This window comes from Calypte anna, chromosome Z (assembly GCF_003957555.1).
Source record: "Calypte anna isolate BGI_N300 chromosome Z, bCalAnn1_v1.p, whole genome shotgun sequence".
Lineage (NCBI taxonomy): Eukaryota > Metazoa > Chordata > Aves > Apodiformes > Trochilidae > Calypte > Calypte anna.
This window is the reverse complement of record NC_044274.1, coordinates 56929948-57074126: the sequence shown is the minus strand read 5'-3', so window position 1 is coordinate 57074126 and position 144179 is coordinate 56929948. Positions and strand designations below refer to the sequence as shown.

The window sequence follows — 144179 nt, the reverse complement described above, 5'->3', positions numbered from 1 at the left end:
GAATGGATGGCTGGAATGAAACACATTGAGTATTGTCATGGAGAATGACTGAGCTTCCTGCATTTCTGCTTTTACACAAGTGCCATATTCATTATACTGATACATTCATTTTAGAAATAACCCATCAGGAGTAAAAAGGAATATTCTAGAGCTTTCATTTGAGTGAAATATTTCAATACCTATACTACCAGGCAGATTTACCTTCCTATTCAAGGAAATTTCATATAAAGACATATGACCAGTGCTAATGTTAGTCTGCTGCTTTGTTGGGGCAGTTGCTGAAGTCAGTCCAGAAGGGTGTGAAATGCACCTTTGTTTGATCATGACAACCATGTCACAGCTTGTCCATGTCCTTTCTGCAGTTTCAGAGAAGAATTGTGTGGTAAGGTGCTTTTGTACAACACAATGATGTTGCCAAGTGTTTGTACCAAACTTTTCCTGATCCTCTGTTCCTTGGTCAGCTCAAGCCTATCATGAGAGCTGTGGCCACATAGATAATTAAACAAACAAGAGAGGTAGAGGCGTGTGCAGTCCTGCATGTTAAATATTTGTGGAGGGGACTTTAGGAGTCAGTCTTACTGAGTGTACTTAGAAAGAAATTAAAAGCTTTTGTGCAGGATGGGAGGATTTGACCTCATGTAACACCATAACAGCAGCCTGGAGTTAGCCTCAAGTAATGTCAAGTCTATTGAAAATATATACTTGCATAGCCCTCTGAACTGAATGACTTCATTCATGGTCATGCAGACATACTTAGCAGTTCTGGAGAAAATAGAAAACAGTGAGACACCAGAGGAAAGCCTAACTGCACTGCTAGGTATTTGTAGGTATTTTTATAACACATACCCTCAGGAACAGACCTGCCCTACAACTCTTTTTAAAACTGAAAAACAAAGCAGTGAGCAGACAGCCTAGCCACTGGCCTGTGAGTAGTTTGGGTTGGAAAATTGTGGTGATTCCAAAAATAGTTTAGTTTCAAACTGCAGTCCTCCAGATGTGACATTTGGGATAGGCACACTCTGAAGAGAAATAGAAATGAAGGATAAACATCAGCTGTAGAAAGCCCAAACAAAGCTTATCATACCTTGGATTCCATAGTTAAACAACAAAAGAGCTGTTACCACCAATTGTAAGGATACTCTCCTTCAGGCTTTATTTTCCAGTTTTTTAACATGTGCTTGCAGAGAAGGACCTGTGTACATAATTTGATGTGCAGTGATCGTACAAACCCACTACATTTCTGGAGAAAACAATTCCACCCTTAGAATGATCCATTTCCTTTTAATTAATGCTGGCCTCTGCTATTGTTTCTGAACATTTTTTAATTGTGGAAGTTACAAAACAAAATATTTCTACTTGAATATATTTCTTAAACATTGTTTCACCAAACAGGATTTAGTTTTGAATCAATCCCAATTGATAACTTTGGAAAACATAATCCTCTCTTTAGCTGCAAGCCTGGTTCTGCTCAGTCACAAACAAAAATTCAAACTCTATGTCAGGATCTGAAAGGACCACAGTACTGCTGATTTAAGCTTTACGTTTTAGGGTTTTTATTTACCAAAAAGACCATCTTACATGTGTGGAAATGTATCCACATTGGACTGGAGGGAGATCACTGAATTTTGTCTCAGAGGTCTCTGGCAGATCCTCAATAGTAGGACATCACAACTACTTTGGAATAAGTGTAATTGATGTGAATGAAGCAGTCAAAGGTAAAAAACAATCTCCACTCATGAGGGAAATATTTATAAGATTAAAAAACTATGGTTTTAGCAATGATATTTTCATGCATCTTTTAAAGTTATTGGGAATATCTGATTTTTAAATTACTTTTCACCTGTCTTATATCAGGACTTTTAAGTCTCAATGAAGATATACATTTTCTTTTATACTGCCCTATATAATGGAAATGATTGTGACAGTGCAGGCTAAGTAACTGTGATTTCCATTTCTTTTTTCTAGGATTTCTTTTTCCCATTCTAGTAGTATGTTAAGAGTCCCTACAATCTGAATGTAAATCAGATTGCTCTTCCCTAATTTTCAGCCAACAAATAAGCTTTTATACTGAATGTCACAAACTTACCTAAAGAAAACTTGGGAGGAAAATATGTTCCTAGTGTTTTTACACCTAGCTTTTTTTTTTTTTTTTTTTTTTTTTAAGAAAACCATTTCTAAAATACTACAAGCATACCCATAACAAGCATGCATCCTGAAATGAGTCCTCTAGCTTCAAGAGTTTATACTGTATCATAATCTAGAGATTTCAAAGCCTACAAAGTTACACACACTTCCTTCACAAGATGCTGTATCTGGACCAGTCTTATCTCCAAACAGGACAAGATCTAGCTCAAAAGCTATAGTAAGGAAGTATGCAAAAGCTGATAATGAAAATTAGAGGGCACTCTTAAATCAGTTGTTGCTGTATTCAGTTATGAACAAGAAAAAACATTATATATAAAATATCTTGTTATCAAAGATGGCTAAGGAAATTCCATTTGAAAGTTAAGAGGATGAAAATGTCCTTGGGAAGACTGTCTTTGGATAAGTTATATTTCAGTTCACTATGAAAATTTTCCAGATTAAGTCCAACATTTCCCAGCAATAATACTTTGTTGAGTATTATTTCTTCATGTAATTGAGTTTACATGTGTGATACAGGAAAGAAAGCTTATGCAGATTGTTCTCTAATGACATTTTCAGACTGTAGCACAAATGTGAGAAGAGCTGCCCAGAATTTCTTGAATATGCTGATGGGCTGACAGACATAGTCATAAATACTGGAACAGGTTATGCTTTGTCTTACACAGCAGCAAAGGAAAAAATTAAATCCCTGCCTCCCTTGTTTGAGTGAGAAAGTCTTCCCATGTTTGGTCTGGCATGGCTGTCCCTCTGCTTTAGGAGGGCAGGGAATAGCTGGTCTTTTACTGGTATTTTGAAGTCAGGAGCGCAGAAAATGCTGGCATTTGTGAGATGCATCAGAATCCCTCCAAGTGCTGTCTCTGCAGTATGTTTTTACACTACTCCTGAAGTAGGGCTGGTACTGACACCATGCCTAGCCCAGGATGTGCCTAAGGACACAGTAAAGTTCATAATCTGCAATACCACAGTAATTATATATTTTTCAAGCTTTGAATATACATTTGTGGAGTTTGGGGTTAACGTTTTCTTTTTTGGGTTTTTTTTTATTTCGTTTGAGCTGTTTTTCTCTGTGGACAAAAGCAGATCTGCAGTGCAGAAACACTGAGTTGCTCTTGCTGCAGTCACTGGCAAAGTTCACACTGACCCTATGGGATAAGCAAGCAACACTTCCTTTTTTTTTTTTTTTTTTTTTTTTTGCCCCCTATCCTGAAATATCCTAGATCGGTTTTAATTATTCAAGACCAAGAATTCCACCAGCAGCTGACCTGTGGCAGAAGTAATTTAAGGTCAGGGACAATCTTGAGCCAGCTCCTCTTCTCCAGCTTGAGAGAGATGCTGAGGCTGGACACCACATTTTGACTGTGTTCTGCCGTGAGGTGGGGTCTTTCTCCTACTGCACTAGATATCAGCATTTCAGCTGAGAAAACTTTTCCTGCTTTCCATGTTACTTCTGTTTGGTTGATAAGAAAAAGGCTTCAACATTTAAGGTGGACATTGCTGCAGCAACTCTGCTGCTGCAGAGTTGTTTCTCCCTGTGAAGACTCAGCATTTCCACAAACTTGAGGGTAAGAAAATAAGAGCTACATAGATAAGTGTTAATTAGGTAGCACACATGAATTTTCAGGACGGTGTCTGCAGGAGGACCCTACCTGTTTTAGATAGGGTATTTATTAACTTAGACCAGTTAATAAGCCAGTATCTCTCACAGATCCGAAGACTGAATCCAGACAAAATGACAGAAAAAGATATGTTGATTTCATAGATAGGAATAAGTTTCTTAATCTACATGACTGTTTTCATCCAAAGGTGTTCTAATTCAAAATTCATGTTGAAGACAATGTTTATTCATCTTCACAACTGTTATTTGCAGGCACAAGGGATAAGACGGCCACCAACAGTGATTTGTTACATATGTGGCCGTGAGTATGGAACAAAATCTATTGCAATACATGAGCCACAATGCCTTAAAAAATGGCACCAGGAGAATGACATGCTACCCAAGCACCTGAGAAGACCAGAGCCTAAAAAGCCTGATGTCAATCCTGTACAAGGTAAGCTACAGAATAAGTGAGGAGATGGGAGGGAGAACCTGCAAGGAAGAAAAAAAAAATTAATTGAACAGCAGCTTAGTGGTTTGCAAGTACTTCTTTCTCCATCTTAATTAGAAGAGAAAGTAACCATCATAGGGTGTTTTAAGCTGTTTGTTAAATGTCCTGTTCTCCTTTTGTGCTGCATCTGTGAAAAGTAAGAGTTGTTTTTACCTTCTGGGACATGGTTCCTGGATTAGTTCTCTTTATGTGTCCATATTTTCTGAATCAAAGCACACAAAAATCAGTAATCTGCTGCTTCACAGCAACATCAGTACCTTTTGACTATTTTCAATATTGTAGAAAGGCATATTTTGAAATGAGAAAAAGCATCTAAGAATGAAGTGCCAACCTGACACATACAGTCATTAAAATAAAATGTGTGTGTGTTGTGATTTCTCTTTATTGAGATGTCTGGATAGCAAATTCTTCAAATCAATGAGAATTTGTGACCTCCACAACCTGAGAGAGCTGGACTCCCATATGTATCCCAGGAGTGGATGCTCAATGTAGGACCAAAAGGAAACTTTATCTGTGCTTTGTCTGGAAGCTGCTTCCAGGACTTCCCCATTCCCACATAAGTTATTTCACCATTTCAGCTGGATGCTTTCCCTGGCCCTGCCAGCTGATCTAAGCTACTTTGGACTCAGTGTGGACCAGTTACTCACAGGCTGTAAATTCACCCCCGTTTTTTATAATATTCCCCACAATTTCCCACAGCTTCCCCTAATGTCTGGAAAAGTAGACAAATTCTCCTATAACTCACTGTGAGAGTCATAAACTAGATCAGTTTACAGCAGTACAAAAAAATACATCCTCAGAAGACACACACAGAAGAAAGCAGGATCACCAAAACCACTAACTAGATGTTAAAAATAACAATTGCCATTCAAATAATATCAAATCTGAACCTGATTAATAAATGGCAAGCAGTAGACTTGAATCAGTTGTAAAAGAGCTTCCAAAGACATATTAATTGTATCTGCTTTTTTTTTTTTTTTTTTTGTTAAGCTTTTTTCAATTATGGCATGTTGTGTGGTTTAAAAAGATGGAGAAAATGAGAATTCCTGCTGAAAGAGAAGGATGCAAAAGTATAAATCAGGTTATTTTGAAATGCAGTATTCCTGTGCAAGGGAGGGAGTGCAAGGAGAAAGACAGCCTGTCTTTGAGAGAACAATCCAGTAGAAAGCTCTCAGATACGAATCAGAAAACTGTCTCATTTATGCAGTGAGTCACACCAGGTGCTGTGCATCCCCTGTGAAGTGAAGTGTGCCCACACTTACCAAAGGACAGTCACTTGCTTCCAGCATCTGTCCCTAAATGCCTGCTGGTGCAAGTATGAAAAGTTCTGTAGCTTGAGCTAACACTGTTCCCCCTGCAGTTGCCTCACGCTCCTGGCCTTGACAAAACAATCTCAGTGTTGTTCTTTTTCCATAAGACTTACTCTCAATCATCTGGTTAATGCTGTAACTGACCTTGAGACCACATACATGTGCTGCAGGTCTCACAGTTTCTTAACTTAGGGAGGAGGGGTTACCCTTGTTGTTGAATGGAGCAGGCAATGTTCAAAAAAAGCTCAGAAATATTAACTGCTTACATAAAACTTTTTATAACTTACATAAATCTTTTTCTGAAAACTCAACTGTCATGAGAAGACAACCGCTGCCCTGATTACACAGTGTTTTGTTTGTGGAATGCCTAACACATGCCTGCAAGGAGAAAGTCATCTCTCTGTCTCTTTTTTTTGTTGTTGTTTTTTTATATTCAATAAACTTTCCAAAGTACAGAAAACACACATTCATTTCCTGCAAGCAAAGGGGATATTTGTCTCAGCCAAGAAAAGAAACACAACTTGGTTGCTCTTCTAACAAAATGAACATTAGGAACAGGCATATTAAGAGATCTAAGGCTTATTGTGGTTATGTGAACCATTGGATATGAATCATATTAAAACTGTATGGGCCTTTAATGAAGAGCTCTATCATGTGCCAGTGACAGAAACCATGCAATATTTTTAAGTGCATGAATCTTTTTCTTTTAGAAAATGGTTTGCTGCTAACAGTTCAAAGACAACAGCAGTTTTCATAGTTATTTTCTGTGTTGTTGTACCTTTTGAGAAGGGTGAAGCAAATACATATTCAAATCAAGCCAGACATTTTTTTCTGCATGCACTTCATATGAAGACTTATAAGACCTAAATCCAGGTATTAACCAACCTACCTGGCTTCTTTGTAAATCTGTTTGCAACAACACTATGTAAAACTCCATTTCAAGATGAAAGTAAACAAGACCTTTTTAATACTCAAATAAAATCTTGAAAATATATCTGATGTGAGAGTTTTAAGAATGATCCTGAGATTTCAGAGCAGCCACTCTTCCTGCAGTGGAAAATAACTTTGGGTAAGGCTGGTTAAGCGTTTAGATGACAATAGATGCATCAGTACAATGACCTCACTGGAAGCTGTGACTTAAGAGAACTGCAGATTTTGTTTGTAAGGTTTTAGGCTTACCTAAGCTCTACTCCACTTACTGGCAAATCTTCCACAGACTTCAAGAGGAAGAAAATTTGGCCTCCTGTCCAGAGTAGTACAAAGAGCATATTCTCAAGTATGATAAGCTCCTACCCACTGCCATGGTCAGATAACATATGCTCATTAAACAGAACTTGAAGTAAAGCCAGAAAGTCAAATTTGCTGATAATAGTATGTATGCAAAGATGTTAATAATTAGCTGAGAATGCATATCATAAAGCACAGCATGATGTTTTCTCTGTAGTCTCATACAATACAAAATGATTCAGTTTGAAGCTAATTTAATTCAGCCCTTGGGACAAAAAGCAGTGTCTTTTTTAGCATATTTTTTACTCTCTTACTTCTTTCTTCTCTTTCTTTTTCATTTGCAAAAGCAATATGCTTTGGTTAAACTGAAAGGCTCAGTCAACAGGTATTTCCTGAAAATATTTTCCATGAAGACTTGAATGTGGCTCTCCAGAATGAAAGCTGATACTTTCTTTTTTTAATTTTCCAGCCAAAGGTTTCTATGATCTTGATGCTTTAAATGAAGCTGCCTGGACCAGCGCCCAGAACCAGCTAGTTCCATGTGATATTTGTGGGCGTACTTTTCTTCCAGACAGACTGATTGTCCACCAGCGGTCCTGTAAACCAAAACCTGCAAAATGAAGTGGATGTAACACACATGAATACATGTGCATGTGTGCATACTTGCATGTATGAATACACACACATGCACCCATACCTGTCAGCCAAGCTGTGAGAGAAATGAAACCCAGCTGGAGAGCCATTGGTACCAACCCTGCACTCTGTCATCAGATCACATGATCCAAAAGCCTCTGGAGTAAAATCAGTAGTTGCTACCATAGTGTCAGGTCTAATATGTTGATTTTTCATCCCAGCAGTAGCAAAAATTCCTCCTCTTTTCTATCATTTACCAAGTGTCACCTTGAAACCACAAAACCACAATCTGAGAGGGATGGCATATGAGTACTTGAACATATCATTGACTATCATCTTCATTCCTCTGATCCTGTGCTTAGTTGGGTGAAGGAGAACCCAAGGGAAGTATCTTCCTGGGTTGTTTTCCAAGTTGCTGTGCTGTCCCTGGGAATGAATGTTTTAATATCTGGGTTGTTCTCCAGCCCCACACATTTGACCACCTTCCAGATTTAGCTATCTGGATGTTTGAAAGAAGTTGTGTCTTTTGCATGCATTTCCCATTTTACATGGCATGGGGTTTTTTTTGTTTGGTTTGTTTGTTTTGTTCAGCAAAGGACATTAAAAAAGACCTGTAGCTCTCAGAGATCTTTCACTGCAGAGGTCTCCACAGGAATCTATATTGTGGTCCTCCATAGGGATCCATATTGTGGTCTTGCTTTTCAATAGATCTGTGAGACTGAGAGAGATGAAATAATGTCTGGAGCTCCCTTGTCCACAGGGATATTTGGCTACATGTCTCTTACTCAGTGAATATATTTATCTACTGTTTCAGAAACTGATACTTAAGACAACTTTCAGGAAATAAGAATTTCAATGACTAGTAACTCAATGAGTCTCGGTTGAAGCAAAGCCAGAGTGATGTTGATCAGGAAGGTTAATTCTTTGAAAGTGTTGTTTCCCTTCTATTGAAGGCTTCTCTAGTTAGGGTAAGGACGTCCAGCTGAATTTGACCAATTAGAGAAATCAAGTAAATACTCTGATTTTGTTGGTTTGGGGACATTTTTTATGTCCTTGTCCATCTTTGACACAAGGCTATTCACTGACTCCAACTCAAGGTTTAAATCTATGAGGCATTTCCTTGTAGAACTTCTTGTAGGGCTTGCTTCCTCTGCAGCTCTTGAAGGTCTTGACTGGTACATGTGAGACATTTCCATATAAAAGGCTCCAGATATGGGGTGGAAGCCAAGTCTCCTCCTCTTGGAGCATTTCTTGCTTCAGAATGTTGCTGACCATCTGATTTATTCTCAGGTCAATAAGCCAGTCATGCCAAAAATTGTCAAAGGTAGAGGTGCACATCTTTGTCATGAACTTGATATAGAAAACATTTCTATATCAATCCAAAACAAGCACAGTGTGTCAGATGTCTGGAATAAAATACAACCCTGTCCTTTATGCCAAATGTGACTGTAACAGAGTTTAAGAAGAGTAGGTATTGTATGAGCAAGTGGTAGGAAAGATGTTTGAATGTTCTATTTTGAAAAATGCTGCCATGTTATGTAGCACAAACTGTGCCAACACATCACTGAATAGGTTAAACATGAAGCAATTAATCCTCCCTTTAACAAGGTATAGCATAGAGCACTTTTTATTATTATTTTACTTACACATGTATTTTATTAAGTAATCAGATTATTCAAAAGATGACAAAATCAAGGACAAGTTGTTAACTAGAAATGTAGGCTTCCTGATACCATGAAAGAAACTGTATCTCATGTATGTTTTCACCCTCAGGGTTAAGGCTTAAAGCTGGCTGTTACACATGGTGTAACCAGTGTGAATTTTCTTCGTGCATTCAGACTTACTATTGCACTTGCAAATCAGATGAGGTGGAGGTCTTTATACACACTAAAAGGAAATATGGATACCAGCAACTTTTATTTTTCAAGCTATCAAGTGGTGTGATTTGTAGTATAAGTGAAATAAGAAGTAATATCACTGTTCTATTATTGGAGGAATGCTCCTGGCTCCAGCCCTGGCAGGCTGTTAATTCAGACTGGGAGAGATACCAGCACTGACGAAAAAAATTTCCAAAACAATCAACGGCACCTCACCAACCCTTTCATCTTCAGAATGGGAAACGTATAGTCTGCAGATAGATACCTTCAGAAGTCAAAGGTTCTCTCTCTCTTCTACAGTGCAAAGCTGTGTAAACCCTGCAGATCTGTCTTTGTTAGCTTCTCCAGTATAAGGAGTCAGTGGTGGAGCTGGTCTGGTGCGTCCCTCCTCTATTTGGCTGGGAGAAGATGTGGTCTGAGGAAAGACCAACAGAGGCACTGGTTTGTCTTGCTAGAATGGCTCCTAGGAGGAGCTGCTGGCAGGCGACAAACACTACATTACCCTGGAGACTGTTGTAATTCACATCAGGTACTGTCCCACTGAAGAGTAGCTTGGTAACTGGAGGATTATGGATGTCATGAAATCTCACCTTTGTGTCCCCTCTTCCTCTTCATGGACCTCACTTCCACTTCTGAAAAGGCAGACTGCTCTGCCATTTGTCAGACACAATAAGCAGGTTTTGGCTACATCTGCCTCACTGAGTCATCAAGCTTCATTACAGAGTCACTTTCAAGAGCAGAATCATATTTTAGAGAAACTAAACAGACTTTTCAGAGTCACTGGCGTCTGTAGCACTGAAAATTAAGCCCCACCTTTTGGTGGGATTCAGATGTTAGAGGCCCTGTGTCATTCTGAAAGTTGGACTCTGGGTCCTGATTACTTCAGATCTGCCAGAAATTTCACCCAGAACAGTTTTTGTGTTTTTCAATGTCAGCTCTACCCTTGTCTATTTTTAATCTTCTAAACTATTATCTCAAAAAGCAGTAAAATCTGTCTGATGACCTAAGCGGGGTGTTTATAAAGAAATTCAGAAATCCTGATAGTAACCATGCATGTAGTGTGCTATTGTGTGTTACACAGAAATACCATGTACAAGAGCTCCTGAAGCTGTAAGTCTGAAGTATGTTTTCTACATCAGCCTCTGAAGGAGTCATATAGTGCTTTGGCACATTCTCTGCCTATAGGTGATTGCTGCTGTGCCCTGAACTTGAAGTGTTATGTGTGAAACTGTGAGCCTTACCACTTGGAGACAAATTAACACTGGAATGTCAGTTTGGAGGGCTAATGGTGAGACCAGACGATGCAGGAGCCAAGCAGGAGGCAACAGCCCTAAGGGAGATCACAGAAGCTGTAACAACCCTTTCCCTCGAAAACATCATGGGTGCAATGATTTTCAAAATATATAGAACTGTAATAACCACAGACATAGGAGTCCATATCATCTGCTTTCAAACACTGACATGTTAGCACTGTCACATCTCCAAGTTGCTCTTGCACAAACTTTTCTGCTGAGCTCATCAGCCCTGGTGTTTGTGCAAATGATGATGGTGAGTTCTGTAGCAAGATTGGTTCACTGGGAGAAACACTGATAATACCTTCATGGTTTGCTGTTGGAAGAGTTAAAATGAGATCATATGAGCATTTTTCATTATTCTTTGGCATTTATCATTCTAACTTTCTTGCAGAAGATGAAAAGGAAATGAGAAATTGAGCTACTTTGCTCCCTTAGTTCTCTACTTGGTGATTTGTCACTTAACCTTATCTTGTCCACTGTTGGCTCCTGATGATTTACAGCTTACTCCCATGTTTCCAACTGGCACAACACAGTTAAAGAGCTGAAAAATGTTTTCCTGAACTTCAAAAACAATGGCATTCCACCTAGTTTGTCACAAATATGCTGATACTAGCTAACAATATTCCTGGACAAAGTAAACAGAAAGTAAGAACGTGTATTAACAAGGAAAGTTCAATTACATTCAACAAATGAGTATCCACATTGAGGCCATAAACAACAAAAAACCATCTGGGTGATGTTTTAACTTGTTGAACCTATCAGTTCCAATTAAAAAAAAATGACATTTCAGAAAAGCAATCTGGGAGAGTTAAATGAGTTTTACTGCAGACTTAAAAAACTGGACATTAGCGGGAAAAAACCCCAAAACCCAAACAACATAGCAGCAACTAAATGGTATATGCAAAGTGGTATAGTTTAGCAAATTGAAAATGTCATGGTCCTTTAGCTACCATGCATGCTTCATGAAGTCCCACATTTTTAGAGGCAATAGCAAAAATGCTTACCACCCTTTAATAAAGGGTTTCATGACCCTTTTTATAAATAAAAAGACTACCAGCAATTAATATATCAGACCTTGAGGGACAAGAAATTTTTAAATGCAGTATCAGTTTCTATCTAAAAGGCAGTGACAACCTACATAGATCAATGAATTCACTCTGTATTGCACAGACCTGGAAAATATATAGCCCTGTATAGAAATTTTGCTTTCAGCACTGCCTTCTGTCTACTGGCAATTTCTGTGCTTAAGATGTAATTAAGCAAATTAAGATTTGCAAACATAAGATTTCATTCTGTATTCACTGAAGTCAAACCCCACAGTAACATTTGCATAGAGGATGGAGACAAAAAAGCTAAGGGATCAATCAGAAGTTGATATGAACACGCCTTAATCAAATTAGTTCCTGAAGGGTTTTATGATGACACTCGAGATTTCATGGCCTATTGAAGAATTAAATTTGGAATAAATTAATTATCAATTAGTTGAGAATTAAATTTTGTCTTATTACCCAAAAGTAGCAATAAAAAAATAGAAACTGAAAGATACTTATCTTTTAAAAACCTTTGTTGTTTTTTTTTTGTTTTTTTTTTTGAATAGGCTGGGTTGGAAGGGACCTCAGAGATCATCGAGTCCAACCCTTGATCAACTACCGCCACAGTCACTAGACTATGGCACTGAGTGCCATATCGAGTCGCTTTTTAAATGTCTCCAGGGACGAAGAGTCCACCACCTCCCCAGGCAGCCTGTTCCAATGTCTGATCACCCTTTCCGTGAAAAAATTCTTTCTAATATCCAATCTGAACTTCCCCCGGCACAATTTAAGACCATGCCCTCTTGTCTTACTGAGAGTTGCCTGGGAAAAGAGACCAACCCCCGCCTGGCTCCAGCCTCCTTTCAGGTCTCCCCTGAGCCTCCTCTTCTTCAGGCTGAACAGCCCCAGCTCCCTCAGCCTCTCCTCATAGGATCTGTGTTCAAGTCCCTTCACCAGCCTGGTTGCCCTCCTTTGGACCTGTTCAAGGACCTCAATATCCTTCCTGAACTGAGGGGCCCAGAACTGGACACAGTACTCAAGGTGTGGCCTTACCAGGGCTGAGTACAGGGGCAGAATCACCTCCTTGGACCTGCTGGTGATGCTGTTTCTGATACATGCCAGGATGCCACTGGCCTTCTTGGCCACCTGGGCACACTGCTGGCTCATGTTCAGCTTCCTGTCAATGCAGACTCCCAGGTCCCTTTCTGCCTGGCTGCTCTCCAACCACTCTGTCCCCAGCCTGTAGCGCTGCATGGGGTTGTTGTGGCCGAAGTGCAGGATCCGGCACTTGGCCGTGTTGAACCTCATCCCATTGGAGTCAGCCCATCTCTCCAGTCTGTCCAGGTCCCTCTGCAGAATCCTCCTGCCTTCCAGCTGATCAACACTTCTCCCCAGCTTGGTGTCATCAGCAAACTTGCTGATGATGGACTCAATCCCCTCATCCAAGTCATCAATGAAGATATTGAACAGGACTGGGCCCAGCACTGATCCCTGGGGGACACTGCTGGTGACCGGCCGCCAACTGGAAGCAGCCCTGTTCAGTACCACTCTCTGGGCCCGGCCCTCCAGCCAATTCTTAACCCAGTGCAGACTACGCTTGTCCAAGCTGTGGGCAGCCAGCTTTCTCAGGAGGATGCTGTGGGAGACGGTGTCGAAGGCCTTGCTGAAGTCCAGATAGACCACATCCACAGCCTTCCCCTCATCCACCAGGCGGGTCACCTGATCATAAAAGGAGATCAGGTTGGTCAGACAGGACCTGCCCTTCCTAAACCCGTGCTGGCTGGGTCTGATCCCCTGTCCATCCTGCAGGTGCTGTGTGATTGCCCCCAGGATGATCTGTTCCATAACCCTGCCAGGCACTGAGGTCAGGCTGACAGGCCTGTAGTTTCCCGGGTCTTCCTTCCAGCCCTTCTTGTGGATTGGCGTGACATTGGCCAACTTCCAGTCATCAGGGATGTCCCCAGTGAGCCAGGACTTCTGGTAGATGATAGAGAGAGGCTTGGCGAGCTCTTCTGCCAACTCTCTCATCACCCTTGGATGGAGTTCATCTGGTCCCATAGACTTGTGGGGATCCAAGCAGCTCAGTAGATCACTGACAGTTTCCTTCTGGATTGCAGGGGGGGTGTTTAGATTCTTGCCTCCTATAGGCTCCAGAAGCCAGCTGTCCTCAGGATAGCCCGTTTTACTGTTAAAAACTGAGGCAAAGAAGGTGTTAAATACCTCAGCCTTTTCTTCATCTTTGACAATTACATTCCCGTCCATGTCCATTAAAGAATGAATGTTTTCCTTGCCCCTCCTTTTGCCACTGATGTATCTGTAGAAGGACTTCTTGTTATCCTTCACAGAGGTGGCGAGATTTAGTTCAAGTTGTGCCTTTGTGTCTCTAATTTTTTTCCTACATAACTTAACTGTATTCCTGAATTCCTCTTGAGTAGATAACCCTGTTTTCCATAACCGGTAGGCCCTCTTCTTAATCCTAATTTCCTTCAAAGTCTCTCTGTTGAGCCAGAGTGGTCGTCTTCCCCGCCGGCTCGCCTTTCGGCACACCGGGACAGCCTGCTCCTGAGCTTTCAAAACTTGCTCTTTGAAGAATGTCCATCCCTCCTTGACCCCTTTGTTTTCAAGGGCTGTTTCCCAGGGTATGCTCTGGACTAGTCTTCTGAACAGGCCAAAATCTGCCCTCCGGAAGTCTAATGTAGAGGTTTTATTGACAACCCTCCTTGTATCCCTGATTATTGAGAACTCTATTATTTCGTGATCACTAAGTCCCAGACGCCCACTGACCACCACATCCCTCACCAGCCCCTATCTTCAGTAGCCCCTTTTCTCCAAGAATGTAGACCCCCATTAAACATACAATAATAAGAGAAAATTGATTCTGCAAGTAAGAGCAGTTGACCTGGAGTAGGATTTGTCCCTGGATTTGGAAGTTGATTCAAACTGCCAATTCAGATGTGGAGAAAACAGTCTTCAGAGCAGCAGTGAGGTCTCTGGACACAAATTTTTTCAGTCTGGTCAGAAAGAGGAGACAGTTCCAAATAAGTGTTTTGCCTTGCCTGCTTTCTGTCATACCTTAAGGGGAAGAAAACATTTACCTAGGTTACATTATAGGACTTGTAATATAAATGGTTGGGAAACTAGCTCTTTCAGGTTAGTTTAACACTTTACTTTTGCAATAGATTCTATTCAAAACACGTTGTATTTACTACTGCCTGTTTATACCAGCTTTAAAGTCTGGGAAGATTCAAAAAAGAACACTGATAGATGCAGCTTGTGATAAAACGGATTTCCAATACCTCTTACTCCAGTCTGTTGTCTTTTTACACAAGTGGTTGGTTTGCTAGTGCCTAGAAGGCAGACAGGACATTCAGAATCAAGATCAGATCACAGACAAAGATCCCAGACCTTGGCAGTGGGGCAGTCCATTGGCTAATGGGTAATTCACTTATGAAAGGACCCCACAGGCCTGGTGCAGCCCAGCCTCAGGCGAGTACAAAAAGTGCTGTAAAAAAGCAACTATAGCCTGTTCTGTGGTTGTCTTCCTGCATTTAGCCATTTAGCCTTATTTGATGTATTTGGCCAGAGGTATCTTCTCTAAATCGCTTTTAGAGAAGTTACACTTCTCAGTGTATTGCCATGAATTCACAAAGTATATGCAGCATGGAAGCAGTAGAAATCAGGAATGTGGGTCAGATGGCACACTCCATGTAACAGAATGGCTAGCTAGATGCACTTAAATAATATAGCAGAGCCACATGGAGGGTTTTTAATCCACTAATATGCAATATTTAGATTATATCACTGACAAGAGTTAAAAAGAGCACACGGCTTGAAAAACAGTGATGCCTATGAGAGTAAAGAGGCCTAATCTATTGAGCCTGGCAAAGGGAAGACAGAGAGGCTGCTTGTTCCACTATCCATGTCATATTTCAGCTTTGAATTTTTAAAAAAACAAACCAAGTTCAAGGCTAGAAATGAGCAGTTACAGTCATGTAACTCCGGTTTTGCATACTCAGCCTTTACATGCTCAGAATCCTGTGCATGTATTTACAAACTCAACTCCTGTAAGTAACATAAGTGACTAGGTACCAAATTCCTCACTGGTGTGGCACTAAAAATACCCAGTAAAATATATGGAATATCCAGGTTAGCAAAACTTACACTTCTGAAAAGACAAGGAAGGATATCCCTTTAAATAACTGTTTATAAGCAGACAGCTGTTGAAATAATGGAGTGAGCTGTTGGCTTTTTCCAAGGTTTGTCACATTCAGGAAGGGTCTGAAGATGTTTCTGTAGACTTGATGAACTGGCGACAAGTTCGGCAGCATAGTAATTCTAAGAGTGAAAAATGAAAGCAGCTCCTTATTAGAAAGGATATATATGTATTATGGACATCTTCAGGTTTCTTATTAGAAATAGAGAGTTAGGTTTCTTATTAGAAATAGAGAGTTTTATTGAGACTTATGAGACTATACTTTGATTTCTTCCTGACCGTGACACTCTCAAATGTTGGTAGACACTCTTATTCTAAAGAAAACCTGTGTGCAGAGAAAGGGAGGTGATAGCCTATGTTCCTGAGGTCCCTGGTCAGTGATGCCAGATTGGGAATGCTAGTTCTAACTTAACTTCCATGTCCAGGTTGCACGCTAAACATGATGCATTCCAGGCAAGCCTCAGGGTTTCACAGCACTCTTAAAAGCTCAAGGAGAAGAACTTTCATCCTTAATAGCTGGCACTCCTACATAGCACAAATCCAGCAATCCAGCCTGAGGTACAGGGAAAGATCAACTCATAGTTATCCAAAGCCAAAGTTTAACACAACACAGCCCTTCTTCTGTTTTCTCTGTTTCCTTAGTCTGGTTTATAGACTCCATCTGTCTGTATCATCTACCATTTGAGTCCTGTAGTTGTTTTCATACCCAAAACCTGATTATAACACCTCTCTTCACAGATAGTTGTTTTGATGGTGACTTGGTTGGCTCACTTATGGGCTAGAGTATCATATTTTCTTTTCCACTTTACTTTTTATCATGTTTTCATTCAATTAAATAAAATTCCATAGTAAAACCTGCACAGCACAATTGCACTGATACAATTAATTAGTTTAAAACAACAACATGAAACAGCTATTCCTTGGCATCTAAAAGCTGTAGTACAATATCAGAAAATTTAATCAGCCCTTGCAGAAGCATTTAGAGATATTTTTGTTTACAAAATGAGCACAGAATTATGTCAAAGGTTTATTGCTCCCCTCATAAGTGAAAACTATCATAAAAACCCAGCTTAGATGCCATCTGGCGTAGCAGTCTCCAATGTGAGCAAGATGTTTGTCATGAATAAAGAGTGGAGCAGGAGAAGGATGGCAGTTGTTGAGAGCAGAGTTCCATTACTTTTCTTCATAGTGATTACACAGATGTTTCGGATCAGTTCCACTTGGGCCAGTGAGGAGTTTTGGGACTTTCTGAGGGGAAAAAATGTAACTGAAACTGACCAACAACACAGCTATGTTACAGTCTGCAGCATGGCATTCAAATGTCCAGCTAATTTCAACTCAACAAATTCTGACCTGGAAAGCAGTCTAACCATAATGGTCCAAATGTGCTAATATGAGCTGCTTACAGGAAGGTGTGGCAGCATATGTGAAATGTGCTGTTAAGGTTTTTCTATCCTGGTCCTCCCATATCAGGACAATTTATGTCCTAAAAGCTATTTCTGTGGAAGAAGGCACATTATTATTACAGAACACATCAGAGTTGTAGCAAAGTCCCAGATGCACCAACTTCCTGCTAGTTCTCACTCTCATGATTTTTCCAAATCTAAAGAGAGAAAAGCTGTTTGGAAAGCACTTTGGTTTGCTATAAACTTATTACCAATTTTGGCCATCACATCTACACCAAGTCTGTCCCATCATCTTGTAGATGAGCTGTGTTCCATAAAACAATGCTACTCTTACTGTAGCACACATGGTACTCAATAATATTTGCATAACTCCAGAAGTGATGAAACGTTCAGCATAGAGGAGTTTCCAATTGCTCTAGGAAGAGAGGTTCAAGGACTCATTGCCATATCTTTGTAGCAGTAGATACTGCACTCAAGAACAGTCCACTATTCAATATGTCAAATATATTGTGGCCCTTCTTATAAACAGGTTCTTTCATATGTGGCAAGAGTTGCCAAACATTCACCTTAAAGCTGGATTTAATTGCATTAAAAAAACCCCCAGAGCACACCAAACAACTGAAAAACTAAACTAAGATGCTTTGTGAAGAGGTGTTCTGGGGATTAGACCAGGTATAAAACAGGGAGAAGTAGTTTGTTGGAGTCATTAACACTGATAAGTTTGGGGTTTTTTTCCTGTGTCTCTGTCTGTTCAACCAATCTTAAGTGACTGAGCACTCAGTATCTGCAAGAGATTTTGAAAAACAAAGTACGTTTGTGAAAGACCTTGTTGAAATGCCCAGTCTATTCTTGAATTGACAAAGCCCAGCAGGTGGCAATATAAGCACTTCTCGTAATTTGAAATCATTAAACTTTTAGTACAATAGCATTATTGTGATTTAGTAATTTATAGCTCTGACTTGCATGAAAAATAAGCCTCAATACTGAAGGTGATTTTTGTTCACTAAAATAATGCAAATTCTGTGCGTGGAAATATGACTTTCTTTCCAACTCTGAATCCTTCATGTGTCTTTGGGATTTAACAAGTACTGTTACATTCATCTCAGGTTGAATAGAATGTCTTGCAGTTGCGGAGGACAGATTACATCTAGAAACACACCTCAGATCTTTTCTTTATATCTGTAAGTTGACAGAGTGAGCTCTGATCAGATAGTGATCTTGAAATGCTGTTCTAAGCTGGTTTTACATATGAGTCACACGAAGTAAATCTTCGCATTAAGTTCCAAAAGGCTTGTTCTATCTGCAACTCATCAGCTTCCTTCAAAAAGTCAGTATGACTTCAAGGTCAAGTCTTCTGATAGCTGATTGCCTTTACTTTTGTGAATGACTTTATAATGTTTAGACATGGGTAAAAATACTTGAGACTGGAGTAGAATGTTTTACCTCTAGACCCTAAGAAAGAGCTAATGGAAAAAGACACTAGTACTTCATGAAGGATGTATTTAAAGAAGGTGCTTCTAGCTGTAAACTTTCATAAAGTGATCCGAATCTGTTTATGCTTAGAGAAATATATTGAGAAAGCAAGCCCAGTGGACAGCAAGTTTTCTTCTGGGCTTCTGGGTACTGAAATAATTGGAGAGTACCGTAAAATGAAATTAGGAAACAACAGTGCTGGAGAGCCTCTGGTAACTCTGCTAGGACTGCTAAGAGATATTCAGTCCTTCTTTTCTTGTGCTCACCCTGACCTCCAAGAATAGGAGCCTGACTGAGCTATTAGAAACCTGAGGCTTGCCAGGAGCCTAATCTGAATTATAGCAAGTAGAAATAAAATTCATATTTAATATTGCAAGACCAGTTCTAGAGTAAGTCAGATGCAGATAAATCAATCATGTCATACATCTGGAGTGAAAGATGCCTTCACTGCAGACAAACCATATACTTATGAGTTCCCTGCAAGCAGTCCTACTGAGCACCAGATGTCATCTCAAGAAGGAATCATAGAGCCATAGAACCATAGAATGGTTTGGGTTGGAAGGGACCTTAAAGATCATCTAGTTCCAATACCCCTGGAAGGGCAGAGACACCTCCCACTTGACCAGGTTGCTGAAAGCTCTATCCAACCTGGCCTTGAACACTTTCAGGGAGGCACCATCTGCAACTTCCCTGGTCAACCTCTGTCTCACCACTGTCACAGGAAAAAAATTTCTTCCTAATGTTCTTCTTAAATTTACCCTTTTGCAGTTTAAAGCCAATACCCTTTGTCCTATTGCTACATGCTAATGTAAAAAATACCTTCCCAGCTTTCCTCTTGGTCTTGTTCATGTACTTATTTAAATGTTGCTATAAGGTCGCCTCCTCCTCTTCTCTCTTTCTGGCTGAACAATTCCAACTGTCTCAGCCTGCCTTCATAAAGAAGTGTTCCAGCCCTCTGATCATCTTAACGGCCCTCCTCTGGATTCACTTCAACAGCTCTATGTCCTTCCCGTGTTGGAGGCTTCAGAACTGGACACAGTATTCCAGGTGGATTCTCACAAGTGCAGAGTAGAAGGGGAGAATCACCTCCTTTGATGCTCTGGTTATGCTGCTTCTTTTGATGCAGCTCAAGATATGATTGGCTTTCTGGGCTAAAAGCACACGTTGCCAGCTCATGTTGTACTTTCCATTAACCAACATCCCCAAGTCCTTCTCCTCGGGGCTGCTCTCAATCCATTCTCTTCCCACCCCATATTTGTGCTTTGGTTTGCCCAGACCAGGTGCAGCATCTTGCACTTGGCCTTGTTGAACTTCATGAGGTTGGTATGGACCCACCTCTCAAGCTTGTCATGGTCCCTCTTGGTGACCTCCTTTCCCTCCAGGCCTCAGTAGACCCTTCAGGAGGATCTGCTGCATGATCTTGCAGGGCACGGAAGTGAGACTAACTGGCCTGTAGTTCCCTATATATTCCTTTTTTCCTTTTTGAAAATAGGTGTTATGTTTCCCCTTTTCCAGTCAGTGGGAACTTCACCAGAATGCCATGACTTTTGAAGTATAATGGAAAAACTGCTTTGTGACTTCATCCACTAATTCCTTCAGGAAACACAGGTGGATCTCATCAGGTCACACGGACCTTTGTATTTTCAAATTCTTTAGATGGTCTTTAACTTGCTCTTCTTCTACAGTGGGCAGGTCTTCCTTCTCCATGTCCCAGCCTTTGCCTTCTGCAACTTGGGAGGTATGGCCAGAGCCCTTGCCAGTGAAGACAAAGGTGAAGAAGTAATTGAGTACCTTCTCCATATCCTGTGTAGCAAGGGCTCCTGTTTCCTTTGCCTAGTCTTCCTGTTATTGCTGATGTACCTGTGGAAGCTTTTCTTGTTACCTTTGATGTTGCTGGCCAAATTTAGTTCTATCTGGGCTTTAGCATTCCAAATCTGATCCTGCTGCTCGGACAGCTTCTTTGTACTACTCCTGGGCTACCTGTCCTTGCTTCCCACTTTCTTTTTCCATCTAACTATGTCCAGGAGCTTTTTGCTCATCCATGTAGGCCTTCTGGTGGTTTTTGGTGGTTTATGCCTGCCTTCCTCTTTATTTTTTCATACTTAGCCCTTTCCTTTAAAAAAAAAACAACAAACAAAAAGCAAAAAGCAAAACCAACCAAACAAACAAAAAATAAACCCAACAAAGCCTACAACAAAACACAAACAACAAAACAAAGAAAAAAAAAAAAAAAGGAAGATCACTATCTGCCTTCAGGCTGGGACAGGACTAATGGTTTTAGAGTTAATAGGTATTCACAGGGCCAGCATCAGAAACCTGGGCAGGTTGCTTCTGCTGGCTACTTCAAGAGCTGAGGTCCTGTCAGTGGGAGAGACGGAGACCATAGTTTTTTCTACTACATAGTTTTCAGACTCTCTGACAGCCTCTTGTGGGAAGAGACTACAGTCTGACAAGCCAGGGTCTCCTGCCAGCACTGTGATGTGGTGCCACTCATAGTCTGTGATTCCACGGCCTTAGGGCCTGGCCTTCAGACACGGCCCCATGCTGAAGGAAAGCTCTAAGACTCTGGTCCACAATCATCATCTGGGTTTGATGAAAACCCTTCAGAGGAGAGGCCACCCAGTAAGAGCTGAGCACAGGCTCCCCCCTTATCCCTGGCTATCCAATGTTATATGGAACCTCAGCTGTCAGGAAGGAGCCCCTCATCAGTGAGGATGCAGCTTGGTTAATGCATGTTTCAGCCTGGGGAAAGAGGAGGTGGGTGGGAAAAGCAATCTGGGGGGAACTGGGTGGAGTATGGGAACTGTCAGCAGCTTCCAGAGCTTTCCCACATCACTTTTCCCTGCTGTGTACCACCCACAGGCTTAGTGGCAGCTTCCCATGGCCAGAAGTGTCACCACTTGGCTCGCCCCAGCCCCTGGTAATGCACACAGTGACAGCAATGTTTACCGATGTACATGAGGCTCTCCAACAGCCCTTACAGGTGTCCACTGCCTGCTACAGACCTGGCACACATCTCATGCACAGGGAACTGCACAGTGAGCAGTCTCAAGGGACTGGATTAACATCTCTAGGATAGATTCATCTTCCCAAGTTTTGAAATAAATCACAGGATCACAAAGTCTACTGATTACTCTCTCAGACAGGGAAATCCAAGTCACACTCATTGGAATAGCATCATAAGGCTCACATTTCTGGGTGCCTAGCCCACATGTGCTTAAAAAAATGTTTGTGTATTGGAAAAAAGAACAACAAAAAAAAAACCCTCTAAGACATACTAGTTATGCAGGAGCTGAGCTTTTTGGGTTCTAGCACGTGTTGATTTTTTTTTCTCACTACATTCTTCAAAACCTTCCTGTTTCACCTTTTATTTTCATTTATTATCTATTTGACCATGTCGGTGTTATCTTGCTTTAAGTTTCATCAGATATACTTTAAATGTTGCCAGATCTTGATGGTCAGTGTTTTATTATGTATGTTCTACCACGGACTGGGAATTTTTTGTGGATCAGAATCTTCATGGAAAGTCATATTTGCAAAGAAAAAAAAAAAAAAAGAAACGAGTGAAGCCTGGAAGCCTGAACCTTGGTCTTGTTTACATCAGTGAATACAGCAATTTTTTTTTTTTATTTCCATGTGTGTAACTGAGATCAGAATTTGGCTGCAGTCATGTACTCTGTCAAAGGCAGGAGACCACAGTCACCTTCTGGATAACGGTCAATTATAAAACCATCAGGCTGCCTTTCCTGTGCAGGTGGTGCAATGTCATATCAAGTTTTTATTCTCCCCAAGTACCTGACTTACTAGATCTGCAGCCTACACAGCCTCCATAAGCTGTTCCATAATGAGGAACAAGTGAATGGTCAAAATCAGCAACCAGCCATAGAGTTCAAGTCCAGACTGGACCAGTGTTAAGAACTAAGGCTAGGCAGGAAGTTTTGGGTGCAAGCTTTCAGGTCACCTAATTAATATGGCACATAAATGGACTGAGGGAAGATCTTTGGCACCTGCAAATGTCCAGAGCTGCTCAGCACCGTTTTAGGTATGGACTAATGTGAATATTCACAAGTGTAAAAAGTAGTTGAACTATTCCCCACACATGCATGCATGATTACAGAGAACAGCAGGAATAGCATTTACACTATCCTCCTGACCCTGAATTCACCTCATTCTTTTTCAGTATGTAAACTACTGTAAATATCAGATGTGACATACTGCAGTTTGATGCAAGCCAGTACAAAATTGCAATGGTTCATTTAAAGAAATACCTGCTCTTTTAGCAACAGGATAGACTCAAAAATGACCACATTTCCCCTGTTTTCCTGTATGCACCTGATATTTGCTTCTGCAAGTTCTCACTTACTGCTGGAAACACAGCACATCTTGTGCAGTAATGTCAGAGAAGGAAATGTTTGTATTGTACTGAAGTACAGAGATGGTTCACTTTTATCCTGGCAATACAATTCACCTCTTAATACCCACAGAAAATCCTAAGCCAAGCATTATTTTAGAGGATGATGAGAGGCACATTTAAGGCTAAGAGGCAGCCTTCCCAGTTGCTATCTTATTGCCTTACAGCAGACAGGCAGAGCCAGTGCAGGTCCTCACAAATGTCTAAAAAAGTTGAGAAGGTGCAGTGAGAACCCCTGAACATGGCTTTGGAGAAATAGTGGATTGATATCTAGCTAGAAGAAGTAACTGCTAGATAATGGACTAGTGGTAATTCCCAGAAGTCGTCAGGCATTCTCTTCATCTTCCATGTCTCAGCCTGCCAAGAAGAGCAGCTGCAGGTGTTGCAGACAGGCATGGATTAACCAGCTTCACTCCGGAGAGCTGTCACCAGTTTTCAATGGGGAGAATGGCTGTCCTCTGTCTCTATGCCAGAGTCTCCTCTAAGGAAATGGCATTTTTCTTACTCACCAGGTGTCCAGAGAACTAAAGCCTTCTTTCAACCTGATCTGCTCTGCCAACCTTACTCCAATGCTGTCACTTCCAGCTGGGATTTTTTCTCAGCACACACGTCAGTCAGGATCTGCCTCTCACAGAATCTCTCAATGTGCACTTGCAATGACCCAGCACTGGAACAAAGCCTTCAGGCCAGGTTTATAACTTGGAGTAAAAAGAAAGGCTATAGAATTTGAAAGCGATTCCAAAAGAGAATTAATAAATATTTTAAAACAAAATGCATCCTCTTTCTTCCCAAGAATGATGACTATATGTGGCTTAACCACTAAAATATATTTGAGAACCAAACCTATCCTCTAATGTGGTGATGAATACTTCCAAATGCATCATAAGAGTTTCTGAAAAAAGATCATGTCCACAAATATAATGGGCAATGTCAGGGTTTTACTAGTGATAACCAGTTAAATGTTTTGCAAAGGATCAACTGAGAGGGAGACCGGAAATTAAGAATACTGAATTACCGTTTAGCTTTTCAAAAAAACTTGCCTTTTATCTTCGTCCATATCACAAGGTCTGAATTCCATTCTCTGGATCTATGAAATGTTCTAGGAGTAATATTACTTAATAAAGTGCATGTACTATGCCGCACTAATATATTTAATACCTGCAGGGTACTTGGAAATCTTCAAATGAAATACTCTTGAATAGACAAAAGTATTATTTTCTGCTCTCTGCCTCATGCCTGAGAGATATTTGTTCTTTTCAGCCATAGAAATTTTCCTCTAAAATGTATATTTTAATTGATCAATCATTACTAAAAGCCAGTAAATATCTAGAGAGAAAAAAATCACCCAACTTCCACATTTAATAGATATATCCCTGTAAAAAAGCTAATCCACAACATTAGTGTGTTTGTGTAGGTGTGTCTATTAGGAAATGGAGGGTAGGAACCAGACTACTTCAGAAATTAGATGGCTTTTATTTCGGGTTCTCTAAGGTTGTTCATTGTATAGTTAATTCACTACATTTCCACAAACTATGAAATGTGCTCACAATTATGGGTGCAACAGAAATGTGTCATTCTTTAAAATTTGATATATAGTATCAGGAAACACCACAAGAATGGATTTTATCAAGAACAAGAACTGGGTGAACCTGGCAAGTTTCAAGGTATCAGCAGCCAAAAGATTATAGTTCCCTAGGGGATTCATTTTTACAATACCAACTCCATTTTATTTTTGCAGTGCTGGAACATGAATTACATGCAGTTGCTGGGAAGGGATTCTGTAATTTGAAAACAAGGACAAAAAGTCCATGACAAGAAAAAGACTTTGCTAAGACTGATTTTTATTTGTTTGGAACACTCTTGTCTCTCCCCTGTTCACTAGCATGCCAGGTAATGTTACAGAAAGTGGTCCTTCAGTTCACAAGTGAGACACTGCTGCTTAACCTTCCCAGTGACATTGTTTGTCATCTCAGGCATGTGTGATAATGAGTGGATCAGATGAGAAGCTCAGTTGACAGTGCTGCTCTTGTTAGTCATGAACCGGAACAAACAAAGTCCAGCTGCTTTGTGGTGCCACCTACCCATTCTCTGGGGCCTTGAATTTTATCTTTATATCTGCTGAGCCTTTGTGTAAATAAGTCTTTGTAAGAAAAAGGAAAGCTAAAATCCAGAGCCTAGAAGCCAATAACAAAGTTGTCATTTATTTTATTGGAGCAAACAGACTCCGGGGCATTTACCTGTCATAGCTCTCTAATTGAGTTGCACTGCATTGGTTGATCATTGTGTGAATATTAAAATAATATTCTGTGTTTCTAGCAGGGGAAAAGCCTTCATTTTCTTCTGTGGCATAGAGTTGCAAAACAGTCTTGGCTCATCACACACACACAAAAAGCTATGATGTGTTAGCAATAAATGCTTAAGCAAAGCCCTTTGGATCTGCAAAACAATACTCATAATCTGGGTACTTTTGAAATCTCAGATTCTCCTTTTTTCTGTGGGTCTAAGTTTCTTGTAATATCACTTCAATTTTTTATAAACTGCTGTAATTATCTTACCTCTAAAAGACAATTTATGTAGCTTGATGAAGGACTTGATATGAAATGTTTTGACTCAGTATTTTACTTTAATCCACAAATTCAAATCCTAGCAGCATCAATTCAACTCTTCTTTCCAAATAAAAAAATAATTTCATGCCCTTTTCTTCATTAGAAGAGAACAAGTTATATTAATTATTGTGCTGCATTTTATGCAAGAGACTTTTCAGTACCTGTGATCAACCTTTCTTCTCTTTGTTGTTTAGCATGTCAGTTTTCTCTGCTCAATGGCAGAGGAATAAAAAAAAATGGTGATGCTGCACAGCTATAATCCCTAAACTGCTTTGTAATTAAACATAAACAAAAGAGTCACTGCTATGTGAAATACATGTAAAATATTGGTCTGTATTAAAATGGTTTTGTGGCAAAATAAGAAGCTTTAAACTAAGCATTTTTAAAAAGCAAAAGAAGAAAAGGGGTGGTTAAATATTATCTCAGCATTTTCCTAATGTACCAGTGCCATGCATGACTCATGCCAGCCTGTAAAACACAGTTCTGATTTCAAATATTTTATTAGCTTTTCTATATTCCTAATTTACCAGTGCATATGGAAATTGTATTCATTAAAATCTTGGAAAAGAATAAGACTCTTTTTTCTTTTATGCTTATACAGTGCTTATGGTATCTTGGAATGTTTATCAAAAGCATACTTGTTTCCAAAGGATAATGGCACCTGGTCCTTTCTTCAGTGAACTGGGCAACTAAACAGCATAATTTTTCAGGGAAGCAGCATCAACAAAAATAAAAATATAAACACTCTGTGGAAAGTGCTTGATTTCACTGCTTAGTCTCATTTCTTTATTCCTTTCAAGTGTTCCTTTCTTCTGATATGAATTTATGCTTGGTAAGAACCTTAGTTCTACAGCACTCTGAAGAACCAACCCAAAACAAATGTTAGCACACCATAAGTCACAGCATCCTTTCCCCTGTATGTAGCATTGTGCACTTATTGTACACTTGTGCACCAGTCTGTCACATTTGAAACACTCCACTTACAGTAAAGGAGTAACAAGCTTGTAACTGTGAATATGTAGTATGGATTTTGAAAATTTTTGGTAATAACTATATGCAAAATTATTCACAAAAGTTACTTTACCTCCCCTGCCCCCCCCCTGCATTTGGAAAACATTTCCAAGATTACTACATGAGAACTTATATTATTACCATGACACTCAGTTAGGCAGCTAGACATATGCAATTACCTTTACTACAGCTAGTGTCTTCCCATGGAGTGGCAGTAGCATTTTGTTTCAATAGAATTAGATATAACAACCTATCCTGTAGCTCCTTTGTGTCAAAGTACTGACACCAAATAGCTCTAATGCTGGTGTAGCTTATCACAGAAGCCCAACCCCTAGTACTTCAGAATGGTAGTCAAGACTAGCTATTATCATAAAACAGATGAACCAAAAAAACCCCACAGACATATTTTGCATCCTCTATCAAAAAAACCTCTTCATACCTGGCGTTTAATACTTACGGACATGTATCATGGTTAAAAAACCCAAAGCAAACCAAAAGTCAAACCAGTCAGAACCAATGGATTTCCATGTTAGAGGACTTAAAGAATAATAAACCAGGAAAAGGTATGACAGGCTGGCTGACAGCATCATTTTTTCATGGGGGCTCAAATGTCAAAACATCCCACCCAAGCGTGGAAGCTCCGTTTTCAGCCACATCATCTACCTGTGGTGGTGGAAACAAGCAGTTACCTTAGTGTATCCCAGCCATTATGCACTACAGTAACCGAGAAAGATGGAAAAGACTTTGTGAACAGTTTTGTTTAATAATCTTTCTCTTCACATAAAAAGCATGAAAGAGTTGTAAGTTAAATGATGACACAGGAACCACTGACCAAATATCCAGAGTTTGGCCTACTAGCCAGTAACTAGCAGCAGCCAGTCTGCCTGTGCTCACAACATGCTGGAAAGGCACACCAAACCTTGGAAAGGGGGAACAAACAAAGGATAGAGAAGTACTCCACTTTTTGTTTTTCCTTCTGACTTTGCGTGACTTCAGAGATAATTGACACCAGGTGTAAGTGGGCAGCTGCAGACCCAGGCAGCAGACACAGAGCACTCACCCCGGCCAGGGGAACAGCCAGGGTGACAGACAAGAACTCTAATGAGTTGAGTCCTCATCAAGTTGGCAGGCATAATGAGCATCTTCCACCATCCCTTTCTCACCGGTGACAGCAGCATCCCACAGAGACAGAGAAGCCCAGACACTCCTTATGCCCTTCTTTACTTGGTTTAAGGAAGCAAGGGAGGTCAGGGTTAAGGAAAGCCTCACTGCACCAGCAGGAAGTTGTTGTTGCTGTATGCTTCCTACCCAATCCATTTCCTCTTCTCCTGCTCTCATCCTTTTCAGTGTGGTCTATGGGTCTGTCCCTGTGTTAGCTGCACAGAGATCTTTATGTTGAATGGGAGACACTAAAACATAGCAACAGTAATGTTGTGAGCAACACAAAAAGGAATTAAAAGCTTCTTTAACTTGCCTTCCTATAACCAGGCACTGTAGATACTCCATATGAAAGTACCATAATGATTTGCATTAAAGGTAGCTCAGTTAGGGTGTAATTCTATAGAGTGTATACTGAAATACCCAGATAGACCAAGGGTGAATTAAGGACATAATTTTTTATTCTTAGATTTAAAAGAAAAAATTGAGTTTTTCCTTACTTTTGAATGTAGTGCCTACAGTAAAACAAAAGCAACTCTTGCTGTCTTGTAGAACTTCCAAAATCCAAAACAATCAAGTTGTATCTGCAGAAAGCAAAGACACTGCTACTGATGCCACATCCAGCCTGCAGCTCCTTTGGATCCAGTACATCTGTGGGGCCACAAACAGTGAGTGCCTTTTATGAGATATTGGCCATGATATTATTATCAGACTCGCCAGACATGATAATATTAGAGTGCCGTCAGTGTGGTTCTGTCTTACTGTATGTTAAGGAATTTTTCCATAATGTAGTTGAAACTGTCACAAGAAATAGCTTAGTATGGGTGGTATGTGAGTGCATACAGCTTGTGTGCTGAGAAAGGTGTTTAAAGCAGTGAAAAGCATCATTTTTGTAGCAAGAACTAAGGGACTTAATCTGCATTTATTTTATTGTTGCCAATGGCTTATTTTATCCAAATAGATTAAAATATGCTTTTAAGTGCTTGCAAAGCCCTGGAATGTGTGGTTTACAACAGTATTAAGAACTGACCTATAATTACAAATAGACAAGGCACTAGTAATTTATTTGGTAAGCTTCTGAAATGCTGACTGTTTCATTCCTTCTTATAGATGGAATTTAATTTGTACAAAAGCAGGCAAAGCAGAAGGTCATAATTTCCCCCTCTGTCCCTCCCTCTGGGAATGCAAACAAAGTGTGTTGTTTCTGGACACATTCTGGATCTGAATGTTTCTTTTCCTTTAGAATGCATGGTACCAAAGCACCCCTGGCTCTGTCTAACCCAAACTGAAGATGGTCAGTTGTTTTTTTATACAATACTCCTATTGGTAGGGGATATTCACTTATAACAATACTGCCTGCAGATAAAGCAAGTGATCAACAAGGTAACTTTAAAGAAAACAGGAATAGTTTACAGATTCCAACTTCCAAGAAGTCTTCTCTTGGTAGGAAGCCTTGCCGTCTTTGCAGGCACCAGAAAAGTTCAGATGCTAATTGTTTTCCCTATGCCATGTGAAAAGACTTTAGCAGACACCAGCCAGCAGAGAATGGAGGCCTTTGTCTCTACAGTTCATTTGATGTACTTGCTCAGCCACTCATGTCCAAATGAAATGTACTCATTGCATGTAACCAGAAGACTACCCGTCAAAAGGGCTGAAATAGTAAAACTGAAAATCCTGCCTTACATGAATAAACTGATGATTAATTTTGTTGCTAATGTTGTAACATTTACAAGTTAGCTCAAGTCAGTTTTGTTTTTCTTTTAAAGTAATAAATTTTCAGTAGTATATTAAACATTAAGAAATTAAATCCACTTAGGCTTCTTTTAAATCCTGGTTCATGAAATAGCCATGAAAATTTGTTGCAGCAACAGCAACAGGTAACTTTTTATCAGGCTGTCATTGTTACACAAATGGCATAAATTCTTATATTTATCAAGATGTGTAGAGAAAAGGAATGAGAGGGGCTGGCCAACTTTTCTTTCTTGAAAGAATTTAGAAAAATTTATTTTCATTTCATATGTTGACCTGGAATCTCTGATATTAAAGATTATGGCAATGGTGGAAAATTAAGCTGACAAGGCAACCCTGTGTCAAGAAAGAGTAATTTGAAAATTTCAGGTTCAAGAGTTATAACAGAATTCTTAATGTTAGACTTAAATAATGAAAGAGAATATTTTAGATCTGCCATTTTGGACAGAGGGAGGTACTAGATGGATCTGTTTCTATTATTCTTTTCACCACTTTCTTCATCATGGTCATCACAATTCAGGAAATTACATTAGCCAAAATTCTGACTCCTTCAAAATCTCTTTTCTTTAAGCATGAGAATTTGTCTTTATCAACTACAAAAAGTAGAAATAAAATTGCATGACCTATTTTATACTGTAAGTTTAAAGTGTCATGATGAAGTATGTTAGCAGTATGCTAGAAGTGGATGCTGGAAATGGAAGATGCTCATAACATTCATCAGAAAAGAGGCTAAAGTGTGTCTTCCAGCTCCCATGCAAACCCCACTGCCTGTAATCCAGGCTACATGGTGATAGGCCTGTTCCTCTCCAGAAGTTATTTTAGTAGTGACAGTCAAGTGCTGTAATTAAGAGTTTTGCTGACAGGCACATGTAGTATCTCAGGCCCATCCCCATCCTACCTTCAGCTACCCAGAGTAACCAAAGTAAGTATTGATCTCCTTGCAGCCTCTGATACAGGCATGCTCTCAGAGTCAATTTCAGAAATTTAGTCCTACTTTTGCCATTCATTTGGTACTTTCAACTTTAAGAAATTGCAGCTATTCCATCACAGATTTTCCCAGGAGTAATAAAGGACAGAAGCCGTTTGAATATTGGAAAAGATTTACAGAGAATAATTTAAATTGGAAGTTTGTTCTGGAGGTGGACATGAAAGATTTTTTACACTTCCTAACTTCTTAAAAAATTGCTGTGCTAAGCAGTTTGCATCCACAGAAATATATAGATGTCTAGTTTAAGGAGAAGAAGCAGCAGAAGGAGTAGAAAGTTTCAGTGAAGCGACCATGTGCTAACCCACATAGGAATAAGAAGGCAATTTACCCAGAAGGCCTCTGGCTGGAGGCAAGGCTCTGAATAGACAAACCAAGAGACACCTTGGTGAGTACTTCACTCAAGGCCAAACACTTTCAGAAAAGGTTGTCCATTTTCATAAATGTAATAATAAAAAAGAACTACATTTTTAAAAATTTCTTTTTTTTTTTCTTTCTCTTGTTTGTAGTGATTCTTGGCTTTTTGTCTCTCTCAGCTGAGGATCAGAAAGGTGCATTTGATTTTATTAACAACCTAATCAGCATATAATACACCTACAGAAAAAGAAAAAGGAAAAGCACAGTATATTCTTTCTGATATTTCCTTACTTCTTTATCTCACTTAAATGCTCTGTAGCTCTCTGTGAATCCAGAAGAATGCACTGATAACGTAACTCAAACGTCAGACTGACTGTCAGATTCTTACAGCAGTCTTCATAGAGGCCAGTTCACAGGTAAGATGTTGGCTGTAGTATCTCCTAACAAATTTACACTAGTTACTGCCTGCTCAGTGGTCATACTCACATAGGGCTTTTAGCAGGAAATTGACACCAACAAAAAAGAGCTGAGTTTTATGGTTCTTTGTTAAAAATAAATAATGGACACTGCCTACTAGAAGCAGAGGAAAGACAAACTTAGTTATCTTTTCTTCATGGATATAAAGGAGGTAGCATGACAACCTCTACAGAAAGAAAATCACATTAAATTTGTAGTAGTAAGTGGGGAAATAACAGGAGAGATTTAAGTTCCTAAGAAAACATGTTGTCAAAGACTTGTAGAAGCAAAGAGCTTTAGCTTCTGAAATATAGAAGAGCTTTACTCATTTCAGTGACAGGCATGTAGAAAAGCTGAGTGTCTCAAACTAGACTTATTATGTGTGCCAAAGGATAATACAGAAACAGCAATGTGGATATCTTTATCTCTGTGCTGTACAACTTTGGCCTGATTTCTTCTACAATTAATTTCTTAATTAGTATCTTTTCCATCGTTTTACTGCCCATTTTGCCTGTGTCCTGCTTGCTTTCGTTGGTTATCCCTTTGGTCTTCTCAATTGTCCTATGAACAGAGATCCCTTTTTCTCTACTTCTATAATCAGAATCATCAAGGTGGAAAAGACCTCTCATTGAGTCAAACCATCCAACTGATCACCTCCCTGGTCCTGATGGACATACTGCTTCTTATGCAGGCCAGGATGGAGTTGATCTGAAATACAGTCACAGCCAAGTCATTATGATTTGATCTGAATTTCATGGAGAATAAAATGAAAGACAAAATTAATTACTTTTCTGATAATGTTGCTGCATATTTTATACTTTCAGAAAAGTTCACCACAATGGACTGGTGAGCTTTACATCCCTGTATTTTTGTTTTGTATTGGCATACCAGTTTGCTGTGCTTTTACAGTTGACTATAAAATATATAAATTCTGCTGGGCTTGAAACACCTTGTTATAATTAGGTATATGAAGGTTTCAGAAGAGCTGGGAGAGGAGGTAATTTATTCCTCTTGTCATTTCTCCTCACGGCCAGTAACAATATGTACAGTGCACTCCATCATTATGGTCTTCAAATATTTCAGTTTATCAGAGTACTTGTACTTAAGTTTGCTTTTCTTATGTAAAAGCAAAATTCATTGCAGCAAAAGATTGCTCTGATATTCTGTGCTTTATTTACCACAAAATTTTCTTTTTAAAAGAAATGAATTTTGCTGTATGCTCAAACATTAGCTTGTAGATCTAACTCCTGCCCTACTTTTCCAATGGTGCAAGTCTCACACAGTGAAAATCATGAAATGATAAACTTTTCATGAATTAGACTTTCAGGATTATAACTGAGAAAAACACTGACTTATAAAAGGTGTTTTTTCATGCGTAAGGAGAGGTTTATCCAGCTTGATCCTATTATAGACTTTGTTAGCACAGCTTATACTATTATCATGGCAGTGCTCCCTAATCCTTCTGTAGCTAAATACCTGTCAGCATTCCTCCAGTGCTCATTTATTTGAAAAACAACTACATATTATTTTATCTGTCTTGAACTTCAGAATTATATATATTTTTTTAAAAATTGCTTTGGCCAAAAGAGGTACATGAGGGTATTTGTAACTATAGTTGTGGTAAATTGTATGCTGCATTACATACATTGAAAATGTGCAATATCATCAAAAACCTGTGAACAAAATTATATAGTGATGGGGACCTTATTCCTTGGGTTTATGAATGACAGCTCCATGGAATAATTGTCTATTACTTTTGACCATCTGCATTTTTGTCCTACATGTAATATTGCCCCTAAATCCAAAAAAAGAAGTGAGAGCCTAGGCCTATTCCATAGTGAAATAAAACATTGCTGTTTTCTCACAGAACCAAGGGATCTGACACTTCTAGACTGATCTCTACTTTAACCCCATTCCTATAAACAGCATGAATCCTGTTATTTTAAACACTGACAACAGCTCCATTTCAGAAGTACAGAATTGCATCAAATATTTCCTATTTTACCAGTTGTTGCACTCTCCTCAAAAAAGATCTTAACTTTATGAATGTGTTTCACACAACAAGTAAAAAGAAAGAGTAAGCTAAGTGGCAAATAAGTTGGCTTTTGCAAAATAGAAACATGGCATCTTTTAAGTAAAACCCTGAACCCAGTAAAGCCAGTGGAAATTATTTTCTTTTCAGTAGAGCCAGAATTACATTCTGTAAGGGAGCTTGCAAAAAGGAGAGGAGTTAACTGAAAAGTATTTTTTCATTAATAGCAGGCAGTCCTTGAGTGGTTTAATTGGTTCATTATTAAAGAAGGAGCTATGGTACATTTCACCCACACACAAAAAAAAACCAAACCCTGTTTCCATGACCTTCAAGCATGGAAAGATTCAGAAATGTTGAACTAAAATCCACGACCTGCAGACCTTTATAGCAACTTGATATACTTACTTTTTCTTGATATCTTAAAAAAATGTTCGCAATGCTCACAATATGCATAATATCTGTCTACTTATGATGGAAATATAGTTTGGCTTTGACTTGGAGAACAATGGTTAGAATGGCCAATGCTTTTCCATGGATTTGAGTATCCAGAAATATTACAAATTTGCCTTGACTGTTATTGATGGAATTGTTGAAGCAGGTTACAAAGGAAATTAATTCCACTGCAGTATATTCAACAAACACTGTGCATCCCTAGCACATTTAGCTTAAGACACTCTGCTATCAGAATGAAGTAGAGATTAAAACTGAAAGTGGCACATGGTCTTATTTTACTTGCCATAATGTCATGATGCTGACCATGAGGGAAAACTCCACAGGAGTGGAGTGACAGTATGGAAATGCAAGTTTCCACAACTGTTGTATCAAAATGCAAGGTGCTGAAGCTGAAGGAGAGAGAAGATGAGTGATGGCATAGATCATGTCCATACTTACGAAATTAGATGTGGCTTTTGGATCAGATTAGGTTAATTTTTTTATTTGTTTTTCCTGATGATACTCTTGTTGACATTCTTTTCCTGTTGTTTACCCCTGTTTTTATTACTTATGGAAGAATGGCACAAACGGACAAAAAAAGGAGGAAATAGAGCAAGCAGGAGGGTTATCTCAAGACAAGGACACAATATCTAAAATAGCAGCTGGCTGAGGAAATGTTTGGCAAGGAGAAAAACAATGCCATAGATATGCATCTCTGTGCTGGATCAGGATTACTTAAAAATCAGCTGCATGAAATGTTTTACTATTTCCTTTGAGTCAATAAGGCATGTTAAAGCCTTACAGCAGTCCAGTGACATGTGCTGTTTCTATGCAGTGTCAGAATAGCTGGTTAACAATGAACTGACAATGACATTTGATTTCGATGTGAAAAGACAAACAAAAAGAATACATGTCAGAACTCCTTGACCTCATAAATTTCTGTTGGGAACATACATGGGCACTACATTCTGTTCTAACCAAGAGAACAATACATTTCTTGATTACTCCATATGGCCTGAAATCCCTTGAAGGTATTTCCCTTGCTGTTAACACTGTGCTGACCTATTTTCTCTCTGGATATTCTGACACTACTCCCAAACTTCTTTCCTGATGTAATCAGCTTCTCACCTACTCACACTAGACCCAGTATAATCCCTCTCCTGGATGTTTCTCCCTAGTTGTGCCTTCATTTTCTGGTTTCACAATTGTGTCCAGTTTTGTGTTCCCAAATATGTTTTGAAAACTTTTCTGAATTTCTTTGACAGGTGCTGAGACCACGAATTCCCCCGGTTTTCTTGAATGGGGTGGTTTCCAATGGGAAATGTGGAGTTCTGGAACCTATCAATGTCAGATCACAATTACTTATTTTGCCTATTTTATCTTTAAAATTCACAAGTCCTTCTTAGCTAATTCACAATTACCTCCTTGAACTCTCATTTACATTTTACTTTTGCTAATGCCATCCTTAAATGAAAAAACTGACCTCAGACTCCTAGGTTTGGTTCTGAACTTGGTCTTCTCATGCTTCACTGTTACTAGATACACAAAAAGTGACAGCTGGCAAACGTACCTTGGATTTTATGGCTGGCTAAGAAACAGAATGTTTTGGCAGATGGAGATTTGGCTAGGATAACCAACAAACTTGTGAGTTTTCAGGCCTCATTATTGCAATGTACCATATCTAGCCTATAATAATTTTCCACAAGGTGAAGTATGTGACTGCCTGTACAGATTCTGGTGGTACAGATCCAGCAGGTTTCTGGATTAAACTCCAAATTCTTGGTGCAGATTCTCTGAGGCATTTAATTTGGACTTGGCAGTCATATAAAGGGGTGTGTGGGAAGGAGGGCTGAATAGTCTGATCCTCATGTAAGTCCACTGCCCGCTTCCAAATATTTTAAGGAGACCAAAAAAAAGGCATTTCTAAACTACACCAGCTGTTAGCTGCTCCAGAGGAACCATCTGCCAGGTTAGCATGTCCCAGTGCAGTCATGCCTTCATTAGGCAGCTTCCAGTTTATGCACTATGAGGATACATTTTATGTTAGCAACCGGCAAGATATTAACATAAAGCTTCCTTGGAAATTAAGAAATTCTGTTCTGGCAGCTGGCAAGTTTCAAGCCCCTTTGCAGCCCTCCAGTGAGGCAAAGAGACTAGAAGGAGAGAAGATACCACTTCATGTCACTTTCCAAGCTCTCAACAGGCCAAGTATTCTGGATTGGTTCTTATTATACAGGCACACCACAATAACAACTAATATCTAGAACAATGGAGCTGTCACTAAGCACAGGGGCTGGTACTTCCATGGTGGCCCATCAGTGGGGAAAACACTGCCAAGAGATGTTAAAACAAATCTGTTTTCTTCTGGAGAAAGAAAAATTGAAACCTGTTTCTTTGCCAGTTCAAGTCACAATAATATCTCAAGGGAAAAGGCACAAAAGAAAGAGGAGGAGAAAAGGAAATGCCTGGAGGAAAGAAAAAAAAATAACTCTAGTGTGGTACACAATACTAAGAGGACCAATACAAAGGAAATATGAATACTACATAAGATGTTTTCATTGGCTACTATTATTATCTTTATTGACATACTCGAAGAAAGAAAATGAAAGATCAAAGTTGGAATGTCCATGGGTGTAAATAAGCATCATACTTTCTTGACTGCAAAAAGCTATGACAATTTCTAACAGCTGTTATTTGGCCTGTATTGTTTTTTAGGGTTGTTTGGTTTGGTTTTTTTCTGTTTTTATTCTTGTGAATCACAGTGATGATCACGACACAGAGGATGGACTGACAATAAGAGCTGTGAACCCCATGGGACATGTCTGCTGTTTTGTGTTTACGAAGTCTTTTGAATGCTTAGTGTAATGCTATTTCAATAACTAACAAAGTTTTCTTTGGCAGAAACCCTATTTGGTATAAGAACAACTAAATGATGACTTCAAATGATAATTACCAATTTGAGTTATTGTTGGTTCATAATTGCATGTTTGGGTGATGGGAAAGAGAAAAATTAAATTTTATATCATTGACCATGTCAGGAAAACGATATTCTGAGTTCAGAGAGAGTTAGTTTAGACTTCAGCTTTTGCTTTGAAAATATGCTTTCTTCCTTACAGATAACAACATGTTGTTTCTTTGGTCTGTTTTGCCCACAGTCCTTATCTGCTTGTCAAGGATATTTACAAAGAGTACCACAATCCAATACATCTTTATAATAGTGATTCTTTTATAAATTATTTATTTCAGACAAATAAGAGTATTTACTACTTAGTAGCAATGGCAGAGTTGTAGAAAAACTAACATAAATCATTCTTTCTTTCTCTCACAGCTATGTGTTAGGTATCAGAGATGGCAAACAGATGAATAATTGAAAGAGTGGAAGAAAACAATAATGAAATACAACATAGGATACCAAAGGAAAATTGTGTCTGAAATAAGCCTGCTAGCAATGGTCTTTTTACCAGAGTAAGAAAACCAAACTTTCCCTATATAGTCATCAAGCATCCAGGTTAAATCAGTTTGAAGATTCACACAATTCACTCTGTCCACTAGGAGTGTATAATACTGCATGAAAATGTTTAATTCAGAATGTTAATTACAGTAAATAAAACCACTGTAAATTACAGTAATAAAAGCACGATTCTTCTGTGCTTTGCTTTGTTTACATTATTTTTTTCAGACCTTATAAACAGTTCAGTCAGGTAGGTGGTTTCAGTAAGTTTTGGTGAGCACAGATTTGTTAAATGAGAAGTCATGTGAGTGGGATTTTTCTTAATGTGCACTCTAGTGACTAGAAGCATTTTGCCAGCCACTGAGTAGGTGAAAACCTCAACACCTGATCACAAAAATGAGACTCCCTTTTCTCTGATACCACAGATTGATTGCTGTTTTTGAGGACAAAGCAGCACCTTTAGTGAACCTGGCTGTAGCCTCCTGTCACACTCATCCACGAAATACCTGTACTTAGCTTCTATGCAACTCTTTGCTATGATCTGTCTCAATATATTGAAACTCTGCTATTATTTTTACCCAAAGTACTACCTTTGATTTGGAGAAGAGTGGCTGTTTAAGAAGGCATCACAATGACAGTGATCTGTAGTTATGTAATGTGACCACTGCTAGCAGCCTTACTTTTATATAAAGCAAAGCAAACCACTGTACACTTATTTTTTCAGTGAACCAAACAGAGGAATCTTACCTTGTAAGTGATTCACAGAAAATAAATAGATAAAGATTTTGGGATAAAGAATTGGTGTTTACTCCCAAGGACTGATTTTCAGGGCTAGTTTTTGCTATCACTGTGACAAGTTCCTTCTGTATAATTAGATATGCAGATAGGTATACATATGTCTGTGTGCATTTGTATATCTGTGTGCAACTGTTGTCTGAAATCCAGTGGGACCAGAAAACAGTCCCCTCTCTATCTGCTTAGAAACTGCTCCCCCTTGCCCCTGTACCCACCAAGCTGCCTCCACTGACATTTTTGGCAGAGCATTTCATTTTAGCAGAGAAATATCAGGGCTCAATATGGGCATTCAGTCAACTCAAAAAGTTAAATCTTTTCTGCCCTAATTTTTAATGAGAAATAGTCCTCCTTTCTCACAGGGACATTCATTACAAAGTAGTAGCCTAGGAGTCTTACTTACATACTAGGAGCAAAGCCTTACTTTGCTTTCCTGTAATATATCCTTTCTTACATGGTCAGATGGTTTCCAAGGCTTCTTCAGAGTGCTTTTTTTCACATCATTGTTTTAACAATTACTTAAATATTGTTTGAAATGCCTTGCTTTGACCTAATTCAGAAAATGGAGCCTTCTGTCGAGAGATTGACAATATCCATGGATTAAAAATTTCCCAGAATCATGTTATTAATGAGGGTGTCTTCAAAACATTTGATTTAGTGGTAATTTATCAGCTATAGCTGTAAAAATTTTATTAATTCATAGAGCTTCTATGATTAGAATTCACATGTTGTTCTTACAGTAAGCTTGGGGCAGTACAGATTTTGCTTAAGGCTCCAGTGAAACATAATATTTGGTCTTAATCCAATTTAATGTGTTGCTCAGTCAGGATTTCCTTGAATGACTCACTCATACCCCTACTGAATTGAAACGGATATGTGTAAATTGACATTGCACTTAAACTCCAAGACTTTTGGCTTTTATCTCATCTCTAAATTGGCACTGCACAGCATCTTTATATTCTTATATAGAAAAACAACTCTTCCTTTCTTCCTCTTTTTTCTCATCTAATGAGGTCACATCAGAGAATGCAGGTCATACATACAGTATGGGACAAAAACAGAGTGTAATTCTTGCCAGCCAACATCACATATATTCCCAGTATAAAACAGTAGCTGAGTAATCCCACAAGCAAACTGTAATGCCGTGAGCTAACGCAGGAACTCATGGGGCTCAGTTGCCTGGTGGGATTTGCTTCTGTGCATGCTCTGGCCTTCTGATGAGCGCTCACTTATCCTTTAGCAAGAGCCATTCCTTCAGCAAGGGATCTGACTTCACTCCCTCACGGGAGGGAGAAGGAGGTACTCAGGGGCAGTTATGGAGTTGGTCATGGAATCTACTACTGCGAAGTCCATCTTGCCTTGTGGCAACTTATTTATGTGGCCATATCCATAGGTGGCCTTCATATGTAAAACAAAGGAATAACAGATAGAAAAAAGAAGATATATTACTACCTGTAATTTCTTTTGAGGACTATATTAACAGCTTTCCTATTTGCCAACAATAATTTTCAGAATGAAAATTTATGATGCCAAATATTCACAAAATAGTGAGATTGTATTGTTGTTCAGATCTCAGGAAATCAAAACAAATCCTTTATAATCTCTAACAAAAAAATGAACAAACAAACAAAAAAACAGCACAAGCAAAACCAAAAAAGCCAGAACAAAACAAAACAAATGTAAATAATAAAAAAAAAACCCACAAAAAACCCCAAAACACTTTTAAAATGAGGCTTAAAAATAATGTATGGTAATAAAACCTATGAGAATGGAGTGCTTTTCATTTACAGAAGGCAAAGCCACTGCTTAGGCCAATGTCAGAATTCCAAAACTCGAGTAGCTGGATGAAGCATACATATTTAACAGCGAGACAAATTATCTTTTACAACAATATCATTAGGAGTGTAGTGATCAGGATTAGATCACCTTCTGAAAAGCATTCATATTTTAAACAGGAATTACGGAGCTTTATTCCAGAAGCTACTAGAGTGGCTGATTATGATAATTCCTCCTGACCTTTTGATCCAGTAATGCTATGTATGAGCATTCCAACCACACATATTGTGTTCTGTTCTTCTGAACAGTTGTACTGAATGTGTGAGCAGGACCTTCGAGGCTACATTGTGAAATTCTTTGCATGATTCACTCAACAGAAGAGACCAAATCAATAAGCATTTAATAAAGCCCAGACCTGAGACTCCTCTCCCCTCATGCAAGTTGCCCAGTAAATGGCATCTTAAGATTGCAGACAATGCCTTCCTGTACAGTCCCTGAAAACGATACTTTGAACTAATTGTTTCTTCTGATGGATGCGGATATGGTCTGCGTTCTTTTCAAGCCAATATTTTGCTTTCTAAAATTTACTGACAGCAGAATGCCCTGTGGTGGCCTAACAGACCAGGTTCAGGCACTATAAACACTGAAAACACTACAAAAACACAGCAGAAAAAAATAAATTTATTGCAATCCCTGGTACACAGACTCACAGTTCTTTCAGATGTAGGAATTTCATGAATCTAAGATAGTAGACTTATTTGTCAGCATGTGTGTGGTACTGTTTGTTGTGATCAAAGCAAAATACTAAGTCAATACTTTTAACTGCTTATGCAATGCTGCTATCATTCTCTAACAGAACTATGCCTGTATTTTTATATGCTGTATTTTTACGTGCTTTCTGGAATGAATATAGTTTTCCAAATTGAGTAAAATATGTTTCAAGGCAAACTGAAGGTGAAAAAAACTAAGACTGTTGTTTTTTCAATGGTATACACAAGGTTGACACCATCTGTGTCCCATTTACTTCCACTCAGAATCTGAAGGTCAAGGTAGGAGCCGTGCACCTGGTTTGGGCTCACTCCTTTGAAATAAGAAATACATAATTACTGTCATACTTTGAAAACAGTAGTTATGCTTACTGGTTCTCGAAGATGAATGTGATTTTTGTTTGTTTTGGTTTTTTTAAAATTTTTTGGGCGGGTAAGAGAACATCTAAGTGCACTGATGACTGCTTTGAATGACTGTGAGTCATCATGGACCATCATGTGACTAAGTTAAAGCTTGCTCTTTGTTATTTCAGGAGATACACTTACTCTGTAAATGCTAGGGTTTGCTTAACATGATACTTCTGGTGATGTTCCTTAGTGGAGTTATGTCATGTCAGCAGCAGTGCTAAGTCACCATCTGCAAGTCCACAGGCTGTCTTTAGATATGAAATACTTAAAACCCCCTATGGTGTAACTATTTAAGTTACCTGTATAGCAGAAAATTGATGCTCAGCCTTACTGCTCTGAAAAAGATGCCAACATACTGTACCTTACTGGGGCTATCTCTTACAGGCTCCTGGAAGCCTGGTCCCTCCTTCCTGTTCCTGCCCACCTTTTCCTGCAGTGGATTTCCAGGAACAAGCATAGAGGCACCAGAGGTGGTCTTGCACAGGAATAGAAAAGCTCCTGCAGAACAAACCTACATGGGCTTCATGTCTCAGTTAAAAGGTGGTCAGATCTTCAGGAGTGGTATTACCAAGCACCACAGTTTTAAATCCATCTTGAGGTCATCTCAGAGGAATTTCAAAGGCATTGGAGGTTCTCTCTCATAGTCACTAACATCAATGGGTGTGACCACTGATGGATGCTGTCACTGTTGCTGAATGCCATGAGCTCTTACGAGGAGACACCGAATTCAGTTTTGCAAGTGCTGTTAGTCCACAAAAATATCTGTCTTTTGCTATATGCACCCAATTACACATTGCTTAGTTCTGATGCAAATACCAGCCTCAACTTCATTAATTAGAAGTTCAGGGGTTTAACAAACCTTCCACCGGATTAAATGATCCTGGAGAAACATACAGGAAAAACAATTTTTAACAATTTTTTAACAACTTTACTCTATCAGTAATCACATTACTAATGAGATGTTGTTTCTATTTCAGCAAAATTTTGTATCTGTGCACAAAGCAAGAATAGAAAGCACTCTGTGATTTCATTTTAGAAAAAAAAGTAAGGATGCTGCCATGTAACTGGCAGTAAAAATGCATCCTGACATTCTTAAAAGAACTGAAGTTGTATATAATAATTTAGGTTTTGTACAGCCATAGAGCCTAATCAGCACTACTTATTCAAACAGTATTTCCAGGAATGGGTTAAAAGTAGATATATAAACAAGGTTATCAGCTGATATACTGAGATACTATCATATATAACACATAGAAAGACATTTGGCAAGTTTTTATCTTACAAACTGTATTTGCATATGGATGGTATTTATAGCCTCTAAATTAAAATAAGATTTCTTTGGTTTTGGTTTTTCATTAACACTGTTCGTCAAACAGGCCATACTCCTATATGACATTGTGTTCTGGAGCTGACCTGCATTCCTTTCCAACCATTTAATCACACACAGCTGACCAACATTCCTTTATAAAACCACCTAATCAAATGCATTGCAAATACCCCAAATGGTTACTTAAACTCTATATATGTACAAGTGTGAAATGTGCAGTATCCAAAGATGCCCTTTCATAAAAGCAAATGACATAAAAGCCAAAGACATTTCCAAAGTAAACATGTCCCCACCACCTCTCAATCAGCGCAAACTTTTTAAAGGTGGTTAAGATAGTATTGCTCCTCAAAGCTGGCCTTGCACAGGGAGAATAGAATCCAGTGTAATTCATATTCAAGGTTGTTTTGTACAGATTTTAAAAGCGCGATTTAAGGAGAAAGATATGTAGTATCTTTCAACTTCTAGGCAAGTATGTCAAACGAGCTGCAAAATACTTAAAAATGCGTGACGCTGCAGCGCCTAAATAGCTCAAGGAACATAGCGCTGAGGGTTAGATTTCCTTTCATCTCCAAGTCATTGGGTTCAGATGAAAGGCTTTCCAAGAGAGTTACTGTCTGATCACTGTGTCTCAGAATTAAGCAGAATGAGTTATTTTTGTACGTGCAGTATCCACACTTTCACTAGAAATCCCTACAGGAAGCACCGAGACCCACTGAGCCGGAGACTGTTTTCCCCGTTTCCAGAGTAACTCGTCCAGAACAGCGCTACGTGCTGACTGATGTGGGCACACTTGCGGTACTGCTGAGTGTGCTCTGTGTGTTCTGCGGGCAAGTTTTCCAAAATGCCAAACTAGCATAAATTCACTTTAATTTCCTACATGCATCTTCTGGCCTTTTGCAGTTTGCCTAACAAAGAAAACGAAATCTAAGAAGTTCTATGTTTGAAATGTGAAAGCGCACAAAATCAGGAAGAGATGGATAGGTAGATAAAGGGATACATTTAAAAGACAGCTTGGAAAACTCGCCCACGAACAGCAAAGTGAGAGAGAAAAAAATCACTGTTAATTCTGTGAAACCACAGCACACAGGAGAGGCTAAATCACAGCGAAGAAAAGCAGCCAAAGGTTCGCTTTTCTGTTCTCCCGCTGCCACCGGATGCCCGAGTGCCACGGTGTTACTTCGGGCGATGTTAGGGTGTGAGAAAGGGCTTTCCGGCAGGCTGACCATGCGTCCAGAGGTGCGGTGCAAGGGCACCCCTCGCAGTTCTGCTGTCCCGCGGCACCGCAGGAGAGCACCCGGGCTTTCCCCCCGAGGCAGCGGACACCCCCGCCACCGGGAGGTGTCCCGAGGCTGCCACCAGCTCCACCCGCCTGAACCAGAAGCAGGCAGAGACGCTTTCCAGGTTGTGTAGCAGACCAAAAACAAACAAATAAACAAAAAACCCCAAACGCACACGCCCAAAGCCACCGAGATTTTATTTTAAACAGATGCGAGCGGACTTAACTCGCTATTCTCGCTGTTTTCAGGTATTTTTAGTGCAGCACTGTGCCACGCGCACAGCATCCGACACGACGGCGCAGGAGCACCCTCAGCCTCTGAGGGCACCCCTTCACACACACGGAAAACCCGCGGGGGGAGCTGCCCGGGGGTCATCCACGGGGGCTGGCGGGGTGGGCGCTCACCCCGGCCCTCCCAGTGGGGCAGCGCTGACTCCGCGGTGAGGCTCCGTGTCGAGGCTAAGGCTCCGCGCCGAGGCTCCACGGCCGGGCCATCCCGCCCCGCCACCCCTAACGCCTCCGTGGGGCCTCTCCCCCCGCCGCCGGTACCGCCCGCCACCACCCCCAGCCCACGCCGCCGGTCACGTGGCAGCGCCCCCCGCGCCCCGGGAGCGCGGCACGGGCGCGGCGGCATTGTGACGCAGAGGGGGTGCGCGCATGCCGCCCCCCCTTCCGGGAGCGCGCCGCCGGGCGGCCGGGGAGAGACGAGCGTGCGCCGGGGCCGCCCCCTCCCGCCTCCCGGCCGGTGGAAGGGCAGGGGCGGAGGGCGGGGCAGTGGGAGCCGGGCCGCTGCCGGAGCCCTGCCTGCACCGGCCGGGAGTGGCGAGGGGCGGCAGCCGAGAGGCGGCACCTGGGTCCTTTCCCCGTCTCCATCACCCCGCGGCTTGCCGTGAAACGGCCGCGGCCGAGCGGAGTGAAGGGGTGAGGTGAGGCGGAGGGGAGCGGAACGGGCGGAAGGCTTTGTTGCCGCCGACAATGCTGTCCCCCGAGGCGGCGGGAGGGGGGCGCGGAGCCGGGCCCGGGGTTCCCCGCGAGGGATACGGGGGGTGCGGGTGGCGCTGGAGACGCCGGGAGCCGCTACGGGCTTCCCTCCCCCGGGCCGCCCTCGGGGGGTGCGGGGGTGCTCGGGCGGCGGGAGAGGCAGCCAGGAGGCGGGAGCGGGGCGGGGGGGAGTCCCGGTCCCCGCCAGCCCGCCTCGGGGAAGAGCTTTCCTCATGAAATCAGGGCTGAACGCGGGGGATTTTATGGGGGCTGAGCACGTACATGGTGTCAGCTCTGGGATGTACTGCTGCAAAACCCTTTGTAGCGCAGTGGGACCCGCTGACACCCTAAGCGGACGCAAATCCTCCTGCTCTGCTCCGAGCCGGGTGACCCTGGCGCCTTCTGCACCTTCCTGTCCCACCGAGGTATGCCGACATCTGGAAGAAAATCCGAGTACGAGATACGTGTTTGTAACCGTGGGGAGCAAATGCAAAGTTGTCTGCTAGAAAAACTTCACCTTGTCTTATACTTGGGTCAGTTCAAGATAGTGTTTTTGCAGCACCAGGGATCAAACCTTCCTTATACCCATATCAATGAGTGCTTTTATGCAAACAGAAGCCATTTATATGTAGAGAAGCTTAGAGATCTGGTCCTGATTGTACTGGTTACAAACCAGCTCCTAAGTAGTCTCAGTCTTCATTGTCAGTGTTATCACCTCGTGGCACTTTCAATGGTTGGCTTAGAGCCACAGCTCTTAGAGAGATTTTCATCAGTCACAACTGCTTCTCGAAAAGCCCTGTCACCCAAAAACCCACCAAAAAACTGCTAGCGACTGTAGTTACATAGAGAATCTTGGAAGCATGGCTGCATTGTACACCTCAGCGATCCAATGGCAAAAGGTAACTAAAAAAGTTTTAATAAATTTTCTGAAGCAAATGACTTGCTGGTTGGACCATTTTGTACTATTTAAATAGCTGAAGAAAAGGATGCAATCATAGCATAGGAAAAGAAAGATTACTTTATATATTGTGCAGGCATCGCTGATCCTGCAGCTAGGGATTATGTTGAATGATGTGCGCAGCAGGCTGTAGCAGACTTTCATAGTATCTTGCCCTTACTGCATTTAGTAGGTATATGTACTGCATGTACTCCAATGAGCCATAAATAATATGACCTTTTGCTTTACCAACACCCATATATATGAGTTTCTTCATCGTAAAAGCCTCTGCAACTATTTCATGGGCTGCCCAGTGAACATGGTAAGCCACTTCTCTCTTTGTAATGCTAAGCCTTCAAGTATGCTTTGTGCCATACTGAAGCCATATTTTGAGGATTTTGCGCATAAGCTGGAAACGTGGTCTTGAGGGCAGGCATGAGGAGTCGCTCCAGAGGGAGTTTAAACACTGAGAAATTATTTTAACGTAAATAAAATAACTAGAATTTGACCTGTCCAGCTGTCAAGAAGAAACTTGCCTCAAAGTAGTAGTGTAGTGCTGTAGTAACAACTTTTCTTTTAGGTATACCCCCAGAGAGGCATAGTGCCCATACCTGGTGTAGAAATGTTCCCTTTGTAAAGTGTGATATGTTTAATTTCTGCACGTTTTCATGTATCAAAGACTTCCACTTCACGCAGTCACTAGCAGTACCATAAGCTAGAAGTTTAAGTGATTTGTGTTTAAATCTTTGCAATTTTTCTCTGTATTATTGACTCCATGTACTATGGAAAGCAAATTTGGCTTGTTGTTTGTTGAAAAAGTGGGTAAAACAGAATTATGTCAGAGGAATAGGTCAGTGAAGAGTTACATCCAAACTCAAGGAGCCTCTAAGGGATCCAGCCTTGTTTGAGAGAGTAGTCCTCTGTGAGCTACTCAAAATACTTCAAATAGCATTTTGGCATAAGAAAATGGGCAGTCTTTCAGCTAAGAGAGCTTTATAGAAGATAGTAAATTATCTTAGATAGAAACTGCTCCTCCTCTGAATGTTTTCTCTCTAATGACAGCAATGTGGTAATTACTTATGACAGGGTTGTTTTTGGCACCAGCTTTTGACTTTACGGAGCTGCCTTTAAAAGATTGGACAAAGTGACTGAATAGTACCTTTTGGAGATGCAGTCCCTTCTCTAAATACTGTAGTTAAGTGATAGGTCACTTAAAATTTATGTTCATGGTTGCAAAACCATAATCCCAAGTGTATATCTATATATATATATTGCAACCATTTTTTTGACAAAGCATCATCAGAGTTCCAAGGTACTAGGAAGTGCCTCTTCCTGCCCCTCTGCCTCCCAATAATCCAGTGTTTCTTGAAGGCAGAACATGTCCCTGTGCTAACTAAATAGGTGTAAGAACACTTCTTGCCACACATGCCTGTGGTGGGATACCACCAACATTGGTACAGTTCTCATTCTCACACAGTCCTCTTCCAGGACATACCAGGCCCCTGGGGTTGTGGGTTGTCTTTTCACTTGAAGCAGCTCTGTTCTGCTTGCACACTTGTCTGATTAGAACCAGGATGGAGAAAGCATGACAGCCTTACTGTGGCTGCTATAGTTTCTGCCTCTGAAATGGAGACATGGGACTAGTGTTGTCTACGAGCTGTGTCGAGACGCCAGCACAGAAAAGGAGCACAGAGCCAGAGGCAGCCCAGTGAGGGGCACTCTGTGATCATGGACAGCATGAGAAAGTCACCTAGGCAATAGTGCAGGGATGCTGGTACTCATAGTTGAGGTGTCATGTGTGCATGGAGTGGTGATGCTGCAGATCACAAGCACAAAGATGAGTATTTCCAGCAGCCTTTATAGGGTGTTCTCTCCCCTCACCCATTTTTTAAACAGCTCTGATGACTAAATTGGATGGGCAGCAGAGCTTTTTTCATCCCCTGTCTGTCTCTGATTACCTGTGTGAAGCTCCGGTGACAACTTATGACTCACAAGCATGGTGGCAGGAGCAAGGATGGGAAAAGATGGGAAAACTGCTTTTATTTAGGTTTTATTAGAATAAACTTACATTTATTTCAGGTTACAGTTGAAGGTGACATTCCAGGAGAATATTTTTAATGCACATATTAATTGATGCTAAGTAAAATAAAGTTTGTATTTTTCAGGTGAAAGTCTTCTTAAGGACCACTGCTTTATTGTATATTGCTTAGAAAAGACAGTGGTTTTATACAGTTGAAATGTCTCTGCTTCTTGTGAAGGTGAAAAATATTTTGAGAAGCACTGGATATTGGAAGAGCAAGTAGTTTGTTGTCTTAGCTGTTCACAGGATGGGACCAAGGCTTAGTTGAAGGAAATAACGCTTGGATAACTGGCAAAAGGACTTGGAGAAGCATTGTGTCTCTGCTCTTCTGGCAGATCTGACTGTTTCTCAAAGGAGGCAGAGAAGATACATGGAGCAGGTGCATAGTAAGCACAAAGGAATTTATCTTTAAATGCAAATGTGGTTGTACAATGAATTTATATGCACAGTGGAACCACTGGAAACAAAATAAAACATATGCATGAGATACCTTATTAACTTAAGGTCTTAAGAGAGCTTTTAACTGAGGGGAAAAACAATTAATTAATTTATTATTATTATAGAAGTATCACCTGTTGCTTACCTGCCTAAGGTGGAAAGGTAATTTTGTCCTCTAAGACAGAGATAGGTGATAGGGGATTCAGAGATCTGAAGATCTTAAAGATAATAAAAAGTGAAGTACAGTTCAGCTGCTAATGGAGCAGTTCTTCATTAGGTATATTTCTTGTGTGTTAAGAAGCATTTACAAAAGCTTATTTTGAATATGAATATGGTTGATTTGCACTTAATAAGTGTTACTGAATGGCTCTTGAAAATGTATTATTCTGATTAAAATGTAACAGTAGGTTTCTAAGGTTTGATGTACGCATTTCCTTTTCAGTTCCGTTTCCTCCCCAGTTCTTGTTTGCAGTCAAACTGCTGTTATTATTTTTCTTTGTTTATACCACAGAAAAAGGCATTGTCTCACTTATCTTAATACAGTGTGTTACATGACCTCTCCTGTATAAAACCTCCCCCTTCTCCTCCCATCTGTTTTATTGTTACTGTATCAACCTGGAACTCACCATTTAGCGTGAATTTCTAATCAGGAACTTAACACTTCCCTTCAACATCCCTTCCTCCCTTCCTCCCCCCCCATTTTAAAAAACTTGTTTATACCTATGAGTATAAATTGTATGTGCTGCATAGCTTTCTCACGTGTGCATGACCAGGGTATGCACATGATTAAGACTTGAAGCTATACTGCACTGCTGGTTATTCATCCATGTGGTTCTTTTGCAGGATCTGGATACACTGACTGACATTTTTCCTAAGAAATAGGAAATACATTTAACTGTTCAGACTAACAACATGTAACTGCTGTCATGTTTATGCATGCATGTACATGTCTCATGTTCTCTTTTACTAAATACAGCTGTAAATACTCTGGCTTTTGTAAGCTATGCTGTCAGTTTCAGTAGACTCATAGTAGTTAATTTATGAGAAGCCCAAGAATTGAATTGGCTCAAGATTTTAAATATTGAAATTGTCAGCCTGGTGAGAGGTTTATTTGAATGTAAATGCTGTATCCAGGATGCATTTAAAAACAAAAAGCAAACAAACAAAATAAAGCAAAATGAGACTTGGAAACATAGTGCACACAGAAGCAGATGATTGCTAGAAGAGTGAAGAAGCTGCATGTGACATTACCTGACCCACACTTGTGTTGTGCTCCGTCTAAGTATATTAATTTATCCTCCTGTACATTGCAAGGGTCTTAATATATGTATCCTAATTATGTTAAATACTGGGATATTTTCGTTTTGTATATTCATCTATTGAGCACTGGATAAAATACAGTATTTGTGCTTGTTGCTAGTACATAGGCAAAAACTTATCTTAAATTGCAGAGTGGAATTGTCAAGAAATTGAGTTAAACTTAAATCATTAATTACTTGCTTTTCATTAACCTAAACCAGATTTTAAATTAGAGGTAAAGGAATTATGGTGGCTAAATGTAAACAATTTTGAATAAATACTGTAATCTTGAGATCTATCCATGCCTGCAAAGTCATACTTCCCTGGGCCCCTTGACTAACATTGTTCATGTCTAAGTAAATGGGCATTCTTGTAGTAGATGTGAATGAAAGAGACAGTGTACCCATTGTCCAACCAACAGGTTAGAAAAATGATTCAGCTTTACAATGTCCTTTTGAATATCATAGAATAAATCATAGAATGGTTTGGGTTGGAAAGGACTTTAAACATCACCTAGTTCCAACACCCTTGCTGTGGGCAAGGACACCTCTGACTAGACCAGGTTGCTCTAAGCCCCATCTAGCCTGGTCTGGAACATTTCCAGAGGGGGCAGCTGCAGTTTCACTGGGCAACCTGTGCCAGGGTCTCACCACCCTCAAAAGAAAGAATTTCTTCCTAATGTCTGACATAAATTTACTCTCTTCCATTTAAACCCATTAGCCCTTGTCCTGTTGCTACTTGTCCTTATAAATGTCTCTCCCCAGCTTTCCTGTTAGCCCCATTCAGATACTGGAATGTTGCCATAAGGTCTCCTCGGAGCCTTCTCCAGGCTGAGCAACCCTAACTCTCTCAGCCTGTGATCATAGCAGAGGTGCTCCAGCTCTGATCATCTTTGTGGCACTCCTCTGGATTCCTTCAGCAACTTCATGTCCTTTACTGTTATGGACCCCAGAATGGATTCAGTATTCCAGGTGGCTTCTCATGAGAACAGGGTAAAGTGGCAAACACCTCTCTTGACCTTCTGGCCTCACTTCTTTAGATGCAGCCCAGGATATGGTTGGCTTTCTTAGCTACAAGTGCACGTTGCCAGCTGATGTGGAGCCTCCTGTCAACCAGCACTCCCATATCCTTCTCCTTGGTGCTGTTCTTGGTCCATCTGTGCCCTTTCTGTAACTGGGCTTGGGACTGACCTTATGCATGTGCAGTGGACTTGGAGAACTTCTTGAAATTTGCATGGGCCCACTTCTCAAGCCTGTTGAGGCAGTTTGATAGCTTAATTTTCAACAGGCTGAATTTGTTTATGTTCCTCCATATACATCTTTGAATTAGTTATTTGTATACATATATTTTAAGTTTTTATAGGAAAAGGAGAACTACCTTTTGGAGTTTAATTATGATGACTTTACTTGCTTTCATGATTGAACAGGCCACATCTCAAAAAAAAATGCTGTCAAAGCAATTAGTTGCAAGTTAAAAGAGAACTAAAGTTGTGATAGACTGTTGTACATGGTGCAGTTCCAAAAATCAGTAATTGGAGTTATTTAATTTAGTTCAGTATGTCTGTGTTAATGAATGTATGTGTTAGTGTACCATGTTCTAAAATTCATAAATGATAATGATACTGCTTTTTGTGGTAAATTAACTCATAAGTTTAGATTCAGGAAGTCTCTGTTTACAAATAGTTCAATATAGCATTTTTTGAACAGAATCTTGGGAGCACCAATATCTGGCAGGTTAATATAAAATCGTAACTTAGTGTTCAGCATTATGAGCTTGCTACTGGTATATGTGACAGAAATATAGCAATTATCTCAGCTGCTCAGTATTGCATTCAAGAGCATTGATAATGTCAGCCTAATGGGAGATTTTTTACAGCATGTTAGGCAACTTTAGCTGTTGTTCTCTAAGACTGAACAGAGAGCAATTCAACTCTCCCTTACTTCCCTACAGTCGATTTTGAGGGTCATAGATCATAGAATCATAGAATTGGCTGGATTGGAAGGGACCTCAGAGATCATCAAGTCCAACCCTTGATCCACTACCACTGCAGTTACTAGACCATGGCACTGAGTGTGACATCCAGTCTCTTTTTAAATATCTCCAGGGACGGAGAATCCACTACTTCCCTGGGCAACCCATATCAATGTCTGATCACCCTCTCGGTAAAGAAATTCTTTCTAATGTCCAACCTAAACCTCCCCCAGCACAACTTAAGACCGTGCCCTCTTGTCTTGCTGAGAGTTGCCTGGGAAAAGAGACCAACCCCCACCTGGCTCCAACCTCCTTTCAGGGAGTTGTAGAGAGTGATGAGGTCTCCTCTGAGCCTCCTCTTCTCCAGGCTGAACAGCCCCAGCTCCCTCAGCCTCTCCTCATAGGGTCTGTGCTGGATCCCTTCACCAGCCTGGTTGCCTCCTTTGGACCCGCTCCAGGACCTCGATATCCTTTCTAAACTGGACACAGTACTCGAGGTGTGGCCTCACCAATGCTGAGTACAGAGGCAGAATCACTTCCTTGGATCTGCTGGCCACGCTGTTCCTGATACAGGCCAGGATGCCATTGGCCTTCTTGGCTACCTGGGCACACTGCTGGCTCATGTTCAGCTTCCTGTCAATCCAAACTCCAAGGTCCCTCTCTGTCTGGCTGCTCTCCAACCACTCTGTCCCCAGCCTGTAGTGCTGCATGGGGTTGTTGTGGCCAATGAAGCATACTAGCAAACAGTGTAATGACAACTGTATTTCTGCTCTTTACTGTGATGTTCCCTGGAATTCCCAGTAAAGCCCTTCATGAAATGGATCTGAGATAAAATAGCTGGAACATCACTGCTGAAGACTGGAGGTTTACCCAGGACTGAGTGCTGAGATGCCCAGGTTCAGTAAGCTAGGTAGAGCATGAATGTGCATGTACTCAGTTTACACAGAGGCAGCAGAATGCGATTTTCATCCCTGTGCCTAGAACTTTCTGTATTTCACTAGCCCACGGTAACCTGGCCCATTGGTTATCCCTGCTGCTGTGATTCAATTTCTACCAGAACTTTATTTGTCTAAGTCAACACTAGCTTGTATGTTTGCATACTCTGCTCATAAGACAGCTAAGCATTTCTTCTTAGCTTGTCTTCTGGTTGTGATTTAGCAATATGCACAAGAATCTCCCTGGAGTGAATCATTCATCATACAGTCACTTAAGAACATTCACAACTCCCTTTGGTCACTTGCTGGACAAATAAATGGTAATAGGCCATCCCTGAGAGCATGTAGTATCTGTGGTAGTCTGTAATTTGTAGTTAGTAGAGTATGTGGTGTTGCAGCTGTACAGTAAACCACCATTTCTGCATCACAGTAAGTTCTGCCCCTGGCAGCAGCAGTAGTGGGTGAAGGCATTGTTGGTATCCTGATGTTCTTCTGAAGTAACTGGCCTCGAGACAGTAGGTAGGTTGGGGCTTCAGCATTTGGTGTTAGTACTTTAGGAAGTGTAATGAGTGGCATTTGCACATTACATGGTTGTCTCCAGCTGCCTGTAGAGTGTAACAGTGTGTCTTCATTAAGCAGTGAAGTTGAGTAAATCCATTGTACCTAAAGGATTAGGTTAATGTGCCCTGACTCTGTAAATCCCTATAGGAGAGGCCAACCAGCATGTGTTGTGGTGTCCTCCAGGACTGCAAGGGAAGCAGGTTGTGTAGTAGGAGGAATTAGCCCAGCTAACACAACTTAGCGAAATGGACACTCTCTCCAGCATGTGTTCCCCATTAGGTCCCATATGCTCTACTGTTTGTTCTCAGGCTTTACTTTCTGCATATGCAATTTTTAGGTGAAATGGTAGCACTATTTCTGGATGCATCTGAGCTGCAGTCAAGTAGTGTGATCGCAGGAGATGCAAACAGGTCTGTAGTAGCTTTGATCTATATGTGATGTGAAGACATGCCATCCTAGACTTCAGAGAGGGATGTCCAAGTCTTCTGGACAGATTGTTAAGCCATGCTGAGGTCTGCTTTCATCTGTGTTTGCTGCTATTTTAAGCCATGCTATCTAGAGTAGCACTACTGTGTAAAGTAGAACTTTACGCTGGCATAAATTCACGAGTGCAAGCCCACTGCTTCACTACAATGTTGTTGGTGAATGCTCTGCAAATGGGCATGTGTCCCTCATTATTTATACTGAGGCAGTCTGGTTTTCTTTTCCACTGAGTTTAATTCTTTATTTCACAATTTCATTCCCCTCTGCAAGGAATTATAGGAAGGGCAGTGGAACATAGGAAAGACTTCTGGCAATTTTCCACGCCAAAAATTCATTTTACAGTCTCTATTCCAGGTTTGATTGTTAGGCTCAGCCTTACACAGCCTCCAGTTCCAGGCCACACATTTTTGCAGGTGTTAAAATCCAGATGAGAGACCAGGATGACAAAAAAGTTAGCATTTTAAAATATTCTTTATGGAAGCATTGAATCTAGACTATGATGATGAGAAAAAAATTGTGAAATTATATGCAAAATATAAGCAGTGAGAGTAAGGTGGTTATCATATAATCCAGTCCAACTTTATTAAGAGGACTTTAATGTGTTTTTAAGGGAAGTGAAGTAAATGTTTTTTCTGTAATATTTCAAGGAAGAGCCTTTCACTGCTAAGTATTTCTTGCTCTGGTTTGTTTTTTTATTTGGTTTGATTGAATGGTTTTGGTCATTTTACTTTTTTTGATTGGTTGGTTGGTTTGGTTTTAAGTTTTTTTGGGGGGTTTATTTTATTTTATGTTTTTTTAGTATAATAAGGGTTGTTTTCCCTTGTCAGCCAATAAAGTGGGCTTCTAGTTAAGGTACTATGTTTGAAAGTAAAGTTGGACAACAGTAATCTACTTGTACGTTGGATTTTAGTATTTTTTTATTCAGAAATAGACTTTAATTTCCCTAGTAAAACAAACCAACTAACAAACAAAACTGCAGAAAGTAGCAAAATTGGTTTATATCTGAAGATATAGTCTGAAAAGATCTGTGAAGCAATTTTTGTGCTGTTTAAGGAAGACAAGAAGACATGTCTTGAAAGTTAAAGTTCGGACATAAAAAGATTAATTTATGCAAATTTTTTAATCCCACAAAAATATTTCATATAGAAGTGAAAGCAAAGAGGAGTACAAAATAGATATTTTGCTTGGTGCTGTTTCAGTGACATATGTTTCAGTGGCATGAGGCATGCTGTAAGGAGTAAGGGGAAACTGATCTTTTCAGCCTGGTGGAATGTTGCAGCTTACTTATCTGCCAAGAAAATATTTTGTTTCTAGATAAATGGTTGAACTGAAATAAATAAAATATTCCCTCATCTTTCCTTAAACAGTTCTTTAAACTTGACACCTTTCTGAGGAAAAAGAATGCGAATATGTAACAGCAGAACCTGGTTGTGGTACCACGTGATCTTGTATAAATTATCTAAATCTTTTCACTTATCCACCTATAAAATGAGAATAAAATACATCAGGGAACTGCAGAAGCAGAATTGTCAATAGCAACATCTTTTTGTAATACGGAGTTCTACTATTTTTCATTATGAAAAAGACTCATTCTGTTCCTAAATAGCTCTGACACCTTCAAAGTTCGAAGGTGCTTGAGGCTGAGTGTATCTTTTGCGGCAGACTTTGTCTTCAGTCCTCTCAATGATCCTGTGTAAAGCTAGAGCTGCCCTCCTGCAGGTCTGTGCTCTACACAAATACTTTGTTGTGTGCTGGAAGTGGAGAACTTGGTGTTTTCCTTTAGTTGAGGTTCTTCAGAAAAAAAAAAAAGCCATAATTGGAAATTGCATGAATAATGAAAATATTTATGATAGTTATGAAGTTGTGTGCTTTTAAATTATTAAATAGGAGAGGCACTTTGTGCTGTCCGTGCTCTTCCCCTTTTTGGCAGGTTGCATGGTGGTCAGGGATGTTGAGGAGGTATCCTTGTCTTACTTGCTAATGGAGCTGGGAGGCACATAGATAATGGAGTAATGAAACACTACGGGGGACATGGTTACCTAGAACATGGAAGAGGTAGAAATACTGAGTATGTACTTTGCCTCAGTGATTACTAGCAAGACTTTGCTTCAGAAGAAGTAAAGGTAGAGTGAGGAAAATGTACCACTGGTGGGAGGGGATCAGAAACAGGGCTGCTGAGATACCCTCAGCATTTATCAGTCTGGGCATATATAGATCCATGGGCCCTGATGTGATGCACCCATGAGTGCTGAGGGAGCTCACAGGTATGATTGTCATCACTATCTGTGATAAATTATGATGACTGTCAAAACTATCAGAAGACTTAAAGCAGATTGTCACCCTCATCTTCAGGAAGGGCAAGAAGGAGGAGCCAGGGAACTACAGGCCAGTAAGCCTCATCTCAGTCTCTGGGGTGATGCTGGACCATCTAACCCTGGAAATCACTTCCAGGCACATGAAGGACAAGAAAGTAATAAGTAGAAGTCAGCAAGAGCGTGGGAGGAAGTCATGCTTAACCAACTTGATAAACTTCTGTGATGTGATGTGCAGTATGGTAGATGAGGAGAAGTCAATGGATGGTGTCTACCCAGGCTTCAGTGAGAACTTTAACTCTGTCTTAGGCACGATCTTCACAGGAAAGCTGTTTATATATGGGCTGGATGAGCAGGCAGTGAGGGAGATTGAAGACTGTCCCTGGGGGCCAACCAAAGGATAAATCAACAGGCTGGAGACATGAGCTCACAGTAACCTCAGGTTACAGCACTGAAGTGCAAAGCCCTGCACCTGGGAGGAACAACCACCTGCATCAATATATGCTGGGGGCAGCCATCTGGAAATCAGTGTGGCAGAAAAGGACTTGGGTTATCCTGGTGGACACCAGTTTCAACATGAGCCAGCAATATGGTCAGTGGTATCCAGGGCTACATTGGACAGAACATGTCCAGCAGGTCAAGGGAGATGATCTTTCCCCTCTACTCAACACTGGTGAGGCTATGTCTGGAGTACTCTGTCCGGTGATGGGCTCCGCAGTAAAAGTAGACATGCTGGAGATAGTCTAACAAAACCCTACAAAAATTAGTAAGAGACTGGAGCATATCACATGAGAAAAGGCTGAGAGATCTGGGTCTGTTTAGGCTGGAAAAGGAAGACTTACAAGGAGACCATATCAATATATGACGATGATGCTCAGGGGCAGGAAGAGGGGCAACAGGCACAAACTGAAATGCAGGACGTGCCTTCTGGACATCAGGAAACACTTTTTCACTGTGAGGGTGACCGAGCACTGAAAACAGTTGCCCAGAGAAGTAGTGTAGTCTCCATTTTTACATGAATTACACAAATCAGACTGTATGCATATATTACAGATATTTACTTTTAAAGCAAACAAATACTATTTAAAAATCTAACAATTTTACTGCAAATATTAAATTTTATCATAATCAACAATGAAACTTGAACATTAACATATATGCAAATATATTTTTATAAAAATAAAATGAAGAAAGCATGAAAACTAGAAAATCTTCATGCCTTATTATCTGAATGGTGTGTGTGTGTGACGGTGGTGTTTGCAAAAAGTCTTACAAGTTAAACAATGTAAATGATTGTATATTTGAGCACTGTCAACAAAGAACTATTCATTTCAGTTAAATTTTGGTGGAAAATGGAAAATTCAGTGAAGAACAGCTAAATTATTCTAGAGAGGCATCCATGCTCCTGATACCAGAATGCAGTCTTCTGAAACTGTCATTATTTTTTTCATTTGAGAAATCAGTGACAGCGACTGCACTTTGGCAGCTACACAAAGCTATTCTATGCAGAGTACTACTATCCCATACTACTTGTTTTAAATAAGGGCAGCAGATGTAACTCAGTATTCACACTCTGTTGAGCTTTTAAGCTAGTGCTCTGATAAAATGTGGGATGAAATGGTGACAGAAGTGCCAGCCATAGAGATAGTAATATTTTAAGCTGTAATTTTATACTGTCCTCCTCCAGAGGTTCCACAGACCCTTCACAAAAATTGAATTAAATTTAACTCAATAGATCAAAAAATAAATGTTAGAAAATTTATGCAGGGCAACTTTCATTTGCTTATACTGAATGATACAGAGTCTAACAGACAAAATCTCACTTTAATGTTTTATAAAAGAATAATTACCTCATGCCAAGCACAACCAAAACTACTCAGAAACATAAGGTGGCTATTTCCACTCCTCATTGTCACTTATCCAACAACTAGGTTCAGGCTGTCTAAGCCCTATAGTGAATGGAAGATCACTTTTATGTCTAGATCATATAATTTATATTGCTTTTCCAAGGATGCTCATCAGTTTTGTGCTTCTGAAACACTCAGTAATTAATTTGCAAAATTAATTATAATATAAGAAAGCACTATTAATCCCATCCAGAAACTGGATTCAGGGAAAGGGACTTTACGAGAACCCACAGGATAACACAGCAGAAGGACCAGGATCAGAAACAGTGTATAGGAGTACTTGTATACCTGTCCTACCCCTCCAGACCATATTGATCATTGCCAATAGTGGGACACAGTTCTCACTGAGATGATTTCTTCTAAATATCAGGTGCCAAAAGGCTCAATGTAGACAACAAATGTGAAAACATACAGATTTTGGGGCTACCTATTACACAATTTGGGTTTCATGCTTAGCACCAGTTTTAGCAGAGGGGTTGGATGAGGTGATCTCTAGAGGTCACTTCTAACTCAAATAATCCTGTGATATAATGCCACCATCACAGAGGCAGAGAGACAGGCTAGTCAGTGTTTCCTTGACCATATTGATTATAATGATGTCTCTTTTTTGGTTTTTTTTGGAGTGTTTCACAGCTGAAGATGGAAAGGACAGTTTCAGAAGACTGCATTCTGTCATCAGGAGCATGGATGCCTCTCTAGAATAATTTAGCTGTTCTTCACTGAATTTTCCATTTTCCACCAAAATTTAACTGAAATGAATAGTTCTTTGTTGACAGTGCTCAAATATACAATCATTTACATTGTTTAACTTGTAAGACTTTTTGCAAACACCACCGTCACACACACACACCATTCAGATAATAAGGCATGAAGATTTTCTAGTTTTCATGCTTTCTTCATTTTATTTTTATAAAAATATATTTGCATATATGTTAATGTTCAAGTTTCATTGTTGATTATGATAAAATTTAATATTTGCAGTAAAATTGTTAAATTTTTAAATAGTATTTGTTTGCTTTAAAAGTAAATACCTGTAATATATGCATACAGTTGGATTTGTGTAATTTATGTAAAATGAAAGGGGCTTGTTTGAGTGAAGGTTTTGTGATAGAGTTTTTGAGTTTAGGGTCTGGATTCGTGGCCTGTGGCCACAATGTGCAGAAATGTTCCCTGAGTGGTGTGCACTGCCTAAGGCTGATTCACCAAGTGGAAGTGTAACACTGGTTATCCACTGGTGCCCCAGAGCCTGACTGTGCAAGAACCTTCTTGTATCAATGGGAAGTTTGCTTTGAAATTTGGAGTATTTCAGCTAGAGTTTCACCTTTGAACGTCCTAGTGAATTTCAGTGTGCAAAGGATAGGAAAGTAGATCTGATTGTCTGAATGTTAAAAAAGATTAAAAAAAAAAACAAGGCCCACGTGTAGGACAGAATGGGATGTTGGTTTCATGATTTTGTGGAGAAAACAGGTCTTTCCATTAAACAGGGCAGAGCATAGGCTTCACAAATGGTGGCTATGCTTGACACATTGTGACCCTGGCAGAGAATTTTATTTAAATAGGAGTTTTCCCTTGAATTTATAATTAAAATTCACTTGAAGCAAAAAATTATCATGGGACTAAATGCCGGATATATATTTTGGCAGGCAAATGTAAATGAGGCAAGTTCTAAATTTCTTACTTCAAATGTAACATTTTAATGTTAGAAACTTAAGAGAGTACCCTTTGGCATTAGTTCGTTCCCAGGACGTTTCTAAAAGTAATCGAACAGACAACTGTTGGACTACAAGGTGTTGAAATTCTAATAGAATGATTATTGACTTTGGGTTGAGGAATGTAAATGAGAACAAAAAAGATGCAGGAAAGTTTTTGAAAAATGCTTTTTTTCCACCCTAAGTATAATAATAATTAAGAAATAAAGCAAAGCAAAACCTAGCATGACCTAACAGATGCTTTCAGGATTTGAAATATATTGAGCAAAGGTATCTCAGATTACTTGCTTTATTGAAACAACAGTTATAAATGAAATGTGTTCTCCAGTGAAAAAAGCAGCTTAGGAAGATTTATGGGGATGGTATACTGATCAAATTAATTCCACATTTTTCTATGATCAGTGCCACTGCAGAAGATAAGGTCAATGAGGGTGTTGCATGGTATTAAGGAAACAAATCAAAGCCAGGAAATGAGTACTGTGTCACAAAACTGCAGTGTCAGATACTCTTATTTAATTGAACTGATTATTCTGAGAGAAAAAACTTCTGAAGGATCACTGCCCCAGTGTTACAGCCCCCAGTGCTGCTGCCGTTGGAATGGTGAAAAAGGAGAGAAGTCAGTTTCCGATTTTAAATGAGAGTGTAATGAATCGCATCTGCTTTATTGAAGACCTTAACACAGAATTCCCCACCTCCCCCCAAAGCAGTGCATGGTTTGGAAAGGCTGAGCTCTGCTATGCTTGATTTCATCCTAACATAAGTGCTGGAGCTTACATTAGCAGTGGTAGTTGCTATGAGCCCTTTGCTGCTCTGCCTTACTTTGAGGCCAAGTATCTGGTTCCTTGTGGATGCCGTTACTATATTTTTTTTGGATTTTTACACAAGAACTAGGCTACCAAAAGAAGGCATCTTTTTTATTTCTGTAGTTCATGAACTTGAAACAACCCTGCAGATGTTGAATATTCATTACCTTTGCCAAATGGCTTTAGAAGTTGTGAACACTTTTATGGCACAGTACTTTTCAAATTATATGCAGAGTAAACTGTTTTTAAAGCAAAATATCAAGCATACTGGTATTTATCACTTTCTTCTGAAGTTGATTTGGAATTATATGTAACAGTTACCATCCTGAATGTTATGTTTAATCCTCTTAAAAATACATGTCTCTGATGTCTTGCTCAAGTAAGTACAAAGGCAGTGTGTACACTCACACACGTCTTCTCACGTGGCGTTTCTTTACTTTGGTAAAGTTTTATATTGCTATGGAGTAGTTTCAGTTCACACAGGTACTGTATTAGCCACCATTAAGATTTCATAATGGTTGACTTTTCATTTTTCTGTTTTCGATGTTGTCTTGACTTGTGGCTTTTCATATGTTACAAGGATTGGTAGGGAATGTGGAAATGCAGAGCAAGACATTGTTAGTGTTCAAATATTTAATTCCTTTTCATTAGACAATACTACTGAATAGCTGCACAAGGCTCTGCTCTTTCTCTGCTTACATGAGTAGTGTACTGACTGTGTTAAATAATTTAGGAGCTGGGTCAACTGACCTCCCAAAATGTCAATTAGCAGTTGCCTCCTGAATTAAAGAAAAGGAGTAAGCACTAGTTTTAATAAGGGCTTCACTGTATTTCAGTTTCTAGTATTTTCTGAAATAATGAAGTGAGCTGCAAATAATCCTGACATGAAATATCACAGCATTTTATGTCTCTCATTCAGTGTTCAAAGCAGCCATGACATGATCCATTTAAGACTTTGGTTCAGTCTCCAATCTAAGTTTAGTGCAGGATTTACAGAAATGTTGAACAGCACTTGTACATGATTGATGCAGTGTTCTATATATTTTACAGTTCTGCATTATGAATTATTTGGTGTTTCAGTATTAAAAACAGATGATAACCTATAGCTTTAGTTTTATGTATGCATAGGAGGTGGATATATACCCATACATACTCATATTTGTGACTGCTGAATCTCTATACTATAGTGAAATATATTATTCCTTTCTGCCAACAGTCATGAGTCAGTGGAAAATAATTGGTGCAATGATTTGAAAAATCCACATTCACAATTTGCTTGTATTCATCTCAAAGTTCAGATTGCAGATCATTTTACAGTTCTCAGTGATGCATGTAAACCTCCCGAGGATTCACATTTATGAACTTCCTGCATTGCCATTGGTATTTAAAGTAGAAGAGATAGCTAACATGAAATAAAATTTATTTTTGCCAAAGATTTTACTGATATGAGGTAGTTATAAAAAAAAAAATAACCAACACTCAATCTGATTTTGTTAGTTCAGCTGCTATACTTTCACTTGTAAAGTCATAAATTCAATTTGCAGTGGGCATTTCCTAGTAATTGCAAATACTGCATATGCATTTCCTCCAAGGAGTCACACTTAGGAATAAAAGCAGCTTTTTTTTCCTAAAATCTTTCAGGAAGTAGAGAAAAGAGATTGGTATCTTTTAATTTACTGTGTTAAGCAAGCTTTCATGGTCAGATTTCATATTTCTAAAATAACTGAGGATTAATTGTGTATTCCTAATGTTTCTGCTCAGTCATAATTTTCCATGGAAATTTATGTCATACACAATCTCCTGATCTGTCTTTGAATGTATTATTTTTACCCAGGTTTGGTGTTAGTGTTAAATTACCTATACTCAAAATAAATGTATTTGAAGACTTCTTTGGGTAACTCTGCCTAAGAAAATATTTTTCAAGTGCAAAGGAGGTACAATGAACTAGTTACCGGTGGCACAATTTAAAAAGGACTGCGAAATATATCTGTGGCAGATTTCCAGCTATTGGGCATGTTCTGTTATATTACTGGTTGTTCCAGATTGTGCTTCTGGTCTAATCTGATCTCACTTATAACTTTATAGGATATGTATTTTTTTTCTTGTTGGTTCATTTGGTTTTGGTTTGCTCTGGTCAATTCATTGATGTTTTATCCTGCATTTTTTTTTTCATCATTTCAATAGTCAAAGGAAAAAGTACTTTTATAGACCTTCTTAACAGAACTTTTTTTTCGTATATGGCTGAGATCATGCAGTTTCAGATGCTGTTTTGATTATAGGGATAGTGCAGTGGGATTAATCATAAATTCAATCTAAGTAGAACTTCCATTAAAAATACTGTAGTATCAGTCCCTTACCGTAATTTTGGCTCTTGGAACAGTTTGAAATCCAAATTAAGAAAAGCATTCTTTTCCTTTCTTTTCTTCTTTGTTTTGTTTTTTTGGTTTTTGTTTTAAAAACACCTTAAGATTAATTAATTTGATGGGGGAGGAAGTAAAAATAATGTCTTAACTACAGGTACACTGTAATATAATTTTACCCAAGTGTATTTTAGGTGTCTAACTGCAATATGAAAAATGCAAGTTTCCCCAGGACCCAGAGACACAAAAATACTTTTCCTGTAAATGAAAATTACAGGACTTGAAAAATTACAGTGCTTCCAAAATATTTTTAAAATATTTGCCAATTACAGTTGGCCAATTGCAAATGGGCCTCCTGAATGGCATGATAATAAATAACCTGCTTTGGGGAAAATTGCTTCCATACTGTTGAGAAAATGAAAAAATCACCAGTGGTGTACATACATCTCTGTAATTCTGCAGAGTGAACTTGCTTTGAAGACTAAATTTTGTATTCAGTAAGAAAGAGATAGTAATCTTTTTATTACATCCCTCACTCACACCCCATGGAGCAGTCTAAGGTGTCCTGTGCTGACTGAGGGTGATGTGGAGCCAGCACAGCTGATGCCAGGATTGTTACATCATTCACCAGTGAAAGCTGAAGGGTAATCAGTGCTTGCTCTTCCCTAGACTCAAAAGGAGCTTTTTGGATTTCTGAAATGGATAGTGCACGTGGCTTCTGGGTGCTAAAGTATCTTCCCCTGAATTAAGTTTTGAAGACTGGCTGATCTGGCAGCTCTAGTTGTCAGGTGGGTAGGTCAATCTCAGTTACATTAGCAGCAAATGCCATCTGGATGTTCAGTGTAAATCTGAATTTTAGGGTCTCCAATACGTTAGATAGATCATGATATTCTGTAGAGTTCTTTGCTATATGCATTCTTCATGCATACACAAATATACAGAAGTGTGTTATCTGTCCTAGTGAGACTGAGAGCTGATTCTGAAAGATCTTACTTAGATGTGACTTAGATTTGATTTCCTTAGCATAGAAATAACTGCTTCTGCTACTTTTTTAGAGAATCTGTACAAGCCTTAATTAACTCACAGGCAGATGGAAAGCTGAGCCATCTTGCAGGGGAGAATCTCTTATTGAAACTCTCCCATAAACCACTTACAAGTTTCTTTGTGTGACTCTCCAGCACTTCCTAAGGCTCTGTATGAATTTCTGCAAAATGATGTAGAACCCAGGATTACAGTCAGATTCAGAATTCACTTGCCCATCAAATTTTGCTTTCTGTAATCATAATGTTGTTTCTAAGACAGCAAAGTTGCAAAGTTTATATATCTGAATAATTGCCTGTTGAGTGCATTATCTGTACTGAAGTTCACATAAGGTTTTACTATGATACTGTAACCGTTTACAAAAAAGAACTGGTGGTGCTGGCATAAGGGACGTTTGTATTTTACGTCATACTGAATCACCAGTTAGCAGACAACTCTGAAAACTGAAGACAATGGATATACTCTTTTTGTTGACCAGCCCAGGTTCTTCTGGAATTGTATCACATCGTCTCTCATCTCCTAAGAGCATTCTTCAGAGTTGAAACTGACTTCAGAGTAGTAAGAATATAGTTCTTAAAAGATAGATTTGCTGGATAATGAGCAACCTAAGGTTGTATTCATGTGCAGCAGCTAAGTGCTGAACTGACATTGCAGGCAGAGTTCGCTTTCAGACTATACTGCTATGATAAAGATCAGTGAATCATCTGTATAATTGAAACACCATATGGACATCCTGGACCATGCAAAGTTCCCAGTTTTGACAATATTCCACAATGCAAATTTTGGGATTGGCAACACTTTCTTCCGTGTAGTAGGATATATGAACCAGGAAATTCTAGTTCCTCCCTAGTTTCCAGATGTAGTGCCTCTTTACCTTGCAACAACTATAAGAAAAAAGAATGGAGCTGTTTTAAAATGAATACTTTCTTAAACAGTTGCAATCAGTGATGATATGTTCTGAACAGTATTAAAGCTGCCTTCTTTTCTTGGAACTGGGACAGATCCTACCTGGAATGCTGTTGCTTGTTTCCTGTGTATGTGTATGGGAAAAGCAGGCAGTAAAAGAATTATTCCTTTGTTGGAAAAATAGAATAACATTCTTACAACACTGCCTAGCCAATTGCTTTCATTCCCAATAAAGTGACTACACTTGCACCTTGGTCACATGCCAAGGCTGATGGTGTGCTTTATAGATGCAGAAAATTACGTTAATAAAACTACAAATTATAGGGCTACTACCCACAAGCACAAGCTTTCCTATGACAATATTGTTTACTTAAAACTAAACATTATAACATAGATGCTAAAGTACTTGTGCAGATTTTAAACCATATCTATCCAATCCATGTTTCTGCTTACAGATCAGTTGCGGATAACTAAATATTTGCTTGTGAAGCTAAACTGCTGTCTGCCAAATGTTCTCAGTTTTGGGTTTTTTTTTCCCTCAGCAAATAGATGTAATCCCAGTTACTAATTTTATTCATTTACACTCTCATAGAACTACCAGTGGAAATGTTAATTGTTTAAATTTTTAGTGAAAAAACAGAGGTGGTATTTGTGGTATTTGTCTATAGATTCTTTCAATAATCCCTGTCAACAGATTGTATTAAATGTAACAGCTGTTCCTGATGGGCCCAACAGTTATTGCTGGAGAAGATTTCAAGAGTGCAGTAGAGTCTATCTCAGTGGAAGTGGAGGGACTGGAAATAAAGATGATAACTCAATGGTAAGACCTCAGTCCAGCTCTTTTTTATGATAAGAAGCTCAGGCAGACAATTTCTGTATTTTAAATTACAGTCCCTTCCAGAGGTCATCCTAAGTTATAACTCCACGTAGTTTCACAGAATCACAGAATTATCAGAGTTGGAAGGGACTTCTAGAGATAATCTTGTCCAAGTCTCCCACTAAACAAGATAACCCAGAGTACATTAAACAGAATGGCATCCAGGTGGGTTTTGAATATCTCCAGAGAAGGAGACTTCACAATCCCCTGGGCAGCCTGTTCCCATGCCTTGTTACTCTGATAGTAAAAAAACATTTTTCTTATGTTTAAAGGGAACTTCCTGAGTTCCAGCTTGTGCCTGCTGCTCCCTGTCCTGTCACTGGGAACTACTGAGAAGAGGCTGCTTCCATTTTCCTTGTACCCACCCCTTGGATACTTGTAGATATTAACAAGGTCTCTCCCCTCAGCCTTCTCCAGGCTGAAAAGTCCCAGCTCTCTCTGCCTTTCCTCAGGAGAGAGATCATCTTTGTTTCTCTGCTGGGCTCTCTCCAGTAGTTCCCTGTTTCTCTTGAACTGGGGAGCCCAGAACTGGATGCAGTATTCCAGCTGTGGCCTCACCAGGGCAGAGGAGAGTGGGAGAATGACCTCCCTCAACCTACTGGCCACCCTTTTCTTTAGGCAACCTAGGATTTCATTGGCTTTCCTAGCACCAAGGGAACACTGCTGGCTTTTTCATATGTGAAGGCTAGCATCTAGGAACCAGAATTGGATATTATTTAGTAATTACCAGAGATCAGAAACATCTGGTTTTGGAATCTTTTCTTGTTACCTTTAACAGGAATATAGTTGATGTGGATTAAGCTATTGAGTAAAAAATTTACACTTGCACGTCAACAGATTTGAGCTTATCTGTGTTGGCCCACTCTATTTTATCACCAGGCCCCTTATCATCTTTAGCTATTAAGCTTCCTAGCTCTTTTTGTCTAGTTCACTACATGGTTTGATACTTTATGAAACACTTCTTGTTTAATGAATTTTGAGTAGAATATGTAAAAAAAATTTAAACGTCTTCTTAAGAGTTTTGATAGGCTTATCCTTGTTAATATTTTTGGTTTTCCCTTACCTTTTGAAATTTAGAGGTCGTTGCCACAATTTTGTGTTTGAAGCTGAAATGTGATTCACCATCCTCATATGCTTGAAGAAGAGGCACTAGACTGTTTCTCTCAGCTTCAAAGATATCCTTTTATCCAGCTTCAATTTTTTTTCTACTTTTGTCACCCATGTCCTTGTATTCTGGTGTTTTTCCAGACTACAAGGCTGCTTTTTGGCTTCTTCATTTCCTTTCCATGTGTCCTTAATTAACAGTGACACCCACAGAAGTAGCTAAAGTCTTTTAGGCAGAGCACTTAAAAGGCTGGGCTTTAAGAAAGTCACATGTAATGGAAGAGGGGAAGAGGGGAGTCTGAATAGTTGTCTGGAGAATACAGTCCTGGATGGAAAGTAACAGAAGTGCAAATGAAAAGTTTTTCTGTTTGTTTTAGTAATTTATAGTGGGAGTTAAACCCAAGAGATAGATTTAATCTTTAGCTGTAGGACATCTGTGGTCTGCTTTGCAACTGTAAGTAGCAAGTCATTGTGGCCAACTGACATCAAAAAAGTTAAAAATATTATTGCAGTTTTTGTATGTGGTAAAGGATAACTCACTGGTTTAAAAATTAATGTTACCGTCTCTGATACTTCAATATGTAGGGCATAGGTTATAAATTTCTGCATTTTCATTAAAGGTGTGATTTTTAATTTCTTTCTCCTTAATTTCTGCAGCTATTCCTACCAATACAGAGTAAATGTAATTGAGAATAAAATACTGTTAAACCAGAGTGGAGGAGTTCTAAATCCACTTTTTTTACAAATATAGTAAACTACTTCCTTTCCTTATCTCTGCTTTCTTTTAAACACATAATTTAAACTTGCATATATTTTAGAAGTCAGTGTTGTTCCAGAGCATGGAAGACAATGAGGCATCCCTGGTCCAGCTGTCTTGTAAACAATTATGGAAAATGGCAGTTTAGAGACCAGATGGATGATGCATGCTTTCTTAGACAACACACAATACTCCCGGCAGAGTTCTGACTGTTTCTGGTTTTGCTAAAAATAGGTAATTACAGTAGGTGATACTGGATCACAGAGCTCTTTAGGAAAACAACTTGCTACATGTCTGATTTGGAATATGAACGAACAATATTTAGTATAAAAAGTTCAAGATATTTTTACTTTTTTCTCAATTGCATTCAGAATGTTTCCGTGTCTTGTGTGGTCTCATTTTTTCAATTACACTTCCTTATTTGATTCAAGAGGATGAAAACTCAGAAGAAAAGTAGAGAATAAAAATATCTGAGGAAATTATGCCATCTGTTTTAGATTGTAAAGGGCAATCTACATTTTTCAAGTGGTGAAGGTTTTTGAAAATTTCATCATTGTTAGTGTTACCCATCCAGAAATTTGTGATTTTTATATTCTGTAATGGCTTATGGATGTACATCTGAATGACAATTAGTAAGGGAGCTGTGTTGATGTTTGCGTTCTTTTTGACATATCAGTCAATAGAAATAAAAATACTGTAAGATCAATTTCAAAACCTTTTAGCAACCACATAAAAAATAACTGTATGGATCACTCTAATAATTGTTCTGAAAGAGTAGTAGGAGCTTAATGGTTTGAATGTAATGAAATGCATTTATCCATAGACTGTGCTGGATAAACTGCATTAGAAGTCTATAGTAGGAAACTGTCAGTGGGGTGTCTAGATGTAAACATTCATGGCCTCTTTTACAGACTGATAAAAGTGCAGAAATTATGACAATAGGAGAGGAAACAAATATTGCAGAATACCTGTAGCAAAAGGCAGACATTTGACATAAAATACAAGAGAAATGTCCTCTTCATTTATCTAGCAAGTTCCTTAAAAGGGCATGAAACAGTCTGTCATACATATGTTCTACATTTTATAGAAGAGACTTGGTGAGAAATATTTTCAGAGCCTGCTGGGCTACAGTCAGGATTATGGCAATTTCCCATAAGAACATGTGTTTACCAGCTCCAGCTTCCTTTTGAAACATTGTGAAGTATTGCTTTCATGAATAGGTTTGTTGGTTTTGCTGTTTTGTGGTTTTTTTGTTTGGTTTTTTTGCTTTTTTTGTTTGGTTTGTTTTGTTTTCTTGTTTTGTTTTTGTGGGTTTTTTGTTTGTTTGTTTCTTTGGGGTTTTTTTCCTGTTTGAACAGGCACAACAAACAGGATATCTTGGTCATAATGAGCAGCATAATGAACTGATAAATAAATACATCTTATTTGCAGCTTGTTTATACCATGATTGTGCAAGCAATTATTTTGATAGGTATTTCTATTTCTACACACCCTAAAAAGTCTATAAACAGTGTTGTCTCTTTTTTGTTCTTTTGTGCGTTAAATACTGCAATATGTAAGAAGAACACTCGACTGAAAAAGCATTGAAAACATGCCAACCTCTAAAAATGTATATAAAATGCAAACTTAGGCTTCATCTCTTCCTTTAGTTTAGTTCTAAATGTCAGATATTCTGTATTGCTAGCATTCTGGTATTCAGTGTTTGAAATGTAACCTTCCTTTTATCTACTATTGCATAAATTTATAGGTTAGCAAAATACTAGAAAATAAATGCTTAGAGAAATAAGTAATTTTGGTATAGCAGCCACCAGTACTAGTCCATATGTCTCTTTAGAGATCTACTTGGAAGAATCCCATGGGTTTCTGGGAAAGAAGAGATTGAAAGCACTTGCTGATGTTTAAGGGTTATATCCAAGATCAAGAAAAGTCCATGTCACCAAGTAGGAAATCAAGCAAAGATGGAAGGAATCAGTCCTGCTGGGTGCGTGGATGAGCCCAGGGTTTCTGACTGAATTCTGACATGAAATGTAGAAGAGGTGGAAACAGATGCAAGTGATCCAGGAGCAGGATAGAATTGTCTGATCTGGTATAGATAGGATTAGGACATCCAAGGGTTACCTGGAGTTAAGTCTGGCAAAGGATGTGAAAGTTAACAAGAAAGGATTCTACAAGTACATAGACAGCAAAAGGGAGACAAGGGAAAAGGACAAGGGACACAAAAGAAGCCACGGTACTCAGTGTTTGTGTCAGTCTTTACAGCTATGACAGTCTGCAGGAATCCCAGGCACCTGAAGTTAGGTAGAAGGTCTGGAACAAAAAAGGAAGAGGCTAGGTTTTAAATTTTGCTAGTAGATAATTTTAAATGGACATATTTCTTTTGTAACAGAGATTTGAGAACTATTACTCTCTACATTAAGCAGATACACTTTGTCATTTTAGAGTCATGCTGTCACAAAATATTTAGTGAGAACACTTAATAAATACATTTTGAAAAGGATCTGTAACTGAAGATAGCATGAGGTTAAGTACATATTCATAGAATAGTTTAAAAGAAGAAGCAGAAGCTTATTATCATTTAAAAACCCTTTTTAAGCAAGTGGGGGGAGCAGCCATCATGCCTAAATAGGGTCAGTGGCTGGCAGGAAGTAGTACTCCACAGCTGAGCTAAGTGGGATGAAAGCAACAGTGGAAATGAAGTAGAGCTACAGGGTATTTTTCACACTTGACTAGTTTAATGCGCTTTAACAAAAAAATGGCTGAGAAGAATGAACAGTGCATTGTTTCATTTTATCTTCCCTCAGAGGTAAAATCTCTTTTTTTTTATATGGAAACTTACTAAATAAAGAATGAGTTTATAGAAATTAAAGTTACTTTGTGGTCTCTGCCTGCGAGAAGTATAACTGTGTCACAGCAGAGAGGAAAGGATGCTGCTGCAGTGCATGCAGTCAGAAGCTCTCACCTCTCTACATAGTACCTGGCTTAAAGTACTGCTTTTCTTACCAGCACAAGTTGGCAAGCAGGTAAGTGGCAGAGCTGGACCAGGTTCCTGTTCCAGGGGAAAATTTAAGATGCTAGAACCTGGAGTAAATCCCACCACCTGCCTTTCTTACAGTTTTGCTGTGGATTGCTGGTGGCAACTGTATGTTCCACTCCAAGTGTGCACAGAACACCTGCGGTCCTGCTGTGGCCATACTCTGGCCTTATTGTCAATAGATCATTGCCAGCAGTGGCATTACAGAAATAATCAAACAGTATGTATTCTTGCTTTGTGTGCTAGTGGGGTTTCTCTCTGGTCTTTCCTTCTACTTATGCATTTATGTACATATGTAATTTACAGAGGAGAATTGATTTGGTTTTGATCTGAGTCTCAGTTAGCCTTACAGCCCAGAGAAAAGCTTAGCTGGTGTGAAATAAGTGAAACGGTTGCCATGTAAGCATATTAATATTGCAGGACTGTAGGATATTTCATAATAAGATCAAATAGCCTTGTAGTAATTCAAAAGGAATAAAACCATAAATTAATCTAATACAGCCAATGAAATCTCTTTCAACATAATTTGACCTTTTATTTGTTTTGAACCTGTCATTAAAATTAAGCAGCCAGTGCATTAGCTTTTGTGCAGTGCTTGAATCATGCAAGCTGTTTCAGTTTTAAAAAACAGCTATTAATTTCCAGCTCTGAAGGTTTTTTTCCCCTCAAGGATAATTGAAACAAACACGTTTATTTTTCTAGGCCTGATTCCAGAATGCTCAAGTGTATACATTCTGTCGCAATGCTTGAAGCCCAGTTTTCTTTATACTCAAATATTCAAGAAAATGTAAAACCATGGGGGGGGAAGGAGAGTTTTGTTTTGAGAAATTTGGGGTGGTTTATAGCAAGTAGATGTCATTCAAGATGTATTACAGTAAAAACAACTCTTCAGCTAGTCAGATCACTCAGTAGCCTGAATATTGATTTTGATTTTGTGTTGTTAGAATGGGTATTTTCTTTTGGAAATGAAGAAGTAGAATCACTCTTCTAATATTAAACATTTTTGTTGTTTATGAGAGCACTAAATAGAGTAGTATTTAGAAAAGCAAGAATGAAGTGACTCCTAGCAGCCAAATGGACACTCCATGCCCTAGGGTAGGCAACGTCTTAATCACAGGGATAGTAATGGCAAAGCTTGCTTGTACATGACTGGAGCTTGGATGTCATCCTTGAAGTAACATTTTGGTTTGGCAGTAAATTATGTGGAGCACTATTCAGAGTGCTGTGAGACTGCCAACAAGCATGAGGAGCTGTGTCTTAACAAGCATGCTTCATCTTTGGTTTGTGCATCCTGACTTACTGACTATATAGTGTCAGTCACAGTCACTGTTAAAAATATTGATGGTAAAGTGTCTCAAGTTGTGATAAATTTAACGTTGCAATTTGTGGGGGTTAAAGACAGGAGTAGGTGAACTGTACTCTATTAATGACCTCCACATGACTTCCTTAGGGCTGCTTTATAGTCAAGCAGTATAGATGAATACGTGATCCTGAGGTCTAGGTAGATGACTAGGAGAAATTTGACTTCTTCGGTCAGAAAAAAAATACATTGGTTCTTATCTAAAACCAGTGATAAATAATTGGGAACAAAACTGCAGACCTGACCCACTTCATAGCGAAGGCTGCTGCCTCCCTGGGACCAGGATAAAGGATGACATAAGTAAACTTCCCACCCTGGTGAGGCCTTCAGATTACTACCCACTTTTGATCTTACATGTGGGTAGCAGTGAGGTGGTATGAAGAACAACAAAAGTGACCAAGAGAGATTTCAGGGCTCAGGGGCAGCTGGTTGAGGGATCAGGTGTGCAAATTATATTCTCCTGCATCCCTCTAATGACAGTGATGGATGAGGGAACTAACAGGAAAAGCTGACAGGTTAGTTCATGGGTCAGGGACTGGTGTCATTGGCAGGCTTTGGGTTCTTTGAAAATGGATAGGTATATACATCACTGAGCCTGCTGGCAAGCTATGGTGTAGCACCTGTCTCAGCATGGGAAGAGGATCTGCTCACAGGAGTTAGCAGCTCACATTGGGAGGGCTTTAAACTTATCACTTGGGAGAACTCTAGGGATGTTGTCATAGAATGTAGGAAGGCAAGAAGAAAAGCTAAAGCCCTCTTAGAACTCAAACTGACAAATAAAATAAAAGGAAACAAGAAGAGCTTCTTCAAATATATCAAAAAATGTGGGCCCACTGCTGAGTGGGGCAGGAGCCCTTATCACAGAGGATACAGAGAAGGCGAAGTTGCTGAATACCTTCTGTGCACTTCTGCCCTGGATATGAGAAAAAGCCCAGAGGAGGGAGGACTCTCCACTGGTCAACGAAGACTGAGTTAGAGATCAGTTATGCAAATTGAATATACACAAGTCCATGGGCCCTGATGGGATGCACCCAAGAGTGCAGAGAGATCTGGCTGATGTTATTGCCCTACCATTTTCCATCATTTTTGAGAGATCATGGCTAACAGGAAAGAGGAAGGAGGAAAGACAGTGTCACTCCAGTCTTCAAAAAGGGCAAAGAAGATCCAGGCAATTACAGACCAGTCAGTCTCCATCCCTGGAAAAATGAGGTCTGGCTCATTCTGGAGCTCATATCTCAGCACACATAAGAAGGTTATTAGGAATAGTCAATATGGATTTACCAAGCAGAAATCATGCATGACTAATCTGATAGCTTTCTATGATGTTGTGACTGAATGGGTAGATGCAGGGAGACCACTGGATGTAGTCTACCTTGACCTTAGTAAGGCTTTTGACACAGTCTCTCGTAATATCCTTGTGAGCAAGCTCAGGAAATGTGGGATAGAAGAATCTGCAGTAAGATGGATTAAGCACTGGCTACACAATAGAGCCCAAAGGGTGGTGATCAATGGTGCAGAGTCCAGCTGGAGACCTGTGACTAATGGAGTCCCCCAAGGATCGGTGCTGTGTCCAGTCCTGTTCAACATCTTTATCAATGACCTTGATGATGGGACAGAGTGTCTTTTCAGCAAGTTTGCTGATGAAACAAAGCTGGGAGGAGTGGCTGCCACCCCAGAAGGCTGTACTGCCATTCAGAGGTATCTAGACTGACTGGGTTACAAGGGCGAGTGTAGAACCTTGCAGATGGGAAAGAACAGCCCCAAGTACCAGTACAGGTTGGGGACTGAGCTTGGAGTTGGGGAGAGAAGGGAAAAGTGACCTGAGGGTGCTGGTGGATGGAAGGTTGACCATGAGCCAGCAATGTGCCCTCATGGCCAAGAAGGCCAGTGGCATCCTGGGGTGCATTAGAATGAATGGGTATGGTTAGTAGATGAAGAGAGGTTATGGCCCCCCATTTCTCTGCCCTGATGAGACCACATCTGGAATATTGTGTCCAGTTCTGGGCCCCTCAGTTAAAGAAGCACAAGGAACTGCTTGAGGGAATCCAGTGCAGAGCTTTCAAGATGATGAAGGAAGTGGAACATCTGCCTTATGAGGAAAGGTTGAGGCAGGTTGGTCTCTTCAGCTTGGAGAAGCAGAGAATGAGGGGTGACCTCGTTAATGCCTGTAGATATGTCAAGGGTGAGTGCCAGGAGGATGGAGCCAGGCTCTTCTCATTGTTACCCAGTGATAGGAAAAGTGTCAGTGAATACAAGCTTGAACATAGGAGGTTCTCCATAAATATAAGGAATAACTTTTCCACTCTGAGGGTGACAGAGCATTGGAGCAGGCTGCCCAGGTTTTGGAGTCTCCTTCACTGGAGACATTTAGAATGTTCCTGTGTGACCTGCTGTTGGACTAGGTGATCTTTTGAGGTCCCTTCCAACCCCTCTTGTTGGATGTGGGTGGGCTGTTTCTACATGACTTGAATGTAGATTTTTTCTGGATTTAAATTTTAAAAATAGCATCTTTTGGTCTTGGAAAACTGTTGTGTTTTGTGGCATTCCTTCTTACTGTCCTATCACTTCAGCTTGCACATTGATGATACTTGTGTGGTGATTAAAAGCAGTGCTTTTATTTTGACTTGCTTTAGAAGTATTCTACTATTATGAATTGCTGCTGTGAACTTTTAAACTCAGGAAAACTTCTAAATATATGTCATAAGGGATAAGGTAATCCTGGTCTCAGAATTCATTCCTTCACTGAAATAAATCATACTGTTTTTCAGGCTCATTGTTAGCTTATTTTTTAACAAAAAATTGGTTCTTAAATTTCATGTTTACTCCTTAAAATCTCTGCCCTGCTATTGAGCCTTCACTTTATGTTATTATGTTTTAAATTTGACTGGAGAGGTAATTTCCTTTGCATTATATATTTTTCTTGGCTTAAATAGATGGAAGTAAATAAAACAAACTAACACAAGAGACACTGAGCATGACAAGTAATAGAAAAAATGTTATTTCTTGTGGTGCGATAAAACGCTTTCGGATCCCTAGAAAGTAACAATAATCGGTTGCACAATATACTTGAGACTGCATTACAATATCACAATCCCTGATATGACTTATAAGTGTCAACATAGTCTAACCATATGGCAAGTTGGGGTTTTTTTGTTTGTTTATTTTTTTTTTTTAATACTTGAAAATAAAATGGTACACTTGAATAGGAAATGAACCTTCATTTGAGCTACGGTGTTGCTCTTAATGTCCTGGAAATCAAGTGCTTGAATATTTATTGATTATTTCCAAATAATTTAATTACTAGATACATAAATATGAATGAGAGGATGAGGTCTTCTGAGAGTGCGTATATATGTAATATTAAATTTAAAAATTGTTCATGACTAGATGATAATTTTAAGCCCCTTCCCACTGAAATATTCTACTCTTTACCACAGAGCTCTGTTAATGGACAAGGACACGGGGTATGCAACAAAACAAATGTAGGATGACTGCACACTACCCATCTCAAAGAACATGTAATCTTTAATACAAGATAGCAAGCAGCCAGGCATCAGGGAGCGTAAGAAGCAGTAAGAGGTGTGATAGTTGGAGAGGTGGTGGACTTAGCCAAGACTAGTTCTTCTGGGACCATATGGTCAAGCTTTATTGCTTTCATTCAATAGTGCATCTCTCATTTTCCCTAATAATGACCATGTTCAGTGCATACTGCACTGCTTTCCTTACACTGTGTAGCAAACTGTGTTATAAGGCCAATTTTTTTCATCGAACTTCACTGTTACAGTGCAATATGACAATGAGAGGAGTGAATTCAAAGTTCTGGGCATTTCCTACTGCTGAGGAATGATGTGCCTTCCTGAACTGTAGATTCCAATCATGTGCTGTGCTTTTCACAGCATGCAAAATAGATTTAATGTAATATAACATTGTACTGTTGTAATTCTTTGAAAGTGAAGAAATTTGATTTTATGCTCTTGGTATTTCTTGATTCAGGTGCTTACCAGATTTCAAGCATTACTTGAAACACATTCTGTGTGCTTAAAATTAAAGATTTCCTTTCTGCCCATGAATCTTGTTCATCTTGAGCTACTGTAGCCTCTGATGCTTAGGACGGGGCAATGTATGTATTTTGTTATTTCTGACATATAATTACAAAATGTAACCTTATCCCCTAATTACAAAGCAGTCTTCATGGCATTACCTCATTTAAAGTCTAAATTTTAATATTAACTGTGCTTAAGGAAACAGCCTTTTGCCAACCACTACGGAAGTATTTACGTCTGATTTACTTTACATTTGATTGAAAGTTTAAGAAATCTCAAAATATTTTGATATAGTAATCTGAGACGTGGAAAATAAAATCTCATGAGCATTTAACTGGATCTCTGAGAGTGATGACTGAAGTAGACATTTAATTTGCAGCAGATATTTGAATTGTTATTTTTTCTTATTATTGCTGTATCTATACGTAATCATAATCATGAATTTTTAATTAGTTGTTTTGTTTTGGTTCAATAAGGGACTTTTCCCTTGTGCTCCCTCTTGGATTTAATCTTTCGCATGCAGCACTGACACTGTTTTTGGCTGAGGTACTGGGTCAGATTCCGTACTGGAGCTACTGAATTTGCTATAGAACAAGAAACTGAACCTGATGCTTGCTTCCTTGCTGCTTCCTGTACCAGTCTCTTCATTCACTCAGTTAATTTAGAGACAGCAAATTCTCAGCTCTTGTTCTTGCCTGATGTGCATTAGTGTGGATAAGGCAATGGCCATTGGCTTCGCAGTATAGAGTCGGTGGCAGGACTGGCTTTTAAAGCATTCTTGCCAGTCTCACAGTGAGACTTCTTCATCCTCAAAAGTCACACCAGCCCCATGGGTTTGCTGGTGTTGTGGCTGTTTTTTCAGGCTATGCAAAGACTTGATCTAGCATAAAAAAGAAACCTGTGTACAAACATTTCACTTGTGCTGTCAGCCTAGTCATCTAGTACTTCAAATCTTTATTTATTAATATTCTTTAAATAGGAATTTCTTTCTTTGGCCCTTTCTCTTCCTTATTTACCTAACTGTATGGAGCATTATCTGTGACAGGATTTCAGTTTTGTCAACTGGTTCTAGCAAAGGACAACAGTAGAGGAAATGTATTTTGGAAAAATAATGATTGTTGCTGTTATTTGTAAAGGAGAAGGATGATCATGTTTTTGGTTTTTTTTTTTTAATGTGTTTTACAACCTAATCAGTGTTTAGTATCTGTTGCAATGCAACACATAAAATATGTTATTATACTAATACTAATTAGTAACAGATAATAACTAATTATCCTACTAACAGATTTCTGGATGATTTCTCCCAGTGAAACAGCTTAATGAAGCTATATATTAAAAAGCTTTTTTTTTCAATACCTGTGGGAAGTGTTTATGCAGTTTTCTTCAGAATTCTCAGCTGTGAATTCTGAGAGCAAAAAGGAATTTCTTTTACCTGTAGAAAATGTATATGTGTGTGTTTGTGTGTCTTGGCAAGTCAAATTGTCCTTTTTTTTGGGTTACAATTTTGTGTAATATTCAATGACCATCTTTCAAAATCTACTTAGGAAATTTGATGAGTTAAATGTCAGACATTTCTGCTGGGTGGGTAAGGGCAGTCAACTGTGTGAATCCTACAAATACATTGTTCATTTGATGTCATCAATTGCATTTGAACTTTCAGTTGCAATTTTTTTTACTTTGAATTTGACCAAATTAAAATTTGACCAAGTTTATGATTTGCTTGTGAATCAGCAGATTGTTTGTATTTCTGGTAATGGACTGGGTTCAGCCATTGCAAAGGTCTCAAAATTGCTGCAGCTCTTGAGTACTGTCCTTACACTATGGTTTGCATATACAAGATGCACCTCTGCTATGTTAAATTGTATCAAAACAGTGCACCTCTTGAATGTCACAGGAAACCTTACTTCGCCTTAGTATTTGTCCTATTGTTGTCCAGTTTTACCTTGTAAAAAAAAAAAAAAAAAAAAAAAAAAAGGTGAAAATCTTCTATCAAATAGAATGCATGAGTCTCTTGTCCTGTCTTTACATACAAGTGAACAATTTGGCTTCTTCATGGTATGCAGAGTAGAGATGGCAAATCATATTTGCCTTTTAAGTTTAAGTTGTGAAAAAGTTTACAAGTTAAATGTTTTCAGTAATAGAGCAACTATGTTAAACCCTTTCTATGAGGTTTTGACTCTCTAGTAGACAATCTATTTCTCTTTTCTTAAATAGGTCTTTACTACAGTGCTGACTCACCCAAAATGTCCATAGAAGAATAATGGAAGCCCCTGAATACCTCGATTTGGATGAAATAGATTTTAGTGATGATATATCGGTAAGTACAAGTCTTACTTTATTTTGCTCAAGTGGAGAAAATCTGAGCTATCTCAATTCTGATTTAACAAATAATGGTGTTAGAAGCCACACTCTTTTCTACCTCATATATAGTAATGTTTAAATAGGTTAAATATAGATCAAAATAAGGTTTTTTTGTAAAAGAAATCTCTTAAAAAGCTTGTGAGGAAAACTTTAGTCCTTGAAGTTCATGAAGAAAAAGTAATTGATTGCAAATCAAATTGATGAATGACTTCCAGGTTGTTTTCTAGTCTGTTGTCTTGAGTGAGTTATATGCTCTGTAATGCTAACCTTTAACACAAAAATATTTATCCTATTTAAAGTGTAATGTATTGCAGTTGTAAAAAAAAAAAAAAACCTTCTGTCTTTGTCACCTTTGAACTGATCTTTTCTCATGTAAGTTGTTAGTCTGTCCTTTCCACCAGTAGCCATTTCCAAATACAGGAAGATTTTATCAGTAGGTGTGATGTATCTACCTATGACATGCTACAAAAAGATGCAGAAAAAGTTGCAGGAACTCGTAGAGAGCACTGATCCTTGCTTAATATCACAACTAAAAAAATACTGCTTATTTATACTGTTAGTGGTTCTTATAGTAAGCACTGATGTAGTCTAGTCTATTATTCATAATAATACTCCTACTGCTACTATTTCTACTATTTTGTATAGAGTTGCTATTTCATTGAATGCCTGATTAACAGTGGGCTTGGATACATAAATTAAATCTTCTATAAGAAAATGGTTAATTCAGTTTTCAGATCAAAATAAGTATGCAACCATCTCCTTCCACTTTTTTTCATAATTTTATAGTGTTTTGTTTTGTTTTATTTTGCTTTTCACAAAGGCCTTGGTTTTCCTTTTAGCATTTGGGACTCTTCATTCATTTTAAAGCATTCCAGATGCTTTATTTGCAGACAGTTTCCTTTTGGAGAGAGTTTTATTTTTACCTACTGTAAAGTTGAACTTTTATTTAAGAGGTGTATGGCAAATGTCCAAAATATTGTAAGACAGTGAGCCAATCTTGAAGGAATACCTTATTCTGGGCAACTTTCTTTTTATTACTGTTATATTCTAGATCATGTCCTAGTATCTGTTTCTGTACTCAGTTTTGTAAAACTGATGTAATAGATGTAACCTCTCCATGTCTCTCCCATTGTGGCTGTTGTTGCATACTGGTGGGTTGGGTTACTCACTTTTCCACTGAGCAGTTCATACTGCCTGTTTTAATAGACTGCTCTTTCATTGGATGCTGAACCTTGAATAAAAACCCACAGATTATAGAGGTAGCAGCTTTACTCCCTGCTTTAGCAGGTAGGAGAAAAAAAAAAATTGTTGCTAGAATCCAGATTAATGAGAGAACTCATGGTGATTCTAGTGCTCTACTCATGCCTCATCATATACAGTTTAGAGGCACCTAACATTCACAGTTTATCATTAACTGCCCTGGAAAGAGCAGCTGCACAGCATCAGTGTTAGCAATTTATATTGTTCCTGTTAGCCCTGTTTCTAATCCAGTGCAGCAAAGTACAGGCTGAAAATAACAGCAGCAGGAAGGCTGTTAAAATGATGCACTTAGAAATGTACCTGGATTAGAAAGCCACTATGAGTAGTTCAGACTCTTTTAGTTCATTTCATCTAAAATGACCAAAAAGAGACAATAGACAGAAATTTGCCTTAAGGGGTGATAAAATTTTCAGGAATTTGTTTTAAAGGGCAAAGAGGTATGTAAATAGTGTTGGTTTCTCTTTGTTGTTGTTGTTGACTACCCTACATTTGTATGTAAGAAAACAAAACTCTACATTTCTACAAAATCATAGTGTCATAAAACGTCTTGATTGGAGTGACCTTCAAAGGTTATCTTCCGACTCTCCTGTCACAGACAGGGACATCTTTCCCTGGACAGGTTGCTCCAAGCGCCCTTTTGGTGTATCGACATTGGCAAGCAACTAGATACCCAACAAGCCACTCTATTACTCCCCCTCCATCAACAAAATGGGGAGAAAAATGTAAGAAAAACCTTATGGGTCAATATAAGGACATGGAGATCACTCATCAATTACCATTATGAGCAAAACAGACTAGAGGTGGAGATACTAATTTAATTTATTGCCAGACAAACAATGTAGGATAATGAGGAATGTGAACAAATCTAAAAACACCTTTCCCTTGTCCCTCCCTTCTTCTACATTCAGCTTTACTCTGGACTTCTCTACCTCCTCCTTGCCTTGATCAACACAGGTAGATTAGGAGAATGGAGGTTGTGGTCAGTTGACAGGGCTTCATTTCTACCTTTCTTTCCTCTTTACACTGTTTTCTTGCTCCAGTGTGGTACAGTCCTTCACAAACTGCCCCACATTGGATCCTTTGCATGGGCTGCAGTCAGGAACAAATTGTTTCATCATGGGTCATCATTCATCACAGATCCTGCCAGGAAATCTAATCCTGCATGGGCTTCTCTCCACAGGCCACAGATCCTGCCAGGGAATCTACTCCTGCATGGACTTCTCTCCACAGGCCACACCTCCTTCCAGGGGCCTACTCCATTGTAGGCTTTTCAGAGGCTAAAGGTTCCTTCAGGGAACACCAGTGTGCTCCAGCATAAGGTGTTCTGTGGGTGCATACCTGCTCCACCTTGGTCTTCTCCGTGGTCTGTAGGGGAATCTCTCTCCAGTGCCTGGAGAATCTTCTTCCCCTTCTTCTTCACTGATCTGTGTGTCTGCACAGTTGTTTTTCTCATATTTTCTCACCCCTCTCTCAGAAATGCTGTTGTACAGTGTTTTTTACTCCTTAAAAGTGTTATCTTGGAAGTGCTCCATGCTTTGCTTGGGGTCCATCTTGGAGCCATTTGGAACTGGCTCTGTCCCACATGGGGGCGTCTGCTGGTGTCTGCTTCCTGAAGCCATTTCTTCATCCCTCTCTGCTAGTTTGCCATGTAAAACCAAATACAATTGTCAATCATGGGCATTCACCACTTCTCTGGGCAACCAATTCCAGTATCTAACCACCCTCATAAAAAAAATATTTACATTGTCTGAATTGACCTTCTTTACTGTCACTACAGCCCCTGATAAACAGTCTTTGTTTTCCTTATGAGCTCTGTTCATATACAGAAGGGCCATCAGAAGGTATCTCTAATAACCTCTCTGTCATCTCTGTGTTTCAACATAACTTCCAGGAGGATTTGTTCCACAGTGTTACTAGGCACTGAAGTGAGGCTGGCAGGTTGGTAGTTCCCAGTTTCCTTCTTTTTACACTTGTTAAAAATGGATGTGGTATTCCCTTTTCTACAATCACTGGAGACTTGACCTGATTGCCATGACTTCACATATAATTAAGAGTGGCTTAGCAACTACATTTGTCAATTCCCTCAGAGCCCTGCAATGCAAATACAATGCTTATTTTGCAAAGTAACATGGTACTAGTACAGATCCATCTGGCATAGTACATTTAAGTGTAGTTTGGACAGCAAGATAGGTTTCTGGTATTCTTGTTTACATTAAAGAGAAGTAGTATTCTGCCTGCAATGATATTTAGGAACCAAGCTGAATATTTTAATTTGTTCATAAAAAACTGCTCACAGATATTAATGAAAAAAAAATTACCTTTAAGTTGCATTAAGTAATAGGTACACTAAAAAAATTAAAATTATGTCTTAAACCACATTTTTATTGCACTGTCAAATTAAACCTATTTTATTTCTTGTTCTACAAAAATAATACCAAATGACCTAGTCATAACCAAAGCCTCTGATGCTAGATATTTGTAAACTGTTTGGGGTTGAGTGTACAGATCATGAATTTAAAGCCTGGATCAAGGCTGGGCCTAATTTGAAAGTCTGTGAAATGTGTGTGCAGTAAATGAATTACTGTAGGGAGAAAATTTGAGTGGCCAAAGCTCAAATGGATCTGAAACTGGCCAGAGCTGTGGGAGACAATGAAAATTTTTTTCAAATAAATTAACGGCAAAAGGCAGTGTAGACATGACATCAGTCCCTTACAGAATAAGGATGGTCACCTCACCAACAGGAATATAGACAAACCAGAGGTATTTAATGCATTCTTTGCCTCTGTTTTCAACACTGATGATGGATCAAGGGGTCCTCAGTACCCAACACTGGAGAACCATTTTTACCCCTCTTTTCATGGCTCTCATGTCAGTGGCCCACAAGATGGAGACCAGGCGAGACAAAGACCCCCCCATAAGTGAAGACAGTTTGTGACCATCTAAGATATAAAAGTCCTTGGGACCTGGCATCCCAAAGTCCTCAGAGCACTGGCGGATGTAGTTGCCAAGCCACTCTCCGTGATATTTGAAAAGTCATGGAAGTCAGGTGAAGCCCCTGGTGACTGGAAGGGAAACATCACACCCACTTTTAAAAAGGGTAATGTCCTGTTTTGAGCCAGGATAAAGGTAATTTTCTGTCTTGTACTTTTGATTTCAGCTAAGTCTCATGTAAGTAGCTGACATCTGTTACTCGGTTTAGTTGCCAGCATTAAACCCTGACAGGGAAAAAAGAGGACCCTGAAACTACCACTCTGTCAGCCTCACCTAGGTGCCTGGCAAGAGCATGGAACAGATACTCCCAAAAGACATGCTTTGGCACATGGAGGGCAGAGAGATGACTCAAGATTGCCATCATGGCTTTACTAGGGGCAAATCCTTCCTGACAAGTCCCTAGTGGCTTTCTAGAGCGGAGTGACTACACCAATCAACAAGGGAAAAGCAATGAATGTCATCAATCCACACTTCTGAAGGCCTTTGACACATTCTCCCACAATATCCTACTCACCAGGTTGGAGAGATAGGGATTTGATGAGTGGACTGTTCAGTGGATAAGGAATTGGCTGATGGTCTCATCCAGAGAGTCATGGTCAATGATTGAAGTCCAGATGGAAACCAGTGACAAGCGGTGTCCCTCAGGGGTCCGTACTGGGACCTGTACCATTCAGTGTTTTACACCTGAGGGTGTCCCTGCTTTCTGTATGGGGGTTGGACTAGATGACCTTTAGAGGTCCCTGCCAACCCAAATTAAATATTTTATCATTCTGTGAATTCAAACATAACCAAGCAACTGATGAGTTGTCAGATATTTTGAAAGAGCCTGAAAAACTTCATGTCAATCCTTGCCTAGCAGAGCAGATGTAAGCTATGTATGTTCAAGAGGATGACCAATCTCCCAGCTTTGCACTGCCTTGAAACAGGTTATGTCTTGAGCCTGTTGTCACCCCTCCTTGGCCATGGAAGGAGCTGGGGCATCCCTTAGGCTCCCACATGTGTACAGGTAACACACAGCCAGACTTTGCTTACCCAATGACCAGGACTTAGGTCAGCATGGAGGGTCTGACATAGCTGTGCAGTCATAGTCTCCAGCTGCAGTGTGTTGATTTCCCATCCAGCTGATGAGCTTATTGATAGTTACTTTTAATTTTTTTAGCTTTTTCACTTTCCAGTGAGAAAGTGGAGATGACCACAAAAAAGTTTATAAAAAGTATGAGATTCGGACACATTTTGAACAGTGTTAGTGTCCATGTAGGCCTTCTTTAAAGTTAAAGGGATCAATAACATACGAAGTGTCTATATAAGATCCTATAAATTATACCTAGCATAAATAACCTAACCAGTAAGATGCTGATCACAGCCATTAGGTAAGTTATTTTGGGGAGGGGTTATTTCTCATAGGCACTGTGCCAGCCTAATGTCTTTGCTCCACTGTTTCACTCTGAAGCTGCTTAAATTGACACTACTGTTGAGAAAAATCTTCCTGCAACCTCAGGCCAGGTATTATTCACTTCTTCTTGATGTACCTTGCTACTCCCAAATAATATCTAGGAAAAAGGGTAGAGGTGCACAGATATAAATGGTTAAGCAAATGTAGTATGGAGCTATTAGTTTAGTGGGATTTTAAGGTTAAGCAAATGTTATGCTCTACCGTAGCACATAAACTGGGACTGTTAAATGACTTGCTGTAATAAGAACACCTGGATACAAATTAGCTATAATGAAAGAAGGTGTCTGTTTTCCCTATCTAAATGAAAACAAAGAACTTTGAATTTATGAACAGAGCTCAGTTGCTGGTGTCTTGATCCAGTGAAAGTGAATTTGTTGGGTTTTCATACTGGCTCCCATTGGAGGAGGATATGGTATGTATGCATTTCTATACTGCTGTGCGTGATACAGTATTTATTCTTTTGGATACTTCTCAGAAAAAAGTAAGTCTACAAGTGGCAAACAAATGGCACAGCCTTGCTGGAGACTGGATTTTTTTCTCATGTGTTTGGTTTAAAATTCATTGCATTAAATTCTGAGAATCGTGTGAAATTTAAAAGGTTGACGCATTAATTCAAATTCCATAGCGCAGTTTGACATAGTAAATAAATGTTTTGTATGATAGGGGATGTTCTGGTTTTCCCTGATTTAATATTTTCTGTTGAAGAAAACAGAATATCTTATATTTGCATAGAGTACCTACTACTTGTTCTTGTTTGTTATTTACTCTTGATACTGTTCTTCCATCTTACAAAGCTCTAAAAGGGTCTACTGAAATTTGCTATTTCAGATTGGACATAGGTATCCCTTGTGTGAAGAAAAAGAACCCAGACCTCAAACAGCAATGAAAATCTGATGTGCTTAGCTCTGACATTGTCACTTATGCCATTGGGTGTGGCCTTTAACTCTGATTGACTTGGTTATTCTAACAATATCTAGAAATAGTGTTTGATTTTGTATGTAAAAACTATTTAAAATGTTGAATGCAAAAGGAGAAATAATTAACTTTAAATGCCATCAAAGAAGCATTAAGTCTATAATTCTGTTCCAGGGAAGGATTGCAATTTCAGCTTCTTGCTGTCCTGCTGTGATGACACTAGCAGGCTTGTAAACCCTGGTTGAAGAAGAAAACAAAACTGATGATAAGAGCTGGAGCTAGACTGTGAGAGAAGATAGTTCTGGAGGAAATAGCTTGCAATGTACTGTTCTTATGCTTGGGAAAGGTCCACTCTAAAGAGAAATTGTAGTTGCTTCCTGGAGCATAAGCCAGTTCTCGTCTTGACCACAAAACACAGATGGCAGAAATGTAATTCCTCAGAAGTCTTTTTGAGAATATGGATAAGTGGAAGGAAATCTGTTAATGAAATCAAACCAATATGATTAAAATGCATAATCAAATCTATAACTTTGAATAGATTTTTGGTGGCAGGAGGTGGTAACTGAATACATTTCAGTGCAATGCTTAAACAGAAAGAAAAGCTGTTCTTCCAGGAAAGAATAGGAAAAAAAGACAAAAAGAAAAATGGCTTTCTCTTTTTGAGGTTGCCTGACAAAACACATACCAATGGAATACAAAAGGCCTCATTCTAATTGAATTACAAACTGTGTAATAGTTTAAACTGCACCAGCTGGTCTTACGAAGCTACCACATTCCTTGGAGACATGTTCTTTGGATTCTCTTAAAGCTCTTAATAGACCAGTTTGCATTGCCTCCTGAGCCTTTGTGCTGAAACAGCAAGATGTATAGCTCAACAGCTCAGTCTTTATTAAACAGTAACTAGAGTGAAGCACAGCACATGGTGTTTGTGCATGTGTGTTTTTAACTTGTATTAATTTGTACTTAGTAGCATCTTTCTCTGTGTCTCTGTTCTTCTGCTCTTTGTTGCTTCAAGCTGTCACATCACGGAGCAGTCACAGCCTTATGGACAGCCTCTTGTTTAATGGGAGCTGGAGGCACTGAGTAGTTCTGGGGAGTGCTGCTGCACGTTTTAATTAATAAGTTCAGTGTTCATTCTGGGAATAATTAGGAGAGATTCTTGTAGTTGAGGTTTCTCAATACATCCCTGAATCAGGTCAGCAAGGGAAAAAGTAAGGCATGGGAGGTTTTTGAAGCTTAATCGAGTAACAACACTCAGTTGAGCAACAGCCTTAACCTTGCACCAGAGAAGTAAATTAACTTGCAATCTGCCACATGAGGTCAACTTTAGATTATTTTGAAAGATAATTGTGAGCTGTGCATTAGAAGCACATGTAACTTTGAATGACGAGCTGTTAGCTAAAAACAGGACAATGTATGACCATTTCTTTTCTCTGCGGAAAGCTTATGCAGTTTTATATGTAGTTGTAATGCTTCATTGGTCAATAGCACACCAGCTAAAAATATCTGTTTCTTTGAAAACGTATGGCGTTTATATATTCTTTAAAAATTCTCAGTTGTTCTAATCCTAAATATTTTTTCTGGTTTACTTTCCAAAATACTGTTTTTAATAGGTTTGTGTTTGTTTGGGGTTTTTTTGTTTGGTTTGGGGTTTGGGGTTTTTTTTTTTGGTTTTTTGTTTGTTTTTTGGGGGTGTGTGTGTTTGGGTTGGTTTGGTTTATTTTCATGTCAGCAAAGCATTTGAAATTTCACAGACATAATGATTTTCATTTGTTTATATGAAGATTCTTGTAACAGTTAAACATTTGATTAAGAAATACTTTCTATTAAAGAACTTATTTTCTGTATATAGAGAATGTGTAGTTTTATAGCACTGGATCGTGTGTCTTACCAAGGGTGTTCCACAAGTTTATAAGAAAAAGATTTCTGTTTAGTAAGATACATATGTTGTCCCTGGTTTTTTGTTGTGTTTTTTTTTCCTTTTTAATTCTGAATTCAGAGAATAGCATACTGATTAATGTCAGGCATATCCTGTAACATATAAGTAATAATGCAAGTTTGCTTTCTTGCTTGCCTTGGTTAGAGGAACAAGCCTGTTATCTGACACAAGTACGTACATGCATCCTTCTCTGAAACTGGGTCTCTAAAGTGCAGATATTCTGCATTACTTTTACATACTGGCTTGTAAAAGCACAAATTCTAATTTTAGCCATGAAGGATCTTACAATCACCATAATAGGTGGGAACAGTCCCTTTAGAGTGGGATACAGACCCTTTAGGTTTACTGTGAAGCATAGATTTGTTCTCACCTATTTTACATCTTAAATCCCATGGAAAGAATGGATGTATACAATGTATTTGTGACTTGAATAATGGTGATCTTCAGGAAGGAGAAATATGAAGTGGGGAATGCTTTGCTGTAGCTGTGAAAGTCTGTTTGGTTTCCCTCAAGCTGGAATACAAAAGCAAATGCCATCTGCTTTTCTCATGCAACCTGAGAAGATCATCTGATTGTTGAAAGTACCCTTGGGTGGTAAATTAAGGCTGTAACCATTATATCAAGACATCTTAAAAGTCTTACTTTTTATCTTTTTAAATTAATTATTTCACATTTTTCCCCTTTTTACAGTATTCTGTAACTTCTCTCAAGACCATCCCAGAATTATGTAGAAGGTGTGATTCCCAAAACGAAGACAGATCAGGTATGATGCCCACTTCTGTCCACTCATCATTTACTAAGGCTGCTTTTTATGGTGTACAACTTGTCAACAACAGCTTCTTGGCAGTGTTCTGTTGTTTTGTTTTCTCTCATTTTTTGTGCAGCTTTCTGGAAACAAGACCTTTTTTTTCTTTTCTTTTCTTTATTTTTTTTTCAACAGATGTTAGTTCATTAGAAGGAAAAAAGTTCCAAAAAAGGATTTGGCTGTATACAGATAAATGTAGGGCTTCATCTCAGCAGCTCCAAACCACAGTATATGCAACAATTTACTTGAAAACCCAAGAAACCATTGGTGACAAGATGTAATAATGTAGGCGCCAATGAAAAAATGTTGGATACATTTACTACCCATATGGCCATGACCAGTTTGAGGGATGATGTTTCGCCGGAGTCTGAAACTGTATCAAGGATGCTACATGATAGAATCTACTCTAGAGCATACTGTAACAGTTAAGATTAAAGGGGAGTTTTTGAGTTTAATAGTGTAAACTAAATGAAGAATCATGGCATATAGATGAGAACCAGCTGGAGAACTTCCCCCTGCCCCGTAACAAAAAGTGCATTCAGTGTTGGTTTTCACATTGTAAATGAGATTAATCCCCATTTGTTTTTCTCTTCCTGATGGAGAAGAAATGAATTGGTGAGAGGAGCATTTTTGTTAAGCTATGAAAAGTTTATTGTGCTTTCTGATGCTTTAGTTGAACTTTGGTTAATTTTGTTCCATCAAATACTTTTATAACAGAAATGGGAGACCTGGAATCTGGTGGGGTGGCAGAAGGCTTTTAAGTACTGCGCTATACTTTGTCAGCTTTTGTTTCTGTATTCTGTATTACAACTCCTTCCAGAGAGTTGTAAATTTCTGAAGTGTGTGACTAAGTCAGCTTCTTCTAGTAGAGTCATTAAAGGCCAGGTTATCACAGCCCTGTGCTGCTGCTCTTGGCAATAAAGGGAAGCAAAGCTCTCCTTACCATAGCTGCTTGCCAAGTTACTGTCCACACAGAGCACAGCAGTGATGGCACACACAGTATTACCCACATGCAAGCAGAGGGTAGGAAGAAGTGGAAGGGGAGAGGACCCCTGATTTGCCCTCTTTTGCTTTTGTCCCCTCTCCATCTTTCTCCTTACCCTATCCTTCCCACTCTCTCACCTGTTCTTACCCTATTCAATTCTCATTCTCCCATTCTTACCCCATTTCTCCCCAACATTCTTCCCTTCCTCTGCCTGCTCTCTCACTCTGCTGCCGTCCCTTCCATTCCTCCCTACTTCTTCCCCACTTCTTCCTCCTTTCTACACCTCATAATTTACTGCAATTCTCCTTACAATTCCTCCCCACATTCCTCTCACCATGCCACCCCTCTTTCTTTCTTTCTTTCTTTCTTTCTTTCTTTCTTGCTTGCTTGCTTGCTTGTTTGCTTGTTTGCTTGTTTGCTTGTTTGCTTGTTTGCTTGCTTGCTTGTTTGTTTGCTTGCTTGCTTGCTTGCTTGCTTGCTTGCTTGCTTCCTTCCTTCCTTCCTTCCTTGCTTACTTCCTTCCTTCCTTCCCTCCTACTTTCCCTCCTTCCTTCCCCCATTCTCCGAGCCTTTCTCACTGCCATTATCCCCACTGATTTCCTACCTGTTCTTACTATTCCTTCCCACCATTCTTCATCCCCATTCTCCTCACCCTAGCATTCGTACCCTCCAGTTGTGCAGAGCTTACCTTTTATCCCCCCATTCTTCCCTTTCCATCATTCTTTCCCACTATTCTTCCCATTGTTTTTTCCACCAGTCTTCTCTCCATTCTTTCCCAATATTCTTTCTACCATTCTTCTAGACCCTTCTTCCTCGCATTCTCACCATTCTCCTCCCCACCATTCACTGCTCCTCATTGTCACTGACTTCATTCCCCGCACAGTATGCTCCTAATCTCTTCTGTGCCTCCTTCCCCTTCATTTTCTGCCCACTACTGTTCCCTGCCCCTCTCCTCTGCCTGTCAGTATTAGCAGCTGATCATTTGGCAGCCAGGCATTATCTCATCTTGTTATAAAAAGAGTAAAAAACACTCATATACTCAGCTGCTCAAAGTGAGCAAGGTGACCCAGAGGAGAACAGATGCAGGGACAAGAATGGGCCCTAGGACATTCTCCTGGCTGGAATGTTCATGAGGCCTGCTCAACCACAGTGGCAGCATCAGTACCTGTTTTCAGGAAGAAGGTTCTTTTTAAAACTTATGTGGTAGTCTTAAAGTCAAATACAGGCCAGTACCAAAGATGAATCACTGGTTATAAGCTTACTGTTGTGGTTTCTTCTTCAGTCAGACATTTTTCAGTGATCATTTTAATGACATCTGCACTCATCTGTTGCCTTGAAAAGGGCTTGACAGAAGCAAGTACAAGCATTGCTGGAAGACAGTAGTAGCACTGGAGAGTTTGCTTGCTTAAAAAAGCTTTTAAGCTTTGCTTAGAAGTCTTGAGTCAAAAAAGAGGACCTTACCACTGATAATAGTACTGACAAAGTGGAAACAGTATTGAAATCTATTTTTTTCTCCCTACTTAACACATGTGAGTTTGGGTAAATTGGCAATATTACTCAAATTTTTTACTGTGCTTAATCACCAAGTAAATATATAGTGTTGAACAGGAAGGTGTCACTTTACATCCTTGTGCAGACATCAGTATCAGAATTATCTTGAAAAGTCTACAGAGTTGCATCAGTCAACATTATAAAAGGTCCCAGCTGTTGATTTTCATGCTAGCTTTTGATGCAGTGTCTTGCCTTCCTCATCCTGCAGACCATTAAAAAAATACTCCTCAAATTATTGTTGCTATGTGCTATTTTTGAGGAAGCTAGGTTGTATCATAAATCTTCAGTATGCATAACATTAATGCTAGTTTATACCAGTACTCCAGTGGCAATTTAAGTTATTACGTGGAGAAAAACTCAGAGATTTTACAAAGAGTTGATCCAGTTCTCTACCTCATACTGACTGTTGGTTAAAATGGAAGGATGTGGAAGTACAACTGTCCAAGAATTGATTTTTTTTTTAAAAGAACAAAAAGTTAAATATAAGTTAGCCATAGGATGAGACATGTCAGGCCCTAATGATCTAAAATATAATTCTGTATCAGCTTTGTCTCAGGAAAATATTTAATTCATTAACACGGTTAGGACAAAAGTAGATAAATTAAGATTCAACTTTATACTTAAAAATATATTTAAAAATGAAGACAAGATTTTTGCCAAAAAGATTGTTAGAGCAGATTTGAACCAGACAGTTCCTCTTGGTACATTTTTTAATTATACAGCTGATATTATGGAAGTCTTACTGTTCATTGTTTGCAGATGAGTTTAGTAAATAACCCTATAAATCCCATTTTCTTTCCCCATGTCATGTAAATATTGAATAGTATGCTAGTAACATATGAAAGTGTTTGGTTACATTGTTTTCAAATTACTCTAAACACTTCTAATCCTAGGCAAACATTCCAGTGTTTACCAGTCAGTGTGCTTTCTCAAGCACTTCACATAGACCTTTGAATAGCTTGTTGGTTTTTTTTTTCTTTCTTTCTTTAACTGTTTCCACTTCCCTGTAATTTTTGCCCAGGTTAAGTTGTTCTTTTGGACAATAAGAGATTAGAAAGGCTGAGAAATGTAGTGCAGCTTTTCCTCCCTGAATTCCTGCTGTCACTTCACTTCATCGGACCTCACTAGCCAGTGAGAAGGTCCTGTGGTTCCTTCCTCACTCTTTTGAAAGATGTACATGAAAGTTGTTCTGTAAGTATAGCCTCAGTCCTGAGTCCTCTGTGTCCTTCCTTGGATTCAGAGAATTCTGTATCAGCAAAATTCCAAGGGATTCTTGGGGATAAAGTATGTGTGTCAGTATCCCTGTTACAAGATAAAAGATAAATGGAATTGGAGAGAAGGTTTAGGACATATCCTGGTTTATCCACTATAAAGAGTGATTATAGGTAGTTGCTTTCTGTACCATCAGGCATTGAATTGTCTTTGTAACTAGCATAATAACAACTAAGATGGGCATTCTTCCTCTTCTAAGATAGAAAAGTAAAGAACGTGGTATAAAAATAGATCTAGGTAGTTCATTTTTTTCTAAAATGAAGTGTTAGCCAGCCTGCCGATTTTGTTCTGGTATTGCCTAGTGTAGAATGATGAAAATCAGTCCTTTGTGCTCTTATTATTAAACATGAAATTGGTTGCTTTCTGTCTGGGCAGATTTTCTAAGGCACTAAGCAAATGATTCAAGACGTCTGTGTTCAATAAGCTTTAATAGACCATACTATTGTTTGAAGTATATTGTCAGCTATCGTGACTTTTGATTGTCATTAAATGTATATCTCAAGTGAGGACAATATCCCACTCTAGACCTTTAGTCACAGGTTGATAAAAATCCCCAATAGTTATCCTTCTGTAGTGCTTTGTTCATTCCCAAAGTAACTGTCATTCACTAAATTATTCAGAAAATTCATTTCTTGTTTGAGAAAAAGAAATAAATCAGTGAATATAAAATCACACATGACTTCTATCTCAATCTCTTGGTAGTCTTTAGCTATACAGGAAATTAAATTTGATTTGAGGGCAGTGTTAGTGGCATGAATTTCACAGAGTCCGTTGTACTGCAAATGTCTCCCAGGTAAATGTATCTGAAACAATACCAAATTGGTTGGAAAATTCTTTGGTAGAATACTGAACAATTTTCTCAGAAAAAAAAAAAAGCCAAAACAACAATAATTAACAAACAGTAACAATTAAGATAGCTATGTATGTTTATATATGTAAATATACATATATGTATGTTTATACATAGCTGTACCTTTTCCTACCTTTTTTTTTTTTTTCACATCTTCCCTCTTTCAGTTTTACATATTTGTGCCAGGATAACATCTTCCAATTTTTCAATGGAACTTTACTTGCTACCTCCTTAGATCCGTCTGGCAAAGGGTAAACCTAATAGATTAGTTTTGAAATGTTGTTTACTGCTTATATATTCTCTACTTTTGAAATGGCAGGTTTTTTAGTGTTCTTCCTTAAGCAAAGGTAAGAAAAATTACTCATGCACTGGGGCTCATACTAATGTTTTAATTACCTGGGAAAGTTACAATGTTATTTAAAAGGATTGATTTGTATTTATTCTGTTTACCATTTCTTCTTTAGAGTGGCTTCAAATTCCATGCAAATGGGAACAAACTCTCTCTATTCTTATCTGTGCAGGATTGTTCTTTAATTTGGTTTGTTATGCTCTGCAGTTTACATTACAGAACTCTAAAATATATTCTTGGAAGTTATTAATATATTAAAACTGTAAAACAGTGCCACCTTCAGTTAAAATTGTTAAATCTTATTTCAGTGAAAAAAAGAGAAAGTAAACAAAACCAGAACTGGTTTTGATTAACCATCAACATTCAAGGGACTGTCTTATCCTCGCCCAAACCAGGACAGGGACACAGAGTCACAGAATCCCATAAGCTTTAGGCTAGAAAAGAACTTTAAGATCATCAAATCTAACTGTTAACCCAGCACACTTTCAGGTACACCACTAGACCATGTCCCTAAACACAGTGTCTACACATCTTTTATATACCTCCAGGGATGGTGATTCAGCTACTTCCTTGGGCAGCCTGTTCCAGTGTCTGACAACCATTTCAGTAAAGAAATTTATCCTAATATCTTATCTAAACCCTTCCTGGCACAACTTTAGTTCATTTGCTATTGTCCTATCTCTTGGGAAAAGAGACCAAATGACCTCTTTACAAACTCCTTTCATATAGGTGTGCAGTGTAATAAGGTCTCCCCTCGATCTTCTTTTCTCCAGTCTGAACACCATCAGTTCATTCAGCTCTTCACCAGCTTGGTTGCCTTTCTCTGGACTCACTCCAGCACCTCAGTCCCTTTCTTCTAGTGAAGGGACAAAAGTAAACACAGTATGTCACATGTGACCTCACCAGTATCGGGATGAGGGGACAATCACTTCCTTGCTCCTGCTAGTTACACTATTTCCATCTTGCCTAGACTGCTTTTGCCAAGAAAGGTTGGACCAGATGGTCCTCGAGGTCTGTTACAACCTTTTACAATTCTGATTCTGTGATATCAGCCAGGATGCTGTTGGCCTTCTGGGCCAGTTGGACACACTGCTGGCTCATATTCAGCCAGCTGTTGACTAGCATTCCAAGTCCTGTTCCTCTGGGCAGGTTTCCATCCCCTCTTCCCCAAACTTGTAGTGTTGCATAGGGCCCTTATGGCCAAAGTGTAGGACCCATCATTTGGCCTTGTTGAATCTTATACACTGGGCCTGTTCCCATCAATCCATAATCAAACATGTCCATATCCCTTTGCAGAGCCATCCTCCCCTCAGGCAGATCAAACCTTGCACCCAACTTGGTGTCATCTGCAAACTTACTAGGTTTTTGCTCAATCCTCTTCTACAGATCATTGATAAAGATATTAAACAGAACTGACACCAGTACTGAGCCCTGGGGAACACCACTTTCAACCAGCCACCAACTGGATTTAACTCCATTTACCACAGCCCTTGGGGCCCAGCCATCCAGCCAGGTTTTTTTTTACCAGCAAGTTGTACACCTCTTCAAACCATGAGCAGCCAGTTTCTCCAGGAGAATGCTGTGGGAAGCTGTCCAAAGCTTTACTGATGTCTAGGTAGACAACAGCCACAATCTCTCCCTTATCCACCAAGAGGGTCAACATGACATAGAAACAATCATATTCATGAAGGAAGACCTGCCTTTCATGAACCCAGACTGACTCAGCATGATCACCTGGTTTAACTGTACATGCTGCATCACCATAACCTTCCTCAGCAACGAGGTCAGACTGACAGGCTTGTAATTTCTCAGATCCTCCTTCCAGCCTCTCCTGTCGATGGGCATCACATTTGCTAACCTCTAGACAGCTCAGACCTCCCTGGATATCTCTTCATCTCTTGGATCCCCAGTATTGCCTCCAGTATTGGAGATAAATCAATATTAACAACCATGACAAATTTTCTAACAATTTCCCTAGTGCAGACAACACCTCAGTGTCTTTATACAAACGCAGAATCACATTGCTTTAAATGGGCCTGAAATATGTACAAGTCTTATTGATTCAATAGTCTCTGCTGAAGTCATATCATAAAGAAGAAGTTCAGGCATGTCTTTCAGAGGAATGTAAAACTCTAAATGTGAAACTTTGTATATACTTACTGCAGGCACCCAAATGATTATACAATGTGTGAGCAATATGGTGAAATACTGCATTAAAAATATATTTGACAGTTACAGGTAATTATCTACCAATAATGTAGATTATGTAGATCTAATGTAGATCTACCAATTATGTAGATTAAAGCTAATCCCAGACTTCCTTTATGATAGTAATGGAATGTGGAGCAAACTCTACATTGAGTTACTTTTTAAAGCAAGGGAGAAAGATTTTTAGATGAAAGGAAAGTGAATTGAATTAATTCATCCTTCAGCAGCAGTGGAGTCCACCTAACAGTGTCTGTTCTTGTATACAGAATCATAGGATACTTTGGTTTGAAAAGGACCTTCAAAGATAATAGAGACCAACACCCCGACCATGGGCAGGAACATCTTTCACTAGAGCAGGTTGCTTAAGACCCCAGCACGCTTAGGGACCGGGAATGCACAACCTGTGCACCACCCCTCATAGTAAGAATGCAAGACCTCACACTGGGCCTTATACAACTTTGTGAGGTTTACATCAGATCAACCCTTAAGCCTGATCAAGGTCCCTCTGCACAGCACCCCTTCCTCCAGGTGAACCAACTGCACAACAATTTCTGCTTGGTAAATCCATGCTGACTACTATTAACCTTCTTCTCTTATGTGTGCTGAGATATGACCTCCAGAATGAGCCAGTCCATCATTTTTCCATAGGATATACCTGCCCTGTAATTCTGCAGGTGCTCTCATAACAGATAAAGCTTCCTCTCTCACCTCCCCATGCCCTAGATACAGAGATGATGCTGAAAAATGCTCCAGCAAAGGCTTCCAGTTGGAAGCACATTAGAAGGATTCTTTATTTTTTTTTTAGAAATGTAAATTTCTATCCATAAAATAAAGTATGAGGAAGAGATTAAATTGTAAGGTAAGTTGCTTCCTAACTCTCCCCCATTCTGATTATTGGCCTACAGTAGTTCTAGGATGTCTATAAATAAATAAATAATTTAAACTATAAATAAGCCCACAGGCCTTCTTACTCACATTCTGCATTTCCTCTTCCTGAAGAAGAGGTTAGAGGACAATAAAGGATAAAGAATAAAGATAATAAGAATAAAGATAATAAAGATAAGAATAAAAAAATAAAGAGGATAAAGAATTTATTTTGTAATTCTGACCCTTGCAGGTTATCTTCAGATACTATTTTCTTTAGTGTCAAGAAAATGCTTTGGTACCCCAGCTGTATCAGGCAGCATGACACTTCTTTACCAGTGTGAATCAAGAAGTTTCCCCTGTTTTTGTGTTTCTGTCTCTTTACTTCAGTAACACAACAAGAGATTGTCCAAATCTCTCATATTAGAGAATAAAATTTAAAAAGATAATTTTGGCAACATAGTCGGAAAAAAAGTTGCCATCACCTTTTTATATTTGAGAATATTGGTACCTAGAAGAGATATATCTTATCTAAGATCACACCAGAATTACTTGCCAGATTCTGGAATCGCATTAGCTGCTCCCCATTCTAATTCCCTGCCTTGAACTCAGGCCATCCTTTACTGTTGTTTATAAAAGAATCAAACAGTATTTATTTGACCCATACTTTTAATGGCCCTTGCATAATTTCATAAGTATGGAGAGAGGAGTAAAAGGCTTTTCCCCTGAAGCAGCTATTGAGAACTAATTGCATAATTCCCACTGTGCTGTTGCTTTGTGGGCAGCACTTGCTTTTGCTTCTTCAGGGAACAAGCATCTGAAAACAGAAAGGAAGAGATTCAAGCAATACCCTTGCCCACTTTGGCCTATGGTTTCAGTGTTGTGAACAGGGAAACAAAGCTGTAGCTGCCTAAATGCTGTTGCAGCCTGTACAGCACCCAAGTAGAAAACTGCACCAAGGATTGTGTCTAGTAGTTTGACTTGCTCTTTTTCCCACTGCTATGTGGTTAAATTCTATGTTCTAATCCTTTATTAAACACGGTATAAATTCGTCATCCCGGTGAAGCACAAGTTTGAAAGTCAGTAAATATATTGCTAACAGTTCTCAGTGTTCCAGTTTGTTTTCTGGGAAAACCAAGTTTGTAAAGAGGTGTTGGGAAGAAAAAGTGGAAGTACCTTATTGTACTCTAAATGTAATGAAAGAAAAGAGAAATACATAAATACTTGACTTTACAATGATCCAAGACAGATGTGTAACAAAGGTCATTGTTTCTTCACAGTGTCCTGTTTAACAGTGGTTTATGTAAATGTGTGCTATTAAGGTTAGAAAGTGGAGAAGCCAAGCAACAAAACTAAGCTTGAATAAAGTGATGACAAACAAAATGTTGATGCCTTTTCCTCTGTCTAGACCCCTGTGTTGAAAGCAGTGTTTTCACAAAACTCAGACAGAATTCGTTTCCATACTGAGTGCTTAATAGTTCCTGTCAGACCAAAACAGCTGGGAAACATATGGTATCCATTTCCCTGTATCACTTGGAAAAAATTTCACATGTAAATAAAACCAACATAAAAGTGTAGGCCTTTGAACCTAGAATCTTATACAATACATAAATAAGTCAGTACAGTGCGTTCTTTGTATTGGCCCACAAAGTTACATGCCTTTTGATTATTATTATTTTTATTTCTTCTTCAGAAATGTATTCTTAAGCACTTCCAAAAGTATTAAGGTAATTTTCAGACATCCGTAACTACTCAGCTATACTAATCTTTCACTTCAGACATTAATGTTGCACTGAAAGTGTATATTTCTGTTTCCTTAGGAAGGTGCTCATGGCAAATTGTGTGTTTTGACCACAAATTAGATCCCACTGATACACAGTTAACATGTGTAATAAATCTGGTTTGTTTAAACAGTATTCTTGACATTCAGAATGTGTTAACTCTTAGTGTATGTTGGAAAAGGCATAGAAACTGCCTAAAAGCTGTAGAGGTTATAGTGCTTCTCCACCGACAATAACAAAATACAGAAACCTCTCTGCCAAAGTCCCACTGATTATGGAGATCTTAAATTTTGCCAGCTGGGACTGTGAAAGAGTGCAAGCTGAGTAGGATTGAGTTCAAGTTCAGGAAGATTAAGAGTTCAGGTGCCTTGAGCTCCCTTTCTTCTCTGCAAGCCAGATTCACTGGTCTAACTATATCCTGCAAGGCACACAAATGGTCTGAAGAGTCTGTAGCTATATGTGTGTGTGTGTGTATAAAAGGCATGGAAAGTTTGACAGAGAAGCCCAACATACACTGTAAGGGTGGAAAAAGATACCTCATACCTGACTAAGTACATTTAATTTTCAGATCAGAGAATCACAATATTGTTATAGTTGGCAGGGACCACTTGAGCTCATCTGTCCCAGTGGCCCTGCTTAAGCAACGGTACCTAGTGCAGGTTAAATCCAGGACTATGTTCAGTCAGATTAGAATCTGTAGAGGGAGACATGTCTGGACAACCTGTGCTGATGTTTGATCAGCCTCATAGTGAAAAAGTGTTGTGTTCAGATGGAACTTAGTGCTCATAGCCTCTTGTCCTGTCAGTGGTTATTGTGTAGGGGACCCTCCCTCCCTTTTCTTCATTACTTCCATCATGTAATTATACAGAAGGATAAGATTCCTCTGACCCTTCTCTAGGCTGAGCAGTCCCACCTCTCAGTCATTGTTTATATGAATTTCAAGTTCTTGTATGAAAAATACATCTAGCAGAGATAATAGGCCTTGTCAATTAAATGGTTATTACTGTTGCTAAAAAAATCCACTAACAAGTTTTGACTAACTTTTTTGTTGACTTGTGATACATGTCCATGCAATTAGAAAAATGCAGAGTGCAAACTAACATGGTTTGGCGGGACCATTGTAAATGCCACTAGGCTCTTAATGATGTCCATTACTTATGTAAAACTACTTTATTTGTAAGTGTTTAAAATGTATGTCTTGTTTGAAGAAAGTTCCTTTTCTGGAGTGTCAAATTCTCCAGCTGTTTTGATGGAGATGCAATTAAATCTGCTTAGAGTGTTTCCAGTGTTTGGCCAGGTATATATTTAAAGCATGCTATATCCTGTAACACGTGTGGTTGTAATACATTCCTTTGTTTCTTTAGTTTCCAGCAGCAGCTGGAACTGTGGAGTCTCAACTCTTATCGGAAATGCACAGAAACCAACAGGAATTGCAGATGCATGCAATAAATTCAGACCAGTGAAGAGGGTTTCCCCATTAAAACACCAGCCAGAAAGCTCTGAGAACAATGAAAGTGATGACCAGAAGAACCAGAAAGGGGAATACCAAAAAGGCAGTGATTCTCAACCTGCACCTTCAAATGATGACCAGAGCCCAGGTGGAGAGAGTCTTAAAAGCAAAGCCATCGAGCCTCCTGTTCTTCTCGGGGAGCTGGAGCACTATGACCTGGATATGGATGAAATTTTGGATGTGCCTTACATTAAATCAAGCCAGCAGCTTGATCCTTTTACAAAGGTAGCTCCTGAGAAAAAACTTCTGGGTGTGTGTTCAACAGTGAATGGTATTAGTGGCAAGACTTGCTCTGCAGGGAATACAGAGAGCTTGCCTGCTGGCGGGACTCAGTTCTGTGTGCTGTCCCCTGTGAAAGGCTCTCAGCTGAGAAAAACGCAGCCCATTGTCCTTGATCAGCACAAGCATTTAACAGAAGAATTGGAGCTTTCCCAGCCTTTAGTTAAGTGTAGCTCAGCCCATGAATCTGAAGCCCAAGGCAAGGGCTTCCTCAGCAGGACATTGGTCGATCCTCACGCTCACAAAACAGAGAAGACGATGCCGAATTGCCACCTGAGGACTTTCCACCCGCAGACAGCAGTGGCAGAAAGCAAGCAGCTGGAGGAACTGAGCATGAACTGGAGCACTGCAGGGGGCCCTGAAGAGAGGAGCGACGAGGTGAAAAAAGTGAAGAGCATCTTAAACATTGTAAAGGAAGGCCAAATATCTTTATTGGTAAGTGTCAAGTTTTTCATAAAATACATAGAATAGGGGCAATTTCTGATGGGTTTTATTAAGCTATAAGAGCTGATGAAGAGCTTCTTTTGAACAGTTGTCCTTTTTACCTTTTTATGCTTGTTAGAAATCGAATATATGGGCTTACAGATGGGAAGTTTTAATCTTTAAAAAAAGCTGTAGAAAAAACGAAGATCCTGGGTTTATGTGCATGTGTCCAAGATTGCTAGCTTATGCTAAACACTGAAATCATGTAGGAGGCAGGCATTGTACCTCTTGAGATCATTTAAATATAGAGTTTGGATCTTAACTGAATTTTGCTTTTCACATTTGTGGGTCACTGTTCACTTACTGCTGGTTTACCTCAGCTGTTACTTAGAGGCTGATGATGGGAACAGAGGGGCTTCTGTTGTATTCTGATTATTATTCAGGAGTGATTTTTTCTGTCTTGTTGCAAGCAGCATTCTCAGACAGGAGCTTTCTCTAAAGCCTCATTGACCTCTGACCCATATGAAGTTTTTTTAGTAAATTCTGGCACTGTGATTCGGCATTATCAATGATGGTTTCCAAAGCAACTAGATGCAAGTTAGCACAATGATGCAGAGCATGTGATCTCCACTCAGAACAGCTGGTGGAAGCACAGTGTGTGTATAAGAACTGTTTTTGTTAGATTTTGTTTAGCTTCTCTATTTACCAGTCTAACTCAAGCACAAATACACAGTATTGACATAGCAGCAAGAACAAGGGTAAATATTCAAAGTCTACATAAAAGAGAATGTTAGATTGCTCAATAATAAATAAAAGCAAATTAAATTCACCCTGAAACAGGGACTGGGGGGGGAGGGAGGAAATAGAGGTCATCAGGAGTAGGTAGATTGAAAGAAAACGCTTATTTTTCCACATATGGCAAAATCTCTGAATGAAGTAGATTTATTGAACAGCAGTCTGGCAAGTCTGCACAGCTCTAGGAACCTACCATTGCTACTCTTTGACTCTGCCTTCTAGTTTCCTTCATGAGTTTCTTGATCCAATTTTTTTGTCTCAAAATTATATTTGGGAAGAAATACTGTATTAATTCATGGTTATGTAGTACTTTTGATAAATATTCCAACTATTTTTTTTCTGTGTGTGGAAACAAGATATGAAATAAAAGTCTTCTGTTATGTTTTTTAATTACATTTTATATTGTGCTTAGTACAATATAATTATGATTGCAAAATTGATAAATTAATAAGAAACTTTTTTAGGAGTTAGGAATGTTTTCTGTACAGTTACTCATTAATATAATAAAAAATAGAAAAAGGAGAGAAACTAAATAGAAAATAATAAAAAAAATTAAATTATTAAAATATTGTAATTTTTGCAGCTTCTTCATTGAACAAACTAGTACAAAGACAAAGCTACTCCAGATCTTCTGCTGTTGTATGACAATTGCATGAGAATGTGAGAAACACAGTGAATCAAGCCAGTGAACTTCGGCCTCTATCCTTTTTGCTACTAATATCCAAGTTCTGTGTAGTGAAGTGAAGAGCTTCTGGTTTTGAGTTATAAAAGAGTATGCCCACAGGGAAACATCTTTGTATTTGGCTTGTGTCTTGGGCTGTGAGGCTTAATGTTCTCTGCATCTTTTTACCCTTATCTGTAGTAACATAATGCCTTGTTTTAACAGCCACATTTAGCAGCAGATAATCTGGACAAGATCCATGATGAATGTGACAACAATCTGTTGCATGTAGCAGCATCAAAGGGACATGCAGAATGCCTGCAGCATCTCACTTCTTTGATGGGTGAAGACTGTTTGAATGAACGAAACATTGAGCAGCTAACTCCAGCTGGATTAGCAATAAAGGTAAATTAGCCTCTGCCTCTAGTATATAATGTGACATAAAGGGTGATTCTGCTTTTTTCTGTGATGGCAGTGGGTAGTACATCCAGAAAGTAATTATTTTTCAAGTGCTTTGTTAACTAAGAGCAAAAAGAACTGTTGGATAGTACCACACAAACAAATAGAAATGGATTACAATGCAGGATGAGTTATCAGCTGTGTCACACTGACCTTTTGTATGTTGTTGTCAATGCAGTTTCAGTTCTAACTCAGTTGACTGAAAAAGTGCTACATTTTAAGGAACTTTCATTGAACTCGGACTCAGTTTCTTTAGAGAACATAATGTTGTCTTGTTTTGTTGTTTGTTTTTGTTGATTTATTTGGTTTTGAGGGGTTTTTTTTTCACAAATATGGGTATAATCTTGTAAAACAAGTTTGAGAACATGTTTACAAAGCATTAAAAAACCTCAGATCCACATCTGGAGATGAAACTTCTTGGCTGTCTAGAACAATCACACTGAAGTTAAAATGCTGATATTGCAGAACAAGCTGTCAGAAACTGCAAAAGTTGAGGTCAAAGTTTACCGGGAAAGGTATTATGTAGGAAAATGTGAAAATTATTGGTGTTGCTGAATAAAATAAAACATACAGGTGTACAGGAAGGCTGATAATTTAAGCATATTGACTTGGGTTCTTTCATTCAGTGAGACTGAATGGTTGAATGCCATTACTTTCAGCCACTAGGTACTTTAAGAAGAAACAAAGAAAGGGTGAAATATAATAAGAGTTTCTGTTTCCTTGAGGTTTTACTGTTACTTGCTTCTTGGGAAAACTTTAGAAAGTGACAGCCTGCAGGTTTGCATCCTTGAGATATCATTTTAGTGACTTAGGGCCCGAGTACAGGTTTAAGGGTGGCTTTTTAAAAATTATTTTTCCAGGACAAAGCATATGAATATATAGTTAAACTTAAATGTAGTCATGCTAATGAAACACTGTTTTAAAGTTAGCTATTTAGCTTCAATGCCTTTGCCCATGTCCCAGTTGAGTGGTTACAACATGCCAATTTGAAGTCCTACAGTTTCAGTTGGAAATAGTTTTCTTTCTTTTTTTTAGAGCCTCAGTATACAATGTGTTTATAAACCAAAAAACCTTTTGCCTTTTTCTCCAGAAAGTTTGGCTTTTTTACTATTGGGTTCTTTTGTTTTCTATAATACTTGAGCATGCTTTGACATTTTCACAGAGAAGTGTGTAAATTTAGTGGAGTTCTTCATGTAAGTACTTCTAATGACCCACATGACTGGACTTGTACTGGATTATTGCAAAGTTTTGTGAGAGTCTTAAAGTAATCTGGCATTTACTAAACGTTGTAGTTCTGTATCCTTACTCCCAAAGTATTTTTGAACACTGATAGAATGGACTATTTTCTTGCTTTTCTTGCATGTAACTCCTATAATGTTACATGATGTGGGATGTGCACTTACGTTCCACAAGAATAATGACTATCAGAACAGAAGACAAGAACATAAATTTCCATGGAAGAGAATGTCAACAATTTAGTGATGATTCAGTTTACTGTAATTAACTGTGGAGAAATCCTTGCCATATTTGCAAAATTATCTTATTTTGCAGGTGCCTAATTTTATTAATTCTCTACCTTAATATGATGAGGAGGATTTTTCTAGTGTTAATAAAAAGAATATACGTAGATGAATTGTTTATGAATCTATTTCATTGCTGAAATTAAATGGAGGAAAGTAGTACAGGAAAGCAATGTGCATTTTTGTGTTTATATACATACATACATACATATGGAAGGAAGAATACATATAGCAAATTACTTTTATATAGCGCTTTTCTTCCTCCTGTATAATTTTAAATGGGTTGATATTTATCACATTCTTCTCCTTGATTTTATAAAAATAAAACTGCAATGTGAAATTGATATTTCTTTCCATCTTATAATATCTTTTTCCATTTTAGGCAAACTAGCAGCTTTATGTTATAAATGTTGACCTCTGAGATTTTGACTGAGCAATTGAAATACTTGTTTCAGCTATAAGGAATATAATAGCCTATATGAACATGAGTTGAAAAACAAGGTTAGATCAAGCTGGAATGTAGGTCATGACAAACTGCATTTACCAAGATAATTTTACGAAAAAGGAGCTGCAGCTAGAGAAGCTACTAAAAACTCTTGCCTTTACACTGGATCACAAGCATGCTCTGAATAAAATATTCATCTGTTTTCACAGCATCTACATCCTCCTTCACAACACCTTGCAAATTGCTGGAAGTGTCCATAGCAGTTTAGGAATCTTGAAATTTGCCTGTAGAAGGTGTTCAGGTCAAGAACCACCTCCTTGTTGGTGTTTGAACAGTATCTGTTACTGATAGGTCATAATCCACAAGGATTAGGTGTTCAAATACTACATAAATATGTGATTTCCTAACTTAGGAGTATGCATTTAATTAATGATTAATGAAGCCCTTAGACTGTGGGTAAACTGTTCACTCTGCTCCAGGAAACCATTTAATTCAGTCATTGAATATACAGCCTTTTACAGCCTTGCCATACAAGTGATGAAAGCAACTCCAGCTTCATTCTGAGTGATCTGAGAGTAGGGGCCAGGCTGTGTATGTAATACTATTTGACTGCCTCTTTCACATTGCTCATTTCACTGTAATCCATAGACAAACTATGATTGATCCAGGGCAGCCAAATAAACAAGTGCATTTATCTGAGAGTAGATAAAAGAAAATATTTTCAAACAAATTGGAATTCCATAAAATTTTAATAATTATGATAATCTTTTCCTTTTTTTGGTAGATGTGTTTAGAACCAAGAGAGTTGGAATTTAATTTTTTATCTTTTTTTTTTTTTTTTCATTTGTTTAGAATGGTCAGCTGGAGTGTGTACGGTGGATGGTGAGTGAAACAGAAGCTATTGCAGAATTAAGTTGCTCAAAAGACCACCCGAGCCTTATTCATTATGCAGGATGCTATGGTCAGGTATGATTTCCATTTGCTTTTTAAAATACCTTGTTTAGATGCTCATACAGTAATTTCAATTTAAGGCATCCTTAGAATTTTGTGGCTTTTAATTACAGGTGTTCTTAATTAGTTCAAATATAACAAAATCTTTTCCAACTTAATTTATATAATTTTTATGTATTTTCCCTCTTCAGTCTCTCATTGATCTTTTTATTTTTTTTATCTTTAAATAATTGCTAGGAGAATATTAGCTGGCACTTTTGGCCAACATCTAGGGAGATAACCTGATATTGTCCCTATGGTACTCCTAGGACACATCAAATAATATTCAGACATTTTGGAATAGTTCACAGTCTCTTTCTAGGACAGACTAATCTCAAAATATTTCTGATGAATTTTGGCAATTTAGGAATTCAGGATACTGGAAGTGAATTGTGGTGAAACTTGAACATTGTTTGTTTAGTTGTAGGCAGTTTTATGGAGAACTGTGTATAGAAATACATTGTAAACCAATCCTGTTTCACACCTAACTTATCTATAAAACTGAAGATGAGAAACCACAGAAGTACAAAAATTTTGTGGATTGCTAATATGTGGAGAAATATATATAACTTAATGCACAGCATTCTTTTTCCACAGAGTCTGTTTTCCCTAAGTAGACCTTTCACTAAAACATCTTCAAAAGACCTTCTCCAGGATCTACGACACCAAGAACAGTGATTGGTTATTCTTCACTAATATCTTTCGCACATGGGCTGCTTTATCATTTTGCCAAACATTAAGGATAAATGTAGAAAACCCACTATTTTTGTGCTACTGTTATTTTTCTTACCTGTTAAGAGGGAATAAGTACAAGGTAACCACCAAGAAAATTGTCTTTTTCTTCTCTGTAAAAGTAGTGGTGTCTCATTCATTGTCACACAATTATTATGGCAATTTTCGTCTATGTCATGGTTTAACACTGGCCTGGCAATTAAACCGAGTGACAGATGCTCTCTATTAATCTCTCTCTCCTCCCTGGTAAAGAAAGGAGAGAGAATAAGGGAGAGAGACTTACGGGTTGGAAACTAAACTACACAACTTTAATAAAACAGTAATGATAAATAGGAAAAATTACAAAATATATACAAATATACAGGAAAATTGATGCCACATTTCTCTCCCCTTTCCCCCAATAACTCTCACGTCACCACTGAGGCTGCAGGGCAGCCCTGGGAAAGTCCAGGCTGGACTCCTGGAGTCAGCAGCAGTTGGGAGCTGAAGGCAGGAACACACAGATTCAGGCTGGCATGGATCAGGATCACAGGGAGATGGAATGGATGGAATCCTCCCAGGATGCTGAAGCAAATAGGGACAGGTGAAGAAAGAGAAGCAGGAAGGGGGTTGACCCTTATGATCCCTCAAATTTATACTGAGTATGACGTTTATGGGATGGAATACTCTGTCTGGTCAATTTTGGCCACCTACCTTGTCCGTTCCTTCCCAAAGGAGAGTTGCAGGTGTGACCTCTTTACTTCTTCTCTCCTTCCGGAGGGCAAAATATTCCTCAGAACCGAGCAGTGTCCTTGGTTCTGCACACCAGTCTCCAGCTGTAACTATAAACATTGGGGGTTTTCAGTCCCAGAAGCAGACACTGACTAAGAAACTTGCTGTTAATTTCAGCAAGTGCAGCTACTTACAAGAGACTTAGCTGAAAGCAAAAGTACAAGACGGAAAATCACCTTTATGCTGGCCCAAACCAGGACACTCTGTTAACTGATTCTGCCCAAGCATGAATTTACTGGAGATGGAGTGAAAGAGAGGTGGAAGGTTTGGAAAACTGTGGACCAGTAAAAAAACCTATGGACCCATCTTCCCATCTTTCCATAGTCACACAGACATCCTTGTTTTCATGTTATGCAAAGCTCACAATTGCCTTTTCTCCAATCCCTACTGTGCAGATGTTACTGATGCAAGTTAGGACTCCACTGGATATACAGATTGTTGTGTCCTGTGTTCCATGGCTTGTTTGGCCTTTAAGCCTGTCATTGAATATAGGGAGGGTGGGAAGAAGATCAGAATTGGATTTAAAAAAAGGTATGGTTGCTACTGGGAAGAAAAAAAATGAAAGACATCTTGGTGGGAATTTATTTTAATATCTTCATTTGATAAGCCCAGTTTTGTCTTCATCTCTAAAGATACTTATGCAAACTAAATGCAGTCAAATGGTGGGGTTTTTTCGCAGTGGGCTATGCTGTCTACTGTCAAGTAAAGATCTGGCACACTTTAGATTCTTTTCAGAGCAGGACAGAAGCTCTGCCAGTTAAGAAACACCAGCAACAATCAACCACCCATGAAATTATAAAAGATAATATATAAACGGCTGCCAAAATTTCTTAGTTAACTGAATGCCAAAGACAGTTCACATGAAATGTCAATTTTTAAAAAAATTTCTTTTAATGTGGTCCATAAAAACTTTGCAAACATGAGAGGATGCTGAGGCTGAAGGAATTCCAGACTATCTTACCCAATTGAGTTAAGGAAAAAAAAAGCTTTGAGAAATTCAAATGCATTTTTGGCACTATCTTCATAGCCTTAATTTATTTTACCATTACTTATACGAGAGATAATCCATGTAAACACTAGTCTTGGCAGAATTACAGGAATAATATTTTTACAAGGAAGACCTGTTATTGAATAGTTTTCTGAAAGAGTCTGTACACTGTTTCCCCAGGCACAGTAGGCATGTGCACCATATTTTTCTTCAAAAATATGATTTAGAATGGGCAGCAAAAGGAGGCTTGAACTTGGCAGTTCAACAACTTTGAATGGGCAGCAAAGGTCTTTTGTTAAATGTCATCAAACCAGTTGTGACCTGACTCCAAAGACATCTCAACAATATTATATTTACCTCATGAAAACGATAATGCAAAAAAGTAGGGAGGAGTGTGTGGTATTAAGATATGCAAGTGCCCAACAACACCTTTTTTGCACTGCAGGATGTTTGCCTTCCTGTCTAATGACCTTTTTGCAAGAATGACTCCTATTCCTCTGCTGTGAAGGGCTGTTGGGAAGACAGCTTATTTAATTAATAATTAATTTAATTTAATTTAATTTAAATAATAAAGCTTATTTAATGAATATTGAGTGATGGGGCTGGGTTTAGCTGTAAAGTCAGTCCTGTTCACTCTGCTAATCCTCCCATTTGGAGTCATTTAATGATTTATATGATCATTGTTAGTTGTTCTTTCTGCTCCAAAGCCAGTTGATAGACTCAAAGTCTGCAGCCTGTCCCAAAACAGAAATTAGATTTTGTGGCATTTTCTCATTTTTTTAAGGAAGATTTGAATTATTTTAAGTCTAGGATATGCTAGAGGGATAATAACTACTGCTACGACATAAGACTATGGGAGGTTTTAAAATTACCAGATGTACTGAATAAATTTTAAGTATTTATTAGTTCTTAATCTCATTCAAAATAAATAAATTGAGCTGATAAATGTAAACCTATTTGTAAGGACATTTTTATTCCAAATACATAATGTGAGTGCTACTAGTGATAAATTATATATCTTGGTGTACAGTGTTTTCATTTTTCCTAGATGTAAGTGAAGAAAATAGTTGTTTTCTTTTCATCTGTCAAAGATATGTTTATTTACAAAAATTTACATTTGAGACAAACAGACTGTTTGAGTAGGTCTCTGCCTTTGTCCCTATGGTCAGCTGATGCACAGACAGTCCTTGATGCAGGCAGTCCTTAATGCATTTAGCTATTCAGGCACTAAATTTTCATGTTGATAAGTTATGAGAAAGCATAATTTGCTCCATAATGATTGTGATCATAAAATTAAAGAACATGTTTAACATTCTGGTCCCTATTATGTTCTGAAGAAATACATAATTTTAAAGCTATAGTTGTCTTAAAATTCTGCAAAAGGAGTTTTGCTGAAATATTTTTCTTTTAATTATTAAAACATAAGGGCAGTTCATAGAAGTAGTGTAATCCTTTTTCACTGCTGGCCAGCACCACAGGCATCTCATGAAATTTCTAAAAAGTATTTTAAAAGGGATATGTGATCTGGAGTCATCTCTCTGTGCTGGCTGTCAGTTGGATTGGGCATTCAGCCAAAGAGAAGTAAAAATACCTATCCTTTCACACTGTAATAAAAACAAAACTGCTGGTAAAGTGAAAACATGAAAAAGATAAGTTCCAGACAGGCTGTCATCCTTCTGAACTAATTAGTAGAGATCCAAGTGCTTGGATGAGCAGAATTGTTTGGAGGAGACCAAAAAGGGTCTGAGGATCCATCTCTTTTTCTTTGACATTAAAATTTCTCTGGTAATCTAGGTTTGTACCCAAGGTTCCAAGGTAGAATTTCCTTTTCTGATTCTTTCCTTTTCCTAGCAGATTACTGCTCAGAACCCTAGACTTAATTTCAGTTTGTATCACTTAGGTGCACTTCATTCTAAAAAAACCAATGTATCTAACTGTTGTACCCCTATGTATCACTGGAGGTACTTAAATGTTGCTTGTTAAGTCTGTGCATTGGTGTTTACCAGCACTAGAATATAAAAAGCCCTTTTGAACGCCAGTGTAGCATAACAGGTTTCATTGGAAGATAATAAAAAATACTTTTAAGTAAAAAAGGTGGGTTTTTTTCCTAGAAAGTAGTTTATTTTTTTCAGCTGAGATGTAAAAAGTGGGAGTATGGCTGTAGTCAGCTATCCTTTAATGAACTTCACTTCTTTATGTGATTTAGATTTTCTTTAGATTTAGATTTATTAAGTTTGTTTATTTATTTTCAGTATGTATCAGATTCAGCAGGGCACAATGAAATTTAATTTGGGGAGGCATAGAAGGTTCCTAGAGACAATTTTCCAAATAAGTCTTCTGGGGAAAGTAAGAATTAAATAAGCTTAATGCATATGTATAAACTCTCCATTGTTACAGAAGAATACTCATAAATGTGTATTATACCAGCATACACAGAAAAAAGCAATATTAAGAAGAATTAACTTTACATACCAGTTTTGTTTTCCAGACTTTCACTTGCAAGTACAAGTCCCCCCCTCCTTCCCAATATGTAAGCATATACAAATGGTCCAATAGTCAATATCCTGGGAGGTCCAGGGTCCAGAGGTTTTCCTCTTGCTCAACAGCCCAGAGCTGGGGCATGATGATAGATTATGTGGAATCTCACTGTTTGACTCTTGATCTTTTGTTTTAATTTACCAAAAAGGCTTGTGAAGTTTCACCAAATTTCACAGGCTAATTTTCAGATTGACACGTAGGCTGTTCTGCCTCAGGTCTTATCTGCAACACACAGGCATACATGCTTTTTAATGCACAACTTCTCAGAATGTGTTACACTATTCATATTTTTCCTATTATGTCTTTTTATAAAACAAATAAAGTATATGAGTTCTTTCCTTGAAATAAAACCAAACAGACCCATAACACAGTAAGTCCCACGAAGGTAAGAGAGACTGAAAACAGGGAATTATTGGACAATATTAGTAACAGATTGCAGCACCAGTATTCCTCTACTACATTTAGCTTTTAATTATTTCTTATGTTTCATTATTTCTTATGTTTCATGACAACCCTTTCCCCTCTCCCTAGGAGAAAATTCTTCTGTGGCTTCTTCAGTTCATGCAAGAACAAGGGATTTCACTGGATGAAGTTGACCAGGATGGAAATACTGCTGTTCACATAGCTGCTCAACATGGATTTCTAGGATGCATACAGGTATATTGGTAGCTATATCAGAAATCTTTGTACATCAAACCTAATGACAACAACCATTAAAGTTATTACAGGAGATCTTACAAGTGGGAATGATTATTGATGAATTAAAATATACAAGGAAGACCTTTAAACCAGTAGGACTCAGACTGAAATACTGAAGCTCAGTCAAGCTTCATCAGTGCTGAGTACAGGGGTGCAATCACTTCCCTTCTCCTGCTGGCCACTAATTCTTGTACAAGCCAGGATACTATTATCCATTTGGCCACCTGGGCACACTGCTGACTGATGTTCATCTTGTCAACCAGCACCCTCAGGTCCTTTCTGCAGATCAGCTTTCCAATCATTCTTCCCCAAACATGTAGAAGAGTATCAGTAAACATATATATCAGTAAATATATTTCCACATATAGACAGGTCCACAGCACCTCTCAGGCCACTGCAAATACAGAAGATGTGTATTAGCTCAACTCTAAGATGAATAAAGCTGATCAGTTCTCATTAGCTAACCTCTTCAGAGGATTAAATATATTTGTGAAGTCTGTTATGGTTAATCTAAAGATGCATAGCTGCTTATTATTATAGAACCCTATTTATATATCTGGACACAGAGAAGACATAACTCCATAAAGGTCAGTTTGAAAGTCTCACACAATTAAAAAAGAAAAACAGGTTACAGTTGAACTGAATGAATATACCTGAAAAGAACACAGTCAAATAAAGTTTGATCTCTCCAATTTTTCATTGTTGGGACATATCTTTCTTTTGAGGATATCAGGAATGGACCCTCTTCAATCTCATATGAGATTTAAATAAACAAATCATCACACCCATGCTAAATTTAGCAGTTTTATTATTGTATTGTAGACAATTGCTATGATTGGAAAAAAGCAGATAGAAGAAATGCTTATGATTTACTAGTGGGGGCATCATTGAGGTAGGGGGTGTGCATATGGTTGCTAATTCAACAGTGCCTCAGCAAGATGTACAATGTGTTTGAAGGAGAAATGAGAGCAGATTATTTTGAACAGAGTGGTGACATCTGCAGGCTGTTTTCATGGATCAAACTAAACCAAAGTGGTAATATTTCTTCCCTCCTCATGAAGAATGAACATTAATAAATCACTTTAGAATTCTCAGGATTGGTTTGTTGTAGCTAAATGTACAAATCAACAAAAATTTTGCCTTGAAGTGAAGCCATCAGAAGTAAAAAGTGAAAATATCTAATGAAACTAAAAATATACAATGTTAGTAATGTCACTTCATTAACATCTGTGTTAAATGTAATTGATGTTTTGTTGCATTGTGAAACTAAATATGTGTCTGCCAAGTGACTGTATAGTCTAATTTAAAATATGTCCAGTGATTGGTATGGTAAAAAAAAAAAAAAAAGAGGCGATATAGAAGGCAGAGAGATTAGAAGTAGCAGCACAAAAGTTGGAGGATCACAGGCAGTGATTCCTCAGCCCCCTCATTCACTGTGTTCACTGTGTTTAGGAGCAGGTGGCACTTCTGTCATGTTCCAAAATATAACATTTCTTTCTGCAGTGTCATAACTCTCCCTTCTTAATTTTCTTTATTGTCAAGTTAAACCAAATTTATTGACATGTCATGCAGGGGAAGTCTGTTCATAGGTTTTCTTTCTGTGTAGATTTAGCAGACCAGAGAGACCACCGTCCCTCTATTACTGTCTGCAGAAGTCTCTGTGCCTGCTGTTCTGAGTCAAAAATCTTGTCTCCAGTCCCTGGTGTCTTACCAAGTCTTCTTGGTTATGTCAACCAAGAACTCCACCACACAATTCCTCTTCTGCATGTGTATGAGTGACGTTAATTATCCTGTAGTTTTTGGGTGTATTATGATTTTGTTCAGGTTTTTTTCCAAAGTGCTAAAACTAATGTGTATCTGCACATTGCTGGGAACACTTAGGAAGTGTTTTGAGTTTAAGCTGCATATAGACTTGCCAGTGACTGAGTTAAAAAACATTACTGGGTTAGACCAACATTTCCAGGCAGTTTATTGAGGAGTGCATTATGTCCAGCCCTTTTTGTGTTTGACAAGAAGTCACAGGAGAGACTTACACTTACAGGTGCCAATGTTTCCTATTGTGTTTTTACAGACTTTGGTTGAATATGGAGCAAATGTCACCATGCAAAACCACGTGGGAGAGAAACCTTCACAAAGTGCTGAGCGACATGGACACAGCATGTGTTCACGCTACTTAGTAGTTGTGGAGACATGTATGTCATTGGCCTCTCAGGTTGTCAAGCTAACTAAGCAGCTGAAGGAGTAAGTGCTTCATTGTTAGCAGAGGGATCACTCTTAAAACAACACCCTATTTTGCCTTCAGTTTATTAGGAGTGTCTGTTTTCTGCTTCTTGTATACTATTTTTTTTAAAGTCATATTTCTACCTTATTTCTCCACTCCTTCCACCTCACAAGCAGCTCAGGTTTTCAACTGTTCTTTTTGTAGCAGTTTGATGTTCAGTTAGATGAGGGGAATAAGAGTGGAAAAGTAGGTATGAAGTGATCTGGTCCCTTTCCCCTTTGCCTACCATGAGACCACGTCGATGTTGGTCATTTCTGCTCGCATTGTATATAGTGAGCAGTTCTTCCCAATCACAGTGCAGGGTGTTGATGCTGAGAGGAATAATGGAGATAGTAGTTGGAGTGGGTTTTTTGGACTGGGAAAGTCACTAAAACCCACACTGGTACACAGGAAATATGTTCTGTCTTTTCCTCATAGGAGCAACTTTTAATATTTTCATATTGTTTTTCATCAATATTCTGTAAAGAACCTGGTATTTTGAAACAATTTATGCAATTGCTTTCTTTTACTGTAGGTGCAGTTACTGTGACTTTGTGTGTCAATAGCATTAGAAACTGTCAGAACTGACCTTACATTATGCCAACTTAGGTGTATGATGAAGAACTTCTCAGCTCCCACAAGCCACAGAAATAACTTCTGACAATCCCATGTCTGGAAGAGACCACATATATTTACACAAGTGTTATGTGGGTAATTGTACTGGGTGTAAATGAAAACACTGTTAGCAGTGGAGCTGAAAGTGTGGCTTCTTTCAGAGGGCAGGTGAGGGGCTGTGCTTTGCCAGACACAACTGGTTGCAGATAGTTCTGCAAATTACCCACTGCAGGACACAGCTAAGCCCATCAGCCAAGTTGGTGGCACCTCTCTGAAAACATTTGAGAAAGGGCAGAAAATGCCAGAGAGCAGAAGGGAACAGTGAGGCCAGAGGAGCAGGGGATGCATCATGATGGAGCAGGCAAACCTCCAAAGGGACTGTGCTAGTACCTGTGCTAGTACCTGTGCTAGAATAGGTACACCCTTTGAAAGGGCTGCAACCCAGGATGGATAAGCCTTCACCAGAGCCAAACAGATTGCAAAATGTAAAGGAACCACTGTAGAGCACAGGAGCTTTTTTGTCTCCATTCTTCCTATTTTCTGCCCCCTGACCCACTGAGGGATAGAGGGAGGGAGAGACCAGCTGTGTCGGTGCCTTGCTGCCAGCTGGGGAACAGTGGTAGAATTTTGAGCTTCTAACTGGATGTCTTGCATAAGGGTAATAATTATCTGTATTGTTAGTTCATCCTTTTGGTATAGTCAGGTATCTGTTTTATACTTGTTATATAGCAAAAGATGTGTGTAGTAGCAGTCCTCTCTGTCATTACAGAACATACCTTCCTGCACTCAAAGTATGCTTATTTTTATTTTTGTACCTCTAAGTTTGTATTATAAGGGCGTTTTCTCTTTGTGATATCTCCAGTCTTCTTTTACATTTATGCTAGCATAAGTAGAAGCAGTGAGATGAGGATTCTTATAATTTTCATAGTTTTCAACATTTTACAGTCTGCAGCTGTTCACTGAATATTTCAAAGTGTTCTGCAATTGGTTCATTTTCTGAAAAATACTAAAATATACAAATCAGCTGATATAAAGGAAAAAAGCTTGAGCACCTGAGTCATCTCAATGGAAAAGGAAAAAAAAATTCCCCACACACCAGGAAGTAGAAATGGCAACCATGAATTCTCCATGTTTCAGTTCACTTCAGTGCTCATTCAATGTTTGATATGTGCTACCTCTCATATGGAAAAGAAAGACTTGTTATGTCCACTAGCAGGCTTTTTACCCTCACAGAAATAGTCCACTTCTGACTTTCCTGACAAAAGCATTAATGCTTTTCCAAGTCTCCCCCCTGTCATCTCACAGACTGTATGCATAGGAAATAATTTAAATTATTCTTATGTGGCTCCTGATGGGCTCCTTTGCTTGCCTCAGCTGGAGTTAAATCTGCTTCCCTTCAGCAGAATATTTTTTGAGGCTTTAGATTTACCTCCAGTAAGCGCAGCAGCAAACTTTTCTTCCTCTTCTACAAATTGATGTGAATCTCTTGTGCAATCCTGTCGTAATTTACTGAAGCAGTGAAACATTCTATTTTCTGCTTGAAAGAACAGCTTCTACATGGCTATTTGGGCTGCAGGCCTCAGGCTGTGAGTGGCTCTGACAGAAGCAATGGACCATGTTCAAGAGGCCCACACTCAAGAGCCAGAGGGGATGATGGAATAAGGATCTTGCCCTGTTTTGCAGCCCCATCCTGCATAAAAATCCAAGGACAGTATGAACCATATGCCTGTGGCAGCTTCTCAAGGGGCCTTACTTCTAGCACAACAGGACAATTCAGTGACTACAGCACCTCTGAAAGTCCTGAAAGCACCAGATGACAACAGATGGAAGTCCAGTTTACAGCCTAAATCACTTGAAACTGCTGTTACCTAGAAACAGCACCAACCTGGGCAAATGAGCTGGCTTCCATGTATTTTTGGCACCTACTTCTGCTGGTGTTAATGGACATTGTTCTACAGAGAGCATAGTTATGGTTGTATCATGGTGGATTACTTGAATGGTTATTATCAACACAGAAAACCCTTATGTGCTTCCCAGCCTTTCCTCAGCTGCTGAGACATGAGCTGAATATACAGTTGTCTTTTATTCTGGATGACTTATTAGGCAAGGGAAAGAGCCTATCTCTGATAACACTGTATGTCCCCAAACAAAGGAAGACTGTAGTTACTGATATTGTGCAATAACAGCAGCACAGAAACTCTTGGACCAGCACCTATGAAGAGTTATCTTCAAAGGTCCTAAATCAAAGTACTGCATTTCATTCTCTTTTTATGAGCTCTTCAAGTCATCAAGATGACACAGACCAGTTCTAGAGAGAAGTTACTCCAATCCGTCACACTCTTTGGAGTCATTATGGAAAAGAAGGCACTAAGCCAAATCAATAAAATCACATTTTGCTGAGAGTCTTTACATCTTTCAACATTTGATCCAAAGCAGCTCTTACAATAAATACAGAGGACTGTAGCAAAACCATTTGAATTTGGTTGAGGTCCCCATTCAAAGAGAAAAGCCTTTATATTTGGAAGAAGTAGCTACATGGTAACTAAAAATCTTCCATCAAATCTTCACAAGAGGATGAATAGAGACTTTTCTCGAAGAGACAGAAGGAACCAAGCTATTTCTTCCATAGGTAAAAAGGAAAGTGGCCCACAGAAACTGCTGTTACTTTCTGCAAAGTAAAGCTTTGGTTTGCATTTCTTGCTTAATCCAGTAGATTTGGTCAATCCAGTAGGACTTTCTGAACTAAACAAAAATGCCTAGGACAATTACAAAAGTTTCTCACAGAGTCTACACAAAATATGTGCTTTCATTTTGCTTCCTGAGGTCCGCATAGGTCCTACACTCTTAGTTATCCCACTTACTTCATCTGTCTGAAAAAATCTTTGTTGCCAGTGTAGAAAATTCCTAGCTGCAGAAGTCTAGCATTGATGACATTAGCAGTAATGACTTGTACTGCTTGGACTTTCCTGGCCTGTGGAGACCTATTCAGATCTAGTGACATAAAATTAATGCTTCTGTAGACTTCTTTCACAATGCTGCTTGATGACAGATTGCATTCCCAAAGAGTTTCACTGTCCTACATTTATGGACCTTGATATGCAAAACAATTCATGAATGAGCTCCCTGATTGCATTTGGAGATCAACTACTGTTGCCTATGCAGACACAGAATTACTTTTTTGGAACATTGTCTAAGCTAAAACCCTCAGAATTTGGGCATTAAATTTCATAAAGCTCATAGACCCTTTTGTCCCTGAAGCTACAGTAATCTTGTCTCCCGAATAAGTCTGATTTAAGTACTTAGCAGTATTGCTACTCCAATAAGTTGTGATTTCTTGTTTTCAGTGTTATCTTAGATACAAGTGTATGTTACATATCTTTGGGAATACAGCTGGCAAGAAGTGTGGGTTTCTGTGAGGTCTTTTTTTACTAACTAGTTGAACTGTAAAAAGGAGGAAATATTCTTTTAGCACAATAAAACATTTAACTGGAAAAAGAACATTAACTAAGCAGAAGAGATGTCAGAGATTTCCACTAAAGCTAGAGGCATAAGAAGCTGCTGGCTACATTATCTAGGTATTTAGAAATAGAAGTTGAGGAAAGCATAAAAGGCAAATAAAACAAATAAATCATACCACAATGTAATCTCAAATGAAAATTTCCCTGGCTCTTAAGAGAGAGTAGCTGGGGAGCTGCAGTATAAACTAATGTTCATAGGTGGTAGGAGTGATTTTTAAATAGTCTAAGCAAGTGTGTAGGCAAGAGGAAAGAAAATGGAAAAGTAAAGGAAGAAAAGATCTAAAAAGAAACGATAAAGCATGATTGTGCTGTAAAATGTGATGGCAAGGCAATATGTCAAGATCCCACCTTTATTTCTGTTGTGCTTTTCAAATGTTAAAAGTAAAACATTCGTTTTCTGCCAGCCATGCAAGTACAACTCCTGGTCTTAAAAGTCATCTGGATTCTTTCTGGCTTTGACCTTGCCATTTACAAAGACAGCATTTGGAACTCAGCTAACTCTTCTGATGATGGCATGCAAGCTAGGAAAGAGTCCATTTCACTGGCAAAGAAGTGTATTACTTCTGCAGATCCAATAAGAATAAAAGTACTAAAAATTCTACTTCTACAGCAGCAGAAGCAGAACCCAGAATCAGATAAAAGTCATTTTCATGTGATCATTTGATCAGGACCAGGGAATAAAACCAAATGCACCAACAGTATACCAGATGAAAGACAGCATATGTACAGTCAGAAAAAGCTGAGTCTCTTCCTTTTCCAAGTAGTTTCTCAGTAATTGTCTGTGCAATGGTTAGACACACAGGACCCCACAGATCACTAAACAAGATTTAATGTTATCTGTGGGGGCTGACAAGCTAAAGGGGTGTTTGGATGTTAGAATAGAAAGTCTAAATTGGATGGGAGAAGGAAGAGGGAAAAGAACTTTTTGTGGCAAATTGATCTAGTCCTTCATTTTCATAGGACTACTTACAAGTTTGCTGGTTACCTTGATCAGCTGAGTCCTTCATGTGGAAATAAGTGTGTGGTGGGACAACAGAGATTGTGATTACAGTTCTACTGCAGAGTTTCTTGTATGGGTGTTACTTTCATGTTACTAATGATTTATATCTACTACTGCAATTTTTTAAACGTTAATCTCTAAAATTATTAACAAAGCAATGTAGATGACAATACCAGACTGACAGAACGAAGTAGGTACAGCACTGCTGAGTTTAAGGTGGGTGCATAGCACAGGCAGGATCTTTGGAAAGGTAAGGCAAGGCAGCTAGCAGATGTGTTTTTCCTACTCTCCTGAATAGACAGGAATCATATTTAGCTCCATCCTGCAGTTGAAGAAAATTAGACCAGTCCTTCCAGGGGAGCAGGGACTACTCTGAGTTCAATTGCAGATAGAAAAAGAGAGCATTTGTCTGAGCTTTTGTTTAGTTGAATAAAAGCTATCCACCACTTCCAAATGTAGGAAGTGACTTTTTATTCTGTCCCTTTCCTCTACCTTTATGCAAACAAGTAAGAACCGTGTGTCCCTAAGTTTACTTTGCCATGTCCTTTTTTCTGAACTATTTTCTGTGAGTCACTCTGTTCAAATGAACTGCTGTTTGTGATCCCACATTTGGCCACATACAAAGTATAATAAATAATCTCTGACAAGTAAGTGTCTCTCAGTTGGTCTTGTGCAGCAATCACAAAAATGTCCACAAGGATTCAGGGACGATTACAAACTCTCTGTTTATACTATTACTTATTTTTTTATTTACTGTGTAAAGTATAGGTGAAGAGAACTTTTTTGAAGACAAAGTTGAGCAGATAGTATCAGTTATCCTGTAGCTTACTAATGTTAAGTTTTACAATTCAAAGTAAACAGTCTTACATTTTGTTACAGACAGACAATGGAACGTGTGACATTACAGAACCAACTCCAGCAGCTTTTAGAAGTTCAGCGGTCAGAGGGCAAGTCACTGCCAACATCCCCAAGGTGAGGTGACTGGAATTGTGCTGCAGCCTGGATTTGCACAGTTTCGTGGTACTTTGGTTTTCAGGAGAAGCTGTGACCTTTTTAAATAGTAGACATGTACTGTAAAGTAAAAGTGGTTTTTACCTGAAAAAAATAATAGTATAAACTCAATAGTCCCAGTTCCCCAGCAGAGTGAAAATGAGCTTTAAAGTAGAATAGAATATATTTCATATTAGCTGATCCTTGAAACCCCTGGGAAGGCTGTAATGTGGTGGTTCACTATACATTACTGCCAGCAGTAATTCATGATGCCAGTTAACAGCAAAACCTGCTTTCATAATAATAAGATTCCTTATGCTCATTAAATCTTTTTCCTGCAGTAGCTTGTATAAAAAAAATCAAAACTCTGGAAATTTTATGTATTGTTTACATATCCTGTCAGAATTTCCAGAACTAGATACAAACCAAGTAGCATTAAAGAGGATGGAAGTAAAGGCAAAGGGTTGGATCTGGAGTCAACCAATACATCTCTCTCTGACTTCTGTGATAGGCTTCCAGCATGATGCACAGAAGTCAAGCACACACACAGCTTCTCCCTGATAGCAATCTGGAGAAGACTTTGAAAGAAATTAACTTGCGTGCAAACAAGGCTTGGTTTATCATTACCCTATAACTTAGTTTCCTCTCTGGAAGACGTATGCAGCTTCTCCTGGTTTCAGAGGGAGCTACCTAGAATATGAAGCCAGCGTAAGAGCTTCTGCAGGTGTTGGTAGTCAGAGCTTTCGTTCATTAAGTATGAACTCATAGGATCAGTGACTGCTTTTTTTCCTTCCTCGCAGAATCTCAAGTATATTTCTGGACAAGTGCTCTATGTCCCTGAATTTCATCTGTCAGTGTTTCAGACAAGTGCAAATAGCTACAGAAGCAGATAACAAAGACATTAGAATTGTAGAGACATTTGTGTAAAGGAACTTCAGCTAGGGAAGAGCTGTAAACTGCAAACTCCTCCTGCAGTAAAAAAAACACACTGGAAGGAATTCTTTTGTAATTTTTTTTTAGAATCCTGGTCTTTGTCTTCCCCATCTGTCCGCTCAGGACAACAGGGACAATGGGACCAAACTCTCTTCAGCTTATTTGGTTTCTTTGATTTTTGCTGGCTTAACAAGTGATCTCACATGTGAGCACTGGTGAGCACCAGTACTGTTTTATTTTCTGGATTAGATAAGACCAAGTGAGAGCAGCTCTGTCATCGTCCATTGTCCTGCAAAAAAGTAGGTTTCAAAATCATTTTAGTTTTGTCTGGCAATGATACAGTATTATTTAAGATTTTATTTCATATTTGTCCACTAGTTTTCCTTCCACCTAGAACTCGCTTGTGTATATTATTATCATCCAATAAGCCAGTAGTAGATCTATGAGGACCTATCCTTTGTACTAGAAATGTCTATTGTAGATACATGCATATTCTTCAGTGTGCCTTTCATTTTGCCACAGGAGAAAACCCACAAAATTAATTGAAGATGAGGTGGCTAGTATAGTCACATGAATTTTGTACACTGGGGAGACTCATTAAAGTCTCTTGCTAAAAAAGAAAGGAAATCTGTGAATTCACTGCCTTTAACTAACCTTCATTTTGTGACTATGTTTGTTGGAAGAAAAGTGATTTACAATAAGAATGTGAAGTATTATGATCTCTGGCATATGTCACAAGGAAAGAAATGGTCTCTATGACTTGTGTTCTTTGAAAATCAGACTTACCTGAGATTGCTGTTTCCTTTCTATATACTATTTGGAGCTCCAAATTTAATTCATTATTCTAACAGTACTGAAATAAATTCATGTCATCTTCCTCATGCTTTTCAGTATTTCATATCTGAAAAGATTTTGAGTTCAATGGTCGTGACTTTTTCTGAGGTGTTATATGACTATTATTAACACCAGATGAGTTACAATTTATCAAATTTATTGCTTTGCTGAGAGCTGATACTTTCACAGTATTTAGAAAAAGATAATGTCATATTACGACTGACTTGGATAGTAGGCATTGGCTTTGCCTTTTTGGCTTTTTTCACCTTTTAAAATCTGTCAGTTCCCACTAATGGGAAATAGTGGTTTCTCTAAAGTTTTCAAAAGTCATCTTTTGTATCAAAATAACCATTCTAAGTTTTGATTCTAAGGAGTTTTCTTTGTAAGAGAAAGAGAAGAGACTCAAATCCCAATTAGGAGAGTAAGCAGGGTTACATCTTTCGCTGTGTAATCTTCACTGTCACATCACAGTAATGAATTCCATGTGAGTAGTGATGAAAAGGATAAGTAACAATATGTTGGGACAGACACGTACACTGGAAATGGCAGTTTCACATTTTATATGTGCATTAATTTGCTTGTGGTGTTTCTTTGTCTTTTTGTTTTTAAGCTCACCATCATCTCCTTCTTCTGGCAAATCCCAGTGGAAACCATCTGAAGCAGATGAATTGTCTCCACCAAAAAGTAAATTGAATACCCAAGATGGGATTCAGATTCTTGGCAACTTGGGAACTTCTAGTCGCACTCGAGCCAAGATAAAAGATGAGGACTCAGATAAAATCTTGCGCCAGTTATTGGGGAAGGAAATCTCTGAAAATGTCTGTATGCAGGAAAAGCTGACTTTGGAATTTCAGGATGCTCATGCATCCTCCAAGAACGTGAAGAAGATTTTGCCAGAGAAAAGAGAGCTGAAATTAGCCAGATTGAGGCAACTGATGCAAAGGTCACTCAGTGAGTCTGACACAGACTCAGCTATTTGTGAAGACCACAAGAATACCTCTGTGAAAAGAACTGAAAAACCAAGGCCTCAGCCCATAGTGGAGAGCGTTGAGAGCACAGAGAGTTTGCACCTGATGATTAAAAAACACACTTCTGCAGCAGGACGCCGCTTCCCTTTTGGTATGAGGGTCTCCAAGTCTGTGGATGGCAACAGTCCTTCCCCTACTTCAGAGAGCAGTGATCCAGATAATGAAGCTCCATATCAGTCTGCTACTGTGCCTCAGAGCCAGCTTTGTGGAGACAGCTCTGTGTCCAACATGGACAGTGCCACTGCTCAAAAGGTTGCCACCAGCCCTAAGAGTGCTCTCAAGTCTCCATCTTCAAAGCGCAGAACCTCCCAAAATTTGAAACTCCGAGTAACTTTCGAGGAGCCTGTGGTGCAGGTGGAGCTGGCAGAGTCAGAACTAAATGAGGAAAAAGATAAAGACCGGGGCAAAGGATTCATGCGGGCTCCACCAGGCTCTGGAGAGCCAGCAGGGGACCAGCTGAAAAGGCCTTTTGGAACCTTTCGGTCCATAATGGAGACACTGAGTGGCAACCAAAATAACAACAACAACTGTCAAACAGCAAACCTGATCAAAACCTCATCATCGACACTGCCTTTTACCTCATTAGGCAGGAAGACAGCAGACAGCAAGGGAAATCAAGCAGCTCTCACAAAAGGAAGAAGCAAACCAGTGAGTGAACTGAAAGGAGGAAAGGCTTTTCTTCTCTCTTGTCACTTTAACTAATGAATAAGTTTGACACCTTCTTCTTCCTTCTTTTTTATAGCAAAAGGATGCACGTAAATACTTTACTGTATTTGACCAGCAGAAAGCTCATCCATTGTTTTAATATTGGAAGGTTTTTTTCCAGGGAGTGGCAAGTATTAGTTGTGTATGGACTACATCCTCTTAGTGTACACAGTTCACATGTTCTGTGTTGAAAGCTTTCCATAGAGATGTGATTCAGCTGGAAATGATGTCTGATGTTGCTTGGATTGACAAGTCATACAATTATGTCATCCATGGGATTTCATGGAGTAAATGAATGAAGGAGTACCCTCTCCTGTTCTGTCCTATAGCCAAGATTGATAAGGCCAAAAGGACAGAAATAAGTGGTAGAATATAAAGAGGAACATAGCAGAAATGGTCTTTCCTGCTTATGTGGGACATCCCCTAGGTATTGAAGCTGTCAGTACCCAGACTCCTTTGCCCACCCTTTCCTTACAGCACACAGTCTTCTTCTGGCAGAGCATATGTTTAGTCTGTAGCAAAATGTATTGGACCAAGATCATCCCCTCTCTGTAGTCAACAGAGTGTCTTTTCTGGTATCCCAGCAGAAAGAGGGGTATCTTCAGTTAGGAGACTGTCTCTCTTGAAAGAAAACAGAAAATTATTTGAAAAAATGTGTCTTCCAAGAGAAAGGAAACAATATTGAAAGAAAGAGACAGATGTAAGAAATATTGTGAGCACAGTATGTTTGTGGAGCAGAAAGAAGAAATGCAAGCATCTGGAGATACAATAAAAAGTTAGAGGGAATGGTAGATGACTTAATCCTCTGTGAAAGACAAGGTGGGAGGAAAGGGGTAAATGGAAAGACATAAGGGGAAGGAATCATTTCAAGATGAAAAAAGATCATAAATCTTGGCATAAATCAGGCCAAGAGGAGGAGGAATAGTGAATTATATACTGTAAAAATTATGACAAGGAAATGAGAGAAAAACATAGGAAAATCTTAGGCATAAGGAGGCAAACTAACTATGGAAAAGAAACAGTGGAAAGAGAAAACTGGGAAACAGTGAGTAGTCTGTATTAATGCATACTGCTTGAACATTAGTGCTACAGCAGAATTTGAAATTAACTGAAAAAATCAAAGGAGAACTAATAGGCTAAATTTAAGTTGGACTGCACTTATTAAAGTTCACTCACAATCACAGTGTGAACTACTGATTTAAACCTTTAAACATATGCACCACCTAGTCAGACAACCAATATAATGTATTTTCATAACACAATGGCAATTTTTTCTCAAAACAATGATTAAGATTTTATAGTGACAGAGTTAAAAACAGTCTGTGATCAAAGATGTTCTGATAGGTGGCAAGATCATGAGCAGTTTTCATAGATACCTAATAAATTTGAGGAACTGGATGAGATAATTCTAACAGTATTGATACTTGGACCATGAAACACGTTGTCTGTGAAAAGCCTGTGTTTGCATGCCATTGTTGCTAGCATCAAAACTGCAGAAAGAACACATTTTTATACCAACCCACACACATCTCAAAGAGATAATAGATTCAGCCTCATATATTAACTGAAAAAGAAATCTGTTAAATTATTATTTGTCTTTTTGACTGCATACTTTACATAGACTTCTGTGTTATGCATGTGGTGAGCTCAGTGCATGTTTTAACTGATATGATATTGTACCTCCATAGGGTCCTTACTTCAGCTATACCAGTCTCTCTTCTAGCACGCTGAATGAAGAACTTCTGTGTAACTATGCTTGGTATGTGGTTATGCATGGTGATATTTAGCATCTCTGTTGCTTTGTTTTCTCAAATTGCATGTGTTTGCTAACATTATTCATAACTGCAGTACAGGCATTGATTGATGCACTAGAAGGGAAATAAATGAACAGATGAACATCTAAATTCCTCGAAAAGCTGAAATTTATGGTGGATTTCTGCAGATGTCACCACTGAACTGGCTACACGATTTCAATTTCAAGCCAGTATAGAAAATATTCATACTCATAAATCTACCGGGGAGTATAGCACACTTTGGCTCAGCAGCCTCTGTTGAATGAAAGTCAAGTACCAGATGAGAATGGAAATTAAATTTCCTCTCACGAGGAAAGCAAAAATTCCACAGTTCATCTCTAAAAGGAGAGTACAGAGAACACGAAGAAGAATGCTGTTCAGTTCATTGCTCTCCTATTTTCATGTTTTTCATACTCTCCCTCAGACTTTGAAGTTAAATCTTTTTTTTACGAGTCTGATAACTTTAACTGTGTTCAAACCCTGTAGTTTAGACGTGTTCCATCAGGACTATTAGACAGATAGAGCCCAGTCCCTCAAAGTCCCTAAAGAGATGTTAGTAAAAACAGCATCTGGCAAAATGTATTCATTTATAAGCAAATGCTTTATAAAAATCACCTGTCATTTTTATTCAACTCAAGACAACCAGATTCTTGTGATAATGTTTATTTTATGTTAAACTGAGATGTGAATGCTTTCATTAAGCCTATTCACACCAGCATTATACATTGGAAGACACTTTTGGAAAAACTATAAATCAGTCATTCTGCAATGCAGGACCCTAAGTTACTTTCAAGTTACTCTTTTCTACATATCTATTAATATTTTTTTTTTTTTTTGCTTACTTGTTTTCTAGTGCCAGGACCTTCCCATACCTAAAAACTCGATTTCTGTAATGAAAACGGGAGTGTTTTTCTGAAGTCATTGGCACTGTGTATGTGAAACCAGAAACAGAACTGTAAGGTTTCCAAGAGTTTTCATATTCTCCTGAAAACAAAGAGGGAAATTCCAGTACAGAAAACTGCCTGCACAGCAGCAGTCTGGGGGAGCATCAGCGGGCAGCCTCTAGTCAAAACACCCAGCTGCCTGTCCAGGCCATAGAGTAATACGAAATTATTAATCTCATCCTTATGTGACAGCCATGTCCCAGATGGAGCCAATTTTTGTAATTCAGTATTGCCTCATGCAAATGCTCTTCTGTGAGAAACCCTTGCAAGCATGGCATTTTTTTTGGTGTTTTAAACCTTTGTAGATGGTTAAATTGGGGGATATATTTCCAGACATTGTCTCAAACCCAGACCCTTATATAGATGACTTCATTAGCATCTTCTGAAGTCTGAAGCCACTACACAAAATCTACCTTGTGTAGACTCTACCTTCTACATTCCTGTCCCCCAGTTTCCAACCTTTTGTTCTTAAGCTTCTGTTCATTTTTATTGATTTATTTTTCCATTCAATTAGCCAAGTACATCAAAGTTTTGAAGTTTACTTCTTCAGAATGGTCACAGTTTGGTGGTAGAAATTGTATTAAATTTTCTATGTTCTTGTAAAATTTGATACACCCCATTTTTCTTAAGACTCTAGAGTAAATTTCAGATGTGCAGGATGGGCTGGGATATTTTTTCCCCTTCTGGAATAGTTGGCTAGTTTCTTGCATGTTTTGACTCCAAGCAAATGCTTGTAGTTTTTTCCAACATACACATATGCCAATAAACTGTTCTTTCCCACGCTTAAATTCAGCTGAGATCTGCAATACATTAAAATAAGCACTAACTCACCATATCAACATGAAGCCCTGTATTAGATGCAGATATCAAGAGTAAAAATTACTTCATGTATCTGGAGCAATCAGCAGAATCTACCATTGGCATTCTGTCAGATAGTAAAAGGGCATGCTTCTAAAATAGTAAGTAGATCTAACCTAAATAGCCCACTGCCAGACCTAGTGCTGGATAAATTACAATTTCAAAAATATAGTCTAGAAAAAGGATGCTATGATGTAAGTCTAATAAAATAGTTACGATTCAAACTAGTACAGTATAAAATCAATATGAAAGTAATTTAAGCCCTGTCCCAGTTGTTCTGCTGTGAAGGATTATGATCATGCATTAGTGCCTGTTGCATGAGAGGATGCTGAGTGTTTTTTTGGTGACACAGGCACCAAAAATATTAATGTTTTCATTAGTAATTAGTAATATTGGTAATATGGTTCCTTCAGGTCAGCAGGTACCTGTTTAAAAGGCATGTTTGTTCAGCGTTGTCACCTCAGTACATCTACATGAACTAAAAAAGATATTCTTCAAAGTCACAGTGCAATTGTAGAGCTTCAAAACAGGATCTTAGGAGTTCCTGGTGAGCTGCTGCACAGGGGGCTGACCCACAGGGTCTTTCAGCACTTCAAGTCTAAGCCAATTGAAGCAAATTATTCTAGCCTTTATTCCTCTCCGTTTATTCATCTTTGACAATTATTAATGGGGAATAAGTGATTCCCTTACAAGTAGAGTCAGAAACAAACAAGGGATTTCTAATGTTTATTGTAGCTGGTATTTTTATCACTAGGGTACTTTTCCTTAAGGGACATGGAATCACTGGACATCCTGTCCAGTATTACCAGCACACTGGGACAGTGTACTGATTAATGCCTAGACTTAAAAATCAACTCATCATACCATTGGTTTCCAGTTTTGATTTCAGAATGGAGCTACAAGAAAGTCAGTAAGAATGCATAATATTAAGAAGTACTTTATGTGGTACATGTCTAGAGAAAAGGGCCCAGAGAGAAAGAGTAATTCAGAGTTCAGTACTTAGCAAATGAAATAAAATGAGGTATATACAAATGAAGGCAATACAAATTGCTTCTTATAGGAAGAGTTATCATAAGTAATTTTCTTTTTCTCTCCAGGCATGATGACATCAGTAGAAAGAGCTGGAAATCTGACAGTCAGAAGAGTACTGAAGAACCAGAGCTGCAGGAATTCTTCCTCTAAACTAAATCTCATGATGTTTCACTTTGTTAGAAATACCTGAAATATACCCCTTTGAAGCACTAAAAGGAGACATACCTGTCACCAGCAAAAGAGCAGCTGTTAGGATGCCTTAATTTGTAGCAGTTAGACCATATAAGAAACTTTTTTATGATATATGTGTATATGTAACTTGTTTGTAAGCTGTGCTGTGGAAAGGCATGAGTGGGCAAAAGTAGCAATTTGAAAATTATTGTGACACAGGCAACCTCCAAAATATTTGTTGGGCCACAGAACACATTTTGTACTTGTGTCTTGCATGGGTATATTGTCATATATCTTTATTTCCCTTTGTCAATGGCATATACTGCCAAAATTTCAGCCAGGACTCTGCCTGCTGAGCTCCTCAGTGAGAATAAGGCAAAAGCATTAATCTTTTTGGATATGTTTTGTCTGTTGTTATTTCTATTTTTTGTAAAGAAGGAAATAAAGACAGTGTTAATAGGACACAATGAGTGGAAATGTTCTCATACTTCACTGTTTCATCCTGTGATCTTTAAGTGTTTCATTGGTCTTTTTGGTGTTAATTTGATAATGAGACAATTAGTACCAGTACCAGGATTTCAGGTCAGTCAGGTCAGTCAAGAATTGCTCTAATGTTCAGTCATCCCTTTTCAGCTTAAAAATGTGTAGAAATAAAAATAAAGCATGAATGCATTTTTCAATTACAGTTTAATGGTACTTGCTAAACACTGCTCATCTTTGTTCACATATCACATAAGGTATCACATAAAGTATCACATATGTTTGCCAAGGTATCACATAAGTGATACCTAGTCCATATTCTATTGAAGTTGTCATGTCCTTTTATTGACTGCTCTTTGAGTCTTTCAGACAAAATGCAATGTTTTATCAAAGTCACTTGGTTTCTTGTAAACTATGGGTACGTTCTACAAGTGTGTCATACAACACAATATCCAAATCTGGCTACTAGGCAATCTTTACTTGACATATTTTCTTTATCAAATATGTATGTAGTTGGCTAATTTTTAATATATTGATCTATTTCCATTTAAAGACCACTGCAGTTTGATGAGAAAGATTCAAATACACGGGATTTTTTGTAAACTCACTTTTCTAATAGAACATGAAGAAGTCATGGGATGTTTGCCAAAGAAATTTTTTATCATAATCATACAATCATACAGTGATTTGAGTTGGAAGGAACCTTTAAAGATCATCTAGTTCCAGGCTCCCTACAGTGGGCAGGGACATAAAAAATTATGAGCTTATGCAAATTGAATTCCTGCAGTTGCAGAAATGGTAAGTAAATGGTGTGAACATTCAAGAAAAGCTTGATTAAATACAATGGAGTTGCTTCCTATGCAGTTTCTCATGACTGTTTTTTGCTGTGTTCATCTTGACCATTGGACTTCCTTTCTGGTCAGTGAGAAAAGAGCCTTCTTGAATGTGATTCATCCTGCCTACTGTGGATATCTTATTTACAGGAGCACCAGTCCCTTCCTACTTAACTACAAGGGAAGTTGAGGTAGTGGAGTTCTTGAAAGACTTACTTAGTATTTGGATGCCTGTAATTAAGTGAGCTAAATGTCTTTCTCTGGGTCATTTTTCAGAGTAATGTCATGTTGACCATAAAGCTGCCATGAACCAAGATGACTGAATGCCTCAGGCACCCTGTTTATAGGGTTTGGATAAGCACAAAGTACTACTGGATAAAATGGAGCTAATTGAAAGGTCAGTAAAAATACCCACCAATAGAAATAATAAAAGCATGAACTTACAGAAATTAAATTCTGAGTTTCTTTCCACAGTTCTTATCTGTTACTTGGCCACACTTGGATTTTGGAGCTAAAGTAATAAACCTAGCACTCTAGCTGACCTATACTATGTTTTTTAAAGAAACAACCAAACTTCCAAAAATATCTGTCAGCCAGGAACAGCAATACCTCTAGCTGGGCCTCCTGTCATCTGTGTACTTATGAAAAATGCAAAGTGAGAAGAGACACATGTGCTGCAATTGCCAGCGTGCTGAAAGAGAGCATAAGGAGAGATCCTGTGTTTGCTAGATGGGCCTAAAACACACTGACAACTTTTATTTGTGAGAGCATGAAGAATGCTGTCTGTGGCCATGGTAGAAGCATCAATCCTGCTGAGTGATCTTGACTGACTGGAGATCTGTAAATTCTGGCATAGCTGTCTAGTATCTAGCTGAAGCAGGGTATAAAATTGAACATCTGTAAATAGACTTGAAACAGACCAACGTGTAAGTGTTGTCAAATCCTGGATGAAATTGCCTGTTTTGAAGGCTTGGGTTCTAAAACTCACCCGTTCTCTGCTGGTTAGCAATTTCTGCAGTGTATATCCACATACAGCACATGATGAATAAAATGATGAAAGCATATAGGGCAATAGGGATTACTAGATGAGATAGGACTGGGGTCCCAGAAGATGTTCAGGGTCTGTGGTTAAAGATACCTGCTAGGTAATTGATGTTCTGTCAAAGATTCTCATCCCAGTTATCTGGAGAATTGAATGCAGCTGGGAAGGGCTGGGTGTTTCTGTGAGAGCTACAAGTGCTGTGTGGCTTCCCACAATTTCTGAGCACTGTAGGGCAGAAAGTTTCAGGGTTAGCTAGTGTGAAAGAGAGGCCAGCTTCATATAAGCATGAAAAGTAGTGTTTGAAGGGTTTAATCTCTGGAGAAAGTGAACTCATGTTGTATGAACTGCTGGTTTTATTGTTCTTAATTTGTAATTTCTTTCCTACCTAGGGCCCCAAAGCCTGCACATGGTGCACTCTGATGTCATGCCTATTAGAGAAATGCTGAGTCTGTGATCTTCAGCTGGCTGAAGTGTGTGCTCTGCATATTTCTGTCCTTAGTAGCTATAAGTCCAGGTGCCATAACTCCTTCTGTTTTGTTTATAGTCCTCCAGACAGATTCTTCCTGGCATGAGTCTAAAAGTCAGACTGCTGTCAGCAAAGCATAAGCATTTCCCAGAGACAGAAGAGCTGATCTGGGATTTTCCAGCAATCCTCCTCAGAAAGTAACATTCAGCCAAAGCCTTTAACAGGAGCACAAACTTCTTTTGATTGCAACCCTTGGCAGAAAAGGTCCGCCCATGTCCATTCATAAATTTCTCATCAAAAGACAGTTCTGGATTCATATGCTTATGAGATAGTGTGTGTCCTAGTAAAACTGTACCTGTGGATACCAGAGATATAAAAAATAACTTCTCATGTTTTCTCACCCTGAAATATGTCAGAGTAACACCTTTATGTGTCCTATAGTTATGTACCAAAGGTGATAAATAGGGTGTTGGAGAGCAGTAGTGAATTCCCAGTTATATGTAACCTCTGATCTCCACTTTTGAGGAACAAAAATCATTTGCTAGGAGCCTTGTTTTTTCATGGTTGGCTGATTCATTTGTTTGTTTCAGATATCTGAGATAGGCAGCACATGAAAACATGCAGTATCAAAACTGCAAGCACTTCATAAGCAGGATGTTGGGCTCTGCTTTCTCGTGCATTAGCAGAGCAGCAGTTTAGTAATATCTTATTTATTTGCCTTCCAGTCTCCAGATTAGAGGGCAAGTACATCAGTTGACTAGGTAGTCAGCATAGCTGGTGTATGAAGGAGATGAAGGTGACAAGTTAGACAAATAGTTTATATTTAGTAGTCATTTCAGAGTAACTGTCATTCAGAAACCTTTGCATAACATCTCTCTGACGTAAGATCAATGGCATAACAAAACACATTGACAGTATTAACAATTAAAAAAAACTCTCCATCATCCATTTATTTGTAACAGAATGGCAACTGTCTCAGAAACATGTTCTCTGAGAGCTTATTTGTTTTCTGTTTAATGACCTGCCATTTCAGAAGTGTCAGAATATGGCCATACAACAGTCAGAAGTAAAATTGTCAGTACATCATATGCTATGAGTTATGAGATTATACGTATATATGTATGAGTTAATGGATTAGTGAAAAGATCTCATGATGAGACAACTTTTGTCTGCATGTAGATTAAGATTCAGGTCCTAGAACATTTAAGTATTGCCTAGATCTTTAAAAACGTACTCAATGAAAATTCAACAGAAAATTTGGTGTAAATTTTCTGTATAACCCATTATATACTAGCTTCGGTATAACTCATATCATGTGTTCATAAATACATTTTGTGGTTGCAAAGTATACAGTTGTGCATTAGAATTACATATAACACATGGCCTGTAACCAAGATTTCTGTAAAATACATAACTATGCGTAGCATAAATTGCCCAAGCAGTGGATAACCAGCAGTTCATCCTCTGCCTCTGCTATCACTGCCGTATCACCTTTTTGCATACACTGAATAGCTGCCTACTAAAGGGAGGAAATCCTTGCCCTTTAATGTGCTCTCCTAAGACCCCTCCTCGAGTACTGTGTCCAGTTCCGGATCCCCCAGCGCAGGAAGGACACGGAGCTCATGGAGGGAGCCCAGAGGAGGGCCAGGAAGGGAGCTGGAGAGCCTCTTCTGTGGAGACAGGCTGGGAGCTGGGAGTGCTCAGCCTGGAGGAGGTTTCCAGCAGACTTTACAGCTTACGGTACCTGAAGGCAGCCTACTTACTGCAGCTGGGGAGGGACTTTTTATAAATGAATACAGTGACAGGACAAGGTGAAACAGCTTCAAGCTGAAAGAGGGTAGATTTCAATTATTTTAAACACACATTCTCAAATGTGCCAGTGAAGACAGGCGTCTGTAACACCCTTCATGCTCGGAAAGGATCAGCAAAGTTAGCGATGAAGTCTCTGGAAGTGCTGAGCACGTCTCACTTTGTGTCCTGGTTCGAGAGGCTCCAGCCCAGACCACCCTTCGCCCTTCCTGCCCTGTGAGGCGCTCTGTGCCCCCAGGGCTGCCGCGCTGGGACTGTGGGGAGCAGAGGCTGGGTCAGGTGACCCCAATGGACCAATCACAGCGCTCCTGCCCGGAGCCCTCCGTGTAACATGGCTGTGAGGGGAGCCCTGAGCTGGGACAGCCCGGCGGGGCTGGGGGCTGGGATGGGAGCTGGGGGCTGGGGTGGGAGCTGGGGGCTGGATGTGTGTCATTCATTGCTCTCACTGGTGTTCCTGCACCCTGTCTTGTCGCTGGAGAAGAACATCGTTCCTCAGGAGAGATCACTTTGTCCCTCCTGCCTTAGCAGGGCCGGCTCCTGTGCTCCAAAGCTGTTGTGGGTTGTCAGGGGACCCAGGCCTTGGGCGCCCCATCTGCCGCCAAGGAATTAAATGAAAATGGCCCCAAGGCAAACGAGAAGAACCACTGCTGCTGTGGGTGCATGGCTGCAGACACAGGCCAGCTTGAGCACACTAGAGTATGTTCTCCCAAGGCTTCCTCTCCCGGCCTCCATCAGTAACTGGGAGCATCAGTCCCCTGCTCGGCCCTCACGAGGCACTGATTTCTCTCTGTTAACAGCTGCAGAAGTCAGCAGAGGCTGAGATGGGGTGGTCAGATCCCAAAGGCAGGGGAAAGACTGCTGCCTGTTGGCTTTGCAGCACTAGATCAGCTGAGGGCATCATGTCTCACCTTTAGAAGACACTTGATGTCAGGGCTGAGTGGGAGCCAGGGCAACTACTTACAAGAGACTTAGCTGAAAGCAAAAGTACAAGGCAGAAAATTACCTTTATCCTGGCCCAAACCAGGACACATGGACAGGGACACCTCCCACTAGATCAGATTGCTCAGAGCCCTTGGGGGTCACAAGAGCAGAGGGGGAGAATCACTTCCCTTGCAATGAATGCAGCCAAGGGTCCAGTTGGCTTTCTGGGCTGCAAGTGTACTCTCAGATAATGAGAATACACTTTGGAACACCCCTAATGATGATGTTACAGCTCACAGTTGTACTTTGACTTCATCAAATCTGAACTGGAGAAAGAAATACCTGCAAAATGTACAGCCCGCAATTTCTGGGTCCCTTATTTTTTCTGAGAATCCATTTGCAAGAAACGACTTGAAGTTCATTGCTTTAAAATAAAGTGTAACCATATGCTCTGTGCAAACAATGCTGACTGTTCTCACCTAATGGTCACTTGGATCTCTTACTGACTTGGTATGTTCCCAGGGATCTTCTCCTAGGCTGGTTTTCTGAAGCTGTTTTCCTTATACTATGAAGCAGTTAGAAAACCACATTCATGGGCACCTCTTATTCTATGAAAGGTGCCATATAGTGTCCAGTGACAGCACTGGAGAAGAAGTTTGCCAGTTTTCAGTAGAATTGTGCTGTGTTCACAAATGTGTCAATGCTGAAGGGAAGTGCTTGAAAGAGTACTTCAAAGCATTACAAGGCACTGTGTAGAAATAATACTCATAAAGAAATTCCAGTGTAGGTATCCACACTGAATGCTTTTGCTGTTTTCATATAAGCAAGCTAAGCAAGTGCTGCAGCAGAGTCCACAGTAAGAGAAATGGGGGGAAATCTTTTTTATGCTGTAGCAATATAAAAAAAAAAAGGCATTCTCCTCCTTTGCTTTTTTATTATACTTTTACAACAAACATACAATATGTACGTATTTCATTAGGCAGTATTAAATAGACAGAATGTCCATCTGGGGATCAAATACTTACATATGTTCCTATTTATTTTGAGGTTTTACTTTTAAAAGTCCAGTATTGGAAAAGTAGTGATGTTTGCTCTTTTTGAATTTCTGGAATCCCTGGGTAAAGAACTTTGCTACATAAAAAATAGTAGGCAGCTTTAGGAAGCTATTACTCATACCTTTCCAGCCTTTTTCAATAGAAAAAAGTGGAGTTTTGTAAATCAAAAGAAATTTTTAGGCCAGAATCTAGATGTTTTTAACAAGTGTGTTATCTGCTCCGAACAGCCTTTAAAACAAAGACTGGGTCATATCCGTCAGAGAGACTGGTGTTGATTAAAACCGAAGCAGCTCAACCACTTGGAGATTTCGCTGTCTGTCGCTTAGAGACGTGTCTGGCAGTCAAGAGGCCACCTCAGGCTTCTCCTGCAACTGCACCTTTTGGAGCTGGTGGAAGCCACTGGTGTCAGACTTTTAAATCAGGTACTGGAATATAATGAATTTATTCTGAAAGTGAAGAGAGGACAGGGATCAGGAAACATCAGAAATCCACTTCTAACAGAGAAAGATTTTTTGTTTCTATGCTTGTCCTTTAGGTATATGAATGGATGGATTGATAGATACTCTTTCATATATAAATGCATATATATAACAGAACAATTTAAGATGTCACTTAGGTATAAGATATAACTAGGCAGCTGTCTGTTAAGCTAGCATGTTTTCTGTAGCATTTTGTGCTCATATGCACTTGTGTAGCAGAACATATGTCAGTTGATCACTGCTTGTTTTGTTAACATCAAAGCAGCTAAAGCATGCTGTTCTATGCACCAGGGAGTGTAAGTTATATTTCTGATAAAAGCCTTTCTAGGAGCTGAGATTTTTCCTAATGATATATTTGAACTTGATTCCAAATAAGTTTGGAAAGATTTTGCACACAAACATTTTAGAAGTTAAGTTCAAACTATATGCATTGGAATTACATTTGAAACCCAGTAACTGAAAATCATGTTATGATCATCCAATTAGCAACTATCCTTAGAGTATTAGTTTCTGTGTTCCAGATGCTCTTTTTGTGCCACTTCCAGTGTGGAGTGCTCCGAGTTCTAAAGCATAGTTCTTTAAGGTGGTCTCCAACTTCTGGCATTAAGGTAGTACAGGAACATATTTCAGCTAGCAGTTGACAAAACTGTTATTGCAGGAATGAAGCTGTTAAAAACGTAAGTTTTGTGGAGTAGAATCCGGACACTGTTTGCCTTAAGCAGAAAGTGAAAGGCACCCTGCCAGTAAAACATGGCAGTAAAATACAGTTAGAAACCTCAGCGACAGACCAGCCAGGGCAGCTCAGAGATGCTCGCTGATGTCTGACCTCTCTGATCACCAGAGGGAGACAGAGCATGTGACATTTCAGGATAGCTGTGAAACTGGCAAGCAGTGCTCTGGGTAAACGCAGCACAAGATTCTGTGTTTCCAAAACAGTTATACGTGCATAATAATCAAAGTTTACTGCTTTTCTCTGTTTACCTTAGGGTAGGTGTGCATATGACAAGAGTGTAATATCAACCAAGGACAAATATTCCTGAATAAAAGCAGACTCGGTAGTAATATTTTTTTATCCTAAATTAGTGCAATACTCATGCAAACGTGAGTGATTTGACCATATCAGCACAGAAACACTTGCATATTTGCTTTGTTGGGGTGTAGCCTTGCTGAGATACAACAAAAAGCCTGCTTGAAACTTCATCTTAGAGCCAGAGGAAATCTGTTCTTATTTAAAAGGTCATGTCTACATTGATATACAATTGTTTCAAAACTTGTTAGTAATACTGAGAATTCTGTTGGTCAGAATACTGGAGGGGAAAGTACATTCTCTTTTACAATTACAGTGCTTGTAACTAGACTGTGTTGCAACATGGCTGAAAAGAGCAAATTTTATCTCTGCCTGGGTGCTGGGGCCTGACACCTGCAGAGCAGCAAGCAGTGAGATCAGCCTGTAGATGATGAACTCAAGCCTTCCCGGTTTCATCAGCCAAAATTGTGATTTAGAAGTCTACAGTGACTGTAGCAACGACTGCTGGAAAAAAAGTCTGGCAGCCAAAAATCATGGTACTACTCCAGACCTGCACATCTCAGAGGTATCATAATTACCTCGATGAGACGGCTTCTCACAGCAAACACAGCTTATCAACATCCTCTGCTCTCAAGAAGTTGAATTTGCTAATTGCCTGTCTGGATAAACATCTCTGTTCTGCATTCTATCTTACTTTATTGATAGGAAAGCAAAAATTTGCAACATGATGATTTACAAGTAGTTGGGCTGTCAGATGGGGTTCTTCACTGAATCTCAGCCAGTGTCATTATCCTGGTGTGTCTCAGAGCAGAACTGTACTGTAATGGTCAAGATCATGTGGACCCTCATGTACTCCGTATTTCAAAATACAGAAAATCTATCATTTTTTCTCTCTCCACCCGTGACTGCAGGACAAATGGATTCCTTGTGCAGCACTCCTTTCGAATTACCAGGTAATTTAGTGTAGGTGTAGGTACACTACAACTTTTATCTATTCAAACACAGTGACATGGAAAATTATTTAAAATACAGGAGAGAAAAAAAGGAAGACGCAGCATCTTCCACAGTATGGAAAAGCAAAACAAAAATAATCTGTTACCCAGGTGGCTTAGTTTGTTCTGTTCAGAACCATGTCTTCACTTATAGCTCTGGCTTTTGTTCATTTTGGCTATAGCAACTGTTTAAACTTAGTTTGAAAAAAGTGTCCCATGTGCCAGGTTCTTTTGTAGCACTGAAGTAATGCAATTTTTTGATTGGCCAGGCCAACAGGATTCCTAGATTGTTAATTGCTTATCTGGGGCTTTATTGGAAGCTTTTTGCATTTAACAGTAATATTAAACAGATAAGCAGACACATTTCTTATTTATTTCCTCTCAGATTTGCCATTTTTTTCCCAATTCTAGCATGAATTGCACATACACAAAGAGAAGAAACTCTATTATATGTGTTGGTTATATTACAGGTATATTACAGGTAGTACACTCATTCACCTCAATATTACCTGAACTGGAAGTTTCTGTGCTACGCATGGAGTAGAGTTTGCTTCAGTAGTAGAAAGTGCAAGTAGAAACTTAAATAGATTAAAAGTTTTTCAAGAAGGCAAAAGTATAACAAATCAATTTTGAGCATCCATTTTAAGATCACTTTAGAAAAAATACAGTACTTTTTTGATTTTTCATCATTTCTCTTCCTCTTTTAGTTATTTACACTGTATCTATGTTGATAAAATTTAACCATCTGTACTATGTTATGCTAGACAAATATTCCTTCAAATTAATTTCTTTGGGAATTTTGTCCTTAATTTTCAGCTATATTGGGAATTTTTCCCAGTGTTTACATATACAGAATGTCTTCCATCTCCAGAGAGATCCTCAGAGTTTCTGACATGCTGTGGGCCTGCCCAAAATCATTCATAGTTCTTCAAAGAATTTGTCTCTAGTGATGGGATTTAGGTTTTCATTCAGAACATGCAGTGTTGGATGTGTATATATAATGTTTTAATATCAACAGCAAATGCAGTTTCACATGAGTGCTTGAGTCTGTGCATGCACAAAGACAGGTTGTGTGTCTCCAAGAGCCATTGTTTCATTTACTGGCAGAGCATAATACCAGAGAGGCTGGAGGGAAGCAACACAGATTTTAACTATTTTGATCTTGGGAGTCAGAAAGCTGAGATGTAAAGAAGCAATTTGATTCTTTCCCTCCATCTGCAAAAAGATTTTCTCATCTGGTTGATGTAGGCTGCTCTGGACTATGAGTGAGCTCATGCCTGTGTCTGTCTCACAGAGCTTCCTGCTGCAGTTGCTGTAAAGCCCATTTTCCCTCTCTGCAATTTCAGGCAACTTTGCTAACAGTTGACATCATGAAAGTGGAACACAAAAGCTCTTCCAATAAGAGGCAAAGTTCCAAAAATTAGTTTTATTCCTTCTACCTGGTCTTTTGTTTTAAAAAATGAGTTACAATAAAGTAGTAATAACTGCTAATAACCCTTCTTTGATTTCCATGGTTTTTGTTAAGGAAGGATTAATTTCATGTCCTCCCAGAGGAGGAATAGGTCTTCCCAACAGACAAGTCACAAGCAAACTATTTAATTGTAAATGTCTCACTGAAGGATTGGTACACGAGTGAGACATGACTTCATCCTTTAACCCGCATGCTTCACTGGTCTAGGGAACCCTGGTGGGTTTGGCCCATTTTTGTTGTAGTTGCCATGGGAGATCCTTAATGACTTAGTAAGGTAGCTTTAAAAATCTCCATACAGAATCCAGCATATGGTATATTTATTGGCAAATGCTAATCCTCCTAGGAACAAGTTCTGTAGTAACAAATGATGAATTATGTGGCTTCAAAAGCACTCATGTCATCAAATGCACCATTGACCTTTTTACATTTTCAAGGGAATTTTCTGCTGGGAATTTTCTGTGCAGTTTCTCTGGTTTGAAAGTGAAACAGTTTAACAACATGCCCTGAAGGAAACAGGTAATCAATAATTTCAGTTTTGGTTACTATAAAAGGTAAATGAGACCCATACACTTGTTGGGCAAGTGAGCAACCCAGGGTTTAGCAAATCTCAAGCAGGGACTACCAAAGGATATGAATGCTCACAGTACAGGAAGACAAAGTACAATTCCTTGACAGGAGAAAACAATTTAGAGTGGTTCAAATAGGCCTTACAGTGCCAGAAGAAAAAAATGTTCATTTAAAACACACTTTCTTGGGGGCAAGAAGCAAAACTGGGAAAATACCTCACTCCAGTGAATAAATCTGTTGTGAATTTTAACAGAAGATGCTTATAAGGTAGCCTGCAGTTAGCAACCAAGAGTATGGATCCTCATTTAAGTTAATCTGAGAGATGATCTGGATCTATTACCAGGATCCTGTGATTATAATTTTGGACTTGGGTTTGTTGGGATACAGAAACTATAGGAGCTGCATTGAGAATTGAAGAAGGGCTGCCTGAACATATCATAACTGCAGCGGTAGTGGATCAAGGGTTGTACTTGATGATCTCAGAGGTCCCTCCCAACCCCGACAATTCTATGATTCAAATATTGAGAAATGGAGCAGAGAAGATCAGGGTCCTTATAGTTTGGCCTCATCTGCCAACAAGAACAGCATCTGAATCATCAGTTCAGCAAAACGAGATTGCTGCTCGAACCAGAGTACCATTTCCATCAGAATTCCAAAACTAACATTTTAAGATTTGATAGAAAGGACCAGCTACTACTACACCTATATAACACACACAGTTCTGTGACAGACAAGGGACAAAGAATCATTTCTTAATAACCGTAGCCCACATTGAATTTAAAACAATACCCTGTGTTGAGACATCTGGTGAATTCAACCTTTTCTGTCCTTGCCTTAATCACCACCACAAGCTGCTGTACCCACAGTTATTTCTGACTGGTGGGTGCTAGAGCTGGTATCAGGTCAGGCCACCCATGTGGCAGAAATTGAACTTCTGTTTCAGGAGGTGCATATGCTGACACTTGAAACCAAGGAATCCTTAGATACAGTGGTAATGTTGTTATTGTTGGTTCTGGCCTCTCCCTGTGCTCTGTGCAGCAGCTGAGATGAACTAAGGTAACAGGGTACTGCAATGCATGTATGTGCTGCCCCAGCTGTGGCCAGACAGATAGCTGTTGGAAACACCTCTAATCTTGTGGCTGAATTCACATGTAAGTAAATCTGTAGATATTTGCATTGTAATTTGCTTGTGTGGGAGATGTCATCAAAACTCTGAGGAATATCTAATACTAATTTAACACTCATTGCACTGGAATACTACATGTCCCTAAAATCAGAGCTAGGAGTTGTTCAGTGATTAGTCAGAGGGAAAGGGGGAGCTGTTGGCTAGACTTTTACCAGTGTTTTGATTTTTTCTTTTTTTTTGATATATTCCCTTTGGGCCTTTTCTCCATGACCTGGCTGGGTTGGAACATAATTCACTGTAGAGCCTCTTGTAGAAGCTACAAGTGCCACCTTCATTACTTTTGTGACGACTGATCACAACTCCAGCATAGGTGCAGGAAACTGGGAACTTCAGCAGCTTTTCTGTCATCATATGCTTCAAGCTGCCCATCAACATCCACAGGGACTGCTCACCAGATACCTGTCAGCCTCTTCTCCTATCTCTGCTGCTCATTCTCAGGACCCAAGGTATGCAGATGCCTTGTCAGTATCACAGAAACCATTCCCAGGGTCCCACTCACCCCAGAAGTATGAGGGAAACCACACTAAACCAGCACAGGCACACTGGAAAGCAGAGTCATTTAAGCAGACTCAATGAATTGGGACTGGGGCTGACAAAAGATTTTTGGGCCCTGAGAACATTTCTACACCCTGGGCCTGGACTGCATTCTCCATCCTATCATGACTAATGGTCCTAATTGATTGGAACTGCCAAGCCTAGCTGCCAAGCAGAATATTTTTACAAGCCTGGTTCTATTTTTGCACTGACAAATACAGAACTTGGTGTCAGAAAAGAAAGTGTGAAGCAGAACTGCAGAAAAAGAAACAAATCAGCAGAGAGGACCATGAAATGATGAATGACAAGGCACTGAGGGGTGGTACCACCTGTGCCTGGTGTGAGTGAGTGCTGAGAACACTTCTAGAAACAAATGCATACAGGTGTCTGAAAGAATATTTGGCACATATCTTGAGAAACTGTTTTATTTTGAAATATTCACTGGCCTCTGCTGGAGAGGCACTTGCTTTTCTGCTTTCATCTTTTTCTGGGGACAAATGTCACCCAAATTTTTTACCTTTATCAAAGCACTGTAAAACATAGAACCAAAACTCTTTGTATGTAAATAACAGCCAGAACTCAGTAGAGGAGTATAGTTTCAATTGTCTATGACAGAAAAAACATTCTTTGGAAAGACCATTCCCCTTTCGGGCAACACTGCAGCTTTTTTTGGCTAGGCAGAAAAAAAAAAAGAAGGTGGAGACTTGGTTTGATTTCTTCTGTTACCCAGAATAATCAGTGCATGTCTCCTTGATAGACAGATGACCCAGTTCAAAGGAGCATGATATTCTTAAGATTGTTTTTTAAACTATCACATGATAGCCCAAGTGTTTACTACAGCTAATCCAATTTAAAACATCTTTTATTTCTAGCTAAAAGAAGACAGGGCAGTAGTAACAACTTCTCTCTCAACAGCTTCTCAGCTCAGCTACTGCTTGTGTGCAGATGGCAAGCCTTCCCAAGCCTGCTTGGCTTACCTTCCTTCAGATGACACTCTCCTTCCAGTTACATTTGCTGCAGTTTTGTGAATGTATGGAACTTCAATGAAACACTTGGAAAAAGCCAGTAAACATTTTGAGTAGACCACAGAAGGCAGGAATGTGAGATTAATCAATAGGGTGTTGATTTGTATTTTATCCAAGGTTGAATCATGTCCAGTTTTGCTCTATTGCTATTTTATATAATGGACCTCTGTTTCCTGCTGATCTCTGAACCCAACCCTTCCTACAACAGAAGCTATTTGCAGCTGCTCAGGAGCCTGGTAAAATCAAAGAGTAAAACTGAAAAGTGGATGCATTGACAATACTTGGTAAGAGTTTATCTGAGAGGTGTTATGTTGTTTTTCTTTGGGTTTCTTGGCTGTAGCAGCAAGCAGTGAGGTGCACAGACACAGACTGGAGGCAGATATGCTTGTCAAAAGACAGTAGTGAAGCAAGGAGGTTGAATAAGAAGCTGTAAGTAGCAACATAGCAACAACAGTCATACCAGGGGAGGCAGACTTGCCCAGAATTGCCTTGTTGTAGTAAGATTGGTGCCCCTTCTCATCCATGAATAAAATGACCTAATCTCTTTTGTGATCTACCAGTAGTGTTTTATAAGCAGAACTGCCATACAGTCATTTGTCACTCTAGGGCCTGGAAGGTGATTGCTGAGTTTTGCCCTTCTGACTCTTTCCAGATACGAAAATTGATTGTGCATTGATTGCATGGTATATTGGCTTACTGCTAATGTCATAAATAAAAGCTCATAACACCACTAGCTAAAAGACAAGACTGGTTAAATGGGATGAGTCCCCTACCCTGCAGCAGCAAAGGGGAGGAAAATGGCCTGTCACCTCATGTGACATAACATGAGATGGTAGCATGGTCAGGTAGCAACAGGCACAGATGGAGAAAAGCACATGTGACGTGTCCTAATCGCTTCTACCCTCACACACAGCCTTGCTGGGAAGAGGAGATATAAAACCTTCCTTTCGGCATCCCTCCGGCTGGAGAGATGCTAGGCTTCAACACTAAGCCTACACAGCCGTCTCCAAAGGCGTCTGCGCTTGGCCGGAAAAGTGTTATTTTCTCTGAAAACTCATTTCCTCGGGGAAGGCAGTAGAGGGGGCTCTTGCCCTGCAGTGGGGCCTCCATCCTCGCTGCTCCTCCGCTGAAGTGTGCAGGGTACCACCCAGGCGGGGGTGGCGGGGCAGGAGGAGGGAAGGAGGAGCGGGGGAAGGCTGCTGCCCCGGAGCATCCCCCCCTCTGGTCCCGGCACTGCCCCGGGACCTTCCTGCTCGCCGGTCCCCACTTGAGAGTGGGGAGGGTGCGAAGCGGAGAAAGGAAATAAAATTTGCTGAGTGCTGTATTTTTGTTTTTAAAGGATGCAGAGAAACGCCGGGCCACTGTCCCTGCTGCATTTTGCAAAACAAAAATTTAAGTAGGAAAGCCAGGAGAGAGATTACTGTGAACGCCTATGTTCATTCACCATTCCCTGCACCCATCCTCCTTATCTCCTGCAGGCCCCTTGAAAAAAGAAAAAAAAAAAACACTCTTCCCTGGCATGCCCCGGTGACTGGAACAGGCGCACCTCGACACACCCACCTGGTGCTGTTGCTCCCTTTACTAAGTTCGGTTTTGCACGTTTTTGGAGCAGACTGGTCTCAAAACGGCAATAAGAGGTATTTAGAATGGTGCATATTTGCATTCATGAACATGAAATGCAAACTTACCAGAATATTTTCCCTTCCCATATCAAATGTTTTGGAAGACACTGGTAAAAACTGCAGAGTGAGTTTTCACTAACTGACAGGATTTTTTAAATCCCATATGGAATTAAAGGATAGGTAGTGAAGAACTGTTTTAGCACTCATCACCAGAATTCATCTCATCTCTGGGACTAGTTCAACGGAACAGCAATAATACCAATGAGATAATGCATGGGAGCATCCAAGAGGGAACCTTGTTGCATCACACTGTCATAAAGTACCATCAGGATTACAGCTATCAATGAAGAACAGTTCTTTTAGTAAGTCTTCCCCAAGGCTTCACATTCTTTACAGGAATAAGAGTGAAGAATTTTAAGTTATATTCACACTTACTCTATTTGTAATTCCTAAGTAAGAATTAGATACCTTAGCATAAAAGGCAAGCAATCCCTCATGCAGCAGCCTACAATTCAGAGTCAAGAAAGGGAAAGGGAAGGAAGAGTGAATGGTAATAAATATAAGTTTCTTCAGATGTGATACTCATTCTTTCCCTGGGATTCCACCTTACACAGCAGTCTGACTTCTTGATGCATTCTGTCCTCAGGTGTAGCATAATACATCACATTAGATTCTTCAAGTAGGAGAAAGTTTTCATGACAACTTGGAAAAGAATTTGTATGGAAATTGTAAAAAAAAAATAAATGTGTGTAATTGTAAAATGCTTCATGAAAGCATTAAACTACATTATCCTATTTTAATTGCAGAGATTTTAAGCATAAAGGTGATAATTTTATTTTTCGTAGTATCTTAGTAGTCATAAATGTTACGATTGGCATGCATTTCTGAGCACTTTTTTTCTACCAGAAAATGCACAAAAAATGGCAAAGTTACTGCACAATTGATCCGCATAAAGTTTATATTTTCTCTGTATAAGAGAAATATCTGCTCATTTTAAAAAAATAAATATTGAAATATTAATTTTGTTGTCTTGTCCTTTCGGGAATCTGAAAGGTTTTGTTTCTTTGCCAGACACATGGATCAGAGAGAAAGATGTTGAGCATACAGTAATGATGCAGACGTAGTTCTCAAATTGTCAGCACTAACCATCAGTCAGGACAGCCTGCTTTGGGTAAACAGTAAGAAGCCAGCAGGATTATACTGGCTTCTAATGACTGCTAGGGAGGAAAAGTGAGGTGAAAGGGTGTGAAACAGAAGGCAAATCAATAATTTGAGATTAAAGTTACCTTTCTTCTCCAGAGCTGTGTGGCAAGCCCATCTCTGGGAACACATCACAAGGCAGCATCAAGCTGGACTTGCTTAGCAGCACCTGAAGCATCAACTGATCGGCATAGGTTATATGCTTGCACCCCTGTCCTACTGTGACCTTTTGGCCACTTCATTTCAGCCTATTGGTCAGTCTAGAGCCTTGGGGACATTGGATGTTGCCCACGCGTCAGTGGGCAGCCAAAAAGCACAGGACTCTGGAACTTGAGCTAGCAATCATCACACAGTGATGCTGAAACTGAAAACACTTCTAGTGACTCTTGTGCTCAAACTTTCACTGAAACCAGTGTTCCCAATGCTTCTCTGAGTTGGGCCAGGAAACACATCTGCTCTGAGTTTCCTTAGAAAGAGCAGAGGCAAAGTATTTTTGTGATTCTCATAGCCTCAAGACCTCACGTCAGCTCCTGTAAGCTCCGTGCTCAGCCCTGTGCCACGGTGTCCCTCTCGTCACTTTCCCACGGCACCACCTGCTGGAGGTGCTCTCGCTCCGTTGCACTGCACTTCTGCCTGCAAAGAGCTAAATCGCCTTTAAAACCTATCTTGTCATCAATTTAATTTTGCATTAGAGTTTTTGCATTTCATTGGGTTCTAATTGCACGACAGATCTTGTGAAAGAAAAAAGGAATTGGAAAAATAAACAAATGTAAATAGTGTGCAGTAATGCC

General features: G+C 39.1%; 2 protein-coding genes across 2 annotated transcripts in view; both read left to right on the top strand.

The window, feature by feature from the left end:
- LOC103527378 (zinc finger protein 474) overlaps positions 1-7408 on the top strand; it is a 12021-nt gene extending 4613 nt beyond the window's left edge. The window contains 2 exon segments of the mRNA XM_008492563.2: positions 4013-4193; positions 7257-7408. Of these exon segments, the coding sequence (XP_008490785.2) occupies positions 4013-4193; positions 7257-7408 (333 nt within the window).
- Positions 7409-44560: 37152 nt separating this feature from the next.
- Positions 44561-127024, top strand: SNCAIP (synuclein alpha interacting protein). The gene is made up of 12 exons (XM_030467240.1): positions 44561-44635; positions 77819-77921; positions 87214-87286; positions 98553-99412; positions 101082-101261; positions 104133-104246; positions 109831-109956; positions 112070-112239; positions 118271-118363; positions 120759-121824; positions 123570-123640; positions 126574-127024. The coding sequence occupies exons 2-12, from the start codon at positions 77865-77867 to the stop codon at positions 126656-126658; spliced, it is 2895 nt and encodes a 964-aa protein (XP_030323100.1). The 5' UTR covers positions 44561-44635; positions 77819-77864; the 3' UTR covers positions 126659-127024.
- The last annotated feature ends 17155 nt before the right edge of the window (positions 127025-144179 follow it).

Bases quoted from the DNA above. Each gene is read 5' to 3' on its own strand.
- SNCAIP (XM_030467240.1), top strand. From the start codon at position 77,865: ATGGAAGCCCCTGAATACCTCGATTTGGATGAAATAGATTTTAGTGAT. The intron at 77,922-87,213 runs GTAAGTACAAGT...CCCTTTTTACAG, and splicing joins ATTTTAGTGATGATATATCG to TATTCTGTAACTTCTCTCAA. The intron at 112,240-118,270 runs GTAAGTGCTTCA...ATTTTGTTACAG, and splicing joins CTAACTAAGCAGCTGAAGGA to ACAGACAATGGAACGTGTGA.